The sequence below is a fragment of the Polyodon spathula genome, chromosome 14, assembly GCF_017654505.1.
Source record: "Polyodon spathula isolate WHYD16114869_AA chromosome 14, ASM1765450v1, whole genome shotgun sequence".
In the NCBI taxonomy this organism is placed as follows: Eukaryota; Metazoa; Chordata; class Actinopteri; order Acipenseriformes; family Polyodontidae; genus Polyodon; species Polyodon spathula.
This window is the reverse complement of record NC_054547.1, coordinates 4,202,396-4,346,574: the sequence shown is the minus strand read 5'-3', so window position 1 is coordinate 4,346,574 and position 144,179 is coordinate 4,202,396. Positions and strand designations below refer to the sequence as shown.

Genomic DNA, 144,179 nt, shown 5'->3' with positions numbered 1-144,179 from the left:
TAAAAACCACTGAAGTACTGTAACTGAATTAGATAGTCACTTCTTTTATAGAACTGGGTAATGATGATGACTGATGCCATCGCCTTAAAATAAGTTATTCGATTCTCAAATGCTGCATGGACTTCTTTTTTTATATTAGGAATTAAGCTACTTAATTATATTCCACAAAAGTCACTGAATATTATTATGTTAGGCAGCATAATAAATGATAAATATATGAAGGCTTTCAGGATAAAAATGACAGTAATTGATGTTAAACAATTCCATCCCAACAATAATTAAAGCATTGCACCCTATATTTGATTGCATTTTAACATTAATAATTCAGCAGTTTGCACTACATTAGATGTTCCCATATAAATAAGCAATGAGATCTTTCATATTCACTACACCAAGTATAATGGGAACGGAACACTGGTTTAAAACAGGCACATTTAAAAATGTAATATCATAAAGCAAAGACTTTCAAACTGAATGTTAAACACTGTTTACATACAGAACACACCTCAATATCCAATACCTGTCCAATGAGTGAATTCTAGAACGGAATTCCTGTCATTCTGACCTGAAAGGCAGTCTGTCAGAATTAAACACATGGTACATCAAGTCTTATTTAAACTTCAGATGTGTTTTATATACCTGTTAACATTTTCTGCATTCTTCCAAGACTGGAAATGTGTGCAATTATACAGAACAAGGGCCATCACTAACCCAACAGACTGAAGCCTATAACAGGACGATGTAATTGACCGAAATGCGTTGTAAAAATTGCAAATATTCAAAACTGCATTTATTCCAACTTTCAGATAGTTATTTTCTATAATCCTTACCTGAAAAAATAAAATAAATGAAGATTGAGATTCTGAATCCTATATTCTGACACACCTAGTTTATACAATTGCAATACAATTTCGAGTTAAACGCTGTTATGTATGATGCCCCCAACATTAATAAAGTTCCTATTGTAAATCTATAAAGAATTACCAAGTGATGTGTGCGTGCTTTGTTTCACTGCAACAGCTCAGTGGTGTGCGATTGCCTCGGTTAATGATGAAAAAGTCAAACATGCAATCAGGAATGACGGAAAAATCTATCGTCAATCTGAAATTAAAATGAATCTTTGGTCAATAAGTTTTAATATCCATGCAAGTGGTGCTGTAGAGAGTAAATGAATCAATGTCATCAATACGTAATCGGTATGAAATATGATGTGAAAACAATTACGTGGACTCCATACATTCTCTCTTTCTTTCTGGTCCAGGCTTGCATTTGCAGTCTTTTCATTTTAATGTTGACAGTAATTGTTACAAATTCGTTTCTGCAGTTACAAAATTGCACTTGTCTGCCTGGCTAAGACCTAAGTATGTTGTAACACTTTTTGTTCCATTTAAGGCAGGTAGTGTCTGCAGTTCATAAGCTTTCTAGCAAGAAATAAAATAATCCACCATTAAAACACTAAATACTTGGGTTTGCGCAGAGTGAAGAAGGTATTTGGGCATTATGTTTAACGCTCGTTTAAAAATTACTTTAATGATTTCCCTAACAAAGAATGATGGAAATATCCGAATAACAGAATGACCTTCACTGGACTAAGAAACTCTCTTTAAAATGAGGGTAAACAGAATAGATTTTGCATTGTACAGTTGCACTGCAAGGTACAATTCTAATTCTTTCACCAGATAGATCAATCCCCTTATATATTTATAACAAGCATTCTCAATGACAAAAAAAAAAAAAAGACCTGTCAGTTCAGAAAATAAATAAATAAATAATAAAAATCTCTTTACACCGCAGATCAAGATCACAGGATCATCCGAGGCTAACTTGCAGCTGACTCCTGATACAATGTGAAATTAACCCCCGTCACCCAGCATTGTTTTGGCTTCCAAGGTCTCGGCGCTGTAATGAAGCATGCAAATATACCTTTTGGTCTGGCAGTAGAGGGTTAGTCTGAAGCGAATTCAAGTGGCCGTTAATGATAGCTGTGGGTCTGTCGTGTTCACAGAACAAACTGCCATTGATGTAGTGGAACCTATCTCCCGGGACCAGCCGATTCCGGCAGGAAGAACATGTGAAACACTGTCCAGAGGAAAACAAAGAAACATCATAACAGGCCCCAGAAGACCACAGTGTGTCAAGACACATTAACCACTGCTTTATAAAAAGGACTGTACGCCTGGTGCTGTATTAGCAATTCATTTGTAAGCAAGCTTGTACAACTTTTCACAGTTTACATTTCCCATTGAAATAAGTTAACATGTCAATTGGCATAAAAAGGTCTCTAGTGAAGATTCTTGCAGTGGATACTTTTCCCCCGTGTACCTCAAGGTTTAAGGTGTTAGTGTACTGATGCAATCTCATCATCAATAACTAATAATAAAATAAAAAACAAACAAACATATGTTTACCTTGAGATGATAGACATTGCCTTGTGCCCTCATAACCAACTCGCTTGCTGGAATAGACTGTCCACACGCACTGCAGGCTCCACTGTTTCCAAATAATCTGAAATAATAATTAAAACAAAACGAGAATTTATTACTGAGCGAAATACTGCATGACAATCGTTCACTTGCATAAAATGGAACAGAAAAAAACAACTGACATTTTGCCCCCCTTTTATTGTGTTTGTGTTTAAAAAAAAAATGACAAAAATGCACTTGACAATGACATGCCCCATCAATCAATACACGGCTTGGGAGGGTCTTTTTATATCAGCTGGGTAATGTGATTGGACAAAAAATTAGAAACACGTTCAGTAGGGCGTAGGGCAACAATAGGATGCCAGGATGTCACAGATAGAATGTGACAAGTCTGATAGTTGCTTTCTTTTCTTTTGGAGGGACACACAACCATCTCTCTAATTTATTCAGAGAAACTGGGGGTGAAAATGTCCAGTGAAGCCTATTATCCAGAATGACCTTTGGAGTCATCACTTTCCTTGTGGAACATCAATAACTGTGCATTCACGGATAAGGAAGCATCTGCCAACCAAGCACCTGCTTTTAGACAGGTGGCCCATTGTGGCTGAATCTGACTTGCAATAGCTTTTTATTTTGCAGGATACATGTCAGCGATGCCATGTGCAATAAATAAATATGTACTAATTAGTTATGTGATGGACAGTCTATTTACATAAAAGTGTGTTCTACATACTGAAGCCTTTTCCATGATTTTGTTCAAACCTGTACATTCATAACTGGCTTTTGCTAAATCATTTTAATCCAAAGCTTTGCATGAAGCAATAACATTACTGCAGTCCAGGATCTCTATTACTTTTAAGACAACACAGTTGATTATTGTCTTGTACGATTACAGCACAAAACAAAAGCAGCTCTCCAATTTAAAATCTTGAACTTTATGAAAATACATACAGTTCACGTCCCCAGGCTCTGACATCGAAATTAAGTATTGCCTTTAACATACATGTTGCATCCTAATCATAACCTGAAACAGAAGTAATCAGAGAGTTAAGAGGCTTTGATTGTACATCTAAGGAGACATCATGCTTTTGCTATTAGAACCGCAGCAAAACCTCCATCCGAGCACAGTTTCCATTAGAAACACTGCGCTATCCAGGTTGATATATAATGTGCATGGGTTAACCTTTTCAATCATGGTGTCAACACTTTAGATTTGCCTCCGCTCATCTCTTTCATCCTAACCTCCTCTCTCCCTCTTGATAATGAAATGCTTGCTCCAGCTTCCCTCTATCTGCCTCTGAGTCCACAATTTAGATTACTTCATCTCTGCTAGCAACAAACTGAATGAAATTTCGATTTGAGCAGAAAGTAATTTACTGGGATCTGGACCCATTTGTCATCATATCTCACTGGGTGTTTGCTCTATCACTGCAGTTTTCCTATGCAATCAAATAAGACCGCAACATCTGACATGAAAACGGCAGGGGGGGGGGGGCAAATATACACACACATTTAAAGCTAGACGTTTGTTTCAGGAACGCACCCTGATTATTTTTAAAAGCTATTGCAAAGAAGCAATCAATGTTATGCGCTATAAACTAAGCATGATAATTTAGCAGGGTTCAGTGTTCCATTAAAGAGCTGCAACTATAGAAAAGAAAAGCCTGTATTCCGTGGAAAAAAAAAACAAAAAAAACACAACAGGACTGATGCGATGTCTCTTACTGATGCATCCATATTATACACTGCTTTCTGTAGGCCTAAAATGTGCTTGAGTACTTTATAATGATACTGTAATAACGAACATGCTAACCCTGACTCTGCTTAAACAAGAAAGAAAACAATAATATTATATTCACTTCTGAATTAATACTGCATTCGATTTCAGCAAAAATACAATTTAGTTCAGCCTGCAATAAATATATATACACCTTTAAAAATGTGCTTGGCGCTTGTGCTTCTAAAATAGGCTTGAGTTTTCAGGTCCTGACCTTGCAGAGGAGGCTAGTCATGTTCAAAGTACTAATTTGCCGTCTCTTCTTTATTGAAAATAGCCTCTAAGTTGTTATTAAATGTATCGACAGAACGGCAGAGAGTAGTAAAACTGCCCCCCTAAGATGGCTTTTAATAGGAAGCCTGAGAAACAAATTTTGCTGCAGCATCGATTTGAAGAGTTCAATCAAAACTCCATTTCAAAACTAATTAGTTTGAGATCCACGACACATCGACACGTTGTTGCAGAATTAGAAGGGCCACTGAAAGGAGAAAGCTGTGCTTTAGGAGCTAACCTGCAGGTGGAACGGGTTTAAATTGAAACGCTGGGTAGGTTATTTTTAAGGTGGAAGATACCACCAAGATTCAGCACTCGTTTTAAAACCATTCAGGACGTCTAACCCAAATACATATGTGTTTTATCTTAATGCTAGGAAATGGAATATTGCCGATTAACCCCTGAAGCATTTAGCCTAGCTTAAAAAAAAAAAAAAAAACCCACTCACAGCAAAAAGGACATTCATGAACGCTATAATAGGTACCAGCAGAAAATCAGTTAAAACCTTTAAAGCCTTTCAGTGTAATGGACATCCTATGAATCTGCTGAACGATATGTAGGTTAATGCACTGTCGCTTGCTAAAAAGGACAATTACATGTGCTCACGGTCGTGCCCCTTTCTTAAGTGCATATAATTTGCACCACCAGATATTATATACCGAAGTTTATCTTCGTGATCAGGCTTAACCCTTTGTGTTGCACAGAATCACAAGATATTGTTTGGTCTGTATTATTAGGATGTGGAGTGGTTTTTCCCCCCTTCTCCTTTTACACTAAAAAAAAAAACAATTTTATCCCAAAAGACTGAGGCTAAAGTAATAACATCGCAGGCTTTAGTGATTTAGGCGCATTGGGTTATACTCTGGATACGTTAAAGCACTAAATAAATTGAAATGCATTATCAATGAAGAAACAGTTCTCTTTTGCTTGGCCTCAGCTGGTCTCTCATTTGCTGGACATCTAGTTTTTAAACCGCCATGTACCTTACAACACAAGGATACAGATTAGTGTGCACAATTTTACATGGATAAAGTTTAAAGGTGATTCACGTTACCGATGTAGACACACAATGACATTGAATAACGATGTTCCAGTTAGTCGTGGTCACTTCACGCCAGTTTTATATTTATTTATTCCCTGCTTTTTTTTTTCTGTATGCTTTGTGTTAATGATCTGACCAGGGGATTGTCCGGGAGAGTATTTGACTTAAAAGGCTTGAGGCTTTAGGTGGTCAATTAAGTTGCCATCAGCCTCAGTCTGGCGGTTTTCCCTTGAACTCTTGCATTGGTGAAGAGATACCCCAGGTCAGCCTAATTAAAGCCTGGGGACTCTTTAATTACGATGGCAGGATTGGTTTCAGTTTCTCATCTTTGCATTCTAGGTTGCAGGTCGTTTATATTTCAGCTGTTAGACTACACCATCAATCGCTAACACTGGGAGGTTCCTTAAATGGAGGTTTAAAAAAAACAAACTCAAAAAGAATCTTAAGGTAGCATACAAGTTTCTGAAGGTTAAAAGACAAATCACTAACTTCTGAATATTAAAACACGTGAGCAATGTTAGTATGTGTGCAGGGCTTTCTTGACAAGGTAAATACACATTTCCTTATTACATAAATGATTTCTGTACAGGCTGCAAATTACAGTTTTTTGTTTGTCAACGACAAACTTCAAATGGTCGTCTACGTTTATATTTTGTTACAAATATGCATGCTGTACCTTTAACAACAGCGCTAAATATAGTACAAAAGTAATACACTAATGATGTCTGCAAAATAGTCCAGTAGAGATGCTTCTGTACAACAGGAGCCAAAGCACCTTAAAAGCACTAGGAGATATTGATACTTAAGGGGGGGGGGGGGGGGGGGGCTTTGCATAATGGCAAGTACTGCATTAGAGAAAGCGAGGGAGAGAGAGAAGAAAAATCAGCCAAATTACGCTTGGTTAATTCAGAGTAACAGATCTGGCCCCAAGTGAATTGAAGGCCTTGAATTAATTCTGTTATGACAAATCAAGATAAACGTTTCCCCTAAATTGCATGCGATTTAATTAATTTTTGAAATCCTGTTTTTTCCTAGCTAATAGTTCACATGCTCCTGTGCTGTCATAGTGCTTGAGTAGGCAGACTTCAAAGTGATATTAAATAACCAACTATTAGATTTACCTAGCACGTTCTATTGGAAAAGTGCCATTTAATTACCTAGCCTATTCAATTAAAGGGACCGCATTTCTTGAATCTTGCAGTCAGCTCATTATTACTTGCAAAATGAACTCCCTTGCTCTGTGCCTCTTACAGTCTGCAAGGAGATTATAATTTAACTAAAAATTCAGTGATAAAATGCCAACGCACTTTCCACATGTAATATTTACTGGTTACGTTTAAGGTTTCGTTTATATGCATGGGTTTGTGTTTCGAGTTTTTTAAATAGTTTTAATAGAAATGCAGTGGTTTGCTATGCAGTCAATTTCTACAGGTGCTACAGGAACACAGGACAGAAACATACAGGGCAGACTCTTGAAATTACTAAAGTAAAAAGTACCAATTGCAGCAGTGTATTCTTGAAATGATAAACTTATAAAATTCACATGTCCCATATAATAAACACAAAGCAATGGCTCGTATTACACTCTCTATCCTTGATGTTCCCGAAATAAAATCCTTACATAAGCGCTCACCATTTGTTGATTAATAAAAGGCACTGCTGTGTTTTTTTTACACTACTCTGGCAATTTAACAGCCCACTAAAAATCGGGACACTGTGTCTTTAAAACGCAGAGGTGAATGGTCCTGTAATAATCCTCTCCCTCCCTCCTTCCCTCTAAAAAGCCAATTCTGTTAATTAAATGTTTTGTTTGCGATGAGGCTCTCATTCATTTCGGACACGTCATTCCGACCAGATCTGAGCTGGGGACCAGATCTCATTAGATAAAACCCATCAGGACTAAAAGAAAATGGAGGAGCCTCTAATTAAAGCTTTTAATTGTGTGGACTCACTGTCAGGCAGCTTTATCTAGGCTTGGATCTTGTCTCTGAACCTTGTTGAAGTTTCATTCTCCCACCAACTGCACTCTTAATACAAGAAGAAAGGTGTATCCACTTTTCCTCCAAATTCTAATTAGGTTGTAGACCCATTACTGATGAAGCACACAACTGACAATCTGCTTGGAGAGGTGCACTTACCCTTTTAAAAGTGCAGCCCCTACAAGGTGACCTGATTGCAGGTTTTATGTTAGCTCCACTTGCTGTTGATGGCACATAAAATGCATATACCATTTAAATAAAAAACAATGTACTGCCCTGTTTTTTAACATTAGCATCCTGTGGGTAAAAGGTTGAAAATATACAGTAGGCATATATAACCAGCAGAATGTCAATTATTTCAGTGTACCCCCAAGTAGACAAGGAAGGGAAAATAGGTAATTATTATTCTCTTGTTTTTCCAATAGTGTTTTTTTTTTTTTTAATTACAGTTTAAGAAGAAACAGATTATTTAACATTTCATTCTGCTGCACTCATTATTTCTTAAGTGCATGCTGAAATACAGGGCATTCTTGGATACATATTATATACAGGGCTTCTGATTTTCGGTTTTAACTGATAATAGTGCTGCTGGATAATGTCCCGCCTTGCTGACTTGTATCTATCATGGATTCGTTCTGAATACATTAAACCCGCCCCAACTACTGAGTGACAGCACATTCCAACATTTCTATTGGAAACTCTGCTTCTGAGATTTAAAATGAGATTACAATCAGGAATGGAGGCTTGTTAGTTGGATTTAAAAGCTGTATTATAGTTAAGATACAGAGGATTTAAAACGGAATTGTGGCGAAATGTAAAAAAATGCCTACACACAAAAACCAAAAGAAGAATGTGCCAGTGACCATAGGGACTTCGTTGTGGAAGACAACAAAGGAAAGAAGGTACTTTTGACAGAAAAAAAAATGCTCAAGCATTTTGGAAAGTAACAGAAAACTATAATTTCATACAGTTTATCAAAAATGAAAGCCCAGAAAAAAAAAATGATTTACATAAAACTCGAAAATAACTAAAAATAACCACCAAAAAATACAATTAATAAAAAACAAAAAAACAGCAGCCCTAATTTTACAGTATATACATTACTTTGCTGTTTTCTTCCGGGGGGGGGGGGGGGGGGGGGGGGGGGGGGGTTGTTTTTATTGTTAATTTAGTTTTTCCACTTAGTGAAATTAGTTATGTCACTTTTAAAAAAGTTAGTGTGGTCCAGATTCCATTTAGTTGATTGAAGCTGCACCCAAGTGAAAGAAGTCATCAGAATAACTAAATGCCCTATTACTTCATCGTTTTCTACTAATGAGGTCGATAGTATACAGCTCTGAAAACAGAGAAATTTCACCCTTACTATCTTTCTAATACTTGTTAGAAGGGATTAATAGTAACCTATACACCCTTCACACTTATAAAAAGATGGCTGAAAGTTTTAAATTAAAAAATGAAAGCAACTTCACCCTCTGTCCTGTCTGTGTGGCTGCAGATCTTCTCCTTCTTAATGCATTCCCTTCCTGCTAATGGTGTAATGTCAAAAATTCTGTCCTTCTCTATAAGGGACTTGCATTTAAATGATAACACTGATTGATATAAAAAGCATACAGTATCTAGAAACTTTATGAAAGGAAACCCATGATCCTTTAAAATGCAAAATGCTACACTAATGAGTTTGGGAGGTTATTTTGCACTGGCATTATGACCATAAACTCAGAGGCACCTTATTTTTCCAGTCTTCTCACACACACACACACAAGTTATCACAGCTGCTTCAGTATCTTTTCCTGAGGTGTACATGGAAGTACTTAGACACCTACTGCTGTGGGGTCCATACAAAACTTTGAAAAATATGACCTGGAATGGCCCTTGAAGTAGTTCAATGCATAAAGACTATGCAGCTGCCTCCTATCACAGATTGTCACTAAAGGATAAAGAGTGCCTCTCATCTACAATGGACAATGAGCCTTACATTAAAAGGATACAAATCTACAGCACTGGGTGGATATTTCACCGTACCATCAGCTATCCCATATTACACTGTTCAGTTTTCTTTGATTGGATGCATATGTAGATCTAGCATAGGGGGTATAAAACTACAGCTTGAGCTATTCATTTTGGTTATTTCTAGAAGGGTCCTTTTGTATTGTATTTAGCATTGGGAAAGGTTATAGTTTACAGACTCCTCAAGTTACAGGCATAGAATCTTTTCAAATTAAACACGCCACTGTATGACGTGACCAAAACGAAAAAAAAAATTTTTTTTTTTTTTAAATTGTATTAATTCTTTTACCTGATATAGTCGTTTCTACAAAGGATCATGCCGCTTTTGGTGTAGCAGGACGTGCCAATCTCTCCCAGCTGTGCCTGGCAGCAGGAGCATTTGAGACAGCGGCTGTGCCAGTAGCTGTCCATGGCGTAGAGGAGAAAGCGGTCTGTGATCTTGCCCCCGCAGCCTGCGCACCTTTTCCAAGAGAGGGACCCCGCACCCACTGGGGGTGGCTGGGAGCTGCTGCCTGGGTTCACCATGGTCTCTGTTCAAGAAGAACAAGGAACATGTATTATCTGACGACAAGCTTGTTACAGTAGTGTAGATATCGCATGAATCTCTCCCCGGGAAGCAAGCTGTCAATCAACTGTATACTACATGCTTGATCATAACTTTGAAGTTGCCACCAACTTGTATGAATTAATTATATAAAAAGGTATGTGGTATTTATTTATTTTATTTTATTTTTAACATACTTGTTTTAAAATCTGTTGTTTTGCTGACCAGCCCAACTGAGGCACGTTGTATTACTTAATAAATCACAAAACTGCAAGTATTCAGAGAAATAAAAAAAGATATATAGTTACATAATATGAAAGAGCGCCCAGTTGCATCATCAGAATACACCTCATAACCATCTGGAAAATGCAAAGGGTTTTTTTTTGTTTTGTTTTGTTTTTTTCTGGTGTCTGCAGTTTACCTAGCTTCAACCTAATGTTGCCTGCTAATGTAAAAACCTTTCACCACGCAGTCTTTCATCCTTCATTTTCGTTTTTACTCCCATGGCTTTTTATCAGTAAGCTACTGAATGCTTTACGATTCGCGACGTTGGCATAAACGGATCCCACGGTTTTGGAGTTGTTTAACCTGTGTTATACAAACACATTTAGACACATTTTCCCTCTCTAATCTGTCCTTGATCGCTCATCTAAATGCTGCTGTTGCCTCCCGACCCCTCCAAGATTAATTCAGTTTTACTGATAACACTCCGGGTGATAGAACAATTAGTGGCATTGGATTTTGTTGGTGAGCCAATATTGCCTTTAAATTTTTTTTTTTTTTTTTTTTTGGTTTGTTTTTTTAAACCCTACTATTCCTCGAGCCGATCAATGTTCATTCTTCAGTAAAAAAAAAAAAAAAAAAAAAAAAAGGCGGGCAGATTATTACAAAAAGCAGATTGCGAGAAAGGAAGAATGGCTGCTAATTTTAAAGCCATAAAGTTGTACATGCCAAGGCACAAGTTGTAAATCTATTAATGTGTACACATACTACACCACAATATCTTCTAAAGCATGCCCCAGTGTTTGAATAATGTCCGTTTTGCTTGGAATGATCGAAGTACACAGTGTCTGATCCACAGAGTTCACATGACTGGTGTCATATTTTCAGTAATAAACCACCTCTGATCACGTCAGCGATGCGCTGCCACATATAACCTGGTTTTATTATTTATTGTACGTAAGCAGCAAATGACGGACTTAATTTTATGGTGCATTTTAAGGCCCCAGAAGTCTGAAGTATATTCTAGACTTTAAAAACCGATAGCTAGTATTTTTAATGGGCACTCTGCATTTCAGTCTCCTGATTTTTTATTTATTTATTTATTTTTTGATTTGTAATCGTTTTCAATTTTCTGCAGACGGACTTCAACGCGGGCTACCCAAATCTTTGTTGAAAGGTAATTAGGAGGGTAAAAGGGAAAAAAAGGGAACGCTACACTGAGAAAAGCATCCAGTAACCCCATTAGCAGAGGCTCTTAAGGGCAAGCTGCAATACCTCAGTGCTGATTAAATCTAAAGGGATGAATTAAAAGGACTGGTTAAGAAAGTGAGTCCCCAGACAACTAAAGAGAACGGGCCTCGTCAAGTTTCAGTTCGGAGTGAAAAAAAAAAAAAAAAAAAAAAAAGCTTTTAAACATTTTACCCGAATATCATTAATGTGACCTGTCCGTTAAATGTACGGCTATACCTCAGTACTTTGTCTTTTGTCTAGTCCGTCGACCTCCGTTTTGTCAGGGGTAAAATTTTTGACACCCTTTATTTATTTATTTATTTTTAAATGGAGATTAACTAATAGATGGTAAGAATGTACTAATCGAAACAGCAAAATACAGACCGTTCCAGTATCGAGTCCGATAAAGAGACCAACTTGTGTTTTAATAAAAAAAAATGCATGACGAAGTCATTCCTTCAGAAAAAGTATAGTCCAGTACGCTATACTGAATTTAAAACCAGAGTACAAAAGGTATGCTCTGTTTACATCTTAAAAGCAGTCTTTCAGGAAAAGCACTAAGTGAGTGTGTGTGTGTGTGTATGTATATATATATATATATATATATATATATATATATATATATATATATATATATATTATGAAAAATTTTACGTGTTGACTGAACTAATAACCTAATCATATTGCAAAAGTTTCACAATTAAAGAAGTGTACACTTTTCTCTGTTTTGAATGGACAAAACGGAGCACCTCGTTGAAGCAACGTTTTGATGTTTTAAAAAATTTTCTAGAGATCTTGAACTGATATCTAGGTAAAAACAACAAAAAATTTTTAATAATAATAGTATCTATTATACATAATTATTTAATAATAATAATAATAATAATAATAATAATAAGCAGCTGTATTGGTTTTACAGACAGGTGTCAATGTCCAGATGTCCCGGCGCTATAAGCACCACGGAGTTCAAGTCCTTTCGTGTATTTCTCACACTGGGGCAATAGAAATGTTCAACCAGGCTAATGGGGTTTTCAGATTGTATTTCCTCTGGCTCCGTGCTTTTTATATTTCATTAGCGGGCAAGGGAAGTCCTTGACAAACGCGTTATCAACACGCAGTACTTTCGCCCCAAAATACCGAAGTCGTTCTTGTTTTTATTTCCTCGTGAAGCTCGTTTAGAGGGGAAAAAAAAGAATCAAGTGCACCGCATGCTGGTTTTGCTTCGGAGTGAGCCGCTCTCTCGCACTCAGCCGCTCTACATGCGTTTGTGACAGGACACAAATCCCAGGCACGCCGCTTCTGAGAGGCTGACGCAAATATATTAACAGCCAATCGCCACGCAGCCCATTCAGGCTTTAATAATCAGAAGAATGTGACTATGGCTTGCCACACCGAGTGAAGGAGGAAAAAAATTGATGCTTTTTATTGTCCAGGCTTGCTGTTTATCGGCCGTGCACTCAGCAGCTTCATACACGGCAACTTTATCATTAACAAGAGGGTTGACAAGCACATACAGCAACTCCAGTACCCATTGTTAGCGTACCAGGGACCCACACCAAATATCTACGTTTATTGTTATAGGGTGATATTTGTTTTTTTCTGTTATTATTAAATCCCCATTCATTTTAGTTTGCATTATTCAATAATTATTCTAAACAGGTTTGTAAAATAGGATCTATAAAATATACATTAAGTAGTTCAATATTATAAGAGCATTATTTTAAAATTATTGCAGCAACAATGCTACAAAAATACACAAGTCGACAGCTTCGCTATACAGACTAGTAGTGGGGGAGCATGTTTGTACATTTACAGCTATAATCTATTGTTAAAGCACAGTACCTGGAAATAATTAATATAGAGCGTGCTCGTGCAACTTTCGCTGTTGAGTAATGGGAATTGAACTAACATGGCCACAATCGGTTACCAGCGCAACGCATAATTAACTATACAGTGCAGAGCCTGCTCTTTCGTCTTTGTTTGCAACTTTGTGTCAACTTGAAATGTATTCTTTCTTGTATTATTATTGTTGTTGTTGTTGTTGTTGTTGTTGTTGTTTTTAAGTTCTGGCTTTTGAGGTAGGTTTGTGTCTGTCTTCTGCATTGCTTTTAAGTTCTGGCTTTTGAGGTAGGTTTGTGTCTTGCTTGTCTTCTGCATTGCTTTTAAGTTCTGGCTTTTGAGGTAGGTTTGTGTCTTGCTTGTCTTCTGCATTGCTTTTAAGTTCTGGCTTTTGAGGTAGGTTTGTGTCTTGCTTGTCTTCTGCATTGCTTTTAAGTTCTGGCTTTTGAGGTAGGTTTGTGTCTTGCTTGTCTTCTGCATTGCTTTTAAGTTCTGGCTTTTGAGGTAGGTTTGTGTCTTGCTTGTCTTCTGCATTGCTTTTAAGTTCTGGCTTTTGAGGTAGGTTTGTGTCTTGCTTGTCTTCTGCATTGCTTTTAAGTTCTGGCTTTTGAGGTAGGTTTGTGTCTTGCTTGTCTTCTGCATTGCTTTTAAGTTCTGGCTTTTGAGGTAGGTTTGTGTCTTGCTTGTCTTCTGCATTGCTTTTAAGTTCTGGCTTTTGAGGTAGGTTTGTGTCTTGCTTGTCTTCTGCATTGCTTTTAAGTTCTGGCTTTTGAGGTAGGTTTGTGTCTTGCTTGTCTTCTGCATTGCTTTTAAGTTCTGGCTTTTGAGGTAGGTTTGTGTCTTGCTTGTCTTCTGCATTGCTTTTAAGTTCTGGCTTTTGAGGTAGGTTTGTGTCTTGCTTGTCTTCTGCATTGCTTTTAAGTTCTGGCTTTTGAGGTAGGTTTGTGTCTTGCTTGTCTTCTGCATTGCTTTTAAGTTCTGGCTTTTGAGGTAGGTTTGTGTCTTGCTTGTCTTCTGCATTGCTTTTAAGTTCTGGCTTTTGAGGTAGGTTTGTGTCTTGCTTGTCTTCTGCATTGCTTTTAAGTTCTGGCTTTTGAGGTAGGTTTGTGTCTTGCTTGTCTTCTGCATTGCTTTTAAGTTCTGGCTTTTGAGGTAGGTTTGTGTCTTGCTTGTCTTCTGCATTGCTTTTAAGTTCTGGCTTTTGAGGTAGGTTTGTGTCTTGCTTGTCTTCTGCATTGCTTTTAAGTTCTGGCTTTTGAGGTAGGTTTGTGTCTTGCTTGTCTTCTGCATTGCTTTTAAGTTCTGGCTTTTGAGGTAGGTTTGTGTCTTGCTTGTCTTCTGCATTGCTTTTAAGTTCTGGCTTTTGAGGTAGGTTTGTGTCTTGCTTGTCTTCTGCATTGCTTTTAAGTTCTGGCTTTTGAGGTAGGTTTGTGTCTTGCTTGTCTTCTGCATTGCTTTTAAGTTCTGGCTTTTGAGGTAGGTTTGTGTCTTGCTTGTCTTCTGCATTGCTTTTAAGTTCTGGCTTTTGAGGTAGGTTTGTGTCTTGCTTGTCTTCTGCATTGCTTTTAAGTTCTGGCTTTTGAGGTAGGTTTGTGTCTTGCTTGTCTTCTGCATTGCTTTTAAGTTCTGGCTTTTGAGGTAGGTTTGTGTCTTGCTTGTCTTCTGCATTGCTTTTAAGTTCTGGCTTTTGAGGTAGGTTTGTGTCTTGCTTGTCTTCTGCATTGCTTTTAAGTTCTGGCTTTTGAGGTAGGTTTGTGTCTTGCTTGTCTTCTGCATTGCTTTTAAGTTCTGGCTTTTGAGGTAGGTTTGTGTCTTGCTTGTCTTCTGCATTGCTTTTAAGTTCTGGCTTTTGAGGTAGGTTTGTGTCTTGCTTGTCTTCTGCATTGCTTTTAAGTTCTGGCTTTTGAGGTAGGTTTGTGTCTTGCTTGTCTTCTGCATTGCTTTTAAGTTCTGGCTTTTGAGGTAGGTTTGTGTCTTGCTTGTCTTCTGCATTGCTTTTAAGTTCTGGCTTTTGAGGTAGGTTTGTGTCTTGCTTGTCTTCTGCATTGCTTTTAAGTTCTGGCTTTTGAGGTAGGTTTGTGTCTTGCTTGTCTTCTGCATTGCTTTTAAGTTCTGGCTTTTGAGGTAGGTTTGTGTCTTGCTTGTCTTCTGCATTGCCTGGACTGCTGAAGTAATGTCCGACTCAGCCAATTAATATACATTACTTTGAAACTACAGTAGAATGCTGAAAGTTGGGATACGCTCTAAATTGCTTCACAATAGCACCACCATCTGGTGATATTGAGCACTGCCACCTTTTATATATCCTGATGCTGGTAGGATTTTTGTGAGGAGTAGCCAATAGGATAAGTAGGCTACCTGTACAGAGAAATATTATTTTGTGCACGTAGTGTACATCATATATTATTGTGTATGTGATACTAGCAACATATACTATTGTCATTCAATTCAAATGCAATACACACACACACACACACACACACACACAGTGTGGTGCTGCAGTTTTGTCCTGTCAAAATAGTTAGAATTATTACATATATACATTTAGACTATTACGATATTAATACGCGAGACTATATTTAATAAATCTGGCAACCTTTTTTTAAAGTTAACTAATCTTTCTTGGTTATGACAGAAATTGTTACAAATCATGTTATTTTCATTCACGTTTTGTTTTTCCTTGTTAGCATAAACATCTGTTGTGGTGAGAGAGGGATAAACCATTTAAAAAAAAATGAAAAACAGAAATCAAATATTACGTTTTTTCATGGCAAACTCCATAGAAAAGGGGCTGTTACCGTTTAGTCGATATCCGCGAAGACCACATTTATAGACACGTTATTAGATTTAGCAAAGATTCCATTCCTTACAGATGTTCTTTTAAATTGCATATTGCGTTTGCTTATCCACGTGCGTTTGAATGAAATATAAAACGGGCACCTTTTTTGTTTTTATGGCAGTGGGATTATAATTGATTACCAATATTGGAATAGTGATTTACTCAGTGAAAAAACGCATCTGGCATGATGAAAACTGTCTCAAAATCATATAACCCATGCTGCATATTATAATCTACAGAGGGGAGGGAGGGCGTTTTTTTTTTAAATTTAGAGGTAAACAAATTACACGACTTCCAATTACATATGTCGTGTGTGGGTGTTGGATCAGTGCTGACTAAGTCTTTATGCTTTATACTTTTTTTTGTAAAAGCAAATTAAACTTAATAAATACAGATCTTTAGAGCTTGCAGAGTAACCTTGCCAGCTGCCTGTTGCTAGGTTTTGTAACATAAACAGTTTTATTTTCCTTTCATCACAAGCAAATTAGACCTTGATACATATGAGTCATGAACATTCAACACCTATTATTATTATTATTATTATTATTATTATTATTATTATTATTATTGAAAAATATACAAGATACATCCTGTAAAAAGTGTTGTGTTTCAGTAACTTACAACTTTAAACTTGTGTTTAACCCTTTTCTGAAAGCTGTCAGCCAGTGCTTTGCTAGAGTAGGTGTTAAATGTACTTTTAGGCTTGGTTCGACTCTGTTGTATATGCAGTACCAGTAGGCCTACACGATTAAGCATGCAAATCAAAAAGCTTAATGTATGTTATTTGTATTTACAAAACTGACCTTTTTAAAACAAAAATTACACTGAGGATATCTACATATCTCGTTTATACAAAGTCCTGGGGGACACCCTCACAGCAAGCACATCCACGCCTTGCATTAAAACATTCAATCACACCTTGAACACGTTGCAAATTAGTGTATGTTTCATTGTGAGTGATTCAAAATCTCCATAACGATGCAGATTTCAATTGAAAGCATCCTAACAATTGTACAAAATAAGTCGTACAGAAATGTGTAACATAGAAAACAGAAAGTACTGATTAGAGGAGAAACCTCAAAATGGAGCGTTGTTATGGACACCTTGCTACAAAAAAAAAGAGTGCAAAGAAGAGCGACCAGAATTATTCCTGGTTTAAAAGGAAAGCCATATGCAGACAGGCTAAAATAATTGAATCTGTTCAGTCTTGAACAAAGAAGACTACGCCGTGATCTGATTCAAGCATTCAAAATTCAAAAATGTATTGACAATGTCAACCCAAGGGACTTTTTTGGCTTGAAAAGAGAAACAAGGACCAGGGGTCACAAATGGAGATTAGATAAAGGGGCATTCAGAGCAGAAAATAGGAGGCAATTTTTTACACAGAGAATCATGGGAGTCTGGAACCAACTCCCCAGTAATGTTGTTGAGGCTGACAGCTGGGATCCTTCAAGAAGCTGCTTGATGAGATTTTGGGATCAATAAGCTACTAACAACCAAACGGATGGGCCGAATGGCCTCCTCTCGTTTGTAAACTTTCTTATGTTCTTATTTACAGTTACTCTTGTTTTCAAATAGAACCTGCCTCGTAGATAATGCATTCACATGTTGTGCCCAAAGGTATGCGCTGCTTTGTAATAAATTGAAATCAATCTAAAAATGCATCCCACTGGTATTTAGAAAACCCATCTCTGTGTTCCTTCATGTGACCCCTGCAGTAAATTCTTCTGTTATTAGTGTATCAGTGAGCCTATCACGCCAGTCAAGCAGTGAATTATTGACTATAAGTCTTGGCAGGGAAGGGCTGATATGACACCCTGGTGGCAGCATGGTAATTTCTGTTTGGATTTTTATAATTTATAGCAAGAGGTGCTGATTTATTACACACTGCCTATCATTTCTATATGTAAGAAATCATTGACAGAGATTCATAGTAAATCACAGGCCTCATCTCAAATAGGTGAACATATTTTACATTGTCTAATAATAATAATAATAATAATAATAATAATAATACAAACAACACTCACAAACAGTACTGTTTGAATGGTGGTATTTGTTTATTTCCTGTTGTTTCTGATTGTTATGGTTTGTGGTAATAAAATGTTATTTGCTAATTAAACACTGACTTGAATTATAAGGATATTATATCAAGTGCTTTCAGAAATGTAATTACTAGCTCGGTGAATTAGGGATTGCATTAAAATAACTACTGTCAATACAGACTTTTGGTAAACACTGTTCACTAGAAGCAGTGCCAAGGCGTTTTATTAGATATGAATGAAAACATGGGCAGACTTTGTTTTTGTTTCTTTTTATTTCAGTTTCCCTGCAGCTGGCTGTCTAACTCAAGTACATTAAATGAACACGTTTTGTGGAATAAAACAGCACAGTAATAACAGCACTGAGTATGGAACAAACTACCCAAGAGCATGAGACAATTTAGACTTTTTTTTTTTTAGTTTTTTTTTATTATGTTTTGTCATGTGCCATTAGTCACCTAGCAATGGTTGTGTCCAGGTTGATTTTCCTGATTGGTTAGCAGGCTTTTGGGGCCTGCTGTTTATAATTGATAAACGCTTACTTCTCACTTTTGATGTGAGAGATAATACAGTCCTTCAATATATGGTTGGCATTGTTTAGGAAGACAAAGGAGACTGTTAATATAACCAAAGCCCTTGTGGATTTTGGCCTCTTCCTTGTTAAACTTAGAGACAGAGCTCTGTTTAGAAATATCCTGCTTTAAAGCAATAGTAGCAGTTCTCACAGTAATCTTTTGTGTTTTTTCACTATTGCAAAAAATTTGCAAGCACTACAGTATGTTCCTAATACCAGCAATACACTATTTACACTACTATTCTAGACTCTCGAAGAACAGTTTTTTAAATGAAAGTTTAGAGAATACATTTGAAATGTTTGTTTTTGCCAATATGTTTTTGAACAATGGTACAGTCCTCATTAGTATTATGGGACTGCAGTTCTTCCCCGTCAGATCTTTAGAAGCCTTATATACTATCAAAATGGCTTGTTCAATAAAGCAAAACTGCACTGCCACTACAAATGTGCATTCAACCACAAAAAAACCCCCCAAAAACAGTGTATTATTATTTTTCACCTCCTGGGTTTATTGAAAAGAAAATCCATTTTAAACACATTCATATTTCAGGTATTAACAGTTTAATTATCTGTGATCCTCACAGATTGCAGCATTTTCTAATTTCCCTTTAGCAAAGACATTTTTATTCCTCACAGATTTAAATTTCATTCTGCTCCCCTGTCCCGTCCCTCATACCCCCCCAAAAATGAATAATGTGAATGATATTGTTTTCATGAAGGAATAATTAATTTATCTCAACTATTAAAACAGAGAGAATTATGGAATGACTTTGAATGGGAGCCTCGAAGGAGAAGCTTTGTTTGTTCTTTCCTGTCTTTAATGAGCTTTCGTAAATGGCCAAGAAGAATTACTTTTTTTTTTTTTTTTTTTTTTACAATATGATAGAGGCAAATAATGAAGGGGCTATGGAGATCCCCAGTGGAAATTGCGTTTCCCTATGCCTTTTCAACACTGTTGTCCTGTAGCAAGTTAGGAGCAGTTATTATTACAAACCATGCTGTGAGAGAGAGAGAGAGAGAGAGAGAGAGAGAGAGAGAGAGAGAGAGAGAGAGAGAAATGAGCAACACTACTTAAATGGTGTTTCTGTGGGCCTCCAGTTCAAACCCATCAATTTCTCACAGTTAGGTTTTCTCTGCTTTAGCCTTCCCTCATATTGAGGCCCGAACCCTTAGTTTAGGCTGGAACAAGGGCTTATTTTTATAAGAAGCTGTTACTGTTTGAAAATGTTTGTGCCTAACCCCTCTGGATGTTTTGCATTTCTTTGCCTCCTTTTGAAAGGATCGTTTAATACGCTCTTCCACTCTCCTATTTGTGAGGGTGTGTACTACACTTTGTAAGTCCTATATGTAACATATTAAACCACATGTGTGGATAAAGCACCCTGGAGTAAAAGGCTGGGTGCAGTGTGTTTCTCTACACTCTTGTAGCTAATTATGGGACAGGTACAAATGTTCATTCCTCTACTGTTGTTATCTCAGCAGCTACCTGCTCTTTTGATAGTAGATTGCCTTTTAACGAGAGCAGAAGCGCTGCTGTTACATCAACACCCTTTCAGTGACCCCTGTCTTTAGCCCTGCCTTGGAAGAATTGTCTGTGGCTATGTCTTCTTGTTTCACGTCTGGTCCAGTGAATTGGTTTTGATGTATTGAGCAGTTGTTGTGCGGCGTGTGTATTCTCCAGTTCCTTATCATATGGCACATACATTGTATTTAGCTGTAATTGTCTTGTATTTTGACTGCAGTTGTTTTACAGGTAGAATAATTGGCATTTAGTTTACTCCCTGTTAGCAATCTTCAGTATATTGGCTTCATTAAAACTGTGGCCACTGGAATATGTTATTACATGTAAAAAAATAAATAAATACATATATATATATATATATATATATATATATATATATATATATATATATATATATATATATATATATATATATATACATACATACATACATACATACATACATACATACATATATATATATATATATATATATATATATATATATATATATATGACCCTGTGTTTGTGTGTGATTGTGTATGCATATATGTGTGCATCTGTATGCACAGTTTGTGATTTATCTTACATTTAATGTAGAACATATCGTTAAAATGAAAAAAAAAATTAACTGGAATGGGCAATGAATCGAATTACTAGCACACAGCAGTAGCCAAACACCCTGTTGTTTGGGGAACGGATACATTTCCTTCAGCCACACTTGATTATGAGCAGAGATTAGTTAAGATTATCTACAGGTGTACTGTAAAGTATTCAGATAGTCCTGTCACAAAGAGCGGAAGGAGGCAGTCCTCTGAAATTTCGAATCTTTTAAATACGCAAATCACCTCAACGTGAATGGTCTCGCATAATGAGGCAGATAAGCGTGTCATAATCTCCAATCAAGCAAGAATTGTTTCTGCTGCGTCTCTTGTTAAGAGGGTTAGCAAATCTCCATGCCAGCAAGGATTTTCAGAAAACTAAATTAATCTAAACAGACCTGCAAACGGAGATAGTCATTCTGTCTTCACAAATCTGCAATGGCAAAGGCAGTAAAGAGTAAGTTCTCTTTTAAAGAGCTCTTGAAAGATAGAGCGCCGCGGTGGACCTAGAATGTGAATTAACAGGAGTCTGTGGAGTCCATCTGTTACAAGCAGGTAGTGTGGTGCTTTATGTACCAGTCGTTTCTGATTTCCCTTTGCTACCTTGATGGCAGATAAAAAGCAAACACTCATAATGCATTATTTCAGAGATAAAGGCATCGCACACACCTTTTTAATTACATTTTTGAATAACCTGGATATATCAGAATGCAAGCATCACCTGGAAGGGTTTTCTTGCTTTAGCAGTTTCAGGCAGTTCCACAGAAATGTAACAAACAGCAGATTTTAAAACTAGCTATTAGTATAGCTCTATACCGTAACAGCGTTCAAAGAGCAGCATGTTTTTAATACAATGTTATTGATTTGTTTGATCAATCTCATGCCAGTTCAGAGCAAATTAGTGTGAGTTTAATTAAATACAAATCAATACCTCCTTAATAAAAACATGCTGGACTTGAAATACAGACACCAAAAAGCAAACATTAGCACAGCTACATTACAGGCCGTACTTGGGAAGGTTATCAGAGAGAATGACATGAATGAAGAAGCAGACATTTGGACTTTTTCATAGAACCATAAAAAAATATGCACTGGTTATTATTGTTTTTTTAAAATGTGTTCTAATTAAGATGATTCATTTCTTGCATTTTTGGGTTGTAATTAGGAAACCTACCTAAAACAATATAATTTTCCTGTCTGTCTGTTTGTTTCACAACACCATCTGTATTCTTCATTGGCTCAGACTCTTTTACCCTGTTGTGGCAGGCTTGGTTGCATCAGATCTTTTATGTGTTGTGTTTTATTTCACTGATAAGTCTATCAGTGTAGCAGGCTTTGCCACAGGCTGGGGTTTTTCTTACTGAACAACAGTGGAAAGTTGTATGACTGCAAAATATTTTGAAAGATACATTACAGCTGATGATGATGGTCTACAATGCAATCCATGGTTATAGCCTAGAAAGATAACCTGATTGCAAAAGCTATGGTAATGCTTGGGTTAAGCAACACAAAAAGGCCAGGTGGATTTTCTCTGTTCTTTAAAAAAACTGAATGGAAAACCCATCTGCTCATGCAAGGCTTTCTTTCAAGGAAATTTCAAGGAAAGAACCTGTTAAAAGAAGCCTATTTCTTTACTTTGTTTACAAAGGTTCTAACCTAAAGTCATTAAGAGGACCCGCAACTGGCAGGAAATCGGAGCTCTCAAACTCCCCCCCCCATGTGATGCTGTAATTATGCTGATCAGTGCATGTGTTATTTTAGAAAAACACTACTCTAATGAAACCAGGGTAATCCTTAATGAGTCGCTATGTCTTGTGATAAATTTCATAATTATTCAACCACTAGTACCAACACAGAAATTCATCAAAGCAAATTAGTTGAGATTCATTAGGACGCGGCATCTCATAGACACACACACTTTATTAGGTTCTTACACCCACAGCTTTAATTGGGTCCATATTTCACTGCACTAGAACTACTCCAGTGAAGAGCAGCTTTTATCTCTTCTATTCACAATAACAAGCTACCAAGTGCACAATACGACAGCACTAGTTATACCCTTCCCAAACAAGGTGTCATTTCTTAATAGAGAGTGCACCATATCTCAGTTTCTTCAGTATGCTATATTATTGGTGAATTTCATGGTTATTTTCATCATTTCATGAATTTAGTTTGATGGCTTGTTTAGATTATTAGCACTAACATGGCTGCTGATGCTCTGCACCCACATTGTAGCACAAAAATTCATTCTTGGCAACATGGCAATGCTTCATTTTTTAACACCTCTTAATAGGTATGATTTGAACTTGGGCATTGCAAGTTTACAATAAAAGTTCATAAAAAATATATAATAGTCAAAAGTAGATTCTAAAGGGTTTAAAATTCCCTCATTCTTATCAATTCCCAAAAGCTTAAAGGTCTAACATAAAAAAACTCATTATAATGATTAGCCTATAAAAACGTATATTGCAGATACCAGCTTCCAAATCCCATCCCATTTTGCAAAAGTTTCCAAGATCTAAGGGTTTATAATCTGGCAGAGCTTCTAAGCCAGCCTTCCCGTCCCCTCCACTCTCACCATTACAAACATTCCTGTTGTTGTAAATTGAAAAGGAGAATGACGAGAAAATATGATTTATTAAAGTCTTTAATACAGCTTCTGCAGAGGTATGAAAGGGAGATATTGTCCTGGAATAAAGAAGCTTTTTTCTGACCGCGGAGCTGTGTGCTGAGAGTACACCAAGTGCAATGAGTGATCGTTTCCTCAGGCTGAGTGATGGCAGGACCCTACAGACGATGCTCTTGTTGGTCATGTCAGCCCGCGGTGTCCCCGATCCTGCCTCTCTGACAACCTGCAGACACTGCTGATGGGCTGTATTCTTCTGACAGAGACAGCATGTCTGCTAGGAGAAAAGAAAGCCATTCTCTTCTGATCTGTTCTTATTGTCTTGATCTTTTTCGAGGGTAAGCTCTGATGTCACGAAATATGTCAGCACACACACAGGCACAAAGAGAAGAGATTCATTTATAGGGATTTTTTTATCTCTCATTATTGCACACACCCTAATAGCATAATTAGACAAGACATTCAGTTAATGATCTGAATGGATAGGACAAGTGAAACAGAGAGATACCGTACAGCACAGCATAAATCTAGAGACTTGTCTTACAAAGCAATCAGAAAAGGGAATTTGCTCATGAAACTAAAATAGAAAGTTGAACTTGTGCTATTGCTACAGGCTTTCGGAAACACACAGCCTCTTTAGAAAGGAACTTTTCCAAATGGTTATTAAATTGAAATTGTATATCTTGTTCAATTGTAATAAACTTACTTGTCTTGTGACTATACTGTAACCCCAAGGAACATACAAAATAATGGGCTATTTGCTTATTGCTGAACATGTTAAGTTTCACATTCTTTTTAAGTAATAAAATGAGGTTTCTAGTCTAGAAACCAATGCCATTTTATATATATATATATATTGCCATATATATATATATATATATATATATATATATATATATATATATATATTGCAGTTGTGGTACAAATCTCATGATGCAGCTCTGTCACTTTAGATATTTAATTGGAGTTTTCCAATTGGGAAATTTAATGTTGGATCAATATTAATTTAATTGCTAGACCTAAACTGGAAGGGTATTAAAATGTCATTTACGCAGGGGTCAGAACAGTACAGACCTGAATTTAAAATATCTGTGCACATGGAAGTATTGTAATATGGCTCTTCCTGACAGTGTTATTCAACGAAGTCCCATCAAAAAAATGGATGGGAGGAGATTAGAAATGTATATCTACTGGGCTAGGAATGATTTTGAAGCAAAGGCTCAGTTTAAGCTCCGGCTAAGTTAAAAATAAACCTTACCAAATGATCTTCAATGGCAATGCAGTGGTATTAGCCAGTGGTATTTTTCTATGCAACCAATACGTTATAGTACCATGGAACGATTGCAATGATGTTCCTAAGCCATTGGTTTGCCCTTGCCAGTAATGCTGTGGTCTGATAATGGTTCTGCTAAGGTTTCTTAGGGTCAATACGCTGGTACAATTTTAGGGCTATTATTACTCCAATGGTAAAACTGTTTTTATTATGTTCCTGCAATTCCCATCACTTGGAAATCAATTCATGATTGAGAATCAATTAGTCACCTTGGTTGATCCTGGCTCTTGCATATGAAACAGAAGCCGGCTTGTATTGGCATGCCAGATGTGTGTAGGAATGTTCAGTATTCTTTAACGTTAAATAAATTTAGCAATAATAAAGAAAAACAATTAGAACAAAAATGGGAGATAAGTAAAGCAAAATTTAGATTTTTGAATAATAATGAAAAGTCCACCAACACGTCCACATGGGGCTAACCTGTATACCAAGAAAGGCATAAAAGGCTAGTGTGTGCTGTGCCACCTAGCCCCCTGGCTATATCTTCCCCATTGTAGGAGTCAACCCACTTATTGCAGAGCTCTAGTTTTATGATGCATTTCACTCTTTCTCTGGTAGCACAAGAAGTCAATGTGCTTCTGTTAGAGTCAGAGGCAGCTTTCATAATCTCTATCCATGTATGGTTTGTACAAGATTGTCTCATTTCCAGATGTACTCATCCATCAGAGGCATTCTTTAAGCAGCCTCCTCTTTCATTTTTTATAACCCTTTTTCTCAATTAGCCTTAAAATGCATACTTGGTCGCTGATGATTAGTTGTACGATTACAGACAGACAGATAAGTCAATCCAGTGGTGGCTCTAGGCATGATGAAGTCAATGCTGCTCAGGAGCTGTTTGAGTAACTGAGATACCACTGTGAGTATATATATATATATATATATATATATATATATATATAATATATATATATATATATATATATATATACACACACACACACACACACACACACACACACACACACACACACACAGAGTATATAAGTCTCATTAAAGCTCAGAACAAAGACCATGTTGTCAGCTGACATTACCTCTGAGAGAGTAACTCATCAAGATGTGCTTGGCGGGAGTAGTTATTTACCTTATAACACAAGAACACGTTTTCCTGATACACATGCCAGAGGTCAAAGTGAAAGATGCAATCTCCCTGATAATCAGGGAAGAGGAACCTGCTCTGCTTCCCAACCACTTAAGGCATTTACTCAGGCCAGACAGATGGCTGCAAATCCTGTCATTCCAATCTTACATAATAAAGCAACTGCGGGTTTAATAATATCATTTTTCTTATCTACTTTTTTCTTCTCTTTATACTGTCTGAAGGTCTGATTGTGGTCTATGGTCAGAATGGTCCTGTTTTCAATTAGGTCCTTTAAAACTAATTATCAGAGTTTACACAGCATGGTCTGATTTGCGTTACCTGTGGCTAGATTCTGATGAAGTAACAAGCAATTAGGATTTGCTTTTAACAAATAGGCAACACATGTTGGACCCAGCTATGTTAATTTGCATCACAGTGAAGTGCATTGGGTTTAACTGTCTGAATAGAAAACACGCTGTTGCAATGGACGTTGTTAATCTTTCCTTAGTTGTTTTTTGCTACCTCTGTTTACCTCTAGTTTTGGTCTGCTAAGTGTCCAACCCTACTAGATGAATGCAACAGCATTCAAAGGAATGTATGTGTACATGTGCCTGGCAAGTGTGTTTGTGAGAACAAGCAGACCTTATTTAAAGAAAATACAACCCAAGACCAATTAGATTTTCCCTTGTCCTTGATTATATCTGTGATTCTTCTGTAACAGCACACTTCACCACTCATTTTTTCTTTCGGCTAGGTTGCTAAATTAACTTGACGACAGACTGAACAATTTAAAAGAGGTTCTACTGAGTCAAACTAAGTGAGAAATAATGATGATTTATTTGATTCTTTTTTTTAAAGTCTAGATTTCTGACATTTAAAAATAAGCAGCTTTGATTTTACTATATATATATATAATACTATATATATATATATATCTATAGTAAATAAGCCGGAGTAGGCGACACCAAGTAAAGTAGGAAAATTTTATGGCTGGTATGGTGTCTCTACACTCCAAAGACTTTCGCGATGTGAGGTTTTAAAATATTAGCGTTTTACACGTTTTGTCTTTTTTTTGGATCGACGACCAAATCAGGAATATTTTGTGAACTGATCATGACAAACACTAACTACCACAAACAGGAACATACAGTAATAAGCCAGACAGCTAAGCAGATTACCAGACTAAACAAAAACAGTTTCACTTAAAGAGGTTTTCACTGCCTTTTCTGTTACGGCTGCACACACACCTCGGCATCCCTGCACAAACTGGCCGCTTGCTTTTTAAACCCTGCACCTGGCACTAATTTCCAATAGTTACCAGGTGCGGGTGATAATTAACACAAAACCCAATAAATACACGTTTGCACATGTTTTTGGCAGGGATGATTTTTAATCCCCAGCCCTCCCCCCTCTCATGTTAATATATATATATATATATATATATATATATATATATATATATATATATATATATATATATATATATATATATATGGGAAATTGATTACTATTTGATAATGGATTTAAATTTAAATGTTCGAGTTTTTGTTTTTACATAATAACTTGTTACATAAAAGACCATTTTACCGTTCCACTCCACGGTTGGTTCACTATAATGTGGTTGGGATGGGACTTACCCCCCTACCCTCCATGCCCTGGCCACTACCCTACAGATGTAGAATTCTGTATCAAATTACTGAATTTATTTTCTTTATCTTATTTCTATATTTTTGTAAACCAAAGAACATTTCTACAGACGGCACATTGGCATAACCACAATACTTCTATTACGATATATATCTATCTCTCTCTCTCTCTCTCTCTCTCTCTCTCTCTCAATATATATATATATATATATATATATATATATATATATATATATATATATATATATATATATATATATATAGACACACACACAGTGTGATGAATTGAAATGTAAAAACTTGTTTTTTTTTCAACAAAAATACAAAAGTGTAATCGTAGTGACAAAAACAAAAAACTATTAATGTTATTACTATTTTTTCTTTCAATTTGAATTCTCTCTTAAAGAAGTCAGTGCTGAAATACCATTCATGCTTGGGAAGAATGAAACCCTCATGGCCCAGCAGCCACCTCAAAACAGCCACCTAATCAGTTCTATAGCTCTTATTACTGCAGTGTTTTTACAAACACTGCCATGGCCACAAAGTAATGAAAGGGACTGCAATCCTAGTCTGATTGGGAGCTAATACGAATCAGCACACAAAAGTGAAAATAGCCCCCTTATCATCAGCTTTCTTTCATTTAGACTTGATTACTGATGGATTATAATAGAATCATGGCTGTGTGTTTGCGGTAACTATGGGAACCAGTTTTAACTGTTTATCTAGCCACAGATCTTAATTTAAGTTTGAACACTCTGGATTACTTAGATGTTAGAGACTGAAGAAGACAAAAAAAAAAAAAGTGGAAGAACAGATGCTTGCTTGTTCTGTCTGGTTTTATTTCATATGCTACTATCCAATTTGTCTTTCAGAGAGAGAAAATGAATTTCCAATGACAATGCAAGCAAGTAATAAAAGTTTTTCTTTTTCTTTTTTTTTTGTCCTGGGAAAGCTGCTGCTTGCTAATGCCTCTTCCAGCTAGTCTGCGAAGAATGAATAAATCACTTGGAGGTCTGTGTTGCATTTTTTTTTTCTTTGATTCATTTCTGACGGTTGTATTTAGGTTTTGCAGGTGGCTTGAAGTTCACAGTGCTGGAGGAAGCTCTTTATAGTGACTGCCCAAGATGGCAGTCTACAGTAACAACCCCAGTGCAGACACTTCACAGAGCTTGCTTCGTTTGGTTGGAAAGTGAAACGCACTCTGAAGACACAGTGCTGTGTCATGAATCAATAGAGCCTGTTTAAACCACGCAGTCCAGGGCCCAGTTATGAAGCAAGTGCTTAAAATATTGAGAACAATACGAAGGAGGGGGCAGGGGACTTTAACTGAGCTGCAGTGCAACAGCAAGCAGCCTTCAGCAGGGACCCAGTTTCATGCTTTTCCATGAATCTATTCCAATCTGTAAACAAAATCTTTAAAAAGTAGACAGTTGTTTCAGATAACCCGAACGACTTAACCTTTATTTCAAAATTGACCAAAAAGCACTTTCACTGATGCAGAAAGACAAGTAGACATACACAAATTACAATCACAATCCCAACCCCCCCCCCCACACACACACACACATGTATCTTTAGGGTTATCAGTGTTTATGACAGGCATGGCAAGTGCCCCAATCTGCAGAATCGAGTAAATCTTTCAATCAGCGTTCTTATTTACCATTTCTAAGCTTCAGTGTCTTCATTGTCTCTCACAGATGGTGATCAGTAATGTTTGAAACTCCAAATATTGAGCATGGTTACAATCATGCAGCCTCCATATGTGACTGAATGTTTTTTGATAGCACAAGTCATTTAAAAACTAATTGTTTGAAAAGTGATACTTCATCATTACTTGTAAGTAAAACAGCTTTGTTATTCTTTGAAACCGGTATATATCATCACACCTTAATTACCCTACAGTCATTACCACTAAATTGAAAAAGACAAATTGATTTATGTGGTTTCGATTGCCAAGACCATACTGCTCATAAGATTTTGGCAGCTGTTGAAATGATGCACTTATTAAAGAACACATGCAGAGGAAAATGGCTGCAACAACAAATTGGAATTGTTAATATATATATATATATATATATATATATATATATATATATATATATATATATATGCACTAAATATGTTCGCAAACACTCAGCTCTGTCTCTAGCTATCGTTTAGAGTTCTTTCCCGTTAAAACACATGCATTATGTGGAAGGCCTACAGGGCTGTATCTGTCAGTAGAAGTTAATTGTTTGCAAGTTCCTGTTGGTATCAAACTTACAGTAATAAAAAAGCAGCGGAAATTGGTGTTCTCAGGATTCAAGCCAGAACATGTCATGCTTATTAACACTGTTACTGGACCAGTTTTTGGATTAACAAGGCACAATTTTTTCCTCAGTTTGAAAACAAAACATTGTGCAACAGAGCCAAGCCCTGTTATTCTAGTTTTCACTTGATATTAGGTTTAAATAAAAAGGAAGCTATAGTGATCATTAGCAGTGCATATTTAATTGAAGCTGGAATAAAAAAAATAAAAAGCTCCACCACCAAAAAACTTGCACTCAAACTTTTATTGGCCCTTCTGGGAAAAAAAAAAAAAAAAAAAAAAAAAAAAAAAAAGACTGCTATTGTAAATATTACCTAATAATCTCCATATAATTGTTAATTTTACCAATGTCCACAGTGCTCACATGTAATCTATTGTCTGTAGGACAATAAGGTCAGAACACTGTAGAGATCCCCAGCTGGTCTTTCCAAGTTCCAAGCTTAATTACAGCATTAAAAATATATTTTAAGAAATGATCAGAATGACTGTGGAATATCACACTGCCTTAATGAAGGGCTTTTCATAGAGCTGTGCCCCTGTGACAGAGATCTAATGACGCTTGGTGTTAGATCTCCTTCCCAACCTGTGAGGGCACTAGAAAGAAGGAACAAAGTAACCTTAAGCAAATGGCAAGACAATTTATTCTGTAGGGTAAGTCGAACATTTAGGAAGGGGGCGAAGCTACAGCACCCAAGCTCACTGACCCAGACGGTAGACGGCGTGGCATCGGAGGACTGGAGGAGCGGATGCACTCGTTAACCTAGGGGTCATGGGCGAGGGTATAAATAGGGGGGTGTAGGTTAAGTGATCTGTTCCTTTGCAGATGGTTAGTAAACAAACAAACAAACAAACAAACCTAGAAGGAGCCCATATAATTGTAAAATAGAAACCGTGGGTGTTCTGTGTATTCATCTCGTAACAGCTGGCTACAGCCCTTTTGAGAGTTTTGGAGAGAAAAGGCTGAATATGGGACGGAAGTTAAATAAGACAACTGGCTCGAGGGAGGATTTTTTGAGCACCGGCATTACTCAAGCAGTCTTGAGGGCAGCAAGAACCAGGCCTGAATCCAGGGACAGGTTGAGAGTGTGCAAAATGGAATGAGCAAGGTCAGAAGCACAGTGACGGACGAAATTTGTTGTCCAGGAGTCCAAGGGGCACTTGGCAGTAATTGATTTCAAAACTAGGCTGTAGACATCAGTAGTGGAAAGACGAGAGAAGGAAGAGAGAGCAGGAGGGGCAATTCCACTGATTCTTCTAAAAGGCTGCTATTCATTTCTTTCAAAGCTAAGGCCCAGACCAAGGAAATCTTCAGGCTTTCCAAAGACAAACACAGCTGAATTAATCATGCCTTTTTGTCATGCTAGAGAATTTGGCGATTCGCCGGTTCGTGCCCAGCCTCAATCCTGTTACACTAGGTCGTCAAAACCTCGGGTCTCATTGATTAGCTGCAGCCAATCGCTGAGGTTAAAGGGAGGAAGAGTGTAAGGGGCATATTACCTGCCTTATTGTTCTAGTCCGTTCAGCAATACAACATAAATAGGCACAGGCTGTAAACACCACCTGTATAAACTAGGACATTGTGACCTTTACAGCTCTTGAGGCAATGTCCTAGAGAACAAATGCGAGTCACTCTACTACCTATGATGATACAACACTGCACAGAAAAGAAACACCTATTGTTTACCCTTTCTCATTCTTCCTGACACAACCCTTTACTAGAGAGGACTGACTAATGGGAGCATTAATAGAACTTTTATGTCTAATAGATCCGGGGACATGAAATCAGGTTTCTAATATGAATGCTGTTTTCTTAATGGGCTGTGTAAAAAACTGCTTTTATTGCAGTAAATGGAGCTCTTATCTGTGTTATAAGCACCAGCCCTGCAAAAAGCCTGCTGGGCCCAAGGAAGTAATCTGGATTATTACACAACATTGCCTGTGGCAGAACTTCAAAACATAGTGGATAAATCATTGCATGTGTAGTTTATTTTATTTATAACCAGCATTTTGCATGCCATGGTGATTAACTGGATTTTTGCAAGCTTCCCAACACTGCATGCAAATTACCCGTATACCAGAGATCCATGCGCTAATTAATGACTGTAAATTTATATAAAAAATAAGTAGCTGCAATTGTCAGTGTGATCTCTCGCTGCTAAACCTCAAAAAAGAGCTTTGTTCACTGGTGAGGGCCATCCACTGTGGGTTTATTTTTTTTTTTTGTTGGGGGCGGGGGGGGGGGGGGGGGGGGGGGGGGGTCAGTTTAAGACTATTTACTATAATGATAACAAATTATTATGAGAAACTTCACTCCCACGAATGTGCAGTGTTTATTAGCCTTGGAATACCTTTTAGCAGTTTTATTATCTAAAGTATACTGTAGTTAAACAAAAGAGTGCACATGAGTGTACCTTCACAAGCCTAGCAGTAGATGTATTCCTCATTCAATTAAAAACACATTGCCAGACTCTGTGGCATAATAAATTCTCCCGTAAAACTTTAGTAACTACAGGTGTTATTTTATTGTGGAGCTAATTCACCTTAAACACAAACAGAATTTGACTGTCAACAGATTTATTTTCTCTTTTCTCCCTGTCAGCCTTAAGGCTGTCACATATTTTATTTTGTGTGTGTGTGTGGGGGGGGGAATAAAGGGGTTTTTAATTAGATTTTGACCACAAACTATGGATTAGACTTTTCTGTTTCCGTTCACGTAATCTGTAGAGGAATTCGATGTTTAACATCTGTGCACCCTGTGCTTCTCTGACAGTTATTGCATTCAATTGTAAAAAGCCTCCCTTGTTTTATGTTTTTGTTTTTTTTCTTCTACATACTTCTGTTTCGACAGAAGTCATTTTAGTACTCAGTGGCAAATAGCAAAGGAATGGGGAAGAATGGCATGAATGAGATTTATTGTTTTCAATGCAGCCCCAAACTGCATACAGAAAACAGTCGTGTGCAACTTTGCATATTATAAACCTTGCATTGTTCCTTCAGGGCTTTTGCATTTGAAATGCTGTATCTCTTGCATGCTGATAAACGAAGATCTGAACTATTCTTATTAGTTTGGCAGTTTTCCACTTTTGTGTGTAAAAATACAAATATATCTAATAGATTTTAGTGCTATTATTTTTTCCCACACTGGTTGGGTCAGGTCTCCTATTTTAGCTCCTTGAACTGATTATTAATGAATTCTACCCGAGGCAAAAATATACAATGGCCAAAAACCCATTTCCTGGCTTCTCATATTCCACTGCTGTGAAAAAAGAAATAGTTATATCCATTGAACTACATGAACACTGAAGAAGTTTGAACAGACTTTTGTTAAAATGGACACATAAAAAAAAAAAGGATAATAGGACAGAACTCTACTTTTGTAAAAAAAATAAAAACAAAAAAAAATTTAAAAGCTTGTGAATGAAATGGACACAGACAGCAGTCCACTAAGCCTGACTATTTCTATACAGGATCCCTTTTTACTGCCTTCCAAGTATTGGGACAGGTAAATGAATGCACCGCCACTGGGGGTGGGATGGCTATTTGTTGCCTGCATTTATTAAGTATGACTGGTTTGGGTATTAAAGGTCATACCTGCTTGACAGTACCTATTGCAGGTTATCAATTCGTCCACTGAAAAAGGCTCAGGGAACATCCACTACTCCAGGAGTATGTATTCATAATCTCAACCTTTAAAGTTTAGTTTGCTGTGAAATCATGGTCTAAGCCGCTTACTCGGTGGCTGTTAACCAAGCACATTATCAATCACACTAAAAGAACAATACTTTTAATCTGCAAGGTGTCCGAGTTTAGATCACAGCCTTTCTGTTGCAAGTTTAAGCTTCTTCATAATCCAGCGTCATGTACAGCTGTCTGTACATTTACACTTTGGGTTAAAGTCGATTTGAATTCCATTGATTTCAACAGCTGTGAGAGTCCAGTCCCCTTGTAACTCAGACTTTAGCTCAACTACATTACAATTATTAACTAATAAATGGTTAATTAGCATTGCTGGTGCCTTATTAATGAAGATGTTTCCTATTGAAAATTACATCAGCTTCATGAAGAAGGGGGAATGTGGCCTTTATCTTACTAGCAGGAGCTTACAAGTCCAATGTATATTTTGTATTTACTTTTAGAAATATCCAGAACTTCAACCACTGAGTTTTAAATCCAAAGATGATAAGACACATTGACAGGTTTAAACAATAATTGACATTGCTATGTGTAACACTGCAGTGTTGTTTAAAAGAAGTCCCGTAATCCTAAAAGAATCACATGAAACAGAGGGACAAACATTTCCATTGGTAGTCTTTCTCAGTGTCTTTTTGAACATCAGCAGAAATGTTTGTCAGTGAATTACAGCTGTTGCAGATCGAGCCATATTCTACCCTTCAGAAGTGTACTACATGCATAATGCATAGAACACATTATCAGTGCCCTTTTAGAAGTTATAGTCATTTTTATATGAAATTCCTGTAATATGTCTCAGTTTATAATATGTTCAGAACTAATTTATACAAAGGGCAGAAAATAAAATAGAAAAATAAACAAACAATAAAAACCCAAAAACAGATCCAGTGTGTAAACCTGTCACCCTCTTTTCCATCCCTAAGAATAAGAGAACACAATAACTTCTAGTCCCTGAAATGTTAGAAGCTAGCCAGCATGACAAGAACACTGCTATTTATTTGGGAATGATTAATTCAAATGTGACTTTGAGAATCATTTGAGAAATATTAGATTAGAACGGCATCCAGCTGTATATTGAGTGTAACTCTAACCTCCAAGACGACAGTCTGTCTGTGTTTGTAATGCATTAGTGGAACAAACTATTCACTAAGCAGTATTTACAGATGCAGCCTAACTGGCTATCAGTTGCAGATGTCTCAGTGAAACAATCTTGACCTAATTCATACCAAGCTAAAAACATTTTTGTTAGCGTAGATCTTTTTTTTTTTATATATATGTGTAGTTTTATTGAAAGAGGGCTGTTATAAAAGGATATTGCACACTGAATTAAGCACATGCAAAATAATATGCTTATATGTGCTCCTCTGAATCATGTGGCACTCCAAATCAAATTAAAAAGCCTTCCTCATCTCATTAACGGTAATGAGTACATTGATTTTTTCATAACAAATCACAGCATGTCCATATGAGTACAGTGATTTGTGTCTCTCTTCACTTGTGCCCAAGGTGTGATGGCCAGAACAAACAAAACCAACTCCCTGACCAGCCTACAGCTTGCCTGGTTACCACTCATTGAAATTCTTTTAGTTTAGTTTATTCAGTTTAGTTTATTCCCTTTGTGCCCATGGAGCAGAGACATAAAGACCATACTCAATAAAATAACAATGCAACAATAAACTGCTATACATACTGTACAAACACATACATACAGATACACATACATATGCACATACAAATATATTAACACATAATTATGGTTTCTTTACAACTAAAACAAGTTAATCTCAAGCACAGATGATGCAGTTTTAAAGCTGGAGAGGCTTGACAATGACAGGCTTCAAAGGTTCTGAATCACACAGGGTTGGTTTCATAATATGTAACATAAATATAGCAGCGTCATTTTTTTTCCCCGTTTTCTATTGCGCCATTCAAACATAATTTTCATGGCATGGTACATATATGTGTTTTAAATAAAAGGCATATCCAAGCACACACTGTGTTTTTGTTAAGTGACTGGTGTTAAGGGAGTGCGGCTGGCAGTTTGATTGAACAGTTCCATAAAACTGGCAAATTAACAAGAAATCATAGTGGCTACTTAAAATGACAACCAATGCAATGACAGATAAGGGGTTCAATTGTTACATAATATGCCACATATTGTGGGGGTGAACAGAGTTGAAAGGTCACAGTGTCACATGATTTTTCTGGACACCGGAAGCACAAAAAAAAATCAGAACAAGGCCTTCACCAAACTGTAAAGCAGAACCACTCAGAATGTTTGCAAACACAAGAAGAGTAACAGCATGTCTTTATTTCAACGTGTTCAGTATTTCTTAACTGGGGGTGATAGTACAGGCTAAATAAAGGGATACACGATTACAATATTCCAGCTGGAGCCACTGCCAAGCCAAGGTTACCCTGAAATGCGTGCGAGTGCTGACCCAGAGTGACAAGGATTACCTGTCATTATACAGTGTAGATCATATTGAAACAGTCTATGCTGTCAGTAGGGTTACTGTAGCATTGGGTTAAAGAGCTCTTTCCATTGCAGTAGAATCATGACCCAACTATTTAGTCTCCAGCTCTGATTCCAAACAAAGCACTGCTGGCTGGAGATAAAGAGGTTGTGAAAAGAACAGCCTGAAAGGAGGCCAAATATTACACGACCAACCCCAACATCCGCCATATATATATATATATATATATATATATATATATATATATATATATATATATATATATATATATACACCATAAAACAGAATTCTTACTACCCTTAAAAATCATCACATTTTCAGCTTGACAAATTTTCAGCTTGACAGACGACTGCTGTCTGAAACGACGGTGTGTGTATAGAATATATATATATATATATATATATATATATATAGATAGATAGATAGATATAGTACTCCAGTAAATGTTTTGTCATTGAAAATATTATTCATTCATCTAATAAACATGAAATCATCACAAACGGGGCTGTGTTATCATGGAAGGATATAGTACAATAGGCGATAGTATGAATGCTGCATACAAATTCAGTAGGCATTTAATAGGACATTGTGCGATCATAAATATGTAATTACATTATAAGAAAATGTTTCAGGTTATTAATGAACGATAGAGCTAGAACAAAGGGACTTTATAAGGCACAGGTCAACGATCCCCCAAAACCTGTTTGCTATTGAAAAGCTAAGGTTACCAAATACAGTACTAACACAGTGTATGCGTATGATTTATCTGTTCAGATTTGGCAAAGAATTTGAATTACAATCCCTGAGGTCAGACAAAGAGGTCTGCAACTTTTGGAAACTAAAAGCTCCAAATTCTTAAGTGCTGAATTTGTCTTACATAAGGGGCTTGGTTATAGCTATCCTAAAAACTAGTTCTATGTTATACATTGAGCAGATCTATGCTAAGAAACAAACAAAAAATATATACATAGTAAATATGTGTGCACATTTACTGAAACAACAGCCCTGAACTGAGTATAAATTAAACATGAAATGTAATGAAATGAATTTTTTTTTTTTACCTCTATGATCACAATAAACCAGTTTGGTAAAAGTATTAAACTATTAAAAGATACCCAAACTAATGGATTCTTTCTGTTGTTTGTATCTTGTTTTGTTGAAGCAGTTACACACAGTCTGATACACTTCATGCCAGTCTGACACTTGTACTATTTCAGGTAGCATGTTTGCTAAACACACACACACACACACTTAAAACACAGTTGCAGGGGTACAGCCAGAGGAATAACATCTTAATTTGACTGACTGCAAGCACTGTGTATAGATTGCTGCCACATTCCTATTTACATTTACCTTCTGAGAGATTAAAAAAAAAAAAATGCAACAAGACAATGCACTTGTTGGCAGAACAAACACCCCTCAACTTGTCTAACGCTGAGAGACTGGAATGTACACATTGCAATTCTGTAGCTAGCCGCTGTATCGACAGTGTATTCTGTTTGCCTTCCTCCACAGAGATGTACATTACAGACGAAATACAAGAATCAACACATTTAATCCAAACAGCAATTGTTGATATACAGTCCAGCAGAAATGGACGCCAATGCAACGCACACTTCCAATTATAAATCCCTCAATGCTGCAAGCCTCTTTGGCAAAGTGCCCACGAAAAGTAAATCACACTTTACCTAGTTATTTATGAGTCAGTTCTGCCTTCAGAGTTCACCTTGGCATTGATCACAGGAACCAGTAAAGTCAGTTTTCTTTAGCCAAACAATACTGTACCTATGCTTTTGGGTCAGTGTTCTCAAGGAAGCTCCACTGAACATTTAGGGAAACCTGGGATGCTTTACAAGGTTGAACAAAGCCATGTAGTTAAGAATTACAGCTTCCATATAAATACCTGAAATCAAATAGCGCATGTCTTTTATCCAGTGTTTCTTTCAACTTGAACCTTAGAAGTGAAAAAAAAGCACCTCTATGTTACTCAACATGTGCATATAATATCCCCTCACATCGAGGAATTCAGCCATCTGAAAAGAAAGAGGGCTCATGGGTGTTATAATTAGGAGCACCTGTTTCCTTTCACAGGATCCTGGTTTTTCTAAAAAGACGCATGCAGATTAACCATCAAAGCTTGCTTCATATTTATTGAAAGGACCTTTTCGTTGCCAATTATTGTCTCAAAGGTGTATAATATCTCAGTCTATCCAGTAGAATGGCTATTATACCAGGTGTGGTAGTGACACCAGTGCATGGCCTCTTCACAGCAGTCAAAAGGATGCAAGTCACTACTGGTGCACATGATTCTTGCACTGCCTGTCTATCTAGACTATGCTGTTTCATCTCCTTGAAGGGAGATAATAAGGTACTTACAACACTTTAGTAATAATTAAGTAGTTAACAGTCTTTGAGGCTCAGTAGGTAGTATGGTTGCCTGTGGGCTATAAAGTCAAAGGTTTAAATTCAGCATTGGGGAAATTACATAGATAAATGCCATCTACCAATGCCCTGCTGTTGGACACAACCTAATGCCCTCCAGGAATTTTTAGGTATCGATTGTAAATGAAAATTCTAACTTTCAAGGTCTGCAGACTAGAGCCTTCATCCTAGCTACCTTTGTGCTGGACTTTTTATCCCTAAAACAGATACCCATTTGACAATTGTTTTGTTGTATAGTCACGGATATACCCGGATTTCATTTATCACAAAAAAAGAAAATGTTGTTTTCAACGTTGGGAAAGACTTCTGGCCAAAACTTTGTCATTGAATTTATTGGGTGACGTGTGGTATTTCTAAATGTGTCACTATTGCATGTTAAAGAGTTATGGAACATCTCATGATAACAAGTGCCCATTTATAAGAGGCAGGTTAAAAAATGTGTCTCCCTCACTTGACAGTCGAAGTGAAGCCCTATTGCAATCCAAAAATGACTATCCAAGATTCACATGTAATTTAGGGCAGGTCTTAACTCAACCACAGCATATATATCCAGCATGTGCACAACAGCCAAAGCCTGAAATCTACTGAATTTGGACTTTCTTTTTGGCCTGAATTTGTTTATTTGCTTACTGTCTTGTTCAGTTGATGGTTTTCTTGATTCAGCAAAATGAACTGATTGAGATAAAAACTGCTTAAGGTGCTAAACGATTACACAGCTGCCACCCAACCCAATGCCCATGTTTCTACTCATAAACTAAACTGGCTCCTGTTTTTTGCACTGAGATAAATAGTTCTGTTGTGATCTAGCATAAAAACAACAGTAATGTTTTAGTTAAAAAGCCATTAAACATGAAGTCACTTCTGATCTACACTGCAGTAACTTTGAGAAAATTGCTTTAAAATGGCTTCTGGTTTATGACTTTAATAACATTTAAAGTAATAATAAGGTGTTAATTATAAAGTGTAGTTGAAGACTAAGGTTTTACTTCTAAAGTCTTAGAAACATGTTTTATAGAACTATACAGCCATAGTATATTTTAATGGAACCCCTGTGGCTGTCTTAATCCTCTAGTTGTTTTGGTGATGATTTCTGTCTGTTTCAGTTTCAGCTGCAAAGTATCAGCCTCTTGAGATGAGCAGAGCTCAAAAAGATTTACTCTATTTAATCATACTCTTCCATAAACTATGCCATTGTCCTCACTCACTGTTACCAAGCTACTGTAAGTCATTAGGAGAATAAAGAAACAAGCAAGTATTCTTTAATGTTTTTATTATTAAGAATGAGAACAACAAAGTACAGCATACTGGAATTACTGCAAAGATAATGATTTGCTAAGGAAGCAGTGTGGCCTAGTGGTTAGAAATGAGAACGGAGATTCCGAGTAGGAGCTGCTGTGTTGAATCCTTATGCATGATTTTGACTCAATGATGCATAACATTATTTTAGTTTGTTTAGCGGTAGAGTGGATTACACACAAGAAGCACGATCCAGTCCAATCATGTCTATATGCAACTTACTAAACTTAAATACCACACTGAACAAATCAATTAGCACAACTAGTACAAAGGGAAAGCGTATTTCAAAACAAACAGTGGGGGTACTTATAGGCTCATGATGCCATGGTAACTACAACCATTTATTTGCATTTCAATCTATGAATGTGCTTGTAATGTATATTCATAGATTGAAATGCAGTCAATCAATATCTATCTCTCTATCTATGAAAATGGTTCACTTACCTTAGAAAATAGATAAATGTGAGCAATAATATAAAGTATCTCAGACCTGAACTCTAACCCTAAAGTGTGTATGTCAATGCCCCTGAGTCACTGCTCAATGTAATGTGCAAGGTGCTGCTGTGTATGTAATGTTTTGAAATCCCCTCGTCAGTGGCTCTTTGTATCCTCTTCAGCGTCGCTCCAGTGTTTTAGTCGCCCCCCTCGCAGCACAATCCAACCTCTGCAATGAAACAAGCACTTTAGCTAGATTGAATTGGGAAATGATGACGAGAAGGCAGGGCCCGGATTGAAATTACTAATGATAAATAAGCAACGTGTACACAGGTTGCTGGGATGCAGTTATGTTTAACAGAGAAAACAATTAGCTCTTGAATAAATAAATAAAGCTTCTCACCGATCAGTTCCCAAGGAAAAAAAACAAACCAATGAAGTCCCATTAGTCCAGAGAGGGTGACCTGATGTATAGGAAAAGCTTGTACTTTTAGAATTGATTATTATTATTACAGTACAGTATAGCTTCAAACATCTGAGGCATCAGCAGTATTAAACAATTCCCATCCAGGATGAATGATACATAGCAGTTGAGTTGGTCAGTGGGCTGCAAATAGATCAACTTCGTATTAAAAAAGACTTTCATTGTCAGAAGTGGTGTTTTATCTGTACCTGTGCTGGCCAGGGAGGAACAAAAATCTAAATAATGGCACAGAAGCTGAAGGATATTGCTCATAGTCAGTATTTTGTGGGGGGAAAATTCAGGGTAATAAGGCATGAAATTCCCACTTCAGTCTCTTACAGTTGACTATATGTAGAGATATTGAGTATTAAGGCCACAGTAATGTAGGCAGGAAAATTGATTCTTTAGAAAGTAATGATCCACAACCCAACTATTGTATTCAGTAAGTAAAGCAGCCGCATTTACTCATTGGAATCAATAGAAATTAATGGATGCACTTAAAATTTTGAACAGAATTTTTCAGATTCATTTTGGGAGTTGGAGTATCTCCCTACAAAGGTAGCACATATTTCTTGCCCAACTTATCTGCCTGCACTGTCACTGTAACGTTGGTGACCAAAGCAAGACAATTATTTATAGCAAAATACATTAATTTTTCCCAACCTTCGTTGTTTGTTCAACTAACCTCCATAATAAATACTGTGAACCATTTAAATTAAGCCCTCCGAACAAGGGCTCTTGAACAAATACACTTTGTAGATCTCTCTCTCTCTCTCTCTATGGTTATTATTAATTTACTGCTATAGACCTTGAGAAATATAATTTGTTCATTAAAAATGAAAAGGAAACATAATCAGCCATTCAGACAAAAGCGCTTTGTGAAGGAACATCATCAGCAGCGACATTAGCAGCTCCATCATTTAGCTGACTTAGTAGAAGTGCCAGCTGTGTGCCTCTCGGAATGCTGCATGCAAAAACCTTTGATAGGGGAAGGCGGGAGCGAGGGAGGGGGGGGTAATGTTTTATTCAGGCACTAATTAGAAAAATTACATCTATGAAAGACACAGAATGATTGTACCATTCAACAGTGCCAATGTCCTCCAAATAATCAACCAGATAATAAATAATTAAATCTATTACCTGTTTCTCGTAGCTCATCAACGAAACTCGCACTGCAGAGACTCAATTGCCGGTTGCATTTTTCACCTGAATATAAGCCCACAGGTAAATGTACGATCTTCTTGTGCCATCGTGGTATCTTCTCGGTCTTTTAGCACTGCTTTTATTTATATAAGGGTCAATCAGGGAAATATAGATAAATACACAAATAAAATAATAATTGCACTAATTTATAATTTTCCATACCTAATACAAGCATGGGATAATATCATATTCTTACCATTTTTGTCGAGAGATTGTTACACCCATTATACCAAATGACGTTGCAATAAGACGTGACCACTCCAGCCCATTTACTGACCAGGGGACTGAACATGATTGGGCAGCCAATCAAAGTTACGACAGTCAAGACAAGAATTTAACCAAGCTACTGAGCCCTGGAGCAGAGGTGAGGCCCAGCCTGGAAGATATCCACCCAGATTCATCATGCAGAGATTCAACAAAAAAACAGAAGGGAGACTACATCAAAACAAGGGCAACAACTCAGGTAAGATAGCCATTAAATGTATTTATCTAAATACTAGAAGTATCAAAAACTAATTTTAGAACTTGAAGCTACTGCACTAACAAGTAACTACGATGTGATAGGTGTTACAGAAACCTGGTTATCTGAGAGCGATGGATATGAATATAATATTAGTGGGTATACACTGTATAGGAAAGACAGGCAGGACAGAAGAGAGAGAGAGGTTGCGCTATACATAAAAAATAGTCTTGAAGCCCAGGTGTTAAATTTGAAAGAAAAAAACAACGCAGAATCAATATGGGTCAGAATAATGGACACAAATTCAAAGGGCATAATAATAGGGTCATGCTATAGACCGCCAAATTCAGACACTGAGCAAAATAATCTATTATACAATGACATTAGAAATGTGTGTAGCAAAGGGGAAGTCATACTAATGGGGGATTTCAACCATATAAAATGGTAAAACCCGGTGGGGAGCACGACGGAGGAAATTGAAATAGTGGAAATGACAAATGACTGCTTCCTAACACAATTTGTCAAGGCACTGACTTGAGGGGAGGCATGCCCTGATTTAGTCTTTTCAAATAACGAAGACAGAATAACTAAAACAGAGGTCAGAGAACCACTAGCAAACTCAACTCACAACATGGTCTCATTTGAAGTGCTTTTTAAAACCCAAATGACTAAAGCTGAGCTGCGGCAACCATGCTCAATGACAATGGCGTGGCATCCGAGAATTGGAGGAGCGGATGCGCTTGTTAACCTAGGGGTCATGAGCGAGGGTATAAATAGGGGGCGTAGTGTAAGTGATCTGTTCCTTGGTAAATAAGTGTTTTAACCTACAAGGAGTCTGTGCTGCCACATTGTGAACCATGAGTTTTGTCTTGTGTCTGTTAACTGTTGTCTGTTTTTTAATAGACTACCAGTAGCACAATCCAGAGCTGTAGCGAAAGCCAGCATAAACATTTCAAGACTGCATTCAAAGCTAAAAATAAATGCTTTTTTTTTTTTTTTTTAATGCTAATGACTGGCTGAAACAGTGTAGTCTTTTCAATATGGGTAAGTAATAAATATATGTATACATGACTACATTATCGTCCTAACATGGGTTAAATTATTTGTCTCAAATACTAGATTAATACCTTAAATTAATTAGTATAGGTCAAGTTGATAAAAGTAGTTAAAATAACAGTCACAATGCTTTTTGGTTATGTATGCACATTATGTCTAATACAGTTTCGAACTGTTGTCCTGTAATGTAACTCTAAAAGCACTCTAAAAGACATTATCACAGCCATATTTTATTTTTGATTCTCTTTAGAGCTTGAAAAAAAAAAACATCTAACAGTGGTTTCTTATTTAAAACAATTATTCTGTTATCTTTAGAAAGTAAATCGAACAAATTACTTGAAAGAAAAAAAAAGCTTTTAGCTCAGTATTTGACATATTAACAAATTTAGCAGAACATTTCCTTTACACTACTTATGATTTTGTAATTGATAATTATCATTTATGGTGTCTTGTAATAACCTACAGTAGCTAGTCCCAACATGAATTTTAATTTAGAGAACATTAAAAGAAAGTCACAGCCTGCTGGGTTTGCTGTCTCACAAATCATGAAAAAAAAGAGATGTCCTAATCTGTCTCTGTCTCTGTGCTTACCACAGTGAAGCAACTGCAAAACAAACATTAACTGCCAGAACAACAGATTGTATTTATGAGCAAGACAATACGATTTTGCAGCTGGTTTGCTTCAGTTGTGTTGTAACATGGCCTGTTTGTAGTCTTTCTTCCCTAATAACTGTGATATTTTTTGATGTCTGCTATATGAATTGTACCCTAGCACGTCAAACATGTAATTGCTTATTTGTAGGGCTAACTATAGTCATTACTTTCAATGCCAACGCCCTTTAATCTTCTACTTCATTAATTCTGTGATTCACCTCAAAGAAACCAGAGTGAAGAGACCTACAGTAACCAATCCCACTAATTGCAGGCTTAATGTTACTAAATTACGAGGTCATAATGTATTTTTTTTTCAGTAAATGAGATTAACAACCTATCTGAAGGCACTTTAGTTCAGAACGGAACAAACAACAGAGTTATTTGGTGTTGGTCACATGGAGACTATTCTGTTGGCCACCACTGTAGAGCAACCAAATGGACCTACTTATGAGTGGACATGTTTGCAACAGGGTTTTTTTAGATTCCACTTACTATTGCATGGTATTGTATGGTGTGGTTATGGGTTCTGCGGTTGTCATTTGAATGGAATCGAAAGTTTCCTTTGTCACGTGGTTTTGAATAGAATGAGGGCTTGGTTCAGGATTTAGGATTCTCCAGACACGCTCAAAACAAACTCCAGGAAAAGGCAGGTTTAAAGAACATGATAAGGCGTCAGTATGGCGGCAATAGACCATAGAAACACTGAGAATGACTGCATTTGACATTTGAAGCTACGATCCTGCAAGGAACTGATAGTGCTTTGCACCAATACACTTGAACTGACTGGTGAGTCATACAGTACAAGCATGAATGGACATGTCTATTGCTCGTCAGGACTGTGCTACATGTTTGTTGATCTGTCAATTGCATTGTACGACATGTTCTGTTCTGAGCTGTGTCTTCCTGCCAGTATTCCACAGCTTTTTTATTAAATTAATTAAATTAGCAAATACTTGAACGGGCCTGTCAACATACCATGCTTGTGTTGTGCAATTAGTTTTGTCCTGGCTGCAGACACAATGCATGCTAACATTTTATGATTATTCAAATTCAGTTGTAAATGCAAATGAATGACCTGCAAATTACACATGCCAACTAACCAGTATGTTAAATAGGCACTTTTGTCCACAAGGGATGAGAGAGGACTCTATAGAATAACATTACTCTTAAGACTGACTCAACACATAGGACAGTAAAATTGTATCTAAATTAAAAAGTGAAAGCTGAAGAGAGTAGAACACTTTCGACCCATTGACATTGAGGTGGGTAGGTTAACGCTCTGGTATGAATGAATTGATAAGGGCTTATTGAGGAGTCACTGTGTGCAGTCCAGGAGAGACAACGTTACTGATATAGTGCAGGTTAGCTGGAAAACTGGAATGAACGATGCTTCAAAAAATTAATTCCTACATACTGAAATCTGGGTGGAAACGCATTTCAATTGGAGGTAATTAACACTTCATTGACATTAAAATATAATGTAGCAGTTGGATCTGTGTGTCATTATCAGTCCCCTCCAAATCCCAAAAGCATGTGTGCTGTGGATGTAAATTTTTTTTTTTTTTTTTTAAAGGTATTAGATCACGACATGAGACGGCCTCCCCTCCACCTATCCCAAACTGCCCTCCACAAGGCTGAAATTACTTGAATGTATCCTTGCTAGTTCTGTACCAAGTAGTGCGGTAGGTTGTGTAACAGTCTGAAGCCAAGCAGGGAATTGTTTATTAGCGGTAGTTATCTCTCAAATAGGTCCTTTTATTTAAATTAACTGTAGTGTCTGTCGCTCAGGATTTTCAGTTGAAAAGGTTCTAATCAAAACAAGATCATTATCACTCCACTTTCACTTTGTTAATGAAACAAAGCTGTCATTTCTTTCCTAGCTGTAAAGTTAACTGAAATCGGGCTTCAGCTGAGGAAGTGGATCTTGTGTGTGTGGTTGGAGCAATTATTCTAGTATTGTACTGGAGGCAGTCCTGTTATTAGAATAGGAAAGGTAAAGAATGATGAGGTTATGTTATAGAACTGTTGTGGGGAGCTGCGGAGATAATATAACATAAAAGGACATTATAAAAACTGGGCAGAAAAAAACGGATAAAATAATCTGCCCTTCTAAATTTATATAAAAGGAATTTTTTTTTTTTTTTTTTTTTTTTAAATCAAGCTGCATAGTATTTAAGCTGTATCAGTTATAACCAAAATGTTGAAAAAGAATAAATTTAGGATGTATAATTTTGGTTTCCCAGGTTAAAACATTTTCAGTAGATCCAAACTTTCCCATTTCAAACATTGTTGGGCTAGTTATATAGTGTCATATTCAGGCCTCTACACAGACACGGTACGCCAAGTGAACGTGCCACACGACACATGAAAGAAAACTTGTATTTTTTCATAGAAACCATTCACACTGAAACGATGCCAAAGTGATGTGAAAAAAAAGGATTGGTGTCTATGAGGAACAGCTTCCCTTGCATGTCTTCAGTAATGGCGGAATAAAAGATCGCAGATCGCAGTATCAAAAAATAGAGCTATACAATAAAAGGACACAAAAATGATAAGACACGGTAATGAGGGAGAACATCTGGCAGTCCATTTCCAGGAAACTGGGTATAGCTGGTGTGTATGATTTGTTTATCTTTGCTGAAATAAGTATTCTGAAAAGCTATTATGCATTCTACATTTTTATTAGCTGTATAACAGGATTACCACGTGTGTTGTTTTTTTTCCCAGTTGATACAAATCAGAGGAGAGTCACCTATCACATCGCTGCTTGAAGAGGTCAGCACTGAAGAACAAAGGTGGTGATGTGATTGAAATTAAAAATCTACTTCCCCAGTCATCTTTAAATTTGATATTTATTTGAGAATTTTTTTTTTTTTTTTTTTTTTTTTCAATCAGGTAAAAACGTGAAAAAAAAAAAAAAAAAAACACACCACAAAAACGACAACAAAAGCTGGCAGTTTAAGAGTTAAGATAACACAAACATTCCCAATTCAACAAGCTGTGGTATCACTGCACACAATGAGCGGTTTTGGTTTCTTATCAGACTGCAGATTGTGATGAAGAAGGCACTGTTAACTTACTTTCACCTTTCACCATAGATTAAACAAGGTAATGCTTTCATTGGAAAAATCTTCCAATAAAAGAAAACCAATATCATGGAAAACAGGTCTCCCTTTTAGTTTTACAACAAAGATCTGTCAAAACTGCTGTAAGATCAACTTTGTTTACTCCTGTATCAGAATTGAAAATGTTGCCACTTCATGATGGAAAACAGTAGTGCTCCAATCTACTGCTTCATAAATCTCGATTGACTTGCATACAGTTTCCCATTTATGCAGATCAACGTTACTAAGATGAAAACATAGCAACAAACACATCACCTTTTCCCAGAACTCTGCAGTGCTGCAGAACTAAAAAAAAAATTACTCTTGGAGAAACTAAATAAAGTAGTAAATTACTTCAAGATGGTCATGATGCACAAAACTAAAATGTATCTTGATTTCTACTTCCTGACAGTGATGGACAGATCCTAAAACCAAAGCTGAAACAGCTACTCAAAGTCCTTTTCTGTAATTAACTCTATGTGCCTATAATGCATCAGCCTCACCCTGTATAAAAATTGAAACCTTTTACCTTTTTGTCCATCAAACCCTAATTTGTCAAGAACTCGAAGCCTTCTCTCGCGAGCCCCGGATACAACACTAACCTTACAAAAGTACAAAACAGCAAAAATGATCAAAATTTATACCCCACATAATAATATATGGGTAGTTCCATGTATACCAATGTTTTTAAAACACTTAAAACAGTGGTCTGCTCTTAATATATTTGTGGAGAGTCACATACAGTAACTACAAAATTGCTGGGAGCCAAAAAATAATAACTCAAATCACCTTTTGAATTTATTGTTATAATTTTTTTTTTTTAACACTTTCCTAGCAGCCATGTAGTTCACCAATGCTGTTTTAACAGGACCACAACTTAATAAAATGAACAAAGAATTTGCAATCTGGCCTGCCAAATTCAATGGGATGTGAGCATCAAGAAGTGTCCCTCTGGGTTTCTTTTGTTCAAGGATCAATCACTGTGCCGATATGGAAGCCCCCCCAAACTCATGTTTTAGATCACCTGCTGGGATAGAAGAGCACACGGCAGACAGGCTGATCAAAGCACAGTGCTGAAGTTCATTAGGTTGAATCTGCTGGCTCTGCTATACAGCCCCTTAAAATGGATTAAGCTACAGAAAGTAACTTAATACATTTAATCTCATCCAAGAAGACATACACCATCAATTTTCACTCCAGGGCCCTCAAGCAGAAATATTGTGGTTCCTGAAGGTTATTTTAAATCCTTGAAAAGACAAAATTAAAAAAAAAATAATAATAAATCACCCCCAAATCTACACAAAAAGATATAGCAGACACTGGCTTACACACTACAGAAAACAGAATCAAAATGCAAGGGGATGAGCTTTATGTAGTAGAACGTCTGACCCAGTGTTCAATTAAAAAAGCTAGTTGTGTTTACAAGTGCAAACCTACCGACTGACTTCAGACATTAAAATCACCCCGACAGAATTCAAAAAAATTTCTACCATCTCTAGCAATAATAATTAAAAAAAACTCGGATAGCGATTGGTACAACAAAAACACTAAAAACCAGCGAAACATATTTCCATGTGATATAGGCATGTACAAATACCACTTGAACTATAAAAACCCAAAATACCTTGCTAATGGATATGTCATATTAGTAATAGTAGATTTAACATACACCACATGTAATAAAACTGGTAATACATAAAAAAAAAAAAAGTTTTTATAACCTTTTGGTCCAAATACATAAAATATGCAATATATACAGCAGCTGATTATTCTTTCTTTTCTTTTTTTTTTTTTTTTTTTTTTTTTTAATTACAATGCTTGGAAACACTTTATAAAGCACCCTAGTAAAAATACTTCTACAGGTAAAGGTATACAAGATGCAGTGGGGGATGAAACAAAACAAACACACACACAGTACCACAATTAGTTAACAGAAGACAAAACTCCTGTTCACACAGTGGATCACGTGTCTGTAAACAGCTGTGTCTCCCACTCCCCCCCCCAATGGGACCGCTAACAGAATGTCCAACCAATGTTGGCACGGCTTTTGCAGCCAGCCTCATTTTTTGGTAGCTGTTTTTATTATTGAAATGTTGATACATCCAAAAGCTGACCATGGCATATCTCTCCATCTCCTGTTCCAGACTGTGTTCAGCATTGGCATCTTTGAACTCAAGTTTGAAAAGCTCCAAATTCCTTTCCCTGTTATTGGGGCCAGTTAAACTGTCCAGCTGCTCCCACCTTAGTGAAATTAAAAACACCCCTGCCAAAAAAATACAAATAAAAAAATACTAAATGAAAACGGGACTCTTGTCAAAGTGACAGGAAGAGTCTTGGTACACAGAGTCCACTCAACTTCATCACACTCTTTGCAAGATGTCACTGTTTATAATAATGCATCAGCTTGCTGTTAAAAGGTTGGACAGGACAGACAAAATGTGCATCTCTCCCAAGATCAGAAAACAGAGTAACAAGCAGGAGACGACAGCAGTAAATTGTGCAAGTCCAATATGAATAAACCTGATGGATTTCTGTAAACTGACTGTTCCATGTTTGTTCACATACATATATGACTTTCTTAAGCCTGACACAGGAGAACTGCTACAGAAATGGAAGAGTTTGTATCAATGGTACAGTGAATGTTTGGCAATGGCCTCCATAGACAGATCAGAGTTTAGAGACTAGTCCTGGTGTCCTTAGCAGTGCCCGTTCTGCCTTCTCCCTCCCAGGTTCACATGAAATGATACCAGTGCTGCCTATCTCCTTAGCCTGGCACTCTAATTCATCTTGGGGTAGATCTTTTCGTAGAAAAAGTTCTGAGCGAGGAGGTACAGCTCCCCGTCCTTTTCCCGCACGGCGTGCGCTCTGATAAACTGAAACTGTTCCAGTGCAAACTCGTAGAACTCGTTCTCCATTTTCCAGATGTCGGACTGCTGGAGCTTCGCGATCGACTCCTTTGTGGGTGGCTTCTTCTCAGACGTCTTTCTCAGATGCGATTTCTTTCCTGCAATTGGACAATCAAATGTGGTTACAGAGATATCTCACAAATATTTAATGCACAAATTACATTAGATCCCCTGCACGCTGTAAATACAACATTAGAGCTACCAGTAATGTTAAAAGAAAGACATGGCAAACATTGAAGATTGCAAGTTTCATCACAACTGGGTCCAAACCGATGTGAGGTTTTGAATTTGGTCTCACAACACAACATGCCTTCATGCAGTTGTGGGGTATTGACAGATGGAGTAGGTTATTCTCAGACCTGACCCATAGGTGTAATTGCTTCTTGGTATCAGCCTGTTCCTTGGTTGTCAACCTCATAAATCCACCAGCACCATGAAGTACAGTCACTACAAACTGCTGACCCTCCTTAATCCCAGTGTCAGATCTGGCACCAGGTCGCTTTGTTTGCTGGACCTCAGCTGAAGAATGAGCTGCTATTTGATCTTAGATTTATCTTCGGTCGAAAACAATAAATTTCTGTACTTTTAAACATTTTCCTACTGGACCAAGAGGTTGAGTTATTTCACATGTCAGTAGCTACAAGCTGGCTACGGTAAGTATACATTATTACTAATGTACTGAGCGCTACGTACTTTGTATATACACTATTAGTCAAAACTAAAATATGTCCGATTTGCCAAAATGAAAAAAATATAAAAAACACTCCTGCACACTATTTTGCCCAATTTGTTTTATTCTTTAAAAGAAAACAGAAATTCACGTTATTTGTTTCTAATTTCTACATGTAGTTTCCACTCTTCACTATGGTTCTCAATCCTTGCACCTCTAGTGGGTTTGAGCTCAGACCATATTGACCAGACTTTGACTTAGAAATGCATGCTCTTTCTAGTCTAATCCACAGTGCCCAACGTCTATTGTGTCCAATTAGGTCAGCTTGGACTTCGGCAAACCAAAACAGCCTCCCTCAACAGCTAGCACACACTGCAGGAAACCTCAGGGAACCTGGAGAAGAGTAGTAATACCCTAGCTGCTCCCCTTGGTGCACTTCTTAAGGGCCAGCACTGGCTGGTTATAGATAGAAATGACCTTTTAAAGACACCTCAAGATCAACAACAAAGTTCTCTTTGCCTGGGAGAGCTCTGTTGCACAGCAAGTAGCCTTCAATTTGCTTTTAGTCCCTACTTTTTTACAATGTTTTAAATCAGTCTGGACTCAGCAATTTCTCAGAATTGTGTTTTATTTTATTTTTGTAATAAGTGTTGGCTCAGTCAGCCAAAGTGTCTTTATATTTGCATGTTCCAGCACCGCCTAGTGCCAGCGTCACGACAGGAAACTGGATTCTAAAGTAGCTCCTCACGAGATAGTGCTGGCTCTTAGATCTAGTAAGAAATGTTGGCTAATCTAGATTGTTACAGATGCCTACAGCAGGTAACTGGACAGAAGAACAGCTTCTGAACAGGGGTGAAAGCACCTTTCCACTGACTTCAAAATAAAAATAAACCCTGTTTATTTTTTAATTTGAAGCGTCTCTATTCCACCTCTCTAGCGAGTCAGCGTATCCGCACCTGTGCGGTAGAGTTCGGCAGCTCCTCTGAAGAAGCGCGGTAACGCAGCCTCCAGCATCATGATGAAATCCTCCAACTCCTCGGTCACGCCAACCAGCAGGTACTCATTAATCAGGTTGTATTTGGCTTGTTCCAGAGCCCATCTGCTTCCGACATTCCTGCAAAGACACACTACAATGAAAAGTCCAGCCCCGTGCAAACAAAATCTGTATCACTCTGCATGATGCAAGTGGACCCATGCCTCTTATGTGGTGTATAAATGGTGTCAGCTACCAGTGATTCCTTCCTAACGTGTTTCAATCCTGCCCTAAAAAACGCAGATAAAAATCAAAAAAGTTAAAAAAAAAATCAGCAAATAAATACAGGACCATTTGAAACATACTATGACACACGGCAACAAGCAAAGTGGGTTACCTGACCGGTTACTTTATGTACAGTAAAGCCATAAATATTTGACGAATCTCACCCATAAAACCTATTTTTGCTCCAGAAATGTCCAGACCTGCTGCAATATACGAAGTATGTATTGTTAATGGAAAAACGCATAATAAAAAGGCTTGTAAATATTTATGGCTTTACAGTAAGCCAAGACTTTATATAACGTGCAGTAGTTTATAAACTTGTAAAAAAAAAAAAAAAAAAAAAAAAAAAAAAGTCTCAGCAACCTAAAAAAAACAAATCTCTAGGAAGTCAACCTGCAATACAAACTGCACTAGAATATGACCTGCAAACACCTGCTGTAGTGCATAGGCTCAGATAGCAAGCATTTCAAGATGTATACAAGTTCTGCAGTTACCTATTTTCACAAAAAAACTAAAACATGCATACACATAAAATCAAACTGCAAAATATTGTTGTATTATATTAACAACCAAACTGGTACTGTGCAAGATTGCTACTGTTTATACTGGAGTTGGGTCAGTCCATGGGAGGGTCAAGCACTCTAGTTCTACCCACCAGCATTCAGAGTTGTGGCCACAGAAGAAGGGGATCTGAAGCCAAAGCTTCTCTGCAGCGCAGTCCGAGCCTGCAAACGAGACGCACTCATCGAAGGTCTGAAACGAGACACAACACCTGCTCACAGGACTGCAGGGAAGATAACACGACTGGCAGGGACAGGAGAATCAGCAACAGGGCATTTCAATTAAAAACCATCTTACAAGACAGAACACTGCGCTGGCTCTCCCATAACTTCATCTGTTAATTTGGCAAGCTGTCAGGGAGCATATTTGGTATTGTATTGTTCATACTTTGCAATTGCCCTTTTATTGTTTTTCAGGCGCTCCATCTAAATCTCCCGGTTGAATAAATAAACCAATCTATAAAATTAATACATATTTATTTACGATGTCATTACCAAGTTATTTAGTTTAGATAATGTTTCTCTGATGTATGTAAAAAATAATTGTGGTACCATCTATAAATGTTGTTTTTTTCATTACATTTTTTACAAAACTACACAGAAAGTGGGAGAGGGGCAACCGGACAGATGGCAGGAACTCCAGTCCCGGTTGTTTTGTTCTAGTGAGCAACAGGATTACCTTTTTATCTCCTTGCTTTCTCCTCCGAAGCCCTGGCCTGTAATCATCCCCGAAGCGTAGGAAGTAATAATAGGACACCAAGCGCTCGATAGGATCCCGGATTACATTGATGTAGATGGGCTTCTTCTTCCCTCCAAACCTACACACCACGCAGTCCAAAAGCAATTAGCAACAAGGCTCCCAAAGCACTGCACTGCCACTTAAATGTTTTATATCTGTCGGGACTCTTACAATAAGAAATTCTGTTATTCTCAATATTATTCTTTAAGGTAATATTATCAATGAAAGACGCATGAAACCGAACAAGCAGTCTTTTAAATGTCCTACGACAGTAAAAGGGAGATCTAAGTATGTCCACTGGTCTCAATCCAAATACTATAGAAAGACAGACTGATAGAAAAGACTAACGAAAGTCAGTACTGTAGATGCATTTAAAAAAAAAAAAAAAGACGTTTAGTTAATACATCTCCTACAAAATGTTTACAATGCATTACATAACTGGCTACAACTATGAATGGAGGTAATACAAATACAGTTATTAAAACACTCAGTATTCAATCAATTCCTTTTTCATTCCTGACAGTAGATCAAGAGATGCACTTGTCAGTTTATTGCCACTAGAGGGCAGCAGCTGCACAACGCACTGCACAGCAGAGCATCCTGGCTCACTTCAGAAACTTCAGGGACTTCATTGGAGTTCACGTCTATTATTTGACCTCTTATTATATCTTACCTGTCACGCACGGTTATGCATTATACCACAAGCTTTAAACTATACCAGTTAAAAGAAATCTAATTTTTTAATCTTCATTTCACACACAGAAAATATGAACACAGAAGGCTGAGCTGCATCAAAACACTCACTTTGTAAAGTCTAAAAAGGCTACGTGTCCATGGTAGAATCCAGGCTTCATCTCCTTCCAAGACGTTACATTCTTCACGAATCGAACCTGCAACCACATAAAAAATAAAAAAAAGTCAACTGGGAACCCAAGCAGAAACTGTGTATACAGAAAGCAAACATGTTCGTCCCTAATCTGTCACTGTGATACAGCAGAAGGAGGGATGGTCAGGGAGCCAGGGTTTCTGCAGGGGGTTGTGCACAGCACATACTGTATTCCACTTTCACAACAGATGGCGCTTATTAAAATACCTTCTTGCAATTAGTCTGTTGCTGTAGCTGCTTCTGTTTCTACTCCAGGGCTGTGTTCAGCAAGTCTTTTTAGGAGCCCTTTCCTTATATATATATATATATATATATATATATATATATATATATATATATATATATATATATATATATATATATATATATATATATACATACATACATACATACATACACACACACACACACACAAGGTTTAAATGATACATTTACTTATATATAAATCATTTTGGCACAAAAAAAACCATTTTATAAATATTACGATTTGTCAGAGTAGTGCATTAGTTTTTTACATAGTAAGTTAATCTTTGAAGCTGCATCAGGAGTAGCCCAGACTCAGCTGTGTTTCCAGTTCTATAATTGGTGTGGGAAAGTAAGAGGGGACACGTGGGGCTCACCTGGTCTTGCAAGGACATCACAGGGTTGTTTTTGGTGGTGTTGATGTGCAGGACGTGGTATTTGTTTTTGCCGCACAGGTCGTAGGCAATGTTTGTGAAGGAGGTGCTTGCAGTTTTAGGGACCCGGTTGTAAATAATGACGACATCATCACTCTCATCTAAAACCACATCTTTGGTGCCGTCCATGGTGTGGCGCTGTTCGATCTCCCGCACTTCATGCCTCGCAATGGCCCTCTCTGACAAATGAAAAAAACACATTAATAAAAGCCCTTTCCCTTGTTGAATAATTAAAACGTTATCTAATTTATTTATTTTTTTCTAAACAGAGTTGTATTAAGGTCAGCTGCAACATGATCAACTGAAAAGCCAGTTAGAAGTTGCTTCCAAATCAGAGAACACTACCAAAAACATATTTTCTGCATACTTGATTCAGTGTTTATCACATGGAAATGTCATTTGTGTCTCCAATATCAAACCCAGCTCAGGAAACACAGCTACTGTAATCTCTTTGGTCCTTTTGTTCAGAACACTGATCATCATATGAAATTACCCACGTTACCGACTAATGAATGTTCAATATTTAAGGGTCCCAAATATTGGTCTGATACCGTGTATGTTTTGTGGTCTCATGCAAAGTGAACAACAAGTTCACAGCCAAATTTCATTTTCTCTTAAACCTGGTCTCATGACCAAGGGTGGTGTAGAACCTCAAAACAGCACCCCGTACTGAAGCCTGTCAGCATTACACAGTGTTGTCATGCTTGCCGTTCTAAAATCTGTTGCAAGATGACAGGCTTTCTTCCACCCCTCTCTGTCTGAACAGGGTGTGCTCAGTCAATTGGACCCAGTGAGCTGTATTATCATCACACTTGAACAGCTGCACCTGGTCGTTCCACATTACTGGTGGGTGAAATAAGAGAGTCTGAAGCTCAAACTCCAGCTGAGCCCTGCGATCATTAACTAATGCAATGCAAGCAGAAGAATTAGAACCTGCAACGCTAAAGAAGGGAGCTCAAGGACTTCAGTTTTGCCCTGGAAGGTGAAGGTTTAGGAATCGTATTTAACTGGGTCCTAGAAATGTACTACACCCTGTTCAAATGGATCAGAGAGGTGTACAAACAAAGCCCTGCATTTTCAAATGATCTATAAGAACATGATTTAAATTCGGTGGTCAAATGCTATGATTCAATAAAGAAACAACATTCTGATAAATGGTATTCACTGCTAGCCAGTTAGGCTGTGCAGCCTTGTTATAATTGGAGAATAGTGGCCATTAAACCATTCCTTACAAACAAGTAAACCTTACTCATCTCATATACAATCTGAAACATCTGAAAAATATTTCACAGGAAAATTCATCACTTATTCTTTATTGTAAAAAAAACAAGGTTTGTGGTTTTGGTTTTTAATCAAAACTACCAAATACCTGAAATAGTCAGACATCCTTTTCCGCTACATTGTAGAGTTCTCTTTCTCCTGAAGAACCGCAGAACCAGAGGCCAAAAGGACAACACAAAGCAATTCAACTTTGTTTACTTTATCAGTCGAGACCGCTCTGAAAAGTCACTTGCGATGCAACCCTGCAAGAACTGCTTTTACTGTGGATAAAGCTGCCAGAAAGTTCGCCTGGAACAAACAAGTCTGTTCTCCTAACCTGGCACGCTCTCTTAAAGTGAGAGAGAAAGCGAGATCAATAATGCTGGTCCTCAGACTCCATTTGAGAAGCAGCGTTGAAGGCAGTGTTTGGATTTCTGCACGCTTGCAGCAGACTTTCTGTCTCTGTGTTGATCTGCTCAGGCACCTAGCTTACTGAAGGACGAGGAAGAAAACATACCACTGGCACACGATACAATTACTGTATTCCCAGTTCTTAAAACAAAGGAGGGATTGCTTTTACCCACCTCCTTACCTCAAGTTTCACAGTTTGTTCTGGAGCTAATGTATTGTACTGTAATGAATGGGCATGCTCTTTGGAAGCATTATCTCAATCTCATTGTGAAAATTACAAACAGCAGTCTGTAGCTTTGGTAAATTTCTTAATTAAAAAATGATAAACAGAGTTTACATTTTCAGGTTTGAATGTGCGTCTCATGTAGAACACTTCTCTTTTGGTTAACATCCCTTGAGTTTACTGCATGTGAAATGTTGTACAACGTGTTCCTCCTGCATACCACCCTTGAAATAAAACCCTGTAAAACATTCTATACTATAATAGATACCATATTGTGCACCTTGTGTATATAAACATATACATTAGAAAATCACATTGAGATTGTAGTATTTTTTTAAAAAAACAGCTCTCTCAAAAGCAGAGCCCCCCCTCCCCCAAGCTTATTATTATATTAATTTTAAAACATCAATTACTACACCTTTCAAAAGCCTTGGACTAGTGTCAGCCTTCAAAGTTAAGAACTATAATACTGAGGGCTGCCTGTCTGCTGCCATTTCCACTATGAAGAGGCTGAATCTCACACACGCAGCACTATTAAAAATCAATATGTAGGGCGTGCACAGCACATGTTTAGATATATTGTCTGGATACAATCAGAAGGGCACACACCATCTATATATGAGCCATCAATGCAGAAAAACAGAAACAATCAAAACTTAAATACTGGAAATGCTATGAAAAGAAATTGAAATTGAAAATGGACCTCCCCCCATTCTCTTCATAAAACAACCTATTTAATAGATTGTCATGTAATAAAAACTGTCATATCAGTTTCTCATGTCTGAATATCTGCTCTAAAGTACTGTAAAGCTATTCAAATACTGTCCAGCACTACAGTGCTATCACTCTGTAGTAGGCTGTGGCAAAGTGGGCTGCAGTGCGCAGGTGTAGAGGTGATGCAGTGTTCAAGATAACGACAAACAACAAAGTACTGGTGAAATGGTGGTTTTAATTTGTAATCCAATAGTCTGAGGACAACAGTAAACAATAAATGGAGGACTGGCAGTGCCCAATGAAGTGTACTGCTCAGCTAAATAAACACCGGGTTCAGTCCTGAAATAATAAGCACAGTATTTAAACACACACAATACACAAACACAAGTCCAAGCCCTGGGTGAGTGCTATTAGTGCTAGTGGTACAAATACATTTTATCTGTGAACATTTGTGCAGTGTTGTCCGAGTTTGTGCTGGCCTGTAGCGACAGCTCCGGATCGTGTTAGCGGTCTAATAAATAAACAGTACATTTAGACGTAACAAACAAACAAAAACACTCGGTTACTTTTTACTCGTCCTTTAGTGGCATAACCATAACCAAAGGAATAGATCACCTAGCTACGTCCCCTATTTGTACCTTCAGTCATGCCCCCTTGGCTAGCAAGTGCAGATGTTTCTCCTCCAATCAGCGGTTTCCACATTGTTTTCCCTCTGGAGCGATGACGTAATGTACCGCAGCTGTGCCCCCTTTCTAGATGGCAGACTTTCACATAACCCTGGGAATGAATTGTCAGGCCATCCAGTCCAGGGCCTCTGTTCCCTTTATACAACGCCCTCACAGGGTCGGGAGAATCATTCAGTCTCTGTCACATGGGCTATTTATTTAAGAGTCAGGACAGTAATACTGCTTGTACATGAAAACAATAACTGGTGGATTCGACAAACCGCCTTCTATTACAGTAGTTCTGATGAGAAAGCCATTCTCTGTTTTTGATTGCATAATTTTCAGCAGAAGTATCTGAACTGTAGCAATCAGGTTCCAACAATGCAAACTCATGTCAGAATCTATTTTTTTCAAATGCATGATTTGCAGTAATGGTTTACTGTACTGCAGTAGTTTGACAGGTAAAGCTTACCCACATGCCACTGACAATTTAATAATCCTTTGTGACAACCTCCCCAACTGCGATATAGTAATATGAGGTTTTGCTTTAAAAGCACTTCCACTCAAGCATCATCTTGTATCTAGTGCACAGGGGAAAAGTTTACATTACGCGAACATCAAACATCATTACATCCACTTGCATTCCCCCTCTACAGCACACACCTAATTTGGGTTTATTAGGATTTACAGCAATGTCAAGATCAATTGCTATCTGAATTTAACACGATCCGTTACCAAGCTATTAAATATCCAATATAAACACCTCTCTCAATTTGCTTTGGCAGATGCTAAATACAGTCACTAAAACCAATGTGAAGCTGGCCAGTACTAGAGTAGCAGCCTCGATTTTAGTACGAAACGTTAAAACAAAGAAAGCAACTAGCATTAAAACTGTAATGTGAAATAAACAAAATCAGATTTTTTGTTTTTGTTTTGTTTTTTGCCAAGTAAGAATCCCCTTATGGAATAAATGTGTGCATTATCTTCTTTCCAATGTATACTTGGGGGATGGCAAACTTACAATAAACTAGCAAAGGTTTGCATATCATTCCCAAGTCATTTATTCTTTTATGTGGTATATTGAGCTGCACATCCACAGTGAAGTACAGTACATGCAACACCTCAGCTCGAATCCAGAGCACGACTGCAGGAGCACCACCTCTGTGGGGATCCAAGTCCCTCCCTCCAGGTACTACAGGTTTGATACATGTTTACAATGCTAAGTTGGGAGATACTGTAGTAATACAGAATCTTACACCTAAACCTGTAATATACATCTCCCAGATGTACTGTAGCCTGGAGCCTAGATTTAAGTGTGCATGCACCAACATATACTACAAAGGCAAAGCAGAGTACATGACTGCTGTGTGCTTCTGTACATCAAGATCTCATCACCTTGGAATTGCATAGTCGCACGACAATAACACATATCTCATAGGGAAGCAACCTCTGGCGGGCAGAACTACAACAGTATCTTCCTTGTACCAATATATTTCACAGCTTCAGTACCAGTGCCTACCATGCAGAGTCCTTGTCCACTTCAATAACCCCCCTACTGAGGCAGCGCAGGGGCTTGTAGTCATCAGAAAAGCATATCTGTACATTTAAATTTGCTTGAAAAACATGTGTAAATTGATATTGCATTTAGAAAGGGCTGCGCTAGCACTCTTCCGGTGTTTAAATGGTTAAAGTACTGTACAGAATCTAAAATTTACAGCTGCAAAATGTTCTCTTGTTCCGACAGCCACACTGCAGGTAGAAGTGTTAGACTGCTGTTCTCTGAAAACCTTTGCCACCCATTAGAACACATCAAATGGGTCTCTTATTACAGCGGTGAGAGACGACGAGGAGCAAGGCCATGCTGTGACAGAGATGGGTAATTGACTGCTATTGAGAAAAGGGCCTGGAGACATCTCGTCTCCGCACAGCTACTGAATATTGGACAGCAAAGGCAATGTTGAGCACAGAAAACAAAGAGGTTACAGTTGTATTATATTTCTGTAGTGTTAACAGCTGCTGTAACAGCCAGATAAAAGGTACCAGTGACTCAGTCTGTAGCAAAGCATATTTACTTCAAAAAGGTCAAAGGGCTGACTTGGCACAGCACTTCGCACAGTGCTATTGTGGTTTCAATTACAGAGTCCCAGAAAAAGAGAAACTGCAATTAGGCACTTGCAAGACACAAGGTTTATGTTATTATGTTCACTGCACCTATTGAGAATATTGTTCGAATATCTTCAGCTTGAATTCAATTATTATTATTAATTAATTTATTTTTTAAAGGGTGCTGGTCTAAAAACAACACCAATATTTTGAAACATTAGGTTTATCATTTGGAAAAAAAAAAGTCACATGACCCCACCTAAGGCCACAGGTCAAAGTGACCATCCCATTTTCCTGATGAGTTCCCATGACACAGAACATATGCTACAGTATAGGCATCTGAAATAGTTTGAGATGCTGCGTATTACCAGCTGAAGAAACAGCAGAAGGTTTATAGAACCTATTGTATAAGCTCCCCATACTGGGATGCATGATAAAAGTGACTTAAATATGAAGAAGAATGAGGAAAGCAAGAATGCCCTGGAAATATGGAATTCCATTGTATCCAAACGAGACTGGAATAGCGAAATCCTCGTTTTGCCACTCTGTCTACAGCACAAGAGAGCTACATGTGTTTATTATGTAAAGCGGTACGGGTTTGTTCTTTTGAGATCACAAATACTTTACCACGTGCAGCTTTAGTGAGTGGAGGAGGCTTTACATTTTTTAGTTAAGCCAAATCCTCAGATTTAAAGCGTTTGTATGTTTTCTATTGGAGGTCAGGCAAGGATAAAAAGAGATGACTGAACAGAAAAGTATGACATCATCCCCAAAGGTAAGTGTTGCAGGCATCAGTGATCGATTGGGATGAATAGCTTTATATTCTTGGGTACCAGCAGATTTATTTCCCCATCAATGATGACAAAACAGGAGGACAGGGAGTGATTGATAAGAATGCAGTATGTTATCTTAGTAAGCAGTGTTAATCCTGCAGTAGCTGGGAGGCACTTTGTCTACTACAGATTACATGGAAAATATAATATTAATCCAGGGCTTGGGCTGGAACATTTCCCTTTCATTTTAATAAAGTACACTTAAGGCCTACTAGTCCAATTTTAGTCACCAGGTACCGAAAAGCAAAGCGCCCAACAGCGCCACCTCCTGGGAGATGTGCCAAGAAGCACACAGTACAGTGCAGCACATCACACCTCCGTACTGCAAGTCACGCACTCTTACATCTACAGCTCATTTTCCATGCCCGTCCTATCATCGGACCCTCACTTTGAGACTGTCTGCAAAGGAGCACATTGTGCCTGACTGTAATGAGTATTACTGCCTACTGGTGTTCATCAAATTTATCTTGTGACCCAAGTCTAAGGATTTGAACCAAAATGGTTAAATGGCATTATTTAGTCCACCACACCACCCCCTGCTGTATTTGCATTTCTGACCATTTTGCCAGTGGTAACTCACTAAAATGTGTATAATGCAATGCTCTGGATCAGACAGGAATTAAATGAGTGCATGAAGGTCATATTCTAGCTTGCATGCGGAATGTAATAATAGTCTTGATAATTAACTCTTGTCTCATTATCAAGACAATGCTGCCACAGTGTAAAACACAGATAAGGCACAGGCAACCCATCCACATCTCCAACTGAAAGCTTCCCAGCAAACAAGGAATAAAAAGAATGCCCTCCAAGGGAAAAAGACAGAGAGAATAAATTTGGCTAATATGCAGCTCTGCTTCGAGGGACTCCGTTACTCAAAGGATCAGATTTTACATTTTAAGCCAAGTTTCATGGGAGGCAAAATCTTGTAGTAGCAGAAGAACTAGGTGAATGATTTTACCATTTAATAAAATACAGTTTATATACAGTAAATATATAAACTACAGTACAGTAATCCGTCGTGTATCCGCCTGTCACATATCTGCCCTAACCGTTTACCCGTCAGCAATGTTAGTTTATTATTGAACAGAGAAGATTAGTTCAGAGTCGGATATGCGACAGACTGCAGTATATATTTTAACAAGCAGCTTACTCTACAGTACTGAATCATCTGACCGAATCAATTTAACGATACATTAGCCCAAAACCGTTCAAACCACAACAGCCTTTCATTTTTATTTGCTTGCGACATGGATTGTGCCACTCACTGCATTTCAGTTTAACCTTGTGCAAGACACTCAGAAAGCGGATGTGCCTGGACTATTTGATCACTTGCCACCCTTCGGACATTTTCATTTGCAAGGTTCCTTTCTTTTAAAAATACTTAAGACAGGAAAAGTGTAGATTACAGACCGGATTACAAAATATATACAGTCTACCCCACTTAAGTGTATAATAAGTGTATCCCTAAGTGCAAGTCTACTGAAAGTAAGTATTAAAGTCTACATTATTAAATGCAATGTGTACATTCATATTTTACTGTAAAGTGAAGATACATTTTATACAGTTAACTGAGCACATGCATTATGAACACATAAATGATGAGTATTTTCACACTACAGGCCAGTAGAAAGGCCTAGGAAAGACACTCAACGTGGCATGCAGGTGTCATGGTAAAGAAAACATCCTGGCTGGTTTTCAGCGGAAGACTACAGCTGCTGTAATTACATGTACAGTGCGCCCCTTTACAACACTAGTCAGGAGCCATGCAGTAGTTGCACGACAGTGCAATTTGTGTTAGCCTTATAACAAGAACACAAACGCAAGCGTAGCGGCAATATGGGGCAAATGGAAACCATGACCATACTGCATTATAACATGTTAAGGACCACCTTATAAAAGAGACAGTACTGTACAGCTGAACAGCAACTACATACAACATTGTGGTGGATTTACTGAAGCCAACACTGACTAAAGTAACAAGTACATTAAAGAACCCTGGCTGTATCCACTGTTTAAGACATATTGTAACAAAAGGAGTCGATTAAATCTATTTAACAATGAATAGGCTACTTACACAAAAAAGAAAACCAGTTATAAACTCGGTCACACTAACGATTATATAAGATGAATTAACCATTTAAAAAGGAACCAATCAACATGCCACTTCTCTACTTAACCATGAAATCTGAAATAAAATGAAGACATTGTGACTTATGAAATTGTAATATACAGGATATGTTACAAATATACCGTACCAGAATGCTACTTAAAAGAAAAAACAACAAGGAAAGCTACAGTAGAGGCCATGAATCACAAAAGCACTAAGAAGGCTTGTTTTATACCATCAAGACAAAGCACACGGCAGTCATTAAAGATAATCAATCACTCATAAAACATGCCATAATCTATACTATGTGCACATGGGTAATATCGGCACAAGCAGAAGTACCTACTGCAGCTATATTTGTTGAATCATTAACAATCCTTATTTAGTTAATTTTCATGTTCAATGAAAAGAGGGAAAAGGCTGATAAAGAGAAGGCTGTTAAGTGGTTGAAGTACGTAGCTGATTGTGATGTCAGCCTTTTGAATGGACTTTGCAGCTGACTGGAATTCCGAGAGGTGCCGCGGGTACAGTATGGTTTCTTCAGGTGACGTCATGACTAGGGATTCTCCGTGATGTGCAGTGGAACAAACAAGCCAAAACAGGCTCACCAATTGGCTAAAAGATCTTGAGCAGTCTGTACTGCTGCATACAAGATCACTTCATTAACCTGCAATCGTATCCGAACAATTACAAAAATAAACAAAAGAAATGCTTCAGGCCCTAGCATATATCACAGGATCCTCCTGAACTACACTGTACAACCCATGACCCAGTCTCTTACCAGCAGGCAGCATATATACTGCAAGTGTGTTTGTTTCACCTCATGGCATCTGATCTAGATGGAATTTAACACTGCCTCAGATGCTTAACATTAGAGTGCTAAGCTACTGTACCATGCACACTATTAAAGACTGGGATTATTTATATAAAAAAAAAAAAAAAAAAAAAAAGACGCTTCAGAAATTGTTATGCCACACCAGTTACTGTGCATTAAATTGTTCCCCTGGCAACAGCCACTTATTGTTGACATTAGGAAACTGTGTGCTCAGGAAGCAAGATGTCCAGGGAGTGGGTTTGAGTCCTGGGTCTTGAATTCAGTACAGGTGGCAAGCACCAGATATATGAAATGCCTAGTGGAAAGAAAAGAAAAACAAACATACTATGGGACAAATTATTAAAAAAACAAATGAATGCATTTAGCACATTATTTAATAAAGCTGGGGTATTTGAAAATTTGCAATATTGGTCTAACCTCTGAAGGCAATTTTCAATTATCTCTGGAGCACTACTGTAACAGCCTTTGATTCATTACAAGATACAAACATTCCTCAAGATATCTGTTGAATTACAAATAAATATTGCTCCATATTTGCTCATTATGAACGCCTTGTTAAAAAGAGGATGGACACAGAAACAAGAATTCACATTAAAGCCGCATTGTCTCAATATCAAGTTCAAAGGCATACCTTTCTACAGTACTATAGGATCCCTGCGTGATTTCCATACCCTTTTGTGAACTCAGTTTTAACAGAAGCCAGCCTAAACCCCTGTTTGCTTCCCAGTTTGTTTTGAATTCCCTAAAGAAAGTGTCTTTCTAACCAAACAGACAAGTGTTTTCTACAACCTGAATAAGCAAGTTGTGTCCCTTGACGATAAAAAAATATTAAATAAATGAATAAATAAATAAAAATCAGAGAAATGAAAGCACATACACGAATGAGAAACATCTGTAGGCGTGTACTGTGTTGTATTTCTGGTTAGTATATATGACCGAGATTAAAGAGCACACACGCACACACACTATTGCTGTCATGGACAAAGCAGAAAAAAAGGGTACCTTATCTGTTGTCAATGATGACAAGCATTTTCAAAGAACAACTGACCTAGGCTGACAAAAGTTTTAAGTACTTTCTTTTTCTGCTGTACAACAGAACTGAGTAACAAATCTTTATTGTTTTTTAAGTTTAAAAAAAAAAAAAACCAACAACCTATGCAAACAAACACTCTCCTTTATTTTTTTTTTTACTGGTGGCTTGAAAAAGCATGGACTGTCACTAGAGTAATCAAAGAAAATCCAAACTGGTGTTAATAATGATGAATAATGTTACTGAAGCTTTTTGGAAGTGATCCAGTTTCCTAGGTTCCCATCACCAGCAGGATATGGCACATTTCAGACTGAGCAAGATGAATACATCCAGGGGGGGCTATTCAGCATAAACAGAGCTAGGAGCTAGTCCAGTTGGGGCAGGTTCTTTTATATTGTTCAGATTGTTTTTATTCCTTTCAGAAAATCATTAGGTGATGTACTGAAGTTCAAAAAGTAACCAACCTATTTGCTATTTTCTTGTCTTTAAATGTTTTGAATTACTGTAGTCCACACGCCCACCCAACTTCAAGAGGTTATATTACAGTGCTTAACATCAAAATTCGAGTTGTCTGAATATTTAGTGCAATTCATTGTAATATTGTACTGGGCTCACCTAATGAACATCTTCCATATATCTCAGATTGCTCTGTTTTCATGCCTACAGTAGAGTTGCCACCTTGGATAAGGGATCTTTATATGCAGTAGAATCAATTGAATAAATGACTGCACATTCAAATCCCATTAACCACATCAAACAAATGCATTCTAACAGCATTGCTATGGACTTTATGGTTTTGTTGCTTCAAGAGCACTATGGACTGATTTGATGTTCAGCAGTACAAATGGAATTAATTTCACAAGGGAAAAATATTTGTGTATGAATGAGACTTTCACAGCACACTTCTGCACTGTATGACAAAAGACCCTAACCAGTCATTCAAAAGAAACTCTGATGCCACCCTACCTGCGCCAACTCCATGCTCACAAATTATTTTCTGAACTACAGCAGCCAAGGAAGTCTTGACCCTATTTAAAAAGGGGGTCATATCAGTTCACAGTGGTCACGTAATACAAAACGGTAAATGATGCATGATTGATGATAAAAATAAAAATTAACAAATGGACATCATGGCTCCCTGTAGTATAGTATTTCATATATGCGTGTATACAGTCCATGCAGGATCTAATCAGGATGCAATGAGGTCAGGCTTGAGTGCAGTGTTTAAAGTAGCACACAAACACAGCAGAAACCGCAGAAATCCGTAAGTCCTGTTCCTTGCTCCAAAGCCAGCTGCCTAACCACTCAGGCTTGCCGTGGCATACTGTAGATGGGGCTTCCTTTTATTAAGGTCAGCTTAACAGATGTCTGAAGCTTCCACATTAATTTCCTGAACAGGAACCAAAGGGAATTGGTGAGCCTTGTGTCAACTTCCACAAGGCTGGCCAGCTCCAATTCAAAACGGCGGCCTTTCAAAGAACAACAATGTATTCAATTAACTTGGCGAATGACAACAAGCCAAGTGTGGTTTACAGTAGCACAGAAGAGGCAGTCAGGATAACTGTTCAAAATAATACTGCAGGTTGAAAAATATTTAGAGATTTCTGTATACCAAAGGCCTCTCTCAATGTCACAGCAATGCCACCTACTGCGAGAGAAGCAAAAGAGAAGTTTCCGTGTGTCCCATCGAACTGCAAGCCTGTGGACTAAACAATGGCCTACTCCTTTCAGTCTCATCTAGAGAGACACACTCTTGTGGGTTCCACAGTTGTCACCTTAGATGTTGCTCAAGACTCCTTATACTAGATGGTTCAGTATTTCCTTCCAAAATAATTTCCTAGGAGTCTGTTTTTACCACGAGAAAGCATATATATATATATATATATATATATATATATATATATATATATATATATATATATATAAAAAAAAACCAGTCCCACATCCCAATACTTCTTCCTTCAATAAATCTAAAGAAAACTTGTACTGATCTTGATGTTTATACAATATGGCTTGTTTTCAGTAGTGGAATTGTAATATGTTCCAATGAATATCATCTTTGGGAGTATGAAACTGCAGAGTACAGGTACAAACACAGCATTTCTCGTCAGATCAGCAGTGAGCTGTAATCAGGTTAAGTCTGCTGCAACATTCCAATCTGCACAGCCTGCAGCACACAGCTGGTCGAACAGACTCCTCCCCCTCTCTGTTCACTGAGAAACTCCGTCTGTACCTCAGCCTTCATGACTGTCAGTCTCCATGGCAGCCACCTGCTTCTGTGTGTCCCAGAATAGCGGTTGGTTTAAAAACAATTAGTGCCGGGTCAAACATTAATAACACCCCGTGTTACACAGAGAGGAGAGAAAAAAAAAAAAAAAAAAACATGTTCACCACAGCCCAAGAGACCAGCTCAAAAGAACACCAGTTTTATTTAGCCAAATTACTGCCAACCACCCTTAAAAACTACCAAAAAAAAAAAAAAAAAAAAAAAAACACCTTCTGATAAGGACCATTCTCGGGTGGGTAAAATATAGCTCACACTAGGCGGTCTGTGTGATCAGACAGAGCGCTTCTCGTTTAGTTTACCAACAAACATTCTCTTGGAGATTAAAATCTAGACTGATAGTTTGTGGGCAGACCTCTGAGCCCCGGCAGATCTCTCAGGTGACTTAAATAAATTCTACAACTGGCAAATAGAGCAGCCTGCACCACAACCTTCACAGCAAGCTGTTAGCAGTGAGAGTTCACTCGAAACACTGCCAGCGCGTGGTCTCAGGGGATTTTCATCACAGAGGAGAACGGTCTGATACTCTCAGAGGGTGCTTAGGAATTCACCCCTTGACCAACAGTACTGACCAATTCTGACTGGAATACTGTCATATGGGCACCGGCTATGTCCAAGAAAAAAGGTCAGAGATCACCAGAACCTGTTTACTCGTCAAGTCACCGTCAGAAGTAATACCTTTTGGTTTCTACAGTAACAACCTGATGACTTCATATTTTACTGTCAATCAAGCAAGTCCCCCAACAAATGCTGAAAAAAGTAAGGTTATATTTAGCAGGTCTGGCATCACTGAGTTAACTTGTGGCAAAATGTTAATTCTGGAATTTAAGTGTAAACTCATAAACCTCTGACCAGGTTTCAGACACAGCTGTGCAAAGTAGAATGACTATGAAAAATGGAGTTGGCTTCACAACTGGTCTTGCTGAACTTGGATAGCAAGACTGATGTAGTCAATGCATATGGTCGGACAGTTTTAGTACCTCGTCTCTGAATAATAAAAAAAAAAAAAAAAAAAAAAAGTCTAAGGAAACTACATGACTGAAGCTTTTAACCTGCCCTTAAAATCGGTCCCATAAGAACAGCACTCCTGTGGCACCACAAGGAGTCTTCCTTTGCAGTATGCTGCAGATATCTGTTCTCCCCAGGAGGGAGACTCTTCTTGGCATTCATTCATCCATCAGGTATAACAACAAAAAAAAAACAAATACTCATAATTGCAATATATGTCAGGAAATTCAAGCTTTTCATTTGCAAGACTCAGACAGATAAGCCCCTCTTGCCACGGAGTCCACTGTTACACAACCTTACCGGCAACGTTCTGTTAACGCAGACCCCACCGCTCTATCAAACCCAAGTCTTGTGTTCATGATCCTTATCCTGTGCAAAACAAAATCATTACAAACCACAATGCCAGCTATATAACTTGTTCATTGGTGGTTGAAAATTATTGGGAAGCAACTCTTCATACCCTGTTACATCTAACAGCACAAAAACATAAGACAGCTGGTGTATTCTAGGTTTGCATATGGTACCATTTTTAAATTAAAAACATTAGTTTTTATTAAATTTAGCTTTCCCATGCACTTCAAAGACTGAGATAAAATCATATTTTTTTACAGAAGTCTGCAGCTACAAGGGAGGTCAAACAAAAATGATTGCAAAATCTAAACACAAGACAATAGACCATTTTATTGTTAAGACACATTTTCTTAAAATCAGTGTCTATTTTTTTTAATATAATGGGGTCTAATGGGGATTTCACAAGGTCGGCGAGCCCTGACTTCAGTTAGAAGTCTGCACTTATTTGAGTCTTGCATGTGTCAGGAGTGGCAGCCTCATGAAGTATTAATTACGACCTGAACTGCATTGCTCAATTAGCTCTTCACTGCTCTGGAGTGTTAATCTCCACTGCATTACAGTAACTCATCCAAGAATGCTACTGTACTAGGGAGCAAAGACTTAAGCTGAAGGGGCAAGATCGACTGCTGCTGACCAATCCTAAATGAGCTTCCCTAGGAACCAGACAATGATCCAAGCAGCTGTAAATGTACAGACCATCATGCTGGGGTTTTACACCTGGGGCAGAATAAAATATGGTGGTGGAGCTGTGAGAAAGAGCAGGTTTATACAGGCGATTTGGACCTCTCAAAACCTATTACAATTCATAAGGAGAATAAATGTATGATGCAGCTTAGAATTGTGAGTCTCTGTTTCTAATGGGCGTCATGTTCTTTTTCAGCTTGTATTCTAAACCTCATTTTAAATGTACGCGTTTCATCCACTCTTAAAACAACGCTCCACTACTTGTTGCTGACCGGTACTGCATGGGTATGTACAGCTACAGCTATTTCACCAGCCCAGTAAAGTCTTATATGTGCCTGAAGATATAAAGTGCCGAGTCAGTTTGAGTCCAGTGTTTACAAAAATGAACAAAAAATACTGGTTTGGTCATTTACATACAGAGGTACAAACTGAATTAAATACAAATGTTTAGAATGAAAATAGATACCCTGTGACAAGTTCAAATGAATAACAAATACAAAAATAAATAAAAGATCACTTGGCAGCTGTTCAGAACTACATTGACACAGACTATGCAAATAATGTATCTCCCAAATGTACTAATATCACATACAGAGTAAACGCATGTTCATTTGGCAGGCTGTGTTGTATCTTGTCCCAGGAGATATTTAATTTGTAGTGCTTCTTGATATTTTTTACAGGTTATAGTACTGTTGAATGGTTGTTCTTTATTTCCCCAAAGACATGCAGGAATGGGAAAGTAGGCTACATCAGTATTCTAAAAGCCCAAACTCACTTTCGAATCACAGCCAGTGCTGATGGCATGATCCAAGGAGCATCTTAAAAAGCTTATGCTTAGCGGTATTTCAAGGGCTCTGGGGGCCTAGGAGTGGAATGCCAATATCCACCAATCCCTTCTGACTCACTTAATTATGGGACAAAAGCACAATCTCTGACAATGAATCACTCCCATAAACCAATGGATTTCATTATGTTTTTCCATTAAATAAGATGGCACACAGCTGTGATAAGCTGTGATTACAAGCTACCGGTATTCGACTAAAATAACAAAGTCTGAGTGTCAGTATTCAAATAACTGCAATTAGAATACTGGTTTTTGTTCAGAGAGATTATTTGATTAAAATGACCTGCATTACCCTGACAGTGGTGACACAAGGCAGGAAGAAATAAATAAACAAATAAATAAATAATAACAACAAAAAAGGGGAGTAGCCGTTATTTGCAGTCAGCTGCTTCTTAATATTTGACCTGCACATTAGACAATTAAAAAGTAAAAACGTGACACTACTAACGTTTAAACCCTAAACAATTTACACCCCTAGTGTGCAGTAAGAACTAAAACTGCAGACAGTTATCCTGATGTTGTTTCTGTTCCCCACCAGAGACGGCTTTATTTGAAACTTGCATCCAACGCATAACTTCAGGAAGGTCATTTTAGGATTTGATGCCGTTGAGAACAAGGACACACAAGTCTTTCGTCAGCAGGCATTGGGGTGGGGAGAGTGTTCTAGAAGACATTTCTACAGTGACTGAACGGCAGGTTTTCATCAGTGCAAACCAAAGTTCGTGGAAGATACTGTATTTTATCACAGTCACTTCAACCTGGTTCAATTTGTATTTAAGTCACCCCCATTAGTGTATTCACAGCCCGCTGTAGGCACTGTGGACGTTCTGTGAACGACTCCTTCAAATGAACCTTAAACTTAGCAAGACGTCAATGGAACAGAGCTGATTTTTGAAGTTAGAAATAAATCTATCAATTGTGTCAAAAACTATGCATATATTGTCTTATTTATGTAAAAATATCTATGCAAAGCGCTATTGATGTGAACGGTGCTATATAAACACTGATTTAGATACAAGCGTGCGGTTTTCATTAACACCTTTAAAATAGCATGACAACATAACAATTTACTGTACCACACTCCCTTTAAAAAAATGAAAACAACATTCGAATCATCCCACATCCTCTATCTTGACATCTTGAAAAAGCAGATGAAAACAAAAACGTGATTTTAAAAAAAGATGAGGTGACCAGAAAAATAAATTAAAAAAAAATCGTATTCAGCTTCCAGCTTTGCCCTGTGAATGGTCACTACTGTTAAGAAGGGGTCATCTCGCAATATAAAATGCTGCCTTTTTTTAAATCTCATCTAGCAAACTTCTTAACAGCAGGTCACTGCTACCAAGACAACAGTGAAAACTTTTTTTTTTTTTTTACTAGCTGAATGCATTTTCATAGGGACATTTTGGGAGTCAAAATGAACAACAATTATCTTGGAGGGCATGCTGTTCTAACACTGTCAGCTTGGCAAACGTGTCCTCATTTCCAATGTCTTATACTACAAGTGGAGTACAGCTACCATTGTTATTTTGTTTAAAAATAAACTCTTTCAACACCTATTGTAGGAGGTCTGAGAATAACACGTTACAATGACATCACAAAAGAAGAAAATGCTAAATGGTGACATCACAGCAGAGCTGAATTTATGCTTAATTTATATTAAAGTATCTGCGTAACACTTCAAGAAATATAGAAAGTTGATTATTTTAGGCACTGCTTGAGAAAACGCAATACAATTTGGAGTGAAACTGAATTATGTCATTAATACAATTTCCACAGAATTATGATTAAGCTTTTTTTTTTTTTTTTTTAAAGTCTAAAATTGGGTAAAAGTCTGAATATTTAAATTAAAACAAAAAATTTCAGCATGGTGTACTCAAGCCCTACTGCACTGTAACATACAGCACTGTGTGAACAGTGTGGCCAAGAATCAACTAAATTAGTTTAGCTCGCTCAAAATGACCCTTCCTGACAATATGGCTCTGAGTTTGTATTACTCACTCTCCAAATACACACAATTACTAAACTATTATCTCAAACAAATACACGCTCAAAGTAATGGGTGCTATCAGTCATCAGATAGCTGATCTCTGTCTCTGCTAATCAGCCCAGTCTACAACCACATCAGGCACATACATTATTTACAGTAAGGGTCTCTTACACAGAGAGCTTCTACATCACATCTTAAAGGCAGGTCACTGCAGAATGAACACCAGCTATAACACTTAATCTTCCTCCATGATAATGTATTAGAAGTCCACACTCACTCCAAACTGATCTTCTGCCCCCAACAGTGGGACTAAGAACAAGTGTAATGCCATGCACTGTGATCCCACTGCCACCTCACTGGAACTGTGTGGTCATGCTGCCTGTGTTTTATTTTATCATGGACCTCTTTTCAGTCTATTTTGTTTAAAAACAGTAAAATAATAAAATCTGTGAGCTGTTAAGCCTTCCACAGTGAAAGATATCACAGCCAGGTTTACATGAAAGGCCTGCTTGCAACTAACACAAGCTCCCTGCTGAACAACTTGGTAATCTGGATTGTTGTAATTTATACTGCCATACTAGTGTTACATCATTGGAGCCGAGGACTGGGAGCCAGTAAACCCCACACTCCCAGCTTTACCACTGTGTGACCTTGGGCAAGTTACTGAACGCCCTTGTATCCAAACCTTACTGTAGCAGCTGTTAGAAGCTCGGGTATACTGTATGCAGGACCCTAGAGGAAATGATATGCTGCATCTCATAATGAGGAGATTAAAAGTAATAACCCTGCAAGCTACTGTAACCTCCCTACTTTTTTTTTGCTTAAACAGTGTTTACTTCAAGGACATTACCCTGCTGGTCAATGAAGACATGAGGAGACAGATCAGAGACTATTCAATTGATATTAACGGTGGCAGATCTAAATACTGACGCCATTTACAGTAAATCATTAAAAACGGGGACTGTGAAATCCAAGATCCACTGTATTTTGTCTTTCAGTAAAATATCTGGTTTGGTCCTACTTTATTTAAACTGTGGTGGACACCATTCAGAGCAATTAAATAGACCCCACCAAGTATTAAATACAAACCCTAGGTGCGATTTCTATTGGGTATAGTTCGTTTATTAGGTGATCTTACTATAGTATGCTGCATTGTGAGATACTGCCTAAATGCAATAACAGAGGAGAATTACAAGAGTCATTTCCTTCACATCTCACATAGGCTCAACACTGTATATATATAGTATGATAAACTGCCTTCAACTGATATGTTGTAACTACTACTGAAAGTGAACAGATTATGGTGCTTTACAAATGCGCAAAATATTCCAAATGAAAACTGGGTTGGGGGGGAGTAAGCTGTTGTACAGCATGCCAGCTCCACTGTACAGTACATCTAGGCTGAACACTTAGTCTTCATAACATAACATTGAGGCAGGTCTGCAAAATAAAAAATGCAAAACATGCAACAGTGAAAAACTGCTTAATTATTTCAATTGTTTGGTATACCACTTCATCCTATGTCTGTTGTAAACAAAACAGAGAATGACAATAAAGTAACCTATTGCTTCAGGCAATGCTTCCTTTTTTCACAGAGAGCAATTTCCATGGATAGGCCCAATAAAAGAAAAAGTCATGATGACAAAAAAATAAATAACACATAGCACTCAGATGCAGTTTTTCTCCGATTGTTGTTCTATTATTGAGGACTTCTTTCAAAGTACCCCATCAACACGCCTATCTGAGACGATATCTCCAAAGACGAATGTCACCATCATGAGATAAATTAGAGAGACCATTACCAAAGGCAATAACAGCTGGAGCAGGGTTTAAAAAAAATGGTTTCTACTGCTTTTGGAAAAAATACAAAAAAACACCCAAAAAACACCCATAAATGTCTCAATGCTTGTCAATATAAAATGTCTGTATATTAATGACCTCAAATTGTACACGTTTAAAAATAGTACAGCTAACCTTTTTTTTTTTTTTTTTTTTTTTTTTTAACAACAAAAAACACTGCCGCAATTGATAAAAACACAAAAATAAAACAAAAAAAAGCAACAGCAGTAATTGTGTGCCAATTTAAACGGAACCTTTTCAGCCTTTATTGACAGCACAAGAGTAGCTTTGAAGCTGAAGAGAAAACACTTAAAATAATTTAAAAAAATCTTAATTGTTAAATGCATTAAAAAAGTACATACATATATCACTGGGCATTTTCCCTGTGTTTTTAATATAGTTCCAATATAGAAACAATATCTGAACTGCCACTAGTATCCGGCCTATTAAATCAGCAGTAGTTACTAGAGCTCAACCAGTGTAAACCAGGCATTTTGAAAAAAAGAAAAAGAAAATTTCCTGTGACATATTATTGGCACACAAACGTTTCCCTTCTGTAAACTGCCTGGACCAGCAAGTTCCACTTTACTAACAAACAAACAAATAAGGGTTTTGCCCAATTGTAAAACAATTCTCTCATCTGATTACTGCATTATTCCTCCTTAATGCTTGTGTATTTGTAACTTTGCTGCCGAATACAATTGTGCACAGCAAGCTAAGCAGGCTCAACATTCCTCCAGTAAAAACCTTTTATTAGAACCAAGGGAATATGGGCTCCTGGACATTTTATCTTTCTGACACATGCTTAGAAAAACATTTAAAAGTGTTTTGTATTGTTTTGCAAAGGTCCAGGGACAGTTCCAGTGGGAATGCAAAGGCGTGGTTTCTTGCTCAAGGTATATTTTGTTTTGCCCTCACTGGACCAATTTCAAAACTGTAGTGTTACATTTTTGCAAACCCAAAGAAAAGACTATGTTACTCCCATGAATAAAAAAAGTTTATAATCCAAGGATGCTATAGTACAACAGCATTACTACTGCTGAATTTGGTTTAAAAAAATTAATTTTGAGATTAAATAATCTATATATATATATATATATATTTATATATAATATATATATATATATATATAATATATAAATATATAAAAATTATTTTTTTTTTTTTTTTTTACATTATTATTAATAATAATTAATAATAATTTAAACTGTGTGTGTGTGTGAAACGACACCCAATCTCTGTCACAGTTGGTGCTGTCCTTTGGTTAGAACGTTTGGATCAGAAGGGTTAGATGGTGCTTATTAGCCAAGTATGTTCTGTGAGTGCACTATGCTGTAAGTAATTTAAAAAATAATCTATTGCTTCTAAATATGGTATTAATCTATATTAAGAGGCCCTGTGGAACTCTGTGGTGCCGCCTCTCTCACAGTACATATTTTCACAAGGTTTTGCCTTTCTCCCAGTAGCAGATTTCATTCTTCTTGTTCATAAAAATGTGCTAAATTCCATAGTAGGGGGCAGTAAAGTGTTCTGTTAGAATGCAAGAGAGCATGAAAATCATCTTGAGTGTGCCAGCTATGCGGGAACTTGGTTAAATACGCGAAGATGTATATAAATACGTATGCAGCTATGCTAAGATGTATATAAATACGTATGCATGTGGCTGGCTTTCAAATGGACACAGCTTTCAATCCTGGTTCATGAAACAGAATTTAAAAAAAGAACGTCGGGCAAAGTCTTGCACCTCTGCTTTTGAAAAGATTATAGTCAAATAAACTCTCCCGTCTGAAATGTGAATGAGATAGCTTTACATCTACTGTATTCCTCCACCCACCTTCTTGCCCCTGCCATTATTTACTAACTGAATGAAAAGGAATTCCAAATCCTCAACAACCGAACCTACAGTTTAAATGTCATCTTTCTTTGTTTTACACATTAAAACACAACAGGATTGCTCTTACTTGAAGGTCATTCCCATCTAGAACCTTCTTGCAGCCAAACTTCTTGAACTCCGTTTGTATGCAGTTTGTATGCGCGCGCACACACACACACACACACACACACACACACACACACACACACGTTTGGAACATCCATATGTGCTTTTAAACAAACCGAATCACACTCAGGTTTGAAGTAAACTGCCCACATGGACCGCGTGTCAATGGGTCCTAAAAGGGCCACCTTCACTGATGTAACTGCTCACAGACTTAAACAGTGTTTGTAAAGCACTTCTAGAACCTGTATAATAGAAATAATAATGTCAGAATATGCAACGTAAATCTCTGAAACAAAAGATGTTGAATGGACTGTTTTGTAGACATATGTATTGATTGAACTTTTGGTAATTCATGCCAGCTCAGTTCAAATGGATATTGAATCTTCTGTTGAAACGTTTAGCAAACCACCATGCGCAGTGAACCGTAAAGGAAGTTCAATATGTTCAGCTCCAGAGCTGGATGGGTTAAAATGTTAAAGTAACACTAACCCAGAATCTACTACCGTAGAGTCTCAGTTATGCTTCTCGCATTCTGAGCTTCATCTGGCCCTTCCCTTTCTTATCAGACTCTCTGCTTTTGTCTCGAACAGAGTAAATCCAAAAGAACATAAGCTTGGCTAAGTGCAGTCAGTGTATTACACAATAAAACAGTTGACATTAGCCCCAAAGAGAAGCATTATCAGTCACAACATTTAAAATAGACTTTAATGGATGTTTATAGACTATGCAGTACTGTAAAGATTCCCAGATCACTTCAGGCTTAATACACTGCAGTATCTGTGGACCTCTGATCAGTGCCAGAGCCTGGATTTATATGCTCCATCTTCTACAGCATACACTATAGAGGGGTACAGACAGTAAGGGAACAATATTTAGCTCTGTAACTAAATTAACAAACCAATCCAAAACAAACATCAGCGACAGTGCAGCCTGGTCCGCTTGTAGGGTACACCAGCAGGAGTGCTCTACTGGGTGATACAATTTGCAATCCGAGCCGAATGCTATATTATTAAATAAATTTCATTCACAAGTTGCAGTCATACTGCTGTAAATGCTGTAGCCTTTCTTTACCAACTGCATCGATATGGAGCAGAGAATCATAAATCTTTTTATAGACACATTTTGCATTTCTATACCACGTATTACATACCAGTGTCTGTGAGGCACAGCTGCTGGTTAATGTTAAAAAAAAAAAATAATTTTAAAAATAAAGATTATCCAAATGCAGTGGGCCCACAGCAAGGGTCAATAAAGGACATCCAGATACTGTGCATTGCAACGCTGGACTGCTCAGCTGGGTGAACCTATTTTAATCTCTTAACCTGCCAGAGCTCATTTTCTTGGTACTGTTTTTTTTATGTTCCATAAATTTTAATTTATGAAGTATATATAATATATATATTATATATAATATATATATATATATAATATATATATATATATATATTATAGGTGTGTGTGTGTTGTGTGTGGTTTCATCAAAACTTTTGTTCATTTTTATATTTAAATAAAAATATGAAACCACAAAAAAAGGATGTCAAACTGAGACGAGCCAGTGAGAGATGAAGAAGTGTTGCACCCCTTTGAATATACATCAGCCTTGATGTTTTAGTTCTTTTATGCTTTTATTTTTTCTGCATATTCTGGCAGCAATAACCTCTTGAGATCTGAATTTGCTGGAGACACAGCAATGAGTCGACAGTGTCAGTCCTACACTCAGCAATGAGTCGACAGTGTCAGTCCTACACTCAGCAATGAGTCGACAGTGTCAGTCCTACACTCAGCAATGAGTCGACAGTGTCAGTCCTACACTCAGCAATGAGTCGACAGTGTCAGTCCTACACTCCTTGCACTGTTTACAGTTTACATGCACTACACCAGTGTTCGTGAGCGATGTAAAAACACTATTATTATATAAAACCATTCAACTTGACAGACCCTGCTGTGACATTTCAAACAAACAGTGTGCACAGACTGATCACAGACACGGCTATAAATAATAGATCAAATGCAAAAGACTTGATCTTAAACTCAATATAAATATTCTAGGGTTTCAAAGTTACTGTACAGTCTGCTGCTAAAGTCCAGTACAGATTTTGAGAAGGTATATTCTAGCCCATCTTTTTGCAGTCTTTATTTTACAGTTCTTCTGCGTACTGTATATTATTGTACCACCACTGACCAGATAAACAGTTTAGCACAAAGTATTTCCTTTTTTTTTTTGCAAAACAGGCCACATACTCTGTCATGCACCAGCAGGAACAATGTGGAGTTCACTAGGACTCTGAAATCATATTATATAAATGTGATTGAACTCTGAATAATGTGACTTGACTGCATGCACCGAGTCTGATCATCTTTAAATCCGGTAATCCTAAAATCTAATATTTTGTAAAATGTGCATAATGTTAAAATGTCCATTTTAACATACATTATTATTATTATTATTATTAAACAACAACAACAAGAATCTGCTAATAAATTTCTTATTCATTGAAACCAAGCTAATGATTCACAGTAAAAACCTCACTAACAACATTAAAATAGCAATTTAGAAGTAATCAGGGTTATATGCAAATTAGAAATAATTAGTATCAGTTAGGCCTAGTCCTAAACCCACCCACCCCACTCCCCCCCACTCCCTGGGTATAAGTTCGAGATTTAATTGGGAGGTGACCTGTGGCTTATGTGCCAAGCAGGGAAAAGCTTTTAATTGGCCAAGTCTACACACATTAATGAGCTCACATTAGCATAAATTGCAAGGGATGTTTTATTCACATAATTACAGAATATATTTAAAAACATTAAAGTTAAAAGATTACTATGGAGGACCACAAATACAGTTCATTGAACAAAAAATAATAAATTCAATAAAAATATTCTTAATTGGTGTGGTTGCAATTACAGGAAGTCTCTGGATACACCTTTTTTTATGTTCATGCTTTTTAGCTATTTAATCGCTTTTTAATAGCTTTTAATCATTACAGTATACTGTCTTCCCATTACCAGTACATTATACACTGTATAGATAACTCAGTTCCACCCATAGGAATGAATACTCAAAACCCAACAGTAAATCAAAAGGATTATTCATGCAGAAATTACTCATCATCATGGTTTAACTTCTTACCAACTTGCTATATAAAATGAACACCTTTCACTGACCCCTAATCTTTGATACTGTAGAATACTGCAGCAGCACCACTGCAGCTAACCAATAACTAAACTATTACAAAATAGTTCTGCAATTATCTTTAGCCGGACAGCGTATGTCAATATTTGGCTTTATATAAAAAAAAAAAAAAAAAAAAAAAACGAAAAAACGAGAAAGATGGTGTAGAATGATTACAGTAGATGACAAACACACACCTCGTCTCTGATCGTCTGCTACACTACCCAAGGCTCACTTGGTTTCTCGCTACACAGGTCAGAGAAAATGAACCACAATCACTTTTCTATCTACTTTGGTGGGGGTCATAGGTCAGATCAATTTTAGGTTTTTTGCATCTTACTTACTGCTAACCCACTCCTGTGTCAAACTGCTATTTACGTGTTATTTAAGTAACTACTTTCACCCCGGTCGGCCCACGGGATACCAATTATAAAACTGACAAAGTAAACTGACAGGGGATCAAGGAGTGACATATTAAGGCCAGGTCACTGCTGTCACAACCTCACAAAAAAATCACAAAGCGCTGTTGCACACAATTTGCATTACTGCACTTCTCAATCTGATTACGTTGGCATCTGTGGTAGAACTCGATTGTAAGAAATTCAGTTTTCAACCGATGCTGGCACCAGTAATATACAAAGTTCTCTTTTTTCTTGTGGCACATATGTTTTTGTTTGTTTTTTTTTGTTTGTTTTTTTTCAATATTTTTAAACTTGGATACTTTAAAATTTAATTATAAGGAATACAAGCCAAAACACTCTAGCTGCAACCAAGTCATGTGACCTGTAGCACAGCTATTAAGACTGTAACTAACTACAGTACCAAGAAGCAACAGGATAATTTTTGTTAAACTACAAGAAACATTTATATTCAGAATTAAAAGAAAAAAACTGAAGAACCAAAAGATACAAGAAAAAAGAATATACCATTGCTAGTTCCAATAAGTACTCTACAGTAAGGAAACTGATTTTAAAGCCATCTTGTATTTTTTTTTTTAATTATGTACACAGTGAGCACAGACATTTACAGGTACTAGAAATGATATCATTCCAGTACTCTTAAGCACCAAGTGGTACAGTGTCTGTATGAAGGGCTGAAAAGTAAATGTGTGCTCTGTACAATTCATTTGAAGCAACATCCAGTGCTGCAGAAACTGCAGCTCAGGGATGGAGGACACAGGTGCTACTGTAAAACTCCACTTTTTCCTAGTACCTGCAAACTCAGCACGCCACAGGGGAGGGAATAAATAAATACATTTCTCAAAGCTTCTGAGCAACTACTATGTGCAGCACAGTGGAAAAAGAAGAGACAGGTACAGTACTGTAGACACTGAGACCAGCCTGGAGCCTGGCACTGCAGCTTGTCTCTAAGGACCTCCCTGCTACACCACAGTAGGACTTACAGAATTTCTAAAGACTGTGTTAAATGGGTCAGCAGGGAAGAACGCTGTTGAACACTTGTCTCAGTTTGCAGCAGAATCTGGAAATACTGTAGTCTGACACAGCCACTGGCTCTTGTGACATCAAAAGGATGTATTTGTTTTAAAAAAATATATAAAATAAAAGGTTGGTCCAGAAATACTTAAATGGACAGATGGTGTGTGTCAAGTAACAGCACAGTTGAAGTACGTATTAATAACTTACTGACATCCGAATTTCTTTCAGAGGATTCCAGACCATTACTCAGGCATCTAAATGAGCAGCACTTGCTGGCTGAAGCCATTCCGTACACTAGGAAGATCTATTTAATGATTTGTAGTAAGGTTGCTTGGTTGCAAAAACTGACCTTACCTAACCCTCTTCGTAGACGTGTCTGCATTAATGTGACACTATAGGGGGAGGGCATTGATCTGCAAGATGTAAAACTAAGTTAATGGATATGTAACACCACTGTTACGGTACAAAATGTACAGCAAACATGCTATACTGAAATAAATATAACCGTTATCAACCTCCGACTCCCATCAGGCACTGGAAGCTGGCAAGTGTGGATTCACTGTGCATCGAAGCGCTGTGTCTGTGTGAGACCGGCTGCACAGTAAATCATCAGCTCATCTTTCAGCTACTGTAATGCATGAAGCAGTACAGCAAAACTAGCGCAAAAAAAAAAAACCTGCATTGTTTCTGGATCTGTTGTGTTGGTTCACAGTTCTGTTTTCATGTCACACACACTTTAACCCAGCTGCATCCCCAAAGACATAAGTCTTAATAGAAAAATCCTTACAGTGCCGCAATGAACCAGTAGCAAGTACTGTGGTACTACTGTTAAACCAGTGCTTTTACACTGTACAGACACAGGATAGTTTCCCTGCAGGTCAGCAGCACAGTACAGTATGCAGTCGTATAGTAGCAGGGTACTGTTCATTCTTTCACTTCAAACAAAGTACAGGTACAATTCGCAATAATTCAATTGAAATGGTAATTTGGGTCTACTCTCGATTCACAGCAGTGCTGTGTACTGTAGTGTACAGCATATGGCTCTCCATTTGTACACCCTCACTTTGGTTAACAATGCACTGCTTAGGTGCAGCCGTTGATAAAGTAGCCGTTTAATGGTCAAGCCTGTCAACCAGCACTGCCACTTGCAGGGATTAAAACGAATCTTTACCATCTTGTTTTGAAGTGTCTCTACAATTCATAGTAACCTCCATGACCTGCTACACATTTGCACTACTAAAAAAAGCTTACCATGAAAAACGTGCTCATTCATTTTGCTTGAAGCTACTCTGTACTGTGCTTTGCACTGTGTGTGCACATATACCTTTACTTCTAGAATTTCCAATACCTCAAATGTATGTCTAAAACCAATAAAACAGACACACCTTTAAACCCACTGGCACTTATTAATTGAGTAAATTTGAAAAGTATAATAATGCTTTAACATTTAATCTTATATTTTCTACAGAGCTTTATTATGGGATTTTAAAAATAAACAAATCAAGTTACCAAGTGCTGAAAACGAGGCTTTGTTTAACCAAGCTATATTATAGCTATAATTTAACACAAACAAAAGAATGCATAAGAACAAAGGCAGTTCATGCAATGTCTCACACCTCACAAGAATCAATACACACAAGCTCTGCCTTACTCAGTCTGCATGTAAACCTACTTCCTTACAAGCAATTTTACATGCAATTCTGTCCATAAACATCACTTCTGTAGACTAGCGTAGCATGTACATGCTCAGGTGGCTTTTAGACCTGAGCTACACTCCTTCCGACACAAGCAGTATTTAAACCATTAGGAGGATGAAACTAGAGACCTTTGCAGATCAGCTTCCCAAGGAGCTGAAATTAACTCAATGGTAGAGCCGGTGCAGCTCCTTGACATCCGGAATGGCAGTGGAACTTCCTCCACAAAAAGATAAAAATATAAATGTTGCTTGGAAACACACACACACACACACACACACTATAACCAGTTAAAAGATGACGCTAAAATCAGAGATTATTCCTATTGAACTGGAATTTGCAGAGTTTTGGTTGGTGGTGGGTTTTTTTTTTGGTGGTGTAACCTTTAAAATCTAATCCTACCTAGAAAACAAAAGGTGTGTGGATACTTTTAAAGCTTTTAATTCCCAGTGTCATCTCTCAGCCAAAGCAATCCATTGCATCCTTGGGAATTCAATGGTTAGCCTATGAAACATTTACAACTCATTTTAAACATGGATAGTATTACAATTGTTCTCTTCTTTTCTGGCACAGGACAGCATGTTGAACACTAGCAGTGTCTAACAGGAGCGCAAGGGTTCCTCTGCTCTCAACACATACTGTACAGCTGGAAGCAACAGACAACCTATATATCAATATGCCGGCCAGGCTTCTGATGACTATTAGGCAAACTGCCCTGGATGGCTCTTTGTTGCCATGGAAGTTCTACTGCTCCTACTGCAGACAGTAATCTACAGATCATTGTAATTATACTGTACCTTTAAAGATGAAACCTCAAAAAGGGGATTTGAATACATAAATGAAGATGCTTTAAAATGAAGAAAATATAGTAAAAGGAATAAAACCAAGAAAAAAGAAATCTATCAGGCAAAATCTTAAGACTTGTATTTATTAACACTGGCTGCAGACTATATCCACCAAGACGCAACATCTGTTTACAGGGGCGCCCTGTCCCCGTGTACAGCGATTACCTTGTTCGAGAGTTGAGAATTGTGTTGACCTGTGTTAGGATCTCGTATCTATAACCTGACTTTTCCCCCTGCCCTTATTAGGTTATATTGAAAATGTCCCTTCATTTATATGAAATATACCCGTTTAGGGGGCATGAAATGGACCCCACTGAAACTACACAAAACACTGCCATCACTTCGCTTCTTTATTCACCTCCATTCGATGAGTACAGTCAGCGGCTGCTTCATGCAACCATTTGGAAGGTTACTGCGGTTTGCTTCCCTGATCGTCACCACTGTGAGTTCGGAGATTAAAAGTCACTGATGTGGGAAGCTTCAGGCTACAACCCAGCTTAGCATAACAAAACGAAGGTTTCTCCACTTTACTGCAGGGAACCTGCAGCACAGAGAAACTGAACCTAAAAAACATTACAAATCAATTAGCTGCTCCCACCCGAGACACCGCTAATCGATTGCAATTGAACCAAGATAGAATAGCAGAATAATATCCAATCAACCTGAACAATTTTGCGATTCACTTTCTGAATTGCAAGTCTAAGACACTGTATATAAAACATCCTGCATCTTTGTTGAGAACATTATATTATTAGTTGACTAAGCAGATTTAGTTTTGTTTGCTTCACTAAAATCTGCTTAGAAAGTTCCTAAAACTGAAAATGTAATTTTTACAGATAATGCGCTGCACTCCTTTTGACTGCTGAATCACATGTATTTTTAATACAGTCTGTTAACCACTGCACAGAATTTTGTTGTTTAAAAACTGTCACGCGTTCTGTATATATAAATATAACTTAGACAGCAAATCAATAAAATATAATGTAATCTATTGGCAAAGCACAACAGAGTGCCAGTGTAGCCATTGCTTGGCTCCAGTTCATCACAGGATGACATTTTGCCTTGCAAATTTCAAGGCCTAGCCAGGGCACCATTACGTCGTTCTGCAAAGCTCAAGGTTTAAGAATCATAGATTCCCTCTTACAAAAGGGAAAATGCATGTTTCAGTTCAAATTAAGAATAGCTGGTAGTTACAGTATGCAAACTAGTTAGAATGTGTGACTTTGAAATGAACAAAACTAAGCTTCTTCTATTTCTACTAGGGTGACATCACAGTACCCAACCAAAAACATGGTAGCACTAGTATAGTCTACCAATTTAAACCTTTCTGATACCGTAGAAGTGTACAGATTTAATTAATTAATACAGGTTTTTCACCTTTCAAATTACAATCTGTTACAGCGTTTTGCTGATCGTTGAGATTATCAAATTTACTTATTTCCTTTTATGGCATTCAAGCTGCTACAGTCTAGTGTTTAGGATTTTTGTTTTTTATCTTTAAAAACTTTTTCTGCAAATTTTGCAGAGTTTATTTTAAAATGTTTTTTGTCCCTCATTTATATATATTATATATATATATATATTTTATAATAAAATTGAAACATTTGTCAAAATCAGGGGGCAAGTGGTGAATGTATGTTCACACTACTATAACAATCATGATGTGTAGCAGTTATGGTTTTTGACTAAGTGTCAAGTGGATTGCTTATCTCTCGGTTCACTTTCTTGGTTTTAATGCGTCGCTTATTTTTCATTCTGTTCTTTATTTCATTGTCAGAGTCCAAACATTACATATCAACGTAGAGCGGGCCTATGCGCCCTCTGCCTCATCTGACCCACTGCTGCTATTTTTTAAAACCTCAAAACATTCGATTTCTTTTGTATATAAACCGATTTATATTTTTTCCCATTCCTCATCCACTAAAAATATTATATTTTTGTGCATGTACCGTATTTGAATGTAGTTTTTGATCAAGATAGTAGTTACCACAAAGCCCAGAAGTTGACACAACAGTCAGACTAATTGGCCAACAGAATCAGGTGATACTGTGTTTGTGAACAGTGAAAGTACTTACTGTATCCCAGGACGCAATGTAGGGCTGCTTATTACAATGTCAGTCAAAATAAAACAATTTTAAAATCAAAATATTGCGTATTTCCTAGAAAATAGAACAAGGAAAATATTGAATCGCAGACAAAAATCAAGTATAAATCTGTAAAAACCGACGTTCATTAAAATTTGGAACCTGAAATATGGACCATAAAGTATATCTCACGATTCATTTGTGACAGAGGCATGGTTTTGGCGTCAGTTAGTTGGGAACAACTGGTGCTACTATTAATACCTGCTGGCTTCCTTCTAATGAATGTGCTCTGTGAAATTCACATTCCCACTAGGACTCTTCCTCTTCCTGGAAATACAATGTCAGTCAAGCAGGCATGGAGAAAAGAGTCAAGTTATTCAAAGTGCATAAACATTCTTAGATGTGTACGCAGTCAGAATTTTCTGCCAAAGTAATAAAGAAAATTGAGTCTCTGAAAATGTGTTATTATTGAATTAATATGTTCAACTTTGCTCTGACTTTATTCAGAATTGGTATGAAATTTTCAGGGTGAATGTCAAATGTCACTTTGTCATCAAAACGATATTTTAATTTAACAGCTTAAATCGACCGTGCCATTCCCAACAAAATGACACCCAAACAATGTTTCTACCTCTAATGGATGTGGAGAGATAACAATCTGAATGTCACTGGGTCTCAGGGGCACTTGAACTAGGGGTGCATGACTTCCATCATATATAGGGGTTATAGTTTTGTTCAATGGCTTTCAACACGCCAACTTTAAGAGTTGTTCCAGTGCCACTGCTGGGTCTGCTCAAAACCTAAAACTGTGACCCCGTCTATGACTTCTGAACCACTGGTCCAATCAAGCTGCAATTTGAAATGCAGAGTTTTCATTCAAATCTGAGGTGGTTCTGTCTTCAGGGTGTCCTGATTTGTCTTGCAATGAACCAAGTTCTCTATGGCCTTCGGCCCAAGAGAGAAAAAAAATACATAATACAGAAAATAAATTCAGGAATAAACACCCAGCCCCACACAGAGTACACTCGTCATCTAGTGCCAATTATCATTTTAAAAAGAACATTTTTCATCTAAAAAACACTTTCAAAAGAATGTCAAATCTCTGTAAGGCAATTAACCCACGTGTTTCCATTAGTGCTTACAAGAGCCAAGAGTTGGGTGTCTCAAAGCAGCTGCAGTAAAACGGCTTCTGCTGCAGTCTAGATGATCCACTACAGCACTGTAACTCAGGTTTGCAAAGTCAGCCAAAAACTTTGATCAATTCCTCACCCTGACAAGATGCGTTAACCCTTTCCCCTCAGAGTGCTTTCTTTGCTAATGATACTGTATGGGATTAAGAAGAATAGAAAGATGGTTTTGCAACACTCTGTAACTAGAAATTAAACATCAGTGAATGAAATTATTGAATCCCCTTTAAGACATGACAACAGACAGCAAAGCATTTCTTTTGAGACATTTTGAGAGCGAAGAGGAGAGTTACTGTACATGCATTCTCAAAACAATTCCAAACAATTCGCTTCACATGAATCTCATTTAGAACAGCGGCCATGTCAGAAAAGAGCATAAAATTGATTTGGTATTTTATGATTTCAGGGCAAAGTTAAATTGAATTTGCAGCTCGCGACTGGCTTTGAACAGCAGATTTATTCTAGGTTCATAATTAATAACACTATGTAACACAATTTTTGTTCCTGGGTAGTAAGTGTTATTTCCTAATTGCTTATGCCTCAAAAGTATAGAAAATGGCTATTATTCCCCACAAACTTTACTTTTGTGACCAGGACAGGTAAATTTCAAAATATCACTATTTCCAATGAGAAAACGGGCGAATGTGTCTTTTCGTTCACATAAAGTCAGAAAAAAACAACATATGAATCCAAATTAACATGTATTTATTCTAAAGTAATAAAAAAATGACTACAAAAGATTTAGAAGCGAGTAGTTTCTCGAGATTTACGATTATACTGTAAATTTACAGATTAATCGTGAATCTCAAAAAACTACTCACTTCTAAATCTTGTAGTCATTTTTGTATTACTTTAGTATAAATAAATGTTAATTGGGATTCATATGTTGTTCTTTTCTGACTTTATGTGAACGAAAAAAGACACACATTTGCCCGTTTTCTCATTGGAAATAGTGATATTTTGAAATTTACCTGTCCTGGTCACAAAAGCAAAGTTTGTGGGGAATAGCCATTTTCTATACTTTTGAGGCATAAGCAATTAGGAAATAACACTTACTACCCAGGAACAAAAAAAATAAATAAATTTGTTACACTGTGTAACTTGACTTTTTTTTTGGATCGCCCTTAAACATACTGAAATTATCATCCACAAAAAACGTAACACAAGTAATTCCTCATGCACAGAATCACCTCCATGTATGGGTCTAAAATCAAAACATCATGCAACAAATTCATTGACAGTGGCACATTAAATACACAGTCACCAAAACCCAGTCCCCACTGTATATATTTACTATGTGAATGTGTAAGCAGACCGCAAACAAGGTAATGGACTGCTCCTTTGTTTGCAGTGCTTATTACAAGCAGGCAGGACAGGGTAATGCTGTCAAGGATTGTGGATGCACTGTCCCTATTCATACTTCACATGTTTCCACAGTACCAACTCCTCATTGGCTTAAATCATTTACTGTTATGAATTTGCTTTGTTGCTACTTGAACACTTTTGTATTGTAAACAGTGTATTGCTTAGAAACAGAAACACAATCTTTGTGAATTTGGCACATATCAACGTCCTTTTAGTTTATGTACCTGTTTACAAATGTGGCTTTTTGTTATCCACTCTTTAATCTTAAATACAGTCTGGGAAAACATATTTCAGCAAACTTCTGCATGTCTACTGACTGCACTTGCAGGACAATTACACATATTGTACCTTTACAAAATATAGCTTGTTCTGCTCTACAAATTCACTGCTGTACAGCTTTGCTCTTCAACGCCATCTTATTTTTTCTGCCCTTTGCTTTGTAGCGATGCCATATAGCAGCCGGATACACAGCGCATAGATTTGGTTTCTCAATAAAAGATGCAAGTAATTGAACTCTTTGCGACAGCCACAGAAACGTCCTTTTCCACAGCAGCATGACCTGTGAACTACTGTACAAAGCATATTTTTCTTAAAATGAATATTGCATTAGAGTATGTGCTCTTCATAGTCTGACACCATTTAGAACAGAGTTTCTTTTTTTTTTTTTCTTGTTGTTGTATATCTTCAGTGTTGTCCTGAAAACACTACTGTATCACACAGGAGCCAATTCACAGTCTTCAAAAACAAAAAGCAAGAAATAAGTTACAGGATGTATAAATGCAAGCCCACTGTACACAACATGTTTTGACGTGTCCAAATTTTTGTTGTTGTTTAAGGTGCAAAAAATAAGCAGAAGGTTAACCTCAATGTTTTAAAAATTACATTTTAAACTTTCAGAAAGAAGGAATAAAATATTAATAAAAACATCCTTAACGAGCACCATTTTCAACTTGTCAAAAACCTTTTTAACAACAACCAGATATCTTATGAATAAGACCTGTGAAATCGTGATTTACACAGGGTCTTACTTATTAATTATAAAGACTTCAGTCAAAAAGATTGGGCTACTTGAAGTGATTTAATTTACTTTGAGTGTCTGAGCTCATGGAATTAACAACAAGAACAATGGCAATTATATTCTTGTAGCAAGGCACCTGGAACCTGGAATGGCAGTGGAGCCTGTTCGTTTAAAGGACTGCTCACTAGGTGCAGTAAAGGTGCAGTACACAGTAGGACTAAACACGAATTTAAAAAGGGAGATTTGTTTTGGTCTGTCACAGCAACTAGAAATCATGTGCAGGAAAAAAAAGGGGGGGAAAACAAGCAACAGATTTTTTCTGGATTTATAAAAAGTACCCTGCAAGCATTTTGATGACTTCCTTTATTAGTTAAAAGCAAATAAAAACACTTCATAGCATCCAAGTATGTCAGCAGTTCACAGTGTTGTTCCTATCAGAAGAATGTTTACCAGGCAAAGGCCATGAGAGGGCCTGGGGCTGCATGGATAGCCTCTGCAGATCTGGTGAAAATGAAGGAAAACAAGGCAAGGGCAAAACAGATCAGATCAGAATAATTCACTCTCATCTGGAGTATGGGTTTATTTAAAGAGCAGCAATAGCTGTAACTTGTCTAATATTGTTATATAAGGAGGCCAGGATGATACTGTAAAGCCATTTGGCTGCTTTAGTCAGTTTATGGAGGTCATAAAACCTCAGGCATTCTAATAATGCAACTTTGACAAGTACTGTATACATTTTGTAAAAAAAAAAAAGCCTTCAGCTTGTAGGCAAAAAACCTGCTTGAAGCTTTCTACAACTGATCATCCATGACACGTTTGGACTAGAAGTCTTTATCATGCACACATTAAGACATACATACCTGCCAACATTAACTGTTCAGCGGTATGCTCGTCCTCAGGGGTGGGCGGGTCATACGCAAAAAACACTATCATATAATAATAGACGTATCCCCTCAACTCAACACCACACAACCAGCATGACAGTAAACACAGACACAATGAAGCGTTCTTCACTTTGTATACCGGTAAGTTAGTTGAAAAATGTATTTTGGTATTCTACAATTACTGAGGTCACTCTCAGTCACGGAATCTCATATTAACGATTATATATTGTTATCAGATCTTACCTTAAGAGTTACATACCTAGGATGGAAGAGGCTGAACAAATACTGAATGAGAAAAAAAACAAAAAAAAAAACAAACACAGTCTTACACTGCACACAAACTCCTATAAAGTAAATGCTTAGCACTGGTGTGTAAACTCAAAACAATTAACACCCTTACTTACACGGTTAGACGTGTTGGGTTTCAATTTGTAAGGAAAGACAGAAGCAGCTCATGACTGTATATCCTAGTCAGAAGACCTGGGATTCCGAGCTGAAAAAAAACAAACTTCTGAATTCCCCTTTCATTGTAAAAAACACCTGGAAATCTGAAGGCTTTGCCTGGAGAAAGCACCATCAAGCATTCACTCCAAGTTCCTAGCCTGGCAACTTGGCTCCTAGATCTGCAGTTTAGAGCAGCCAATTCGTCAAAGGGCAGCATGATTAATACAACAGCTAGTCCACTGGGGATGATTATTAGTGAAACACCAAAGGAGGACAATTCAGCAGGTTAGTATAAATCACACAGGGAAAAAATTTATTCATCATCCAGTTAATCAATATGATAAAACAATCATATCCAATCTAATATTTTTATAGCATCAAGCCAATACTTCTTGCTCCTTGTACAGAAGCAATGGTACAAGGGATTGAACGAAGCTGGGAGGCTCCCTCGTAGTTTATAAAAAAGCATATTCAATGCAATTTGCTAAACACTTTGTCACATATGCTTTTACGGGGATGGAAATAATAAGTTAGTAGACTTGAATGTCAGTAATAGTTTGCTTTTTGTTTTTTTAAATGTTTGTGATCACCCCGAGTGGTTCTGTGTTCTGTTGCATCAATACAGTTATTATCATGCTTCTTTGCATCTGTCTTTCCTCTTTGAGCTTGGGGATCGTACCTGCCTGCACTACACAAACTTCCTCAAGTACTCAAACGGTGTGACAATGTATATTTATTCAGATTTTATTCTCTCTCACTCTCTCTGCTACATACCTTTGTTCAAGTTTTACCCAATACAAAGGGCATTCATTGAAAGGGGGATTGATTTGGAACTTTGACTATGCACCTACCGCTGATGAAGAACTTGTCACCAGCTCAGAAGGAAGAAAAAAAAAGAGAGTGAGCAATTACCATTTATTGCTAATTTTAGTCCCTCAAGCAACTGGGCATCGTACACTTAACCCTGCAATCACTGACAGGTCTGCCTGGAAACTGCTACAGGCCATTTATGGCAGGCAGCACATACCCTTCAGTGAAGAACTAAATACTCATTTACAAGGACAATCCAAATGCCAGAGTTGTTAGCAAAGTGAGCCTCTGAACTGGGTTGGGTCCCGCATCAGGGCTGAATCTGCAGGAAGCACTGCTTAACAAGCACTCTTGGGCAGTACAGCCATCTGTCCCAAGGGCAGGTATGAGGCCTGAATCCGGCATTAGTCAGAAAATAATGGCCATGGGGAGGAGAGCGAGAAGCATGCTGTTTCAGTAGCTCCTGTGCAAGAAGCAACAGCAACAAAACCCCAGAGATTCCTCTGAATGCACAATGCTGCTGAATCACCTGCACTGCAAAACAAGGACCGACAGCCTTCGCATGTGTCATACATAAGAAAGTTTACAAAACGAAATGAGGCCATTCGGCCCCTCTTGCTCGTTTGGCTGTTAGTAGCCTATTGATCTTTCTACAGCAGCAATATCATTTTTATAGCAAGGTGACCAGAACTGAACACAATATTCTACATGAGTTCTTACTAATGAATTGTAAAGTTTTAACATTACTTCCCTTGATTTAAATTCAAAACTTTTCACTATATATCCAAGCATCTTGCTGGCTTTTTTTTTATAACTTCCACATGTTGTTTAGATGAAGACATTTCTGAGTCAACATAAACTCCTAGGTCTTTTTCTTTCTACTAAAATATCTTCAATTTTATTATCTCCCATATGCATATAGGTAATTTTCCATTTTTGATCTTATTGTAGTTTACAAATAAGTCAGGCTTATTGGTCTGTAGTTACCTGGTTCGGTTTTGTCTCCCTTTTTGTGGATCGTATTACGTTTGTAATTCTCCAGTCTGTCGGTATAACCCCTGTGTCAACAGACTGTTGCATGATCTTGGTTAGCGGCTTGGAAAGTACTTCTTTCATTTCTTTGAGTACTATTGGGAGGATCTCACCTGGCCCAGAGGATTTGTTTATTTTAAGAACTCCTAGTTCCTTTAACACTTCTGCCTCTTATGCTAAAGTTATTTAAAACTGGATAGGAACAGATCGACATGTTGCCTGTATCTTCGTTTGTAAAAAACTTGTGAAATAATTTTATTTCATATAATATATATATATATATATATATATATATATATATATATATATATATATATATATATATATATATATATATATATATTTTTTTTTTTTTTTTTTTTTTCTTTTCATATATGATTTGTATCTTAGACATTTTAAAGTGTGTTCCTTATGGAGGACGGTTAGCTTGCAATATATTTTTGCTACAATATTCCTGTCACATGAATACAAAAAACACAAATGTTAATTAAACATACTGTACTAACTGTTGTAAATAAATAATTAATTCTGCAATTCTCTCCTTTGTTTTGTAAGGACAGCTGCAGTAATTTCATTTCAGTTAATTCAAAATGAAAGACTATTGGAATATTCAAGTATCACAATCAAGTAAACATAAAATGTGACATGAAAAAAAGGAAAAACAACATATCCTACACAGTGAACTACTCTCAATCTGAACAGCCAAATATTGACTGCAATAGATTGCAAATCTACAACAAACAAGTTAAAACTGCCTTGGAAACACCTTGTTTACAACCCACTGAAGCTAAAATACCAATCATTTATTGCTGAAACAATTTCTCAAAGACAAAACACTGCTGACAGTACAGAACAAAATTATTAAAAGGGACACCACTGCCAATAATAGCAACGCATACCGTCTTTTCAAATAGCTATTTCAATTGTTCAAAGCATGTTAATAATAACAGGAGCAATAATTAGTTATAAAACAACACCACCCTATACTTTACAAGTCTGGGGGTGCGAGTAAAGCAATTTCTTCAGAATAATACCTTTTCTCTCAGTAGTTAGAGCTGGATCTTTAATTTGGGGGATTGGAGAAAAAGGCGCTATAGCCAGTCATGGTGGCGTAAAGGGACTGTAGCTCTGCCAGTGCACCTCCATCTTGATCTAAACACTCATTCAGTTGTCTAGACAAGGTTTACGTAAAGGAAAGGGTATACAAGCACAATGTTTTTGTTGCTGCCACTTTGGATTACTTTACTAAATGGCCACAACTATGCCTGCAAAACAGTGCCATACAAAATGGTGAACAATTATTATTTTTTTGCAAGGGTATAATAGGGTAAAGTTACCTACCGTTTTCTATGAACCTTACCTCAAATCATGGACTATGGAAACTCATCACACTTGTGACCCAAGCTAGCGAAAGACTAGACCATCAACCACTTGGTTTTCTGTGTCATCTAAAAATACAAAGCATCTTCATATAATGCAAACTACAAAGTGTTGACTGGCACTCAAAGTGGACTTGCAACCCCTTCATTCTGACTGCACCATGATGTTTCAGAGTGATACAGTCACGGCAGTATGTTTTGACTGCACTGTGATGTTTCAGAGTGATACAGTCACGACAATACTTTGACTGCACTGTGATGTTTCCAAGTGATAAAGACAAGGCAATACGTCACCAGTTCCAAATCTATTTTTCAAGCTAAGAACTGGGTTAATCCCATGAATAAACTCAAAGCTGAAGGGGATTGATTTTGGATTTTAAGAATACTTTTACCATAGCTCTCATGCAATTTATTTGGGCTCATTGTTCATTTGTGAGATGCTTATCAATGTATTACTCCTGTGCATATAGTATGGTTATGGGCGAAACAAAGACAACTGGTACAAAAATAGTAACAGGACAACTCATTACTTGCTTTGTGCAAAGAAGGAAAAGTTGAAATTGAAGATTACTGTAGATAAAAGAAAATTACCAGACTGCGTTTTTAATCTTTTCACACATAAAAAAAAAAAAAAAAAAAGCACTTTTCTCCAGTACAACAGTCATTTACTGTTGCCTCACCCACATAGAAAAGTACAGTAAATGCATGTGAGACTGCAGGTTATAAATATCACTGCTGGTAGGAACATTTTACCTGAATTCAATGGCTACTCTCTGTGGCACAAAACTCTGTTGGAGGCTGGAGCAATTATAATGTCTGGTGGTCTGAAGGAGATCTAGATTGTGTTTGATAAGCAGAGCTCCGTTTTTCCCAAACTGCTGCATTTCTGCCAACAGCTTGCTTTTTAAAGCCCCCACCCACAATGAAATCTAGATAAATACAAGACCCAGTTAGATTTATACTGCAGCAGTGTTGTACATTTAACAACTCCCTTATAAAAACACTGGCAGGAATATTCCTGTACTTCAATCACTGTACAAACATTGCTCATCCCCATTCCACCAGGGCAAACACACAGTTCAAAGAGATAAAGACAAGCCTGCACCAAACAAAAAGACAAGCACACCAGATATTGTACTGTTTCAATAGAGGTATACAACACAGTCTAAACACCAGTTCTCTTGTCAATGGTGAATGCATTCATTGAAATTCACAATGGTTTATTTTTGCTTTGTTTAATTTGTACGTTGTTTTAATCACTTTTAACCAGTTACTTGTTGGGCACAACCAGCAGCAATTATCCAGAAGCTTTAAATGCACTCTAGCCTTTCTAATCATAGTGGTAAGCATTAACTATCCACCCCAGAGCTGATCCCAAAGGAAGCTGATGCAGCAACCCTAGAAAAAGCCTAGGGATTGAGCCACTATCTCTCTCTGTTCTCCATGGCCGTTTTGGGACCAGGTAGCCCAATTAACATTCACCCTTGTTCAACATAGCTGGAGATCCTATTCAGGCCCTACTGCACTGCACATTGTTCTTTCAACAAATGTGTGGCCATTACTTGCACTACAGTGTTGTTTTAAATCACACACAGAACACAAGTATATATCTTATGTATACATTCTACAGAGGAGCAATTTAATACGATCTCTGATGCAGCCTCATAAAAACCCAGAGGTTAGTTGTGGTTATTAGAACAACACTTCCCATTTACAACCACACAGACATGATTCCAAGATTCGCACCCCCACATCCTCCCTCAGTGCATCTGTAATCATTATTTTTGATGCTGTTATCATGTAAAAGGCAATATACAGTACACTGTACAGCAAGTACAAAGCATGCTCGATTATCTTTTGTATGGAGCAGGTACAGTAAGGTTTTATTATTATTATTATTATTATTTGTTTATTTAGCAGACGACTTTATCCATGGCGACTTACAGAGACTAGGGTGTGTGAACTATGCATCAGCTGCAGAGTCACTTACAACAACATATCATCCAAAAGACGGAGCACAAGGAGGTTAAGAGACTTGCTCAAGGTCACCAGTGAATCAATGAGCTAGTTGGGATTTTCCACAGGTGGGACGCCATTAATAAAATCACATGATCTTATTAGTCATGGACTCTTTCTAACATGGGAGTGAAAGGCGGAGTTGTCTGCGTGCATCATATGTGTTTACGGCTAAAGAAACTAATTCAAGTAGACAAGCATTCCAATGCTTTCATCCGCTGTTATTTTTAGAAGGCTGGGAAATGTTTTTGATTAGATAAATATTTCATGACACAGCATTTGTTTAGTTTTTTTTTTTTTGCATATTGAGCTGTGCTTGATTCTTCATTAGGGTGGTTTATAACATCATCTCCTCTGAAATCATCAGAACAGTAACCAATAAATATCCAAGCCCTCATGGCATTGATAGTGCACTCCTTATCTGCCACTGCTGTTCAGAAATGCCCTGGCGCATTTGATACATAAGCACAGATTAAAAGTTCAAGCTATTACTGACCCATTCAGTTCAAGCCAAAGCAGAAGACCTGACCCTTGACGGACATTCCTCAGGTCTTGTCTGGATCATAACACTGTTGGCTCAGGGGTTGTTGTTGCTTTGGTGATGGAAAGGGGTGACTGCCTCCAGAGAAGGGAAACTGGAGCATGTAATCTTCAGATTGCAAAAGCACCTGTAGAATCAGGATCAAAGGGAGAAGACAGGCAGATGCTCCAATCGCTCTTTCCAGCACCAAAACACTTTGACACAGGAACAGGTACACTGCAAGCCTGTTAAATAAATGAACTGCAACAAGACTTTAATTGTCGTTTTTTAATTGCCTTTTTTTCGTGCAATAGATATTTCCTGAGAAAAACAAAATCTAAATCTCATTTGCATTTGCAACTCTAATTGCTTCAACAGTAATCATGAAACAAATTTAGGTGGACTTAATTCGAAAAGTCTAATTATATTCATCCATTTATATGGGCAGTATTATTTTTATTTTGTTTGCTAATGCAAGTCAAAGTCTGAAGCTATTACTTGTTGTGGACCCAGTTTATGATCCTTAACAATACACCCAGGCTTGAATTCCACAAACTGTGCCATAGTGGGGAATAAAATGCCAAAGCACATAATATGAATAAGATATGCGTCTATATTCCAGTCACAAATGAATACATATATGGAAATCAGGAGGCTATGCATAAAATATGGTAGTAATATAATTAAGCCCCTTGTTTGATACTGCAGACTGTAAACCCAGGCAGCTTTCAGAACAGCAGGTCCAGCTTCTAGAATCGAAGTCCAGTCTGCACTGCTCAGACCATCTTCCTGTGGCACAGCGGGTGTCACTATTACTTCATGCAATGGAATTTAATTAGTGAGATTCTTCACGGGGAAAAGATACATTCCCCAAAAATATCATGCAAACATGTGCATTTAGTTCCCATGACGACCTTTACAGTGGCCTTTTTTCAATTCTGTCATTCTTTACTCATACAGGTGCAATGTGCAAAGCAAGCAACATCTTTGCAAGAAGAAAACCTGGTGGACACATGAACCAATCGAAACCATGAACCCGCACGTCACTAGTGACTCTGGGCGGGGACAGAGCTGTGGGTGGAGTCATGGAAACAATTTGAAACCGGAACCCCAGTGCATTCCAGAGTGTGGTGTTCTAACTACCGTACAAACACCTCTGCTTAGGAAGAGACCAGATCACAAAGCTCGAAACAATCGTCACGAGATCTACCGTTCCAATCTCTCGGCTCAAGGTCTCACTCAAAGAATCAATAGGAAAAAAAATGTTTAAAAATTGTCAGAAACTGAATTCATCATTGCATGCATTTATTTCTGTTTATTAATCTCCTCTTTTTATTATATAATAGTACATCATGGTAGCGTGGGTATTTTAAAAGAATATAAACATACAGTTGACTTCATGGTACCATGGTAAGTGTTTATATATATATATATATATATATATATATATATATATATATATATATATATATATATATTTTTTTTTTTTTTTTTTTTTTTTTCCTCAAGCACTTTTAATTTATTTGACAAATTGCAGAGAAACCATTTTACATTACAGGTATTCTTCCTTAAATATGTTTAATTCACATGTGGTCAGAAACCCCTATGCCAGCATTTTACTTCAAGCCTCTTCAATGTAATATTTTAACAACACCTAAACTGAAGAATATTAGTGAAACGTCTAGCCTGTTAAAAAACTTTCTTTAATCTGTAAGATGTGTGTGCTGAGGACCTCTTATTTCACATGCGTCTACTTCTTATACAAGGAAAGGTCTTATTATTAGTATTTGATCTATTTCACACAATACACCTGAAATTAAATAACTATTTTTTGAATATTTAAACTTGCGGATCAACCTTCCTTAAATGGTACCAGTGTGATACACTTGCAACCTACAATTTGCAGCTTCAATAATCATTTTTGAAATGCAGCTAGGAAGCTACACATTTCAGAATATAGTCTGGTGTGCCAATAATTTAAGAGATTGTTAGTGCTGCACGGAATGATTGGACAAGCTCTCTCCAGGTAAGGGTCATTGCCATTGGTGTTAACCAGGCTAATTTACCATTCCAAATAAATAAAAATGTATTACGAAACAGCCGCTTGTAATGATTACTGCTTTTCTTATTGTGCGGAGAACAGCGATCCACACAAATCCAATCAACTGGTTCTTCACTTGATTCAATAGGAATGGTAAATTAACCCAAATAGACACCAATGATCCTCACCAGCAGAATGCATGTTTATTGCAGCAAGCAGGGAATACTCTACAGTATGTGAATATTGGTCATCTTTGCACAAGCTGACAACTGGATCCATATTAGTATTACATGTGGTTGTTTCAGCGTTATGTGCTAGACCAGGGGTCTCGAACCCAGGTCTTGGAGAGCTACTGTGGCTGCTGGTTTTCGTTTCAATCAATTATTGGCTTAATTCGTCAAGATTAACAGGTGCTCCAGATCTTTAGCCACTGATAATGTAAAGACACCTAGAAAAACTGCTGGACAGGGGCTCTCCAGGATCAGGGTTGGAGACCCCTGCGCTAGACAATCACCAGAAGACATTCGTGGATACACACATCTTAAAAACAGACTTTAATGTTACTAACGAAGACGCACATGTACCTGTTCTGGTACTGGGTTTTTTCATCGTATGCGTTACGTGTGATGGGTAGTTCATTTACTTTCCATGCAAAATTGAAATCCATAGATATGCCGAACTGACAGCGATCAAATGCAAAACGTTAACACACACTGTACTGATGGCACTGAACAAGCAAAGTACTTTTTTTAAATAACCCCCAACATGAGCAACTCTCGATTAAATATGTACCCTGGTAAATAGGCAGAAACGTGCAACTGCCAGTTCCTTTTTTATAGCCAGTGTACACTCCGAAATCGGCATGCCAGCCCCCACCCCTTTTCATATTTTCCACAGTAATACGCATAGTGCATTCTTTGTGTGCGTGTGTGTGTGTTGATGAACTGCTAATCATCACCTATGCAGTGTGTTTCTTTATCAAAAGAAGCCGTGTTTCTCTGTGTGTACAGCTAGATGCATTGTGCTGGCCTTCTTTACCTAAATAATATTGTCATCATTTCCATACTGTGCGTGCATTATAAATTAAATCTACTTTGATGTGCAACCTTCCTTCTGCCACAGACCTGCAGTTGTTCGTATTTTTTTGCAATGTCAAGAGATAGAAGAATACACCGTGATGTCCAATGCAATGCAGTGTTTCAGAGGCTTACCTAGCTTGCCCCGAGATTCCTCCAGTTTCTGGACTTGGTTCTCCAGGAAAAGCATCGCCACTCCAAACGCCAAGACCGCCAGGAGCTGAAACTTGGGCGGCATCATAATCCGTAAGAGCCCCATCAAACTATCAAATCACGACAAGTCATACCGCGATCATGGAATAAAATAACAATTAGGATCGTCTACAATGTATTTAATAATCAATGTTGGGGGGGCAGAATCTGCATGGAGCGTGTCATATGCAGACCAGCAGCTCATTTCACTGGATATGCATGGACGAACCGCCGACTCAAGCTCAGCCTAGATAACCGCGTTGGTCTCTCCCACCTCGGACGCAATTCACTCACTCGCCCTCTCTCTCCTAGCTAATCTAGGCAAAGAATCACTATTTCTTCCTACAAACAGATCCGACTAACCTGAACGCCCGCCTTTCTACTGCGCCGATTGGAACGACGTGAAGCCTCAGGACAAGCTTTGTGTGTTTATTCGTTAACTAAAATGTCAGTCAACGACACCTGCCAGTGAATGGCTATTTCCAGCGCCACTGAAAAGTATCCATCAATTTTGTAGGACCTTCTAAGAGAAGACATGTTACGCCAATTTGAAATTTAATAAGAACTAGAAGTTATTTATTACTAGAAAATCCCAAACATTTCAGTTGCATTTATATGGTATTTAAAATTTCGCTTAGGAATACTTTCCTAAAATTCATACCATGGATATATATATATATCCTATATAATATATATCTTATATAATTAGATATTAATCTCTCTATATATATATATATATATAAGATAACTGTGATCTACTAGTTTCTAAAATTGGAATAAAAAGTACCAACTCGCTTATGAATATAATGTTTAAAAAGGTTAATTTGTAGGAAGAAATACATTTTAGGTAAAGAGAATGAGGGTAAACAAACAATAAAATATCAGGCAGTGGTGGGTGACCCCTTTTTTTGTTGTTAAAGGTCCTGATTTTGCACCCGTCAGAGTTGTGTTTCAAGATGGCGGGTGAGATGTATTTGGTTTGGCTGCTCCCTATTTTGCAAGCGGTAAATATCTATTTTTATATATTTATATTCAATACTGTGTCCAATACTAGCCTTAAATTTGATCGTAACTAGATGCCCTGATGCTGGAGTCAGGTTATGTTTAAAACGAAAGTACTTTGGTTCCGCTCGGATTCAATGACGTGGCTTAGTAATGGTGCACGGTTATACCAGTATTAAATATTTATATTATTAAACAATAGTGTGCCTTTGTTAAGCATAACGCCGGGATTTGTGAAAAGTACGTCGAATCTTAATCGTTCTGTAGTTTCGATAAAATATCAGCCTTATGAACATATGAAGTGATTTGCACCTGTGGGAATTCGTGTGTAAAGTCACACAAAGCAAGAGGTTGGTAGCCGACTTGAAACTTAAGTATCCTGTGTGGACCGTCTCAAGCCTGAGTTAAGTCAAATGTAGCAGTAACGAATGTATGACCCTGTTATTAAGTAAGTAAATAAATTATCTTCTTAGGAAACGGAACAAGCGCATACTGTCATTTGGGGTTCTTCTTGTAATCATTACAGTGTGAGCAGAGCATACGCATTTAAGAAAAGGATGGCGTCCCAGACAATCATGCTTCTTGTGCAAAAATAAAAACACCGTTACGCCTTCTACACAATTCTTAAATGGCTCTGGTTTCCCTCAACCATTCTAGAATGGGAAGATGTTTTGGATTAATAAGCACAAGACATTTACCTTGTGTTTTCTGCTTTGTTCCTTTATTACATTGGAAGTAAAACTACTTTCACGTACAGTATTGCACGAAGACGAACAAGCTACCAAAATGTTTTTGCTTACTGTTTTTTTTTCTTTCTGTCCATAACAGCTAGCATACATAGTGGTGAATATATTAGTCTGCATATAAATAAGTGTTTCGCATCAACACTGAAGACTCGAAGTCATTCCTTACGAGTTTTAAAACACTTGAATCAAAAACGTATTCGTTTAGGAAGCTTTTGGCTACAGCCATTTGGAGAAAATGAATAAAACTAAATATTGGGACAACATCGTTTGGAAACAGTTACCAGCATCTTAATAATAATAATAATAATAATAATAATAACAACGCTCATTAACATGGCATTTAAGTCATTCATACTTTAAAAAAGAGACGTGGTATGAGTGTTCCAATGTAATCTTGTGTTCTCTTTGCATCTTTATCTCTTTCCCCACAAAGGCACCCCTGTGCCCTCAATGTAGCTCTTAAAACAGGGGTGTCCAAAACTGGCTGTTCCACCCCTGGTCTTTGTTTCAACCCTGTTCTAAATTGTTTAATTGAACCCATTAAACAACCAGACCCTGAAGTAGTTCATTTTACAGGGTGATTAGAATGTAAGTTTACCACATCAATGCACCATATCATTGATGTGGTAAACTTACTTTCTTATCACCTGTATTTCTCCTGTTAATCCTGGAGTGGAATAGCCTGCCAGGACCGTGATTGGAAACCTCTGTCTTAGGACCGTGTCCATTTCCAAGTATGTCTGGTACAGTACAAAGGAGTGTAAACCAACTGAACTCCTGCAACGCTCTGCCTTTGGATGTAAGCATTTACAAAATACAACAGATTTACTAGTGTGTGGCACCAGGAATATTTAGTTTTCTTTCACAATTCTCATCACTGTCAAATGTGTAAGCTTTAAAAAAATAAATAAATATGGTGTTCATTAAGATTTAGATTGTGTTAATTGTATCAGTATTTAATATCCATTCACATTAAAGAAAGTGACATACAGACCATTAGTGTGAAATTAACCATCCAATTACCCCCTTACATTTAAGTATTAAGTCATTAACGCAAAAATGATAAATAGATAAAATACATGATTGCACAGAAAGTCCTGAATGGGTTCTCGTGAACTACACTACATACATACAGTACATATGATTCTCACACATAGGAACACGTTTTTTTTTTCACGCAATTAAGTGGCCACCGAGTCCGATAGTTTGGCATTAAAAAAAAAAAAGGGTGGGGAACTGGCGGGATAAAGATGCTTTTATTGTCCACATGAGTTAGCCACACTTATGTTTACAGTTGTTGTGATTGCTTTCTTGTCCCTTTATCGGGGATGGGTAGCAGGGGAAAAAACTGAGAGGACCTCACACTGATGAAGGACTAATGCAACAGGCTTTTGCCCAAAGCTACTGCATTGTGCAATCATGTGTTGCATAGTAATGTAAAATAAATGAACCTGTGGGATTCTCACAAGGTGAATACATATCAAATCACCTTTTGTTGTAAAAAAAAATTATAAAAAAATGCTCTGTGTAAATGAACAGTATTGTAGCAACCATTTGCAGCACTTTTAAAAACATCTGCTTAATGTATAAAAAAATGTATGTTAAATGATTACTCAGTGATCCACTTATGATATGGAAAATGTTGCTTATGGTTTAAGAAGTCATGTACAGTGCATATTTCATTGTCTGGGATGCCAGAGTCCTTTTAAAACCACAAATAACACTTGACTTTTGGTAGTAATATACTGTAGATAGTCTTACAAATGCATTCTAATAACTTTAGTTCTCAAAGGAAATTGCTTCTTTTTGATATTTGAGACGTGTGGTTGCCTGTAAAATGTTCCAATCAATATAAGACCACTTGTGCAATATATTTTGCTGGGTTGATTTATAGTCAAGCTAATGTCAATCCATTTTGTATGTTTGGTGGCTACAGTATTTTTGCTGAATTTTTTGGATACATTTTTGTAGCAATGATTTTAAATAGGTTATGCTTCTTAAAAATGCTTAATGTGAAAATAAGTACCTGTATGTAATGTTTTTATTAAATATTTGATTTGTTTTATTAAGATATCGGCCTATGGATCAGAATTGTCGTCCGAGGCATGCAGGGAACTTGGATTTTCCAGTAATCTCCTCTGTAGTTCTTGTGACCTTCTTGGGCAGTTCAATCTGAACCAGCTGGATCCTTTCTGCAGACAGTGCTGCCAAGAAGAGGCCCAGCTTGAAACCAGAAAGGTATGTGAGGAAATATGAGGGGTGATTGGGAGACTAACATCTTCACTGCTATGTGTGCTTGGGGGATTTAGGTGGAGTTTTTCACTTCGCACTTTCGCAAAGAAAAATGCCACACACTTTATCATTTATACTTTTAATTCCAAAAGCATTCAAATAAACGTGTCTGCTAAAACAGTATCTCATTTACAGTAACTCATTTTAACACCTAAAAAGTCACAGCAGCAACTTGACAAACAAAGGCAGCCTTCTAAAAATCAGTTGCAGTAGTAAACGTTCTTTTGGCCCTTAATTTTAAAGTACCGTTATACATTTTCGATAAGTATTTGTTGTCTCTGTTTTTAAACTTAGCTAAGATTCACAGCATAACATGGTGGAATGATTGCAGTATCATACAGTAATTGGTATTATGGAGATAGAGTTGTCAGCAATCTCTGCCCGGGGACTGTCAATGGAAGTTAGCCTACTGGCTGAATTGAACATGCAATGCAATGCATCTTGTGTCATAAGTGACGCTTGTTATAATTGTACGTGTCCCTGATAAATAAATACAATACACAAACATTGTAGGACAGCAATGCAAAGTGGGAAAACCTTATCAATAAAGCTGAAACAAAAATGCTTTGATTTGCTTCAAAATAATTTCAAACTGGTTAATGAACTAGCAAACACTGGCAAACGTTTCGCTTTGTTTCTGGACTTTGCAATACCTGCACGATGGGTGTCTTCAGTAATAGTCGTATCGACAGTAACAACCAGCCATTTTGCTACAGCCTTTCTAACAATTTTGGCTGTTACTTAATTAAACCCTTAAAAAAAATAAAAAATAAAAAAAAAAAAAAAGTCTACAGTTTATAGTGCCTCCGGGTTTCTGATCGCATCATTAATTCCAGACTTCTCAGGTCTACTTTTAATGTTTTCAAGCAAATTAGCTTCATTACTGCTATGCTTATATCCACTTTGACGTCTGACACAATATTTCCCTTGTCCAGCACTGTTTTAACCTGTTCTCTGTACTGGTTTGCCAGAGGGCGGGATCGCTACGAGCACTGTATGCAACCCACTGATTGGTGGAAGTATTACTGGAGAGCCAATCAAAACCTCCAATAAAGCCAAAATAAATTATCTGCCTGTTGTACGGTATAGGTTAAGATGTGTGCTGTAATGAAAAAATAAATAAAAAGTCATCTAACACCCCCTCGGGATACAGTCTGCGACCCCCAGTTGGAGAACCACTGCGCTAAATGTCTAATTTAATAATGGTGAATATGCATTAAGGCGAGCAGATTAATATTTGATTTACTTTAGCACTGTTAAAGGTTTGGGACATCCTCAATCAGTTTCAGCAAATTTAATTAATTTACAGTGATCAGCCAGCACAAGTGTTATTGAAGGAAGCGTAATTATGGCATTTTGCTATCCAGTCTTGAGTTTACAGTATGTAGAGTAGTCTGACATGGTTTGTGTTTAAAATGTATTTATATAGCAGTTTCAATTTAATTCAATCTAACATGTTTAGGCTTCAGACATGCAGAGGAAGTGTTTTTGAATAACCTGAGTAGATAGGAATGCGGTATTTAAGGGGGGGTTGGGTCATTATACAGTACTCTGACTTGGAGATTACTTTTAAATAGGCCTTACAGCCTGTAGGGTACTGAATAATAATCCAAGATTAAACCAAACATGAATTGCTGTTGGATTAACTGGGCTACGTGGATAACTATTAGTAAAATACTTGAAAGCTCTTTATATGAGTTTTTAATAAACTTGGACATATAATCAGGCTGTTGGCAGCATTCCTTTCTAGAGGTAAAAAGGTGCAACAGCTTTCCTTTTAAAGCCAGCAGAGACCAGGAACATTTATTTGTTTCCAAAACCAACCATTAATATAGGCAGACCGACAATCTGTACCTAACATAAGGACAGCGTGCCATGTCATTCTTTCCATTTTCTCTAAACTTGTGTCGGGGGGGGGGGGGAATTATCATGTCTTGCCCTTAAATGTTTTCCTGATATGTTTTCTTAAAAAATGTATTTATATAATATATATATAAAACATGTATGCTGAAACCACTTTCAATGTTTTCAATTATGAAATGACAATAGGCATAAGATCATTTGCCTTTATGCCTTTTGCAATACCAAAGTTGCTTTTCCAAGACTGGGAACAAATTACTGCTATGAACAGAATAAACAAAAAGAATCTACCCCTGAAAGCCTTAAATTCGGTTGTTGAAACATCCTGATTCCCCCACAGTATGTAATAAATACACTTTACTGCCATATGTGCATGAAGCAAGGTTCGGTCCTAGTTGCCTAATTAAACTGTTTCCCAGTTTAATAGCTTCTCTGTATTTACTTAAGCTGGCTATGTACATTGCGGTAATTGGATCACAAGCCCATAAAAAATATCCTGCTGATATGCATAATTAATTTTTTTGGGGGGGGGTTTCGGGGTGGCCTTTCACATTAAAAATCGTGCTGAAGCTCAGGTAGGTTTACTTTGGTCACGCTGGGGTAATGCAGCGTTGTAAGCTCTTGGACGATCCCATTGTGCAAAAATGCTTGTGCGGCAATCTGGAGGTGTGGCTTTTTGAAATGAATAATTGCTTATTCTGAAAAACTTAATTAGGTTTTTTTACAGATTTAATCCTTTCAGAATTTGTCTTGTTTTGTATTTTTATTTTTCTTCTGATTGCCATGGGAAACATTTCCTACATCGGCCAAATTGATTGCAATGCATATCCCTTTTAAACAGAAAGCTTTGAGAGACAGAGCGCCCGCTGCCACTGTGTAAAACAAAGAAGGATGAGCTGGAGGTGAGGCTAACTGTGCGTGAAATTGCGGTAGCAGAAGAAATTGTCCACATTTTGCAGTTGCTTAAAATAGCTTCCTCTCTTCCGTGAGCTGATATTTACCAGCTCTCTGTTTTGCTTGATCGTTCCAAATGGGGGTGTCATGAAATATTTTATCTAGAAACAAAATCTGTTGTAGTCTTCTCTTAAACACTCTACACAGTATAGTGCTTAATTCAAAAAGCGTCAATCCAAGTATCTCCATTCCCATTTCCTACAGTAAGAATGAACTCAAAATCGTTCAACAATAGAACTTCCCAGGCTTATGGCGCAAATATCTTTTGAGTACAGTGTGTTCCCACATTGCTGTTAGCAGCTGTTGTGTTGTTGGTTAAAGGTGAGTTCTTGCTCACTGAGAATTAAACTTTGGTCTAAGGATTTTTTGTTTTATTTTCCAGAGAACATGTTTGAAAGTCTGAGCGGGTAATAGATGCAGTCGTCAAGCATTTCTGTTACACTTCATAAATTTAACAGGAACTCTGGGTATTTAAAATCTTCAGTAGCTTTTAAACTTTCCTTAAGTGGCGTTTCCTACCAGGTGCACTTTAAGTGAATCTCATAAACTAGATTTATTTATTTTAAGATTTTATTTATAACTTTTGCTGTGTCAACACTTGCATGACATCTCTGAGAAATGTGTCATTGCGAAAGGTAATAGCTGATCTTTGATCGGAACAGTTTGATCTGCATTTGTTACAAATACGTATCTTAGTGACAGCTTCACAAGCAGATCCTTGCAATCTGAGTAGTAAAGAATAGACCGATTCATTATTCATTCATAGTTTCAATTAGTTTGGACGTCTAAATGTGCTGTATAATAATGCACAATATGTTTTGATTTTGTTTTTGTTTTCCTTTTTTTTTTTTTTTTTTTTTTTTTTGAAGCCTGTAACTGATAATGTGATATTAAACTGAATTTCCCCCTATAAGTGTCAAATGTTGAAAAATTGTGAAAGTATAAATTGCATGAAGTTGCAAGATGATTTTATATAGCTAGATAGATATATATGTATATAGATATATAGATTAGAGAGAGAATTTAAAAATAAATAATGTCTGTGACCTTTTATTAAATTGTTCAATGGAGTTAGGAAAAAATCTGTGTACACTATTGGTATGCAATATTTTTACATGGTGTTGAATTTTCTACTCTGTATTTTAGTGGTCCATGTTTGACAAAGTTGGATCTTTTAAATGTCAGCAGTAGTTTTTCATCTAGTTTACAAAATGTTTTGTTGTGTACATGTTTGGCTCACTGCATTGTAAGGAGTGTAACCTTTAGTCTTCTATGTTCTTCACAAGGGCATGTTAGCTTCAATTTCCAATTATCCAGACTTTATTGAATGTAATTGGTATATGTACAGTATGCTGTGTGATTGATTGGAGGCATCATTTTTGAGTTGCAGAGGTCTTGGTTTGAGTTATAGAAGTATCAGACAGTACTCTGTGTGGTTTGGGAGTTGCTCTGAAGGAGGTGACGCATGTGCTAGGTGCCATTTTTCAATTGTAATTTGTGCTGAGACAGCTTTGACAGCACAAGTTAACAACTGGGTGGGGGGGCCATTGTGCATTCCTCAGTAGGCAGGAAGAAACCAATACTGCAAACAAAAGTAGCTTGTGTTCAGTGTTATAGATTTCACTAATTAACTTTTGTCTCCTTCCTTCCTGTGAGAAGCAGCACAGCAACTGCACTGTTTCTCCTTATGAGAATTGAATTGCCTTTGTAGCAAAACAGTTGGGCTTAATTATACCCCAGAGTTGCTGCTCCAATGCAGATGTTTATAATACTGTGAATTTGAAATAATCCCCATTTTAACTAAGTAAGGACCACGTGGCATTGTAGTTAATGCGTATTGTACTGGTTTTTAAAAAAGTATTACATTTGCTAGATCTCAATGAGAAGTTTTGAAGGACATTACTTCTTTATAGTTGTATTTGTGTAGAACCACATGGGCATGTTCCCACAAGACTGTTTTGTGTACTATGCACTGTTTAAACATGTATTGAATGACACAAATATTTTGCAATGAAACCATTCAACAAGTTGTGTGATTTTGGAAACGTAAACTGCGCTACACATCTAGTAACACCTTTTATGAATAATTAATAGCTAGAATTGCATCTTTTAAAATGTCTGTAAACTTAAGTACAGACAAATGCCGTGGTCTGACCCATTGTCAGTTGGCTGTTTTCAAATTGCTAACATTTATTAAACCCAAAATAACAGCTTAATACTCCAGTCCTGCGAAGGACTCCCATTTGAATCGCACAGTGCTTCCTTTATCTAGTCCTTCCCAGATGTATCCATACAATTTTTTGCACGCAATCACCATGCTTTTTTAAATAATTTTTTGGTACCGCATTCTGGTTTGTAAGACTAAATTCTTTGTCTGAAACCACAAGGAATCGGATTCACAAGTGGTTTTAATTCTTCTGTTGATGTGGGTTTACTAGTAATCATGGAATATAATGATGCATTTATTTACTTTGAGAGTGTATAAAATCACTAAAGGATTTAGCTATTAAGCATTTGTGTTGCACAGCTGGTTTCAGTTATGCTGTACAGGACAGAAGGTGCATTTCCTGTTAACAAATAAGTGTCTCTTACTTTAGTCCTTACACTGGACCTTGGCATTTTTTTTAACTGGCATGCACGGTTTCATTCACTTTTGAGAAGGCCATACTGGGTTAATGTGAATATAACTGCTCAAGATATTTCTGGAGGATGGATGACTAATACAGTACATGCAAAGACATGTTTGCAGTACCTTTTTGTTGAAGAATCTTTCTAATGAGATGTGTAATGGAATCCCAGAATCCCTGTCCCCATCATAGAGTGAAGATATGTGTTTCATTTTGTTTAGAATCAACACCGGGTATATGTATGTCTTCCTATTTTTAAAATCCATGACATAGCCAACATCTAGCAAAATGTGAACCACAATCTTGTCCAAAAGCAAGCAATACCTGATGATCCACTTGCTTTTGTTTTTAAAGGTAACTTAGTTTAAATTGGATTGCAGCAATTGTTTTTACAAACAAAAATAATAAAAATACATGCTTTGTTTCCTTTTTGGCAGAACTACGCTGGGGCAATTCTGGAAGTGTGTGGATGAAAGTTGGGCAGGTTCCCTCAAGTCCAGGGTAAATATGTTTTATTTGTCACTGATTATACCAAAGAGTACAAATAAACTGTGATCCTGGATAGAAAACTACACTTCACAAATTACAAACTTGTGTTTTTAAAGGGTTTAAATCATTTTAAAGCAATGTAAAATCATAAGTGTTCATTACGGTGTAAGAGTTAAAGATCAAAGATGTATTAGACTGGTTTGTTTATGTATATACATAGATTTTGTTATATATATAACATGTATATATGTATATGTAATTATACAAACACACACACACACACACACCTAAAGGCAGAAAATCAATGTTGCAAAATGTGAGCAGTGTTTACTTTAATAGTTTGATAGCTTTTTAAAATTTGACAGTACACAATAACAAAATTAGAAAGAAAGCCACTTCAAGTTCTCACAGAAATGTACTCGGACATTTTGCTTAGCCGATTAATTCATTTTCCACATTTCTGCCTCAAAAGCCAAAGCTGGTTTGTTCTGTGGGAGGGAGTTGTTTTATTCATTTTGCCTTTGGGCATAGCTGTCATGTTTGTACTATGGAAGCAAGATTGTATGAAGGTCAAATGCTTTTGAAGTATTGGTATTTTTAGGCCGTATTGAACTGTGCAACCTGTCATTGGTAATCCTCTTGCCACAAACCTTCACTCCAATCTGCCTCCTGTGTTTGATGGCACCCATTAGGATACGTTTTCCTGCCGACTTCACGTGAAAAAAGGCAACACATGCTCCCATGTGTCGTCTTTGTATAGGACTAACACGGATTTGCTTGTTTGCTCACCTTCAGTCCTCTGATTTTATAGAATACTGATTTGTACACAGACCTTAACAGCATTCCCTATTTAAACAGTCTTTTTACATGCATTTATTTGAACATTGTCAGCTAAAGTCACTTATAAGTGGTTTAAACATTCAACATGGATAGAACTGGTTGAGATGCTCATGCTTTCCAAGCTGTATCTGTAGAACACTATTAAACCAAGAAACTAACTGCAGTCATAGCTCATCAGAACCGAAACAAAAAACTGGGGCTGAAGGCTTCAATTTAGAAGTCCTACTTGGATGATAAATATTTGTTCGTTTTTTTTTTTTTTTTTTTTTTTTAAAGTCACTTTTGCATGATACTTTTATACAATCTACACTTTATTTAATCTTTATCCGAAATTAAATTGGAGCTCGTTGGAAATTGAAACCAGCAATGTTAAGTAGCCAAACAGTCTTATTTTTACTGATATCAGTGGACCTCTGCAGAAATAGAATTTCTCAAGATCTGGGGTAATTTGTGAAGTTTGCATGTGACTGACCATTTGCAGGTAAGATGTGTTTTGCAGAGAGCTCAATTCCATTTGAGTGACTGATTTAAATTAACTGTCACCTAGTCATCGTAACATCACTACAAGGTGCACCGTGAGTGGCAGCTCTTATTTGTTCTTGACAGCTCGTTGATGTGGCAGATAGTAAGCCAGGATCATTCATTCACGATTCTAAGCCTCTTTACATTCTGTGCCCACATGCTTTGTTGTTGAATTGCATGTCTGTTGCCAACCTTGTAATTTGCAGCAGGATTTCTAAACTGGATAATGGATTTTCAGATAAGAGTTTCAGTCTATAGTAAACACACACAATTATACTTAACATTCCAGTGGTCTTTTTTAGAATGGAATGAGGTCAATTCGCCTGTATGACCTCGAAGTTGCTCCGTGGTCAATGTCAGATTTTTAAGGAGATTGACCATTGTAATACCTTGCATTTACTGATGGATCCAGAAAATACTCCCATTTTCCCCTAGGATGGTTCCCTCAAGGCCGTGAGACTAATGGTGTGGCTTGAGAGTGAATTGCAATACCTTCAGCCTCGCGGTCACCAAGTTATTCAAGCTTGGGAAGGTCTATTTTAAATAATTTGAGACCTACAGTACATATAATTAGTTACCTTGGCCTGAGACGGCTTCTTAGTTGAAAGGTATCTCTATCATAAATCCACAATTAGAGCTGGTACAAAATAGAATCTCTTTATAGTCTTTTATCCAGTTTCCAGGGATTTGAGGAGCATGGAGATTAAATCTCTCTAGGTCATGATTAAAAGACATGAGGCAGCCTTTATAGTGTGAAATGAATTGAGGAATTCATTATCCTGTGAACTGTCGGTCAGGCATAACATTCAAGTGAGAAGTTTGCCAGAACTACAATCCACCTAGGGAAAGTAAAATTAAGTCTCTTCTATTCTAATCACCTTCTGAGTTACACCTTAATACAGCATGGCAGTTTAATCAAATTGTATTCTGGTCTACAATACATTAAATCATTCCATCAAAAGCTGGTATTTTTTCTAACTTGAATCTGAACATGACTATCTCTCGACATCATCATAAATTTGATTTCCTCAGCCAGTGGATAGTATTAAATAATCTTTGTTGCCTCTGCACACATTTGCATTTTGTCTGGTTAATCCAAAACCAAATGGAAGTGACTGGATTTTGGTGCAAGTTTACTATTTGCTTGTCGTCTCTATAGTACAGTAGTCCTATTTGAATTGCTGTTTCTTTAATAAACCCGTGTATGAAAACATTACCAAGGTACCTTCACTCCATGTTGAATTCAGTGCAAATTAAGGGTATATAGTTGGCAAAACCTTCATATGAAACCAGTGAACTGCTCATGGTAGTATTCTCCTGGCAGATTTATAGTTTGATGTTATTTCCTATTTCCTGGAAATTGTAGTAAGGATTGATCAGTTGATTTTGTTCCAATTGATAGCATTCATATAGAATAGTAAATGCAGTTGGGACAGTGAGGGTAGTTCACTGTAGGAATGATGAGGTTTCCAGACCCAAAAGACACATCATCCCACACTATTGGGACAGAGAGCTGCACCAGATTCCAGGGTGTGCACTTCTCGCTTCAGCAGGTGGAACTTGATCAAATAAAACTCAAGTGAGCAGAGACTTGCCGTTCTCATAAAGCTTAACAACATTCATGATTTTTTTTTTTTTAATTATTTCTTTCCTGCAGCTTTTGTCAGGAGCGACAAGCCTAAAATGTTCAAGGGCCTGCAGATTAAGGTAATGTATTTATTTCATTTTTTTTCCTCCATGAAGCTGTGTGGTTTTAAAGATTGGGCAGTTCCGTCAACCAAAAAAATAATTGTCACTCACCTCTTTACCACCGTTTGAGGCTCAGCCCAGTTTAATCCATCGAAGACTGGGCTCCAAGCCAGATGGTAAAGACAAAGCACATCCAACATGTTCTCTCCATTATTCCATCTCCTTAATAGCTAAACTATTTATCACTGCCCAGTGAGATCAACTTCTAAACTAGTTTAAAAAGGAAGTTTTAACATGCTGGTTCCTTTAGCATCACACCCAGGTCCTCCTACCAAAATTTCTCAGATTTTGTGTTCTTTGAGTGGAGAGAAACTAGAGAGCTGTGAGAGGCTCCTGTTTTGTTTTCTGTTTCAAACAGAATTTGATAGGTTTGCTTGCAAGCTATACAAAACTTGCTCTACTTTGACTTTCTGATATAAACACAAGTTGATGTGAAAAAAACAAGAAGATTTAGATATTCTATTGCAAGACTGTTGCATATAGAGTTATTAAAAAAAAAAACCAAGTACAAATGTAAACAGAATACTGAATGGGATAAAAGTATTTGGATTAAATGTGTTGGAGATTTGAGACATTTTAGGCATTTCTTGTTTGCTTGCATCACATACATTGGAGTCCTATTTTTCAAATCTATTTTAATGGGTCTTTACAGATTGAACTCTATATTAACCACTCTGGTGTTTCCCACCAGGCATCACTAATTGATCTCCTGTTAACTAAAGATAAAAAAAAAAATACAGTGGAACGAGGTCTCCTGAAAATCAGGGCTATCGAATGGTGGAGTGGTATGAATATCTGCCATGGATCGGTGGAGTAGACATTGTTTGAAGACAACTGTACAAAATACAGTGGCTTCTAGTAACCATGTGAAACAGTATTGGATGTAGTTGTTGAAACAGTCCGCACTTACTCGTGCGTTTCGTTCAGAGCCAGAGCGGCTCATTAAGGAGACAGTGAAGGATGGGTTTGCACTTGAGAATTCAAAAAGGCAGTCAGGCACGAGAGAGGTGCAGCGATTAGGTTTATTTAAATAGCTGGAGTAAGTGTTTGAAATGTGTTGGATTTCAATGTGTAAAAAAAAAATAAAAAATCCTTTCCAGTTTTGATGTAAGCATTCCATAGAAATTGATTGTCAATAAAAAATTGCATGGCAGTGCAATTACCCAAGCTCTTAATTGAAGAAGGTGGAAAAGCATGATAACAATAATTACATTGGTAAAAGCACTTGGCTGAAGCTCCAACAGTTGTAAAGATATTAATAGTGAATAACATTACAGGCCATTCTTCATCCAATTCTCTGGCATTTTTATTTCTAAGGCAGTACATGTAGAAGCTATTCTAGTTTCTGCATTAATTCCTGTGATTGAAATAGAATGATGAGGAAAGCAGATTAGGTACTTCATTCAATTAAGCAAGGTACATTTAACAAGACACATTGGCTTATATAATAATTGCACTGATTGCCTGTTTTAATGAAATAGGCAATACAGAATCACCAACAGTAGAAAGTAAAGTGAACAAAAATAAGTATTTAGCAGTATCACTGGTTAAAGCATGGCAAAGAACATGGTGTGGTTGTAAGGTTTGTAACCACTAACATTGCATGCCCTTGCTGGGTTACACTCAGATCTTAAGAGCCAAAACCAACAACTAAAGCCACCCTTCAATTCTTTATAGTTTCCCTTCAGATTTTACAATCAAATGTTAACAGGTTGATGTTTTCTATGTAAAAAATTGCAGTTTTATAAAGTCAGTTTTTCCCCTTTCAGTATGTGCGTGGCTCTGATCCTGTTCTAAAGCTACTGGACGATAACGGGAACATCGCCGAAGAGTTAAGCATCCTCAAGTGGAACACTGACAGCGTAGAGGAATTCCTGAGCGAAAAGTTAGACCGCGTGTAAATTCTGGGGCAGTAATCGAATGACTTTCAACCATTGTTATTAATTCAGGGTTTTTTTGTTTGTTTTTTTTTTTAAACCTGTAAATTAAGTGATTAAAATGCCATATGACAGCCGTTTTATAGTTTCGCAATAAAACAAATGGCTGTTTGTAGTCAAAGGCCTTTTTTTAGATAATCATTGTCCCCAATTACTACAAAAAAGGTAATGCAGTACAAAAGATCCTTGTTACTTGCTCATTCATGAACAGCTAAGCTTTTATTGTTATTTTTTTAATAGCAATGTTCTGTACAGTTTTGTAGTGGATGTTGGAAAAGGAATTTTGTTGGGTCTCACTGTTGATTCCAACTGCAACGATACCATCAGGTAGGTGCACGTTAGTGAGGGTGATACAGTAAACCTTTCAGAGGTGTGTGTAGCCTGATGTCCTGTGCACTGCCACCTGAGGATTCTGTTCCATAGCGCAACAGTGAGCGAAGAAAGAGCACGAAATTGCAGCAGAATGAGTGACGAAGTAATAAAGATCATCTTCTAACTTTGCATTTGTTTGTCTGTTTTTCTTCTGTTCATTTTGGGATGACTCCTTATTTTAGCCTATTAATTATTTTAATTTTTTTGGAAGACACATCAACTTTAGAATTACCTGTCGCTGGCTAAATTGACATTTCTCTTTTTGACATAGTATAAATCCTGTATCTCGAAAAATTAGGACATTATCATCCATGCAGTAAATTCACATGGCAGCCGTTTTAGGTCACAGGTCAAAGTGAAGGATAGCAATAGATTTTGCTCGGAGTTTCTGGAACACCAAAAATGTAAAGTTGCCAGCTGAAATGGTTTATAGATGTTAACAGTGTAGATACAGGGATGCTTAAGTAAACCACATGTGGTTCCTCCCAGAAGAGGAGAAATTGTGAAAGTCTGATAGATCAGATTGTCAGATCTTCCTGTTACCAAGGGAACAAATGTCATTGCCTGCTGATGTGATTTTATTTCATTGATCTTTAAAAGACTGGGGCTAAGATTTAATAATTAGCCAAAAAAAATGACATAACTTGTTAAACTAATTCTAATATATCCATTAGTACTTGGAGATCACATTGCTGCATGTATATTACCCACTATGCTGTACTCTTAGGGCATTGCAGATGGTCTGTAACTAAATGAGTGTAAAAGCTTTTGTTCTTGAATTAAACATTTTCTGAATCCAGAACGTGATTGTTTTTGGACTGTTTACTAAACACCACTAAGTGAATATGTCTTACATTCTGTGCTGGCAGTTGTGTTTGTTACAGTAGTTTTATTTGGAACCAAGGCTAGCCTAGTTAAATGTGTGTGTATTATATATTGTGTTGGAATACTAACTTCAGTGGGTCCACTATGCTGAGGAACACAACCCACACACACTACATGCATGCACACAAACCCAACCCCGTTGTGGTAGCTGAACCAAACAAAATGCTTAAGATCCTGGCCTTGGTTGCATACAAATACGGCTTGTTCATAGTATTCTTATTACTGTTTAAAAATAATTTACTAAGAGCAGCTGCCAACCTTGGTGCAAAGGAAAAAACCCTGCTGTGCTTTACTGAGCTTCCCAAAATTGAATCTGTTGGGTTATTGACCCCTAAGTTTACAATGATTTTTTCCATTTTTGATGCACCACAATTCAAGCTTTGATGTGCCAGTGATATTGCAACACTTAGTAAAGGACTTAGGAACAGGAAGTTTGTTTTACAGCGTTCCAGCTGGCTTTCTTTTACGACTGGAAACTGAATTGAGGTTCAAAAATAGTCTGCACTGAACAGAATGCTAAACAGCTGTTTCAAACAAGCTTGGCTGTAAATTAAATGACAATTCGCATGCTAGTTTGTAGATACTGTATTAAGAGATGTGAACATAATTCTAGTGCACTACTCTATGCTGCAGTAAACCAGTAGAAACGGGTGACCGAAATACCTCACACAACAATAACTAAAACAAGTGAAGTAGCCACTACTACTACATCACTTGCTAGTCTGCAAGAACAGCACATTAGTTAAAGTAAAGCAACCCCAGGGATTTGTTCTTCACCATTAATTTAGACAGATAATCAACCTTTTCACTAACCAAGACGCCCCCAGAGGATGTTTCTCATGGTCCAACATCGGTGTTTGCAGAATTTCAAGGACAGGATGAGTTATGATTCAGATCTGCATTTAATCCTAGTACCTCAATAATCACCTAGGGTAATAGACTAAGTTGACAATAATAGTGTCTCTCTCTCTCTCTCTCTCTCTCTCTCTCTCTCTCTCTCTCTCTCTCTCTCTCTCTCTCTATATATATATATATATATAGAATGTACTGCAGTGTCTGTGGAGAAGAGATGTATCTGCCACCACTTTAGAAAACACAGACGATAGAAAGAACAAGATAGCCAATAAGATGCACACAGATATGCTGGTTGAAATGCAGTGCGGTATTTTAAATGTAATACCATAATTCCCCTTCAGTACTGGTACAAGTCTTTTTTTCTTCAATATACAGGGTGATGCATTAACACTCAATCATAGGTGCACAGACAACCCCAGGACAAATTACAAGACAAAGTTACAGATTGTGCAAACATCACATCAGCAATGTAATCATGTTTTTGATGTGGTGTTTATGTATCACCCTGTATATGTGTACATCTATGTTCAAATGTTAACTGTTAATTAAATGTAGTTTAGAATTCGGATTCAATATAAAATACCTGACTCAGAATGGCCTCAATGAAGTACCAGGGTTCTGACTGTCTAAAAATCTAGCAGATAAAACCAAAATTAATACTATGCAGTTAAATGTAATTTACAATTGTAGCATGTGTAAATAAACTAAATTATGTTTAGTAGTCTAGACTCGAGAGAGAGGTTGTTTAAAAAGAAAAAACACATAGGAGTATGTAGTCCATAGCTTTGTTTTAAATAAGTTGTTTTCCCTCCAAGTGTCATTACTGGGTTTTGTTATACCTCTCCTTGAATGAAGAGAACTCAAAATCGTTGCCTCGGCCTACAAAAAAAAATGGAAGAGAGAGCCTTTGTACTGCAATGGCTTCATCTCAGCTGCAGTCTATACTTTCTTCATCAAAGAACGTGGGTTATTTTAATTTGCTCCTTGCATGCTAGTCTACAGCATTGATGAATAATACATGTTTAAACTCAAATCTCTATAAGCTGCACATGCAAATTGTGGGAGTACAAAATAAATTGAATACCATGGACCAGATTTATGACAGGATTACTGCAATCTGCACTATTTTTTGCGAAAGGACTATACATCTAATAATACTACATATCTACTAATGAATAACTTTGCAATTCTTTAAATAACCTTTGTATTTTTTGTAACTGTCTTCCTACATAATTTTACTTTAACCAAAACTGGCACCAATTATTATTATTATTTTATTTTTTTTACAAATGGTTAATCACAATTTTAAGAGAATCTTTTTGCAAAGATGAGGACTTTCAAAACCTAAGTAGGAAAGGGCCAATAGGTTTAAGCTAAATGTTAAGTTTCTATTTGACAAGTGACAAAATAATAGATTTGCAAAAAACAAATCTTGCTTTAAGTTTAGGAAGGTTGTTAAAAATGTTCATTAGCAATACATAGTTCAGCTTTTCACTGAAAATCTGAAACTTGTTTTCTCATTTAATGGACACGTTTTCCTAGAAGCAACAGTATTGGATTTTGTTACAGCTCTCAGTGAAGAGCGTATGATCTGGTAATCATTGCCACAGTGTACAACACCTAGTGCAAGAGAGAGCCTTTGTGCTGTATTGACTCCTCTGTGGTCTGTGATCAAAGAGAACTGGTTATTGTAGTTTGATCCTTGCATAAGCTACCAAAGTAATCAATAGTAAATAATGAAAAGTACAGTGCAGTTACCATAAAGAAGACAACATGATATTTTACAAGAGAAGATGCTGAATGGTACGTGTTCAGGTTATGACTCCCATGTTCAACAAGTGGAACTGCCACAAGCTTGTACAGGTAAGAGGGGCTGCATGATCCCTATCACTACTGTAGGTGCACTAGCTATCACAGCAGCAATAAGAGTATACTGGTGCCCTCTGGTGTTCCATGAACAAGTGGCAGCCTCATGTCTAGAAGCAGAGCAACTGCTGATTAAACAAAACTACCCCATCAATTACAACTACATACCAGAGGCTCCGTGCTGATGGGGAAACTCACAATAGAAAACTACATTTAAGAACTTAAAGGGAAGACAGTACCCTTGATGCGCGTAATATCTACCTGGAAATATCGTCTTATTGTAGCTTCTCTCGATTGTTGTATTTAAAACATACACAAATAGTATAAGAATACAATTTATTAATAATCTACGGTACTAACTGGTCTGCCATTGAAAAGCACGGCTAAGTTATAGTTAGTACTTATTACATTGGATCACAATGACTTTGAAAGTCTTGTTTTCTTTTGCCCTTCCATAATAATGTCATTCTCCATTTTGTTGTTTTTCTATTCATTTTCTCCCCTAGGGCAATGTTACAAAGCGTTAGTCCAACAACTCTGCACTGTGGCTTCATGTTTTTTTTTTTTTCCTGTGCTATTCCTTTTGTGTTGTCTGTCTCTGTTACGTCCATCAATCCAAACCAGAGGGAAGAGTGGGAAGCAGCGCCTCCTCATTCCATCCTTTAATTTTCAGATTTCCTCACACCGCATCCCAGGAGTAAACCCCCCTTTTGTGATATCTCTAATTCGTCTTGTAAAGAACAAGGAGTGAAATGCCAGGTCGCTTCTTGGTACAGTCCCACAGCACCACCTGCTGGTAACAGTGTAACCTGGATAACAAATTGCGTCGTTTTACAACCTTGCCCTGACCTCTAGCTTTGGGTTGTCTATTGGCTCCACAATCATTAGATGTCCAGAGCAGCCATCCCCACTGACGATAATGACAATTATAGGTTTCACAAACCGGTCTGGTGGCTTCTGCTTAAGAGTTTTAAATCCTATTTGGTGGGGAATAAATACCAACCATATTCTATAGCACTGTTCCAGCTGGACAGAGGCCAAACAAGCAGTTTATTCATATTTGTGAGAAGCCACAAAGCTTCAGTGTAAGACAGCCTGTGGTGAAAGTTCTCTTTCTTTCCAGAAACTCTGGTGACAGCTTTGTGTCTTCTTTGAATTACAAAGAGCTCTCTTGTGGATAGCATGTTAAGCAAATTCTCAGATTTGAAATATTTGTTTCCAGTACAACAATATTAGGTTAAGAACTGTGATTGGGCTATAAAAACAAAACATAGCACTGGAGCCCAAAATAACTTTTACCTGGTTGAAGGACAAATTAACTAAAAGGCAAAAGGGATACATGTGTAATATATAATATACAAGCAGGTACAATAGAGATATAACATAGTCTTCCACTTGCACCTATCCTGGCTTTGCAACATCACCATGTCATGATAATAAATACATTCAACATGCTAAGTAATTGTGCAAAAATATAATGGTTGAAATATGCAATCAGAACGCTCAGGAGCCCTCCATTAACCCAGATTCTACAATGTATAAACCACACATATTCACACCATGGACCAAATACAAAAAAAAATAAAAAATAATTGGATGTGCTGCTTCAAGTGTGTCATGCAGAATTGCATAGTTTAGGGTGCATTGGTCTCGCAATGCCAACTCATCTTATACATTAACCACCTCTCTGTAAAATAGTCATTATTCCTCAAACTGTCATGAAACACAAATCATGTGCCTCAATATTTAAGCACATGTCAAACGTTCTACCATTCGGTAAGCCTGAAACTTATTTAATTAATCTATAAACTGCATAGCTTTGCATCTAAATGTAATAAAAATGTAGCTGTTGGATATTTTAAAACGTAATATTTCAATAGGCTGAAATAGAAGATCATAATTATAACACTATACAAAAAAAAAGTTTGTAGCTTGAGTAGTAGAGTAAGCATGTATTTGATTTTCTAGATAAAACCAGTTTGAAAAATAGGTAACATGTTTTATGACAATACAAAAAAAGCTGTTACTTGGCAAATTACATTTATTTTAAGCACTACAGTACACAAACACTGATGTTTGCAGTTAGTGAAACTTTCAGTAAAAAACACAATTATGAAAGTTTTGTTGACACATAAATATTAAAAGCTTGCAGATCTTTCTCAATTGAGTCTGTGATATGTATCATGCAACTGTCTGCTATGAATCCAGTGGGAAGTTCTACTGGCCCCTATGACAATAAGACATCTAAGTGTGGAAGACATTTAAAACTGCTTCATAAAAAGTTAAATTGCATATAAATATGAAACCGCAGCTGTAATAACGTCTCTCTTTCTCGCTCTTGGCACGTACAGGCTTAGTTTAGCAGCTCCAGGTAGGTAATAGGCACTCTTCCTTTCTGGGTTCCTCTTTCACCCATCAGCCAATCAGTATCCATTCCAGGAACACTATACACAGGAATGACCTGGAAACAACAACAAAACTGTACACTTTCTTTGAAAGGTAATACAATGCATTCTATTGGCAATTTGGTCAAATACTTCCGAACATTTTTCACCAAGCTTAAAAGTGGAACGAAAAATGTCCAAATTAATTTAACCCACTTTTGTTCTAGATCATTTCTGTAATTAAACTCTGTTTGTGCCACTGTTAATATTTTACCAGATGGTTGCTATACTGTAGATATTTCCTGTGTCCAAAAAGATTAAGCGATTACCCACCTCATCTGCCAGTAGAGACAATTCACTGCTGTCCGCAGCATCATAATCATAGAGCACTCTGGCCTTTCTGGTGCCACTCGATGCCCTCAGCTCACTGAAGCCTGAAGTGACAATGGAATTGGCTGGAGTGGGCAGCTTGGAATTAACAGGAATGGAGGGGACAGAGATGCTCTGCGCTGAGCTGGAGGAGTTCTGGTTGTTGTTGGAAGTAAGTGTGGTTGGAAAGCTGCGGAAACAAATGCCAGTAGAAATGTGTGAAGGGACTCATGGTACCAAAGTTATTCAGATACTGTAACCACAGCATTGACTTTTAATGCTAGAATGATGAACTGTGCGGTACCAAAAATCTACCTGGGATCAAATTTCAACTATGGCGCTGCTATCATTAGAGTTTTTTAAAAAGGATGATAAAACAAAAAATATGCACAATTATTTAATTCTTACACAGCATTCAATGCCAACAAAATTTGTTATCTTTAACTCATGTGTTTGGTTCTTTTTAACACCATCATTAAAATGTAATCCTAGGTTCAGTGACACATTGATGTGCTTTTTATATTTTTTTTGAATAAAAGGCTAATTAATAAAACTGCAAATCTTTCTGGTTAAGAATTGAGAGTATTTCTTCATTAAAACCTTGGTTGAAGAAAGTTTGTATTCTACATATTTAGTGACAGCATTTGAATATACACCTAAAGAATGAGCAAGTCCCATCTATACTGAATGACAAATTAAAACAAGTTCACTGAAATGCTTATGCAGACATGACATGTTAAATGCAGTTAAATTTGTCAGGTTCATGCAGCCAGGGCTTTTAAATTGTATCATTAATACATTCTGCCAACATAGCAGACAACTAATTAAACTTTTTTTGTCCTTTAACAAAAAGATACATAGCTCCCAAATAAATATACAAATTAAACAGATTCTGCCTCAAAAGTTACATCTTCAAGAGACCATACCCTCTAGAGCCAGATAGCGACATATATGTTGTACTGGACTGAACTGAAATCAGCAGATGGTATAAGGGTTGCTGTTTTGCTACCTTCCAAGTTGCTTCTGAAGGTCCACCATGTACTGGTAACATTGTGCATAATAAGTTGTCTGTGCTTCTACAAAGTCATTCAGACAGCGGAGATGGTGTGCCTGCAACACAGAAAAATTAAAGCAAGCCAGCATGTTAATAAAAATCTAAAGGGCTAAGAATGCAAAGTGGATTTTTAAACAAAAACTATGACATATGTATTATATAAAGACAGATAGATCGGCATATCCAAATATCCCCAGATTCCTACACTCACAACTTGTGCTAACCGTGTTTCGTCACAACTGGAGAAGTGCTTCTCCAGAGATAGAGCTAGATATACACACACAGGTATGGAAACCTCTGAAATTACGTATACATACAGCTGCCTTCACTATAGCCCAGTGACAGGAAAATGCACCCCAAGAGGAGGTTAGCAAAACAATGAAATTTTCATTTCTTCAGCAATGCAAACTTACATGCGTGCTGCTGATTCCTTCAAGCAGAAGTCTGGTGATCTCTCCCTGCCGATCAAACTCGCTCTGTGCTATTCTAACCTCCTGCTCAGCCTGTTAAATCAAAAACAATAATTAGTGAGAATGCAAATCTATAAAAACAGCAGCCAACTCACACACATTAAAGTCAACTGCAATGTAACCCAGGTGCAGATACACATAATCTGATAATAGTTTTTTTGATAGCTGTTAATAGTACTATATATAAAGACTGCCCGATACATGTTTCAGCACTTCTATTCCTGTAAATACAAGACAAAAATAAAATGTCAATAAATAAATCTGCATTTGAAGATGTATAGTGTATTTATTCCCTTTATTATAACCACCAGAGAGACAAATTATCCTTGTATAGGGAGATCTTCAACTTAAAACGACAGTGAGAGTGGTCATCATAAATCATTTCAGAGATAGGAAAATACACCAACCTTGTACATGTGCACCCAAAAGTGACTGTCAATATTATTCTAAAATGTTCATTTAAGAAATATTCTTGAATGAGTATATCGGTGAGCACTGGCCTAACCAATTTCTAAAGGTCAAGTCTTCCACCAACAGAAATCTGCCTTCGCCATTATACCTTGTGAGATAAAACCTGTATGATCAAGACACTTAACCACATTCTCAGCTGCACCTCAGTCTTTGACAACTGTGTTTATGGAGGGTGTCACAACCCACATAAATCTTAGGTAACAGGAAGTCTTGCATCTTGCAAAGAATCTACTTACTTGTGTCACTTCCTCGGTCCAAAGCTGGCAAGCATTTAAAACAATGACATCATATTTAAAAATGATAGATGTGGACAATAGAAAAAGAGTGCAAAGTAATTTGTATCAGGTAGAACCCAGCACACACACACACACTTGGTGTCTTATAGATCACTAAGAAGGCCACTTGTCAGATTAACATTGCTACAGCTACTGGAGACTCAGGGCTAAGCCCAAAGTGGAAGTGAGTAACTTAAGTAACAAATGTACACAGGCATTTACATCGAAGGTTATTACTTTATATGGTATGCTTCAGTGGTCTTTGAATCTCCTTGTGACTTTAAAAAATAACAGCTTTTTCCTTTAGAGAGTCTGGGTGGCATTAATTGAACGTCCATGCAAAATTCTTGAAATTAAATGTAGTCCAGATCCAATTCAGTCACAGCAACCCACATTGTCATTTTGGGACTGTGTGCCACATTTTAATAAACATCCTCAGTTTTGGTATATTCTGCAAATTTAGGAGACTATGATAAAAATAAAAATCTATTTGATCTAGGCAAGTTCTTTCTGAAGGTTGTTTTTTTTTTTTCCCCCCACAATCATGATTTTATCAGTTTCTAAGTGGGTTGTTGTCCAGAATGAGCAATGTATGTTGCAAGGTCAGTAAAATGCATCAAAACGTACAATATTGCTTCACTTGGATGATGAGCACAATATGAGACCCACCCTCCCTTCATCTATTGTATTTCGGTTGCCCAACACATGGTATGTGTAACCTCAGACTACAAACTGTTCAAACACAGACATTATCAACTACAACAATAAAAGTGTGAAGATACCTCCTCTTGCTATCATTTTTAACAGCATATTAAAAGGGAAAATAAAGTCGTAGGGCCTGGTATTCTGAAGTTGGAATTAGAGTAACTGTACTTACTCTTATCAATGGCTCATTCCAGCTCACATGCTCCAAGGAGGAGTCGCTCGACCCCTTGTGTCAATTAAGGTTTTATTGGTTGAAAGACTTCAAAAGAAGCTTTAACATGATACTAGCATTATTTATCTAGGTTTCCTGACATGGTGAAGTCATCACAATGTTCATGTGTGGCATGATTACACTCTTGTTTCACATACAAACAGCACTTCTCTCTCCATCCCATGTGCTTTATGTATCAACCACAAATTAAAGAAACTCCTCCCCAGAATGTGGTCCACTTGGGCTGGAATGATCCTTTGACTTAAATCAAATGTTAAATGTTCTGTTTTGCTCAATGAAGCTGTGTTGTTTACAGAAATATGCAGGGTATCTTTTTTGTTTTTGTTCCAGAGCTTTACAATAACTACTGATCTGCTCAACACAAGTCACCAAGCGTTGAAAACCAGGCCCTTAGTATCCTCACTATAAAATCAGATTACATTTGTAGTGTAAATGCAGTTGTGCACTCTAAGCTCCAAAAACAGTATGTGTATATACTTTAATTGAAAACATACATATCATAAAGCACCCTGACAAGCTTTTGCAAGTATACATTAAAAGGTACATGCAAATTCAGGTTTGACTTTTTAAAGAGCTGCATCCCCATGCTCTGTTCAGCAATGACCCCTCAGCTGTGACAGCAAGAGAAAGTATGAAAGTGGAATAGTAAGACACCGAAGACGGCCAACAAACCTTCAGCCACTTTACATGCAGGAAGTTGAGCATGTAAGAGAAATTTACCATAGGGTTATCGCCCTCGAGTGGAGAAGAGTTTAAATGCTGAAGCATACAGAGAACACAAAGAAAAGACTTGAAAACAGAACTCTGCAGGTACAGTCATTTAATCAAGGCTGTACTCGTGACAGTCTGTTCAAAAAAATGAACCAAGAAGTGAACAAAGCATTTATATGTATATTGTATATAAAGTCAAAACGGACAGGCTCCACCTTACATCCCTAAATATAACTTGTGCAAAAGAATCTTCAAACCAAGTTTGATCAGAATTGAATAAAATCATTTCTGGAGATATAGAGAGATCTTCAGCGCAAGAAAGGGGGGGGGGGGGGGGGGGGGGGGTGGGGGGGGGTGGCAGTGATAATGTTATCTGTGTTAATGAAAGGGAAGAAACAGAAACCAGCTCAATGCGAAACGACTGCAAGCCCAGGCACCCTTCATGGCCAGGTGAGTCAGAACAGGGCTGTCTTGCTTAAAAATAAGTCCAATAAGAGAAGGTGGAAAACACTGAGGTGATATTACCAGTGTTACGTTGAAGCTTTTACATTTGGCTCAAGGCATGAGAGCCGAGACGTATCAATGGGTCAATTATTTTACTTCACCTGAAGGAAAGGCGTTAAACAAGGTATCTATGCTTCTGCTGTTAAAAGTAAAAAATTCAACAAAACCCTGAAGCAGGATCGTTGTAGAGTAAAAGCAGTTGTGTGTGCAAGTTTTGTGGCAATGCTATCCAAAGGTCGGTCCCACAATATCTGCTGAATAAGCTAGGGCACAGTGTATCATTGTATCACTGGATATAAATAAGCCATAAAAGTAAACCAATTTAAGCAGTAAATAAAGTTAGTAGACATTTACAAAAAAATAGTGAGTGGATAAACAATTTAGGCTTCATTGGCTCAATTAATTCACATTTACAATAATATGTGCTTATCAGCGCCAAAGATCAAATGTACCCATTCCATTCGTATATACTGCATTTGTATGCACAGCAAGGAGAGAAAACAGCTTCAACTGCTTAGCAGTTTGAGGCAATCCAGGGTTTTTTTGTATGATCTTAAATCAGTCACAGCTGATCTAATGACTATGGTTTATCTACATTGCCTAAGTTGTGACAAATGGTGCGCCAAGTAAATTTGGAATTGACTACAGTTGCAGTGGGAGTCTTATTTTACTATACTGTATATCTCATGATCATTAAGACAATACCCAATATTTGGACTGTCGTTTATACATCCTACTCACTGCTGCTCTGGCCTCTGCTACTCGAGCTTTCTTCAATCTCGTTTTCGCAGCATCCAGGTCGAGTCTCTTGTTCTGCAACAACTTGCGTTCTTTCTGGTAAGACAGAAACCGATACGGGGGCGAGTTATTCAACATGCAGCATTTCATCCATTAAATAAAAAGAACCCTTTTTGGTAAACAATACACTGAACCGTTCATTACTCAATTAAAATAATAGGGAACTGCTGTTTAAGCTGTGTCACAAAACTTTTTCTTGTTGTGTATTGCCAATATCTCAAAGCATTAGGTTTTAATAATGTGAAAACTAAAAAGGCACATGACCAATACATTGTTTTATTGTTCAAGAAGAAAGTCTAACTTTGAGCAAATGTTCTTTCCTGTTAAAGAAGTAAAGAATTCTGGGTAGAGCTGCAGCTTTTCGCAGACAGCAATTGGCAAGCAAATGTGAGGCGCCAGAGCTGTACCAAGACAAAGCGAAAGGCATCAAGAAACCTTATCGGACACTGTACATAAAGTATTTCAGCCCACTAACTTTGAAACACAGTGAAAACAGGAAGAAAGCCTTTAAACTTACTGACACTGTTCTGAAATCCCCTTCCAGGAAGTTTCTAAAAGGTGTTAGGAAATGAATGGCTGAACTTTGTATGAACTCTCTTTCAGCAATTCCAATCTGCTTCTGTGTTTCCCCACACTTTGTGAGAGCATTTCCTGTTTATAAAAAAACAAAAAAAAAAAAAAACCCACAGAAACACCCCAAATCAGTATGAAGATCACGTGTCAGATAAAGGCGTTGTGTTTTGTTCAATTGAAATCATACATTTTAAAGAGAGCACTCAACCTTTAAATTTTTTTTATATATATTATATATAAAACCCTAAAACCTACATTTCTAGTTGTAATGCACACTACTGTACCAACCATATGCAGTTCCTTGTCCAAACGCCTTTCCAGAATCTATCATAGACTCCCCCAAATGTTCATTATTGTTCATTCGAGCCGGGGCTTTTTTTTCCAGTTTCTCGTACAGAAATTCTTCTATTCGTACATCTGCAAATTAAAACAGCAAAACTAAGTTAAAGAGGAGGGTCACAAGACTGAGAAATCTGGTACCAAATAAACTTATCCAAGAATGTTTTTGTCCCTCTATTGCTACAGTCTGTGTGCTTATATATATATGTGGACAATGGAACAGAGCAGGATCAGTTTCCTCATCAGATTAGCATATGATGTTCTCTCATCACCACAGCACCTAAACCTCTGGGTGGTTGAGGATCCCTCATGTCCTTTGTGTTCATTACATGCAACATTAAGGCACATTTTGACAGGATGCAAGGTGGGTCTTAGCCAAGGACGGTTTACTTGGCGCCATGACCAGCTGCTGTGATGTTTGTCCTTAGCATTGGAAGACAAGCGTAACCTGACCAATAAGTTGCCACCAGTTCCATCAAAGCATTACACACAAAAGACAATATTCCTCCGTTCAGGAGAGCAACCACCAAGAAAAGGTGTTAAAATCAAGACTCGCTCAGGACAACTGGAAGCTGCTGGCAGATGTTGGTGAATGGCTTATTTTTCCACCTGAGATAGCCACCACTAACCTTCGACCAGACATTGCCTTGTGGTCTGGATCAGCATGCCTTGTTCATCTGGTAGAGTTAACCGTGCCATGGGAAAATGTTGTGGATGAGGCGTATGAGAGGAAGAAACTTTGGTATGCTTAACTAGCTGCTGAAGTGGAACAGCGAGGATGGAGAGTCCGAGTTTACCCAGTGGGGGTGGGTTGTCGAGGATTTGTGGCACACTCTACAACCCGGTTTCTCAGAGACGTCGGGTTCAGTGGCCAAGAGTTGCATCGCACAGTGAAGAACTTATCTGAAGCAGCAGAAAGAAGCAGCAACTGGCTGTGGTTGAGACAAAGATTCTGGATGGGGATCTCAAGCACAACAGAAAGAACGCTGATGTACAGGTAAGTAAGCTGGGCTGAGCTGAGTGGGGGGATGGAGGGGGTGATGCTGAGACACCAGAATCACTGTTGAGTCCTCTTGAGGTGTTGTGGGCTAGTCAACGAAACACAGAGGATGGAAGGTGCCCACTTGAAAACCCCAGAGATGTACCCTACTTAGCTCAATCCAGATGGCTGTCATGCTGATGTGCTGGGGAGACCACACTGGGTTGATCCCCGGAGCCAGCATCGCAGCCATTGTGTGTGCTGATGCACTGGGGAGGCAAAATAACCTGATCCCTGGAGCCAGCACTACACTTCAGCAATCAACACCAGACAGAAGGAAATCTACATCATCAGATGGAAAACAACGCAAATGGATGGAGATGCAGATGGATCACATTAGTTTACTGCAAAGCTACGTCTTAGTTGATGCTTATCTTGGAGAGAGCAGAGTTCAAATCAGCATGAAGTTTTAACATCTACTCTCGTGTAATGGAAATCTATCCACCCATTTAACAGCTTCTTTCCTGTCCTAAACCAATGACTGGCATACCTTGCTGCCAGCTGTGACAAGCTGGAAGTAAAGCATGCAAACTAACAACTTACTTTAACCTACAGTAATATGTACTGTATTTCACCAGATACCTTTTAAATAAAATCATATTCTTGAAATAGAATGGAGACTTCTATCACGCCTGCACATGTGAGATACACACAGTTTGTCATTACCTTTACCAACTTTAAAATTGTTTCATGCTACACTGAAGTGAACAGATAGCACTGTATTATTGCAAAACGTCTACTGGAGGACAGCAACAGATTTTAATTATTTAAACTACATGTTCCTCCATGGCAGAGGCAGACTGGATACATTTAGATCACTTATTGGTCTGTAACAGATACATAAATAAAACTTTACTTGGGTTTGGCTGCAACAAAATTTCTGTCTGCTTCATTATCTTCTCTGTCCAGTGTCTTGTGCATTCTGCTTTGGCTAGAAGATTCTCCAGATGGGCATCTAGTTCAGTCTTCTCAGCCTGGCCAAGCTTCTCTTCTGTAAACTGGTGTAATAATGGGAAAAGGGCTTATTATGCAGCACTTTGTTACATACAGATACTGTAGCAGCTGAAACAGGTATTCTTGAATCAGTTTCAGCATTATCCATACAGTATTTAAAATAGCATGAATCATTGTTTCCACATTAGCACAATAAAAACTCCCTTTCAGTGTTATCATCATAAGTAGCTCTGCTATAATAATAATAAATAATAATAATCAAAATATATAGGAAGATTGAAAACACACTGGTATATACACTGTATGATACATTCAATCTGTATCCTTCTGTAACCCTTCCAATCTGATCTCTACCCCTGCCCCACTCCTCTGCTCTTTCCGGCTCTCTCTCTCTCTCTGGTGCCCTCTGGAACTGCAGGTCAGCTTGCAACAAGACTGATTTAATCTCTGCTTACACACACCTCTCCTCTCTCGACTTTCTGGCTCTTCTATAAACATGTATCTCCCCTGAAAACACTGTTACCCCAGCGGCTCTCTCATTCTCCCCGTTCCTCAGGAGGTCTCGTTGTTCTCCATCACCCCCTGGTCCTCCTACTCACTTCATTGATAGAAGTGATTTCCATCTTTCTTCTATCTCTATTCCTGTCATTCTTTTAGGTGAATTTTCATCTATCTATCACGCTCCGCTCACCCTCCACTTGCCGACTTGTTATGCCATCTCTACACCGCTTCGCGTCTTCCCTTGAACTAGCTACCGGTTATCCTCATGTCCGTTCAGTCTTTTACTGCTTTCCGCCGTCTTCTCAAAACCCACGTATTCAATCTTTATTTGTAAACTCCTACTTTTATATAACAAACATTTTTAGACAAAGTGAAAGTAGACTGGCTGTATTAGTTTGTAGATTTAAAAAAATAAGTACCAAGCCTTTTTTTTTTTCTCTCTCTCTCTCCCAGTTTTAAATAAACAGAATGGAAATCTATTTAACTCAATTAAAAAGGAAAATACTGTTGAACCAACGCCCAGAGGCCCTCTTCCTCTCAAAACTGATGACTTATCCCGAGACACCACACACTAGTTGCAACAACAGCCCAGGTCAGCAGCATCGGCGTTTCTTGGTTTCATTAGCCAACCAGCGCACCACAAACTCGGATCAAGACCATTAATAAGACGGGCGTTCTAGGAGTAACTTAGTTTCAATTTTTTTAAAAAAAGCAGATAAACAAACATGCTACTTTTAAATTAAAAAAATGATTTACCTGCACTGCACGGCTTAGGAAAGTACCGGCGTCAGCTGCAAATCTTTTGACGTTGAAATCCATGGTGTTATTAGTATGTATTTATTTTGCTAAAACCAATCCATACGTCAGTGTCAATGATGGCGGGGAGAGGAATGTGTCACTCGACGAGTTGCTGTGGTTGTTTTTTTTGTTTTTTTGTCTCGCAGGGACGAAGCGCCACAGCCCACACCGACAGCTCCCTCCCCCGGCCCACGCTCGGGTGCACTCCCTCCTAGCGCTGCGTGTTGCACTATGGAGCGCCATGTGTGCCAAAACTAGCCGGCCGTTAGTTTGTCAATTCTTTCGTTAATTCCTGAATTTGTCAATTTGCCCAGCAGTTCGTCCATAAACTTGTCAGTTCATACAGTAATCTGTAAAGGTATTTGTTAATTCATCTAATAATTCGTTAATTAATTTGTCAGTTCATTAATACGAAAGGCTGTACGGACCTGCAAATTTGCAATGGGAGCTAGAAAGGGTGCAGTGTTTTCGGTACCGTGCGAGATTGACAGCTGGAAGTTTGTCTGGTTGTTGGGAAGTTTGCAGGTCAGTACAGCCTTTCGTATTAATTAATGAATTAATAGATTAATTAACAAATACGGTTACGAATTATTGTATGAATTTATCAATTTATGGACAAACTGCTGGACAAATTGACAAATTCACGAATTAACAAACGAATTGACAAACTAACGGCCGGATAGTTTTGACACAAATGGCGCTTCATTTGGTGAGCTTCAGTTTCTCTGCTGTGTTTGCTTATAAAGGTGTCCTTGGTTCCTGGGAGTTGGGTTGTGTGTGTCTGAGTCTCTGCAAATGTTTGTTGGTAGCAGAGTTCTTGTGACTTTGTCTCCCTCTGGTGGTTTATGTAATGTACTGCTGTGCTGTTGTGTATAGTACTTATTTATTTTCCTGAGAGAACCTTTCTAAAGCGTTTCACTGCCAGGAGGATAGTTAAGAGATGGGTGTGTGGCTTTCCTCTAGTGATAAGTGAGTACTGCAGAATACTTGTTTTTTTAGAGGTTTGTAAACGCTAACATTATGCACCCTTTCGGATACATACCTTGAATAAATTACTGAAATCCAAGACGTCGTTGAATTTATTTTTTATTCCCGACGTCTGTTTTGGTCATAGTGTGTTAACTTAGTGTGTGTTTCAAAATTATACATGGGAGTACTTTATTGAAGTAAGGATATTTAATTATAAAAATTATTTGAAAACATAATTTTTTGCTCTAAAAATTATTTTTATGCTTTTTTTTTTTTTTTTTTTCCAAAGCCACTGTTTTATCAGGATTATAAAAGCAATAAGGCCCTTTAGGGTGTCTGTATACGTTGAATATACAGACTTTATGTCTAAAATACATATTTTATTTAAAAAGAAAAAAAAATTTCTTGTTTTTAATGAACACAAAAGGTTAAAAAGTTTTAAAAAAAATATATAGATATATTATATATAGATATATATATATATTATATATATATATATATATATATATATATATCTTTTTAATCTTAAACATTTTGTGTATCTTTTTTTATTATTTTTTTCTTTCATATGCCTACATATATAACAACAGGGCTGCTTTGAAGGAACAATCTGAAACGGCCTGTTTTTTCCATTTGGAAATGCAGCTACAAATTGTTCATGGGCACATGTTGTTCACACATAAGGTACCCTGGCATTTACTACTGAAGAACTGTAGTGCTCTAAAGACTGGGAGTGTTTTAAAAAGCAAAGCATAATAGGGCTATGTTTCAATGAATTGAATGGCCAGACTAATTTGTTTCTCTCTCTCTCTCTCTCTCTCTCTCTCTCTCTCTCTCTCTCTCTCTCTCTCTCTCTCTCTCTCTCTCTCTCTCTCTCTTCAGAAAGCCATTGAAGTATCGGCTGGTAATCGCCCATGCTGTGTCACTGTATAATGGTGTGTGTTGGCATTATCAGGACTCCTCAGCTGTGTGTGAAGCTCAGGCTGCACAGAGAGATAATCCAGTCCCTCTATGCAAATACGTTTTTATCAGACTGTCTTCAGGAGCCTTTTTTTTAATAGGGCTTTTAAAATGGGAGCTGTTTGCAAGTTGCTGATTAGCAGACCCTGGGGGACAATTACAGTTCCTGGTACACAAAATCTCTCACTCACACACAATTTTTTGTATTTCTTATTTATTTATTTTTTTTTACTGTTGGACTCCTGAATATTTTTAATGCAACACGGCAGGTGTTTTAATGAGATAAGGATGGTTGCTACAGGACATTGTTTGACTGGCTTGTGTATCAGCCAGCATCAGATTGATTAATTAATATGGGATATATTTGTTGTTATTTTTTAGTGCCACCCTTTAATTATATATGGAAATGAATATGTCGCAGCTAAGCCATCTTTGGCATCCTGACTGTTTGAAAAATTGAGGACATAAAAGCCATAATGTGCCGTCTTTTCCGCGGCCTCTTTAGACTTGCATGCTGGTACAGCTATTAATAAAAACAATTGACAGTTATTTAGGGATTCATTCCTGAAAAAAAAGTTTGCAATGTATTCAAATGGTCATGTGATCCACTGAACCTATAGAAGCTGTGTGCAACTATTCATCAACAATCATGGAAATGCAGATGGCTCTCTGGCTTCACAAGGGGCATGGCAGTGGCTGCTTGTGCTAGCAGATATCTTCAACTTGGGCCAGCCTCTAGTTTTAGCAGCTTCCTTGCAAAAATATTAAGGTACTGGTGCATTTAAAGTAAGTAAATGTAACAGAAAGTGTTTTAAAATAGTGCATTGCTCCCATTTAAATCCTGCTGCAGGCTTCACCTCTGAATTCAACATGTGGGAGTCTGAGGTTGCATACCCTGTCTGGTAACAGCAAAAGCAAAACATTATTCAGACTGTTAATATCTATAGCTCTATAACTAAGTGAAAATGCCCAACTGTGTAGGCTACAAAATAACACAAAAGTTGCCTCATATTTGATCATTTCTGGAATTAATTTAGTTCAATGTGTTTTTAAAGAAAGTGTGCACTTAAAAATATAAAATCACGTCACACAGGTTTGAAATATGGGCTTTAAAGTATTTAAGAAAAACATTTACATATTTCAGAAACCTTACATTTTTAAATTGGCACTAAAGCTTATGAAGCTGGTAGCAGGGGTGTAGTTGCAAAAGCAGATGACTTAAAGTATGTGTGTGTGTGTGTGTATGTATGTATGTATGTATGTATGTATGTATATATATATATATATATATATATATATATATATATATATATATATATATATATATATATATATATAAAAATATTTACAGTCTAACTTGTGTACAAAAGCAAACAAAATACAGCATTTTTTCATTGTATATTAGATTAAGTAGTGTTTTCCTTAAAGTATAGTGCTATATGTCCCCTTCTGTTTAACTGCTGTGGGGAATTGCTGCAGTGGGGAACATAATTTGATATTCTAAATTGGGAGAAAAACAGGGGTAAAATAATTGCCAATTTTATTAATTTTTTTACAGTTAGCAGTTGCTGGTAGACAGTGTCGTACCAGTATAACCTCAGAACCCAGATATTTTACACCTGCTTCCCTAGCTCCTCAATTTAGCATGAACCCACATTAGTTCCTCTGTGCATCCCAGAGCAGCTCAGTGTTACAGTGTTAATAATCTGGCGCAAGTTTGTTTAATCAGTTTCTGCTGTTGGTCTCTGCAGAGCCTGTGAGTTCTCTGTGATTCATGCAGTCTGTCTCCAGCAGGTGTAATCCGCAGATAAGGGAAGACAGGAGGGCTGTTCATTACCTTGTGAGCAAATCAGTTATGTTTATATGGTTTTAATTAGAAAATTAGGCAATATTTTATTTGTTTGTTTTTTTCTTACTTCCCTTTGACAATTTAATTTGAATCTGGATTTAAAAAGCCCTCTTTGTACATGGGTTGGTTACTACAAAAGGAAAAGTGGGATACAGGTCTACTAACTGACTCCATATACATCACAGGTCTCACAAAATGTACGCCATTTAATCTTACTGCATTACAAAAGATGTGTGAGCTGCTTTCTTAGGACCTGTCTACCTGATTGGACTTTGTGTTCTCCTGAGCGCCTTGATTACTCTGGAAGGCCTACTGTAGGCCATAATGTACAAAAGCATCATTGCAGATCAATTCCACACAACAGTGCTGCCCTTATAAACTGAATGCAAAAGCTATATTGAAGATGATAATGCAGCCATCAATCATAGCCAAAGTTACTTATTTAATTAGCCAAACTGTAACATGCAGAATTATGGATGTGAAAACTTCCAGTAACCGCCTATACAGTCACTGTTGCCACTGTCCAACTATTGCAATCAGAAGCCATTGAAACCTTACCACACTTTAACACATAATACAGACCAACTTCAGTTACGTCCATGCATGGCACACACAGAAAAACTATGCTGTATTAAGTGTTGCTCCGTCACATGTATACCAATTCTATGCACAGGTTTGTAATTATTTAAGTCTGAGCCTTACTGCCAGTGAAAGTGATTAGTTGGCTCAAGTGCACGGTGCTTAACAAGAATGCTTCCATGCATGCACCTGAGAACAGCAGCATTGAGCAGTGAGAACCTAGCTCAACTTTCATGCCATCCTACCAGTGAGCTGTTCTGTAGATCAGACTTTCCACCCTAAACTTCCCCAAAGGAGGCAGTGGTCATTGAAGAATTGTAGGGTGCTCCTTAAATTTAAACCCCGTACAGCCTTGCCACATGGAATCACTGCAGTCTCAGCTGTACAGGGAATCGCTGCAGTCTCGGCCGCACGTGGAGTCGCTGCAGTCTCGGCCGCACATGGAATCACTGCAGTCTCAGCTGTACAGGGAATCGCTGCAGTCTCAGCTGTACAGGGAATCACTGCAGTCTCGGCTGCACATGGAATCACTGCAGTCTCAGCTGTACAGGGAATCGCTGCAGTCTCGGCCGCACGTGGAGTCGCTGCAGTCTCAGCTGTACAGGGAATCGCTGCAGTCTCGGCCGCACGTGGAGTCGCTGCAGTCTCAGCTGTACAGGGAATCACTGCAGTCTCAGCTGTACAGGGAATCGCTGCAGTCTCAGCTGTACAGGGAATCGCTGCAGTCTCAGCTGTACAGGGAATCGCTGCAGTCTCAGCTGTACAGGGAATCGCTGCAGTCTCAGCTGTACAGGGAATCGCTGCAGTCTCAGCTGTACAGGGAATCGCTGCAGTCTCAGCTGTACAGGGAATCTCTGCAGTCTCAGCTGTACAGAGAATCGCTGCAGTCTCAGCTGTACAGGGAATCGCTGCAGTCTCAGCTGTACAGGGAATCGCTGCAGTCTCAGCTGTACAGGGAATCGCTGCAGTCTCAGCTGTACAGGGAATCTCTGCAGTCTCAGCTGTACAGAGAATCTCTGCAGTCTCAGCTGTACAGGGAATCGCTGCAGTCTCAGCTGTACAGGGAATCGCTGCAGTCTCGGCCGCACATGGAATCACTGCAGTCTCGGCCGCACATGGAATCACTGCAGTCTATGCTACACATGATGGCCCTGTAGTGGTTGGGTGTTCCTATATTTTTCTCCAATTTTTGTACAATTAAGTCAAAATCATGGTTACAATTTCACTTGAAGTTTATGCCAATTATATTCAATAATCAGGCTTTTGGTCTATATACTTAGGTATTGGACTAAACTTAATTTAGAGCACCAAATTATTTTATGGCAGTTTTTCTCCCCCATTATGTTCCCTCACTGCAGCAATTCCCTACACAGCTCAGGAGAACTGAAGTTCAGTGAGCGTTCCTCCAATCTGACCACCAAACTACTTGCCTCTTTCCACCCAAAAGCTTGACTGTAGTTGTTGGTGAGTTAATGGCCAGCGCTTGAGTTCCAAGATTACCTGGCTGGTAGGAGCTGAAGTAGCAATGTTAAGGAGACCCAGTTCCTGTCACATGATTTCACAATCAAAGAAGCATAGTCAGAACTGAGAACCGAAAGGTGAAAATAAATGCTACACCCTTTAAATTGTACGACCCTGTATGCTGCCTCCATGTGCATGTTGTCAGGAAGATAATCGCATATCTTCACTGCTCGTGTGGTCTGGGGTGTGACCCCATGCCTACCCTCACACAGCCTGGGCCACAACACTTGCCTGGAACATTCCCTCCTTGGAAAGCAAACAAGCGGCAGACTGACCAGCAAACTAGAAAGATAAGAAGTTGTATAACTGACATCAAGTTTCTGTTTTCTTCTAACGGTAAGTAGAGTCACCAGTAGCTTGTCCCTAGAAGCTCAGAACACACAAAAAAGTCACACAAAAAAGTCTGTTTTAGCTTAACTCGCTAATAAATTACAGCTGACTAAAAGAAATGTCAGATTTATTTCAAACTAATAAGCTTTCAAAACATATTACCAAAATAAGTGTCCTTAATCTTGGCATGCATAATTTAACACAATACACAGTGTCATTTTTGTTCTCCAAACCCCTGGTTATCCTTTTCCCTGTGCAAGTGAGTATGGTAAGTATTAAGTTTTAAACTGCAGTGTTAATAGTTTTTAAATTTTGATATAGCAGTGATATCTTGAACCCACTGGGAATACAGTGCACAATATTACCTTACCCATTGTGTTGCTATTGTTTTAGACGGCTAAATGTCATAAACTAGCATTAGTGATATTTCTCTAGCTTGTCTGCTTGGAACTAATATTCACAAAAATAGCAAATATTGTAAGATGGAAGTAAACTTTGATCACAATTTTGAGATGAAGACATCTTAATAGAAAGAATTTCAAAAGCACTACAGAAGAACAGGTCTGAAGAATTCACTTCCTCATAACACTGCAGCGCAATTTAAGCTCCTTTTGAAGTCCCCTTGGGTTATAGCCAGGCACAGTAACCCCCAAACTCTGTTTGCACATCCTAACTTGTTTGGCCTCAGAGACTAATGGCTACTGCTGTAATCTCCTTTGACATATAGTATGATACTTTGTTTTGCTCCCAGTTGTAAGTAGAGGTGAGTGAAAAAGCTGACAGAAACAAAGAAGTTAGTTATTAATGTGTATCTGTAACCAGAAACAGTAAAAATCAAAAACCACAAGGGTCAAAGTACTGTGAAAGACAGCCATTCATTATTTATTAAACATCATGGTTCATTTTTAACTGCAGTGCTTCATGGATTTGAATATTTCACTTAGGGGTTGATTTAAACTTAAACCCTGCTGGATTAACCCAACCCTGGGCATTTCAATTGTACTAGTGAATCCTAATAACAGCCTGTTTTTAAAGGTTATTCCTAGCATAACCAGGGTTAGATGGGTGATGCAATCCAAGTTGATCCACCTGTGCTGTAAAATGCTCAAATACAATTCAGCTGTGGCTTATCCTGAGTATAGGTTGATCAAATCGATTCCTTTCTTATTACCTTTATATAAAATTAACACTGATGAAGGCAATAGCCCAGATCATTTTGAATACTTTATGACAGTAATTTTGATAAGGCATTGAGGGAAAGAGGAGAGAACAGATGATAAACAGCAGATCACGTTATATTCTCAGTGTAGAGCATCTATTATACATGTCATATGTTCCAATAGAACATGTATGGTCAGGATGTTAGAGTATAAAGGCTATCAAACCATACAGATATCCAAAAAGAATACACACAATCTTTTCATTGCACTGCAGAGGACACAAGCGCTGTACCTCATGCTGTCTCCACCGCGCTCTAAAGAATGAGTATTTTAAAAGGCACTTAAGAGCTGAGAAGTTCCTACATGGCTGTTGTGGTTACTTTGCACTCCTGGCTCATTCCTACATTTTCATAGGCACCCTCATGCTCGTTGGACCTGAAACACACAAACCATTTCTTCATTAATAAGTGTGTCAGTAACATCCACCCCCCACCACAACTGGGAGCTCTGAATTTGAGCTATCAGTCTGATGTCATGCAGAGGGACCATAGGTGTCAGTGGAGAAGCAGAGATTGGGTTCCAGAGGAATTACTTCTGGGAGTCTGGAGGTTTTAAAAGAACTCAGACTCCCAGAACTATGGCTTTCAATCTTGCAGCGGCTACCAATCACTGTGTTTCCTCTGACTTGCGTGTTTTCAACGTCGTTCCTTCATGTGACCGCTTGACGTGAAATTCGAGGGCACGCTGGAACTGCAGCAATGAAATATCTTCAAGAAGCGATCAGTAATAACAGTGGTCTAAAAGTGAAGGCCAAAAATGAAATGTTTACTGTGGAAGTTGTTTAATGGATCTGCCATGAGGTATATTTTCAGAAATTAACTTGTCTTATTCTCTATCACAATTTTGCTAATTGTAAGTAAAATTTTTTACTTTCAGCCTTTTTTTTTTTTTTTTTTAAGGTGGGCACCATCTTTAAACAATACTGCCTTTAAATATTGATCACATCTTCTAATGCTAATCCATATGCTGAAGATTGGGGTTCTTTCAAGGTGGTGCTCAAGGTAGAAAAAATGACCTTCAGTTGAGCAAAATTGCACAAGTGTGCCTATATAGGACTGGATTCACATGAAAAAACAATAAGAATGTGGCAATAGAAAAGTTAATTTCAGAACATACACCCTATGGTAGTTCAATTAATGGTGAACCAACTTCCATAAGGAATATTCCTATACTTAGACCTTTGTCCCTTTGTTTACTAATATCTATGAAAAAATACTATTTAAAAATCAAATGCACATTTACCATATTGTGCGAAACTTTTATAATATTAGGTAAGATTACTGGAATTACAATATTAGTGCTAAGTACTTTGATATCGACCCTAATTACATATTAACTATAAGTGCAAATTCAGACAACAGTGCAGCTTTAATTTAGTTTACTTTTTTAAGCATTAGGCTGTAAATGATCTTCTTATCAGTCAAGTATTTATTACTTTCTCCAATTTATGCACAAATGCTTCATTAATGGCTGAAGTGATTCTGTAACCAGGAGACTAAAAGAAATAAACTCAGAGTGCTGCCGTGGAGAATTTAAAAACATCAGTCTCTCACCTGACTGCATCCAAGACGTGTTCAGAGTTGGAGCCGTTGGTCATCACATATTCGTGTACTTTCACATGCTGTGGATCAGCCTCCTCACTGGAAAATAAAAGCACATGCTTACTGCGGCTGTATTAGAAAAGACAATCTTTTTAAACTTTTAAACATGGATGTTTTGGTCTTCAAACAGGTGGTTGTATAAAGCACTAGAGAGACTGCACTTAGAATGGGTTCCCTAGTCATGCTGTTGATGCTGAATCACTAGGACCCTAAGACCCAACCTGAGAATGTCAAATTGCTAGGAAATGGATGAGCACTGACAGGTTGAATTCTCATTCAGAAATTTAGTTTTAAAGGTCCTAGCAACCTGTTACACACACACACACACTCACAATGGACAAGACAGCTAATCTGAATAGAGGTGTAAAGATTCATCATGTATCGATTTGATATCGATCAGTTTGAACAGCTTCATGGTAAACTGGACCAAAACTTCTGTTATACAAAAAGAGATGTATTATACAGAAATTCTAGCTGTTTCCAATATCAAACAAAAACAATACAGTGTAGCTAATACGCCACGCTTCCAGAAATGCTCCTGTACCTGTACAGTAAATAGAAAGCATTGTGCACTCAACTCACCTGCGTTCCTCACACCAAACTTTGTTGACGAGGAAGGCGATGAAGACAAGGAAGAGGAAGACGACTACCGCAATGATCCCTGTCAGCCAGGGCTGCAGCACCCTCTGGGGGCTAGTCTTGCCTAAACATGCAAACACAAACAGGAGGACACTGACGCTGGAGGTACAATTGGAACTCAAAAATCTTCCTTTAGGATTGGTAAAGATAAATTAAAGGTAAAGGCTCTAGAAGATGGAAAATGTACCCACAAGTGATGGCAATAATGAAATATTTGTTATGGAAGCTGCTTCACCTTTAATGGAACTACCCATGGGATATATTTGCAGAAATTAACATTTCTCTCACATTTCTTTGCATCCATTTTGTATAAAGTGAGCACCATCTTTAAACAGCTCCAGTTGTAAATATTGAAAGATGGTTTAAATATGGCGCTCACATAAATGATGCAAAGTAGGAACAGTTGTCCTTTTGTTCAATAATGTCTATGTGGGGGAAAAAATACACATTTACCATGAACCTTTTATAGAGGAAAATGGCAGTTACTGATATTAGGTAAGAGTGATTGGAATAACTTAGTTTGCTCTATGTGTTTTAATATCAACCCTAATTTAATACTGAATCTAATTGTAATTATAAGAGTGAATTCAAACAACAGTGCAGCGTCCTTTTCGTGAAAACTTTTTTAAGTATTAGGCTGTTTTAATGTGTTATGTAAAAAAACTGAATAAGTCGGTAGGTGGGGCCTACATGTGTATTATTTCACTGCTATTTTGTAACTTATATAGGTTTCTGTGAAACACAAATGAGAGTTTTTTTTTTTCTAAAAACCTGAAAATATCCACTTAATAGATATTTCCATACAACAAAACACCATCAGGAAAAAAAAGACAGTCCCTGTTTTTTCTGTTTTCCTTAGCTGTAAAAAAGCTTGATGCTCTCATTTATAACCTCCTAAAACAGACAACAACTGCTCCGTCAAATCATCCAACATTGGAAACAAATTGATATTTCAGGTACCACTCCACTCCTAAGATGGATTGCTCATTAAAATATTTAGCATATTCTTAAAAAGGAGATCTAAGAGGAGGATCCTTCATGAGTGTTCATAGACTGTAGTTTTTCCACAAATGAGGACAGCCAAATCACCTATGAGACCCTGAAGACCTGGATTTAACATATGGGAGAATTGCTTTCTTTAAATCATGCTCCGTATCTGCTTAGCGCCACGATGTAATTTGTAGTATGAGTAACAGAGCGATTCCAAGGATTTGAATGAATGGAAGTTAGATTGCAAAATGAGATCCATTAAGAAAAATATTCACACAGGACAGCAGAATATGAAAAAGGTATTCTATCTCAACGCTTGTTGTATAACTATTCAGGGAAGCAATCTCTCCATCCTCAGTTGTACTGCTTTCATATAAAAAAGAGAACATTTCGGGGTACCATTTTACTAGTGGGATTGTTTGCTTATTAAAATAAAAATAAAAGTAAAGATGATATATTTACTGTGTACCCCAGTAAACCCAAATCCTTTGTTATTCTTCAATAACAATAAATTATGTCCAGAAAATTATTTCTTACCATGTTGTGCCACAGCTGCTCCAACAGCAAAGAGAAGGCAGAGCAACGCAACAGAAGCCTTCGGCATTGTATACAAAAAATGAAAAAGCAATAAATAAACAACAGGGCTCTTTACTGACGATCTAAAACCGATGCTTTCCCAAGCAAGGCAAGGTGCACAATGTCCAGCTCTGTATCCTATTTGCATACCTGCAATCCTGTGTGGTTAATATAGAACCTTGGACTCCCAGGAAAGCTCTCCAGCTGGCACACCACACAGATAGAGAGCTGGTCAACAATCATTTACAATTCAGCCTGCTTTGCATGCTCTGTCAGGGTGTTTACATGGTAGCCTGGCTGGCTCTTATGAACTTGTTGTGCAATGTTTTTGTAAAAAGAAAATATTGATTGTATTGTGTTAACTGTTTTTCTTCTTGGCTATGTTACCGTGGTGATAAACGTTGTTGGGAAAGAGTGAATTGAGGAGCAGGGCCAGGTGCTGTAGTAGGAATGCTAAAAGGGAACAAAAGATTTTTTTTTATATAGTTATAGTGGACTTATCTTTAAAAGTACCACACCAATGTGGAAATTAAAAAGGCAAATAAAATGTTACCTTGACAAGCGTGTGGAATCAATCCAAGAGTGTTCAACAATCCCAAAACACAATGGCATGAGATATGAAGACGAGTTAAAAGAGTTAAATATCTTCAGCCAAGAGAAAAACATCTAAAACACTCTGAACATTTTAAAACAATTAGACCCCCCCCCCCCAGTAAAGAAAGAAAATCACTGTGCTCTCCTTAATTTGAATGAATTGCTATTCCTATCTGCCATTAGTTACCATGGTTATAACAGATCATTAGAGCCTGTTTAATGAATGTATTTATTTGAAAAGGTTAAGTAGCATATTACTCACTGAGAGTTGACAGTCTCTTTTTATTATTGAATATAACCCATCGTTAACCTGTCCCTATTACAAAACCCCAAACTATTTGTCGAATTCCCTCCAGAGATCCCAGTTAGTGACAGAACCACTACAATAGTCTATTCATAATCTATTACTGTATTCCGCTGAGCTGCTAATCCTTCTGAACTCGGAGTGGCAAATGCAGATTAAAAAGGGGCTGTATTCCCTGAGGAGGAGATTGCTTTGCTCTTTGCTTCTATGACACTGCCTATATGGAAGTTCACAGGCAAGCAGTGGTTGGTGACTGGGCTTCATTAGCGCTGGAGAACGGGGTAGGTCTATAGAGAGTAGCCCCCTTCTCCACTCTGGGGAGAAATTAATTGAAATGCCTCTGAATGAAGGACATGGGCCCTGCCTTAGTATTGTTTTCCCACATTCTACTGAGTAAATTAGCAGCCCCCTTCCATATCTTCATGGTGGTCTATGGGGACAGCACTCTGATTTAATCACAGATAGTGCTGAGCATTGGGACATTCTCCAGCAATGCTTGGGTCCCATCAGCGGGAATTTTATTTGCTTCTTGTCCCAGGTTGATCCCAGTGGTATTTTCACTAGCCCAGCTCCTGCTTTTGTCAGGTGGACTGGTTTCTGATTGGTACTGTCAATGTTCGCCAATGCTGATTTTCAGCATCATACGGTGACTGATTCACTTCATAGAAGCGGTGGTATCTGTGCATAAAAGCATATCTCTGTCTGTCTAAAAGCATGTCCACATATATATATATATATGTGTGTGTGTGTGTGTGTGTGTGTGTGTGTGTGTGTGTGTGTGTGTGTGTCTGTCTGTCTTTTCTGTCTGTCTCGATTCTAGAGATGTATGGGTCTGCCTGTCTGTACTTTTGTCCGTCTGTACAGTAATATGTCACACATACATGTTTGCATATAACTGGAAAAACTACTTGGAATTGACATTTTTTACATGATTGTTGGGTGTATCAGATTGAATGGCTTGTCTCCACCTGTGTGTGTCCACCTGTGTGTGTGTATATATATATATATATATATATATATATATATATATATATATATATATATATATATATAATATATATAATGTCACTGTCACACAAATACAGATATACAGCTATTGTCAAATTGTATCACCAAATCAACAAGTTGAATGCAACCTGATCAATAACATGTTACCTTAACATAATGAATTACATACCGCTGTTTTCCTTAACGCTAAACTGACAAATTGAAAAATGTTGTTTCAAACTGTTATGGCTTCTGGTAGACTTTTGCCAGATCATTTTCTAGTTTTTTAATTGTATGATGTTAAATAAAATATATAAATGATGTTCATATTTATTATTATTATTATTATTATTGGTGTGCCATACATATTGTATATACATAATACTAAGCATAAATGCTGTTACTCTACACTCATAGTAAACACCAGTTTTGGCCAAGATTCTCAAGTGGCGCGATGCCGGTGCTAAAAACATTCTTTCTCACACGCACATTTACACTAACATAAACTAGCTACTGTTGTACACAATCGCTGGAGGGACAAGTCTTTGTAGTGCCCTGGATTCAATTCAAAGCAGCCCGCTGGGAATTACGAGTTAGAATATTTTAACTAATAAAACTAAGAGAGCAACACAGTCCGAAAGGGAAAAACGT

The 144,179-nt window shown here is 37.5% G+C and overlaps 5 protein-coding genes and 1 long non-coding RNA gene across 9 annotated transcripts in view; 2 read left to right on the top strand and 4 right to left on the bottom strand.

Moving 5' to 3' along the window:
• LOC121327210 (LIM domain transcription factor LMO4) overlaps positions 1–10,031 on the bottom strand; it is an 11,654-nt gene extending 1,623 nt beyond the window's left edge. Inside the window, exons 1-3 of the mRNA XM_041271095.1 lie at positions 9,791–10,031; positions 2,409–2,505; positions 1,924–2,079 (exon numbers count right to left, since the gene is read on the bottom strand). Coding sequence (XP_041127029.1) covers positions 1,924–2,079; positions 2,409–2,505; positions 9,791–10,026 — 489 coding nt within the window. The 5' untranslated portion in view covers positions 10,027–10,031. The remainder of the gene's footprint in view (positions 1–1,923; positions 2,080–2,408; positions 2,506–9,790) is intronic.
• Positions 10,032–47,730: 37,699 nt separating this feature from the next.
• LOC121326867 (heparan sulfate 2-O-sulfotransferase 1-like) lies at positions 47,731–99,582 on the bottom strand. 2 transcript variants are annotated; one of them, XM_041270457.1, is made up of 8 exons: positions 99,180–99,261; positions 95,904–96,075; positions 54,805–55,040; positions 54,103–54,188; positions 53,239–53,377; positions 52,655–52,752; positions 51,698–51,855; positions 47,731–50,169 (listed from the first exon to the last, which is right to left on the bottom strand). In XM_041270457.1, exons 2-8 carry the CDS (start codon positions 95,905–95,907, stop codon positions 49,943–49,945), a joined length of 948 nt encoding a protein of 315 aa, XP_041126391.1. In that variant the 5' UTR covers positions 95,908–96,075; positions 99,180–99,261; the 3' UTR covers positions 47,731–49,942. The 2 variants fall into 2 exon arrangements, with proteins under 2 accessions (XP_041126391.1, XP_041126390.1); XM_041270456.1 differs by lacking the exon at positions 95,904–96,075 and having other exon boundaries at positions 99,180–99,582.
• Positions 99,583–100,139: 557 nt separating this feature from the next.
• On the top strand, positions 100,140–114,755 carry LOC121326862 (selenoprotein F-like). Its single transcript, XM_041270447.1, has 5 exons — positions 100,140–100,240; positions 103,055–103,222; positions 109,155–109,218; positions 112,226–112,275; positions 114,087–114,755. The coding sequence occupies exons 1-5, from the start codon at positions 100,193–100,195 to the stop codon at positions 114,216–114,218; spliced, it is 462 nt and encodes a 153-aa protein (XP_041126381.1). The 5' UTR covers positions 100,140–100,192; the 3' UTR covers positions 114,219–114,755.
• A 5,500-nt stretch (positions 114,756–120,255) lies between these two features.
• On the bottom strand, positions 120,256–130,557 carry LOC121326875 (endophilin-B1-like). 3 transcript variants are annotated; one of them, XM_041270481.1, is made up of 11 exons: positions 130,368–130,557; positions 129,013–129,154; positions 127,067–127,195; positions 126,723–126,856; positions 126,149–126,241; positions 124,865–124,951; positions 123,217–123,240; positions 122,453–122,542; positions 121,995–122,095; positions 120,950–121,175; positions 120,256–120,693 (listed from the first exon to the last, which is right to left on the bottom strand). In XM_041270481.1, the coding sequence occupies exons 1-11, from the start codon at positions 130,428–130,430 to the stop codon at positions 120,586–120,588; spliced, it is 1,197 nt and encodes a 398-aa protein (XP_041126415.1). In that variant the 5' UTR covers positions 130,431–130,557; the 3' UTR covers positions 120,256–120,585. The 3 variants fall into 3 exon arrangements, with proteins under 3 accessions (XP_041126415.1, XP_041126416.1, XP_041126414.1); XM_041270482.1 differs by having other exon boundaries at positions 124,913–124,951; positions 130,368–130,554; XM_041270480.1 differs by lacking the exons at positions 123,217–123,240; positions 124,865–124,951 and having other exon boundaries at positions 130,368–130,545.
• A 228-nt stretch (positions 130,558–130,785) lies between these two features.
• Positions 130,786–132,887, top strand: LOC121326876. Its single transcript, XR_005951509.1, has 2 exons — positions 130,786–131,378; positions 132,261–132,887. It is a non-coding gene; the product is annotated as an uncharacterized LOC121326876 (long non-coding RNA).
• Positions 132,888–137,456: 4,569 nt separating this feature from the next.
• Positions 137,457–141,844, bottom strand: pdzk1ip1 (PDZK1 interacting protein 1). The gene is made up of 4 exons (XM_041269882.1): positions 141,605–141,844; positions 140,021–140,141; positions 139,391–139,477; positions 137,457–138,212 (listed from the first exon to the last, which is right to left on the bottom strand). Exons 1-4 carry the CDS (start codon positions 141,789–141,791, stop codon positions 138,137–138,139), a joined length of 471 nt encoding a protein of 156 aa, XP_041125816.1. The 5' UTR covers positions 141,792–141,844; the 3' UTR covers positions 137,457–138,136.
• Between the last annotated feature and the right edge of the window lie 2,335 nt (positions 141,845–144,179).

Excerpts from the sequence above, each read along its gene's own strand:
- LOC121326867 (XM_041270456.1), bottom strand. The coding sequence starts at position 99,303 with ATGGGGCTCTTACGGATTATGATGCCGCCCAAGTTTCAGCTCCTGGCG. Across the intron at positions 54,189-54,804 it reads TGATGTCCTTGCAAGACCAG|GTTCGATTCGTGAAGAATGT; the intron begins GTGAGCCCCACG and ends ATGTGGTTGCAG. Across the intron at positions 52,753-53,238 it reads GAAAGCAAGGAGATAAAAAG|ACCTTCGATGAGTGCGTCTC; the intron begins GTAATCCTGTTG and ends GTCTCGTTTCAG.
- LOC121326875 (XM_041270481.1), bottom strand. The coding sequence starts at position 130,430 with ATGGATTTCAACGTCAAAAGATTTGCAGCTGACGCCGGTACTTTCCTA. Across the intron at positions 127,196-129,012 it reads TTTGTTGCAGCCAAACCCAA|ATGTACGAATAGAAGAATTT; the intron begins GTAAAGTTTTAT and ends TTTAATTTGCAG. Across the intron at positions 122,096-122,452 it reads AAGGAATCAGCAGCACGCAT|GCACACCATCTCCGCTGTCT; the intron begins GTAAGTTTGCAT and ends TCTGTGTTGCAG.
- pdzk1ip1 (XM_041269882.1), bottom strand. The coding sequence starts at position 141,791 with ATGCAAATAGGATACAGAGCTGGACATTGTGCACCTTGCCTTGCTTGG. Across the intron at positions 140,142-141,604 it reads AGCAGCTGTGGCACAACATG|GCAAGACTAGCCCCCAGAGG; the intron begins GTAAGAAATAAT and ends TTGCATGTTTAG. Across the intron at positions 138,213-139,390 it reads CACGTCTTGGATGCAGTCAG|GTCCAACGAGCATGAGGGTG; the intron begins GTGAGAGACTGA and ends TGTGTGTTTCAG.